The sequence below is a fragment of the Neodiprion lecontei genome, chromosome 4, assembly GCF_021901455.1.
Source record: "Neodiprion lecontei isolate iyNeoLeco1 chromosome 4, iyNeoLeco1.1, whole genome shotgun sequence".
NCBI lineage: Eukaryota > Metazoa > Arthropoda > Insecta > Hymenoptera > Diprionidae > Neodiprion > Neodiprion lecontei.
In genome coordinates, this window is record NC_060263.1 from 15,867,431 (window position 1) to 16,008,954 (window position 141,524).

Genomic DNA, 141,524 nt, shown 5'->3' on the forward strand with positions numbered 1-141,524 from the left:
AATCTACGAAATATTCCAATAAATCTATGAAAAATAATGACGAATCTGCGATAAATCAAAATAAATCCAATGAATCTGTGAGAAATGGTAATAAGTCTACGAAATATTCCAATAAATCGATGAAAAATAATGACGAAAATGCGATAAATCAAAGTGAATCCAATGAATCTGTGAAAAATGATGATAAATCTACGAAAAATTCTAATAAATCCATGAAAAATGACGACGAATCTGCGATAAATCCAAGTGAATCCAATGAATCTGCGAGAAACGATAAACAATCTACGAAATATTCCAGTAAATCTATGAAAAATAATGACGAATCTGCGATAAATCTAAGTGAATACAATGAATCCGTGAAAAACGATAATAAATCTGCGAAATATTCCAATAAATCCATGAAAAGTAATGACGAATCTACGATAAATCAAAGTGAATCCAATGAATCTGTGAAAAACGATAATAAATCTATGAAATATTCCAATGAATCTGTGAAAAATGATAATAAATCTACGAAATATTCCAATAAATCGATGAAAAATAATGACGAAAACGCGATAAATCCAAATGAATCCAATGAATCTACGAAAAACGATAATAAATCTACGAAATATTCCAATAAATCGATGAAAAATAATGACGAAAATGCGATAAATCCAAATGAATCCAATGAATCTGTGAGAAACGATAATAAATCTACGAAATATTCCAATGAATCTGTGAAAAATGATAATAAATCTACGAAATATTCCAATAAATCGATGAAAAATAATGACGAATCTGCGATAAATCAAAGTAAATCCAACGAATTTGTGAAAAACGATAATAAATCTGCGAAATATTCCAATGAATCCACGAAAAATGACGACGAATCTGCGATAAATCCAAGTGAATCCAATGAATCTGCGAGAAACGATAATAAATCTACGAAATATTCCTATAAATCTATGAAAAATAATGATGAATATGCGATAAATCCAATCGAATCCAATGAATCCGTGAGAAACGATAATGAATCTACGAAATATTCCAATAAATCTATGAAAAATAATGACGAATCTGCGATAAATCAAAATAAATCCAATGAATCTGTGAGAAATGGTAATAAGTCTACGAAATATTCCAATAAATCGATGAAAAATAATGACGAAAATGCGATAAATCAAAGTGAATCCAATGAATCTGTGAAAAATGATGATAAATCTACGAAAAATTCTAATAAATCCATGAAAAATGACGACGAATCTGCGATAAATCCAAGTGAATCCAATGAATCTGCGAGAAACGATAAACAATCTACGAAATATTCCAGTAAATCTATGAAAAATAATGACGAATCTGCGATAAATCAAAATAAATCCAATGAATCTGTGAGAAATGATAATAAATCCACGAAATATTCCAATAAATCTATGAAAAATAATGACGAATCTGCGATAAATCAAAATAAATCCAATGAATCTGTGAGAAACGATAATAAATCCACGAAATATTCCAATAAATCTATGAAAAATGATGACGAATCTGCGATAAACCAAGGTGAATCCAATGAATCTGTGAAAAACGATAATGAATCTACGAAATATTTCAATGAATCGATGAAAAATAATGACGAAAATGCGATAAATCCAAATGAATCCAATGAATCTGCGAAAAACGATAATGAATCCACGAAATATTCCTATAAATCTATGAAAATTAATGATGAATATACAATAAATCCAAGTGAATCCAATGAGTCTATGAAAGATAATGATAAATCCACGAAAAATAATAATGAAACTGCGATAATACCAAGTGAATCCAATGAATCCGCGAAGGACGAAAATAAAACTACGAACAATAAGTGTAAAAGTAACTCCGACGAGTCCGAGAAAAATAAGAATAAATATTCCGACGAATCCATAAGAAATGATAATTCTATAGTAAACCAGAGTGAATCCAATAAACCCACAACGAGTGAATTAAATAAAATCAAACTAATGGGACCGTATATTACTGACAACGCAAACAAGGCTGTAATAAATGAACACACCTCGGTATTTAAAGAAGAAATAGATCGATGCAATAAAAACCAAGAGACAAATAAATATAAAAGAAGACAAGAAATAAAGAAGTCTACGCGAATCCGAATTTAAATCCTATACGAAAACAGCCGAAGACGAGTATAAAAGGAAGATAACATGCGCAATCCCACGGAATATCTCTACGCAAAACACAAACCGATCTAATAAAATAAATATCCCGAAAATAAAACGATTATTTATGGTTCAAAATTCCCACAACCTAGTCAAAGCCAGGGTCGAGCCTTTGGAATCCTTATTGAGATTAGAACACTTAAATGCCGAGGAGAAAGAGAATGTCTATAACCTAATCCGAGCGAATGCAGATATATTTCGCCTACCAGGAGATAGTCTAGGATGCACTAAGCATGCATACCCTGTACTCAGCAGCAACGCACAAGTTGCGGCAGAACTTCGTAATGCGCAGGCACACAACACACGTACAAACATACGCACACATTCAACTCTCAGCCCAGAGGTAGTGAACTATGCAGTGAGACTACGAAGCACCGCACAAAGAGGAGACCCCGAGTATAGGATACGCTTTGTAATATATCCCATCTCATTCTTTTGCACGTTCAATCTTACAGATACATATATATTTGTCTCTTTCTACTTAACGCCTCAAGCTTTCGAACGTTACACTTGAAATTTCCGTACCTGGCCTTATAACTCGAATAGTTTCTTAAGGAATAAACTCCAAAAATTTTAAAACTCACGCTTCCCCTACTCCAAGAAGATGTACCCAGCACACAAATCCCGCTAAAAACCAATCACTCGCAATTGATAACCCTCACCAACACTATGATTTCAACTACTATATCAACATTTCGATTTTGCAGATGAAGCTCTTGGCAAACCAGGAAAATTTTGTCATAATATTCGCCGATAGATTTCAGCCAGATATGCGAACTTTAGAAATAAGGCGAGCTGGTAATATTATTGCCGTGATATGCAATAGAATCATGCCAAATTGGGTAAAGAACGTGACCCGCCAGTTGTTATGGAACGATGACCTGCCACCAAGAATCTATAACTATAGCATATATACCGACTACATCGTTAGCGATATATACACCACCGTCAATCTTTTCGATTACGGGAATTATCCGAATAGCATAGTAATGATCAAAGACGTAGATGGCGATATATTTTCAATAGTTTTTGATGATCAAAATTACAAGGTCAAGCAACACTTTATGATCGACGATTCGGCAATCGAAATTCCTAACAACGGCGACGATGAATTAATAAACTAAAACCATGACAAGACCCACTGTCGGGTACATTACTAACTGATTCCATTATCATAACTAATCATGCCGCGCATAGATACCTTTAGTTAAGTACATCGGATATATATATATATATATATATATAAATATATCATACATCTAACAATAAGATAGGAATAAAGAAACACCCAACCCTTATGCGGAGTGACAGCTAATGTACGACGAGAAAGTACATCGAACAAGTCCCTTAAAAGAAATGATGCCATACGAGAACGACGCTTTAACCTGTGTGCAAGGGAACTACCACAACGACAATCGAACTGATGCGAAACCATGGTGATTGAAGTACATCATAGACCTTCAAGGATTTCACGGGGAAAATCATATCTTCATGATAAAGGAAATCGCAGTGATGAGTTGCTGCGAAAGCATACAATACTCCGACGAATACGGAACATGGAGCGACGTAATAGTCCAAGGATATGTAAAGATCAGTCTAGCCGAATATACTGCAAAAATAAATCTAAATTCAAATAAAATCATATTTCGATCCGGAACAACGTGTGAATTCAGCAACGGTAATTGCGTAGATAATGAAGGAGGAAACACGTTCTGGGAAACCTTGCCAAAGGATTCCTGTCAACTGGACCGATACGACGTCTTATACGACGGCAGAGCCACCAAAATCAAAAACAGCGACGAAACCTATGACGAAGTGTATACAGTTACCACCCAAGACATAACCTTCGCCTTTTCGAAAAGGGGACGTCAACAAGTATGCGGGTACGAATTGATTCGGACCGAACACCCGAAGCTACTCATCATCGAAGAACCAACTAAAAACGCGTTCACTCACAAAAAACCCATAGCAACCAGCAGCTTGGACATTTTCACCTATGTAAATTCAAAATTCGTATACGTGGAAAGACATATGAGAATGCAGATGTCAGCATTATACCGAGACGTACTCTCGCAGAAATGCAAATTGGAACAACAAGTTTTACGGAACTTATTGACAACCGCAGCCGTAACGCCCGACGACTTCGCGCATCAATTAATGAAAGGACCAGGCTACATGGCAACAATAGCAGGAGAAGTAATCCACATAATCAAATGCATACCAGTTGACGTAAAAATTAGAAAGACGAAGAACTGTTACCAAGAATTACCGGTATTCAGAGGAAACGCCAGCATGTTTGTATCACCGAAGAGCCGCATGTTGTTAAAAACCGGGGTGCAGATAGAATGTAACCCTTTCATCCCAGTAATGTTCAATCTCGATAAGAAATGGTATAAATTACTACCAGAATTGACCGAATCAGTAAAACCAGGCACAATAGAACCTTTAACCACACCAACATGGAAATACATTAACCCCAATAACCTAGCAACCAGTGGAATCTACTCCTCTGAAGATCTGGAACGACTGAGAGATCATATCATGTTCCCAGCAGAGAGATCTGGAATACTAAACGACATGGCAAGGGGAATGTCAGGACAAACCATAGCAAATCAACAATTATCTATCATGCAATTCCTAACCGAAGAGGCAATGCAAAAAATAGCCAAGAACACATGGACAAAGATGTGGGGTTGGTTCGTAAGCTTTGGCACCCTCACCGCAGGAGGAATCGGAATTTGGGTAACCATCCAAATAACCAAATTCATCCTCGACACAATAATCCACGGATATGCTCTAAGAAAGGCCTACGGGTGCAGCTTTCACATGCTCGGAGCCATATGGAATTCCCTGACTAACCTACTCTTACATCTAGCCAGGCAAAAACAAGAGGATGATACGGAATCCAAAGGACCATCTAACAATCAAAATAAACCGCCGCCACAACCAAAACCTTTAGACATATCCTGGAATCAGGAACAACCAAAACCAAAACACTGCTCCGGAATCCCTGAAATACACATGGACATGTCAATCAAACACGAATACGCAATACCCGGATCCTTCAAGCAAGAAGCACCAGCGCCAAAACCTACGGTCAGGCGATATTATGAATCAATGGGAAACAACACGAGAAACGTTAACCAGACCAAACCAACAACAGAGGAAGACGGAGAATACAAAGCACCCCAAGGAATGCCGATACCCATATACCCCAATTTAAACATGAAGCCAGCAACCCAATCACCAATTGCAAAAACGTCTCAACATCGACCATGGACCCCAAGGACAACCAAAGTACCGTATGGATTGAAAAACCTACAGCACCCAACGACCGTCAGGAAGAATGATCGAGCAGAGGCTCGCCATTCTTGCATAAGGGGGGAGGTGTAACGTCCGACCGGAACGTCCGTATGTTTTATCGATTATTATTACTGCATGTTACTTTTATCAACTAACCAAACTCGAAGTACGAGAATCTTGTAACCATAAGAAATTAAAACAACTGTCTAACTATTTGGAATACCCCTAGATGGAAATAACTATGAAATTCACTAGCCAAGGCTTACAAACCATGTTACGAGATCTTCGTACTACAGAGAACTATAATATTATTATACGTTATTATATATCACTATCACATTAACACTATAATTAACTAACACAATTATACCCAATTATTATATAGCACTCAGCAATGCCATTTGTGCATTCGGAGCTGAGAGCTATACTTAAGCAACATACGCTTTACTATATAGCCTGGAGTATAGAAGACTGTAAAACCATAGATAAATGCATAACCAATATAATGTAAAGATAGCACTGCTGCAACCCATAAAACCAGAGGCTGCAAAACCATCAAACCGTGAATGCTAATTACCCAGCATGAACTATACCTTTTTCCGCAACGCCGTATTGTAGGCAACACGCGCAACGTTTTGAAGGCAATGCAGATCTCCAATGTGGAGCCATACAGGGCCTTACCTAGAGAATACATTAGGAAACTTACCGACGAAACGAAAACGTTCTAGAAGCTTCCAAGCCGATTTATATCAATATAAGAATTAACAACTACAGAAGGGAATCATATACAAAAGCACACATGTAAACCTGCTCTAAAGCTATGAATCATCAAATTACTAGGTATTCTAAATCTGTTAAGATAGTTATAACACAAACAACTAAAGATATTCGCAGCAGCGTGATTCTAATAATGTTAAACAAATAACAAACTATGTTCATAAACAATTGCTATTGCACTCCAGGTTAACAACGACAGTAGTCGACTTTAATACATATGCAATTCTATATAGATACAACTATAAAGCTAACAACGACAGTAGTCGACTATAATACATATACAATTCTATATAGATATAACTAATAAACTAACAAACGACAGGTAACCAAAATGAAATATGGGCTTTGTAACGAGCAAGATAGCAAAAACAGTAAGAGATAGACAGGTAGTTAAGTGGCTGAGGGGCGCCAGAAAGGGGGCTGGCGCCACAAAGGGGGCTGGCGCCACAAAGGGGGACTGGCGACACAACGAAAAGCTCACGCAGTTCGGAGAACTACGGAACCAAGTCCACGCACCTACACCACCGCACCAAGCAGCGATATACCATACGTAAAAACCTACAATATAGTAATAGCTAAAGAAATAAGATCACAGGCGTGCATGCGGCGAAGATGTCGTGCCCTAATTAGAATTCCTAGAAAAGAGGGGAGGTGCGCAAAGGCGACCAAAAAACTAGAGAGGGGGATCGTTCTGCGCAACGATCGACCCCTATAAAAACGGCGACCGATCACTCGATCGCTCTCTTGTGTTTCTACCTCCAGATTCGTCATCTAGTTCCGGTACAGTCTCGCGGTAAAATCCTTTAGCCTTTTGCATTAAAACTTTCATACAACGTTACTCTGCCCAAAAGTTCAGCGAGCTTCAACTCCATTTTTACTAAGTCTAAGATCTTACACTGTGTAACTCTGCGTTTGTGACTTTTAAATATCAAACTTATAAAATAAACCAAGTTAGTCAAAATATCCAAATATATTAAAGTCAGTTATTCCACTAAAACCTCTCACCAATCTACAAGTCATCGCATCCAGAATACTCTCAAAAAGGTAAGCCAAATTAAATCTTTTATCCAACAATTTCTCCCTCTTCGGTTCGTTCGACTAGAGCGACAGAATGCCCGTTGTCCGGTGTATTTCAATACTTAATCGGTAATTGGTGACCCAAACTACTGATGTGAGTCTGGCTGTAACTGTGTGTGAATGTTTCCGGTGTCTAACATCTGGAGATTTCCACTAGGTACCGTTCCGACGTCACAAAGGTCTGAGGGTTCGGGATTAAAGGTAATGCCCTATACTTACTGTCTTGCTTATGAGATTGCAGCATTGATCTACAGTGCTGAATGCGTCGGTAACGGTAGAAGTTTCCTTCACCGTTTACTGTTAGTGCAACTCATAAGGTTAGATATCTTCAATAATTTTTAGTCAATGCTCGCTGCTAAGAATACTTTGCGAATGTTCCCACAGAGTGCAGCAATATATAGTATTTTCAAATTCTTTCCGCTATTTTTCGAATCAACCTGTATTGATTACCCTTACTCAACCACGCCAACATTTTGTAGGTGGACGAAAATTTGAAATTATACATTCTTTCAAAAACATGGCGAAACAAAAAAACAGCCCTAAACTCCGATCTGGTTAAACAATAGTACTGGGTGACTGGTCTATTTTTTTTTATAAACCATCAATTAATGGTCAAGCGTGACTGGTCTATGATGCAAAAAAAAATTTGGAACACTGATATCGTCGTTGCTCAGCAAACGATGTAATACAACTGCTGCACATGACGTTGGCAACAAGCTGAAATCCGTCAGTTCAACAAGTCAGAATGCTACGCGCGGTAACGCGGTTCTATCCATTTAAATATAGATCTATCGTGATTTCAATTCGATTGAATTGTCACAGAAAACGGGCGAAAATTAAATCCTTGATGTCGTAGTGCTATTGCCTGGATGATAAATTTTGCTGTGAAACTAATGAATAACAGGTTGACAACAGTAAAAAATGAACGTTCGAATCCCCCTAAATTTTAATGTTCTGAATCAACGCAAGATGGCAACCGTCAACACTTTCAAATCCCGTCTGCAGTCGGAAAAGCTGGATTTTTTGTTCGTATGCCGCGACCAAAAGAGAGGTACGGAATCTGTAAGTTTCCATGTATTCAGATCTGTTATTAATGTTCATCGTTTAATTAATGTACTCATTTACATTCCTGTCCACTGCACTCATTATCAGCAATGACAATATGTTTCACGCTTCTTGTTTTCTTGACGTCGGATACATAAATAATTACAATGACATGAAATCTATCCCGAGTCACTTATAGTTTGTCTATTCGGTACGGATAAGTTTCTACATCGTTGCCACTGATTTATTTCTCATATCACTGGTTGTAAATCGAGTTACAAGCTTATTCCCCGTATAATTACACCGCTCCATCACATTAACTATTTTCTTCTGCTATACCTGTAATCTATGCAAATAAATTTTTGTCGCCGTTATTAGTTTTTATCATCACCATCATTATTTGGTAATTATTTTCCTCGACGCAGGCGCGATAGAAACGGTGACACAAATAGGCGCATGTATGCAACAAACGTCTGCATAACGAATAGATCGAGTCTCCCACATGTTACCACTGTGTTTACGGCACATTGTGTGTACACATTATACATAGATTCCTGTTCAATGTAAGCTATAATCAATATTGTAAATATCATCAACATAGCCTGAAAACAAACGGCTATAATTGAAATACCCTATCATCAACATAGCCTGAAGACAAACGGCTATAATTGAAATACCCTTTTTTCCGTCAGCGTACTTCGTCATGTAGACCACGTCTAATCAACGTTGTTGAAGGAATTTATAGGGCAAGTCTTTCAATGCATATTATACTCTTGGTATCGAAGCAATAATAAGTGTTGTATTCAAATTACTATTATAAAATCTTGTAATACATATAATTGCGCTCATCGTAATTCCTAAATTTTTTTATATGTTGTCGTTTTTTTTCTTCCGTGGATCTTCTCATTCTACCGTATACAGAGATAATTGCGCCGCAACAAATGGCAATTTCCATTAAATCCCGTACAACGTGTTATATTGTAAATTGTTGCTTAACTCGGTGATAATTATTTGGCTACCTTCAACGATTCCGATACAGGGATATGGCGATCATCGAGTATATTATATACCTATTATATCATATATTTGTAATCGAAGGACGTTGAAAGTGAAACGCGCACGGGGATAAATGTTCCGAAATTTGTTTACCGGTCAATGTAATTCTCGATACATCAACCGAACGATTGTATATATTTAAGTACGAAATTCCACTCCTTGTTAAAAATAACCGAAATTATAATGGTACAATACTTTGATTATACTTGAGTTTTAATTGTACTGTGTTATAAAACGGAATTACCCAAGGTTTTCTTCGTCATTCATGAAATTAAATTAGCTTCTTAACGCATATGATAAATATTTTGGAAACGTTCTTTTCAACATAATATATTGATCGTCATACGCAATGGTCGAAGGCCGCGATCGAATTTAACGGCCTATTAATTTGGTACCAATTCATTTCCTAATTGAGTTTCAGCTCATAATATGATTATAATTGCTAACGATCAGTATCGATCGGAGTTTTATTCCCCGCAGATTTTACGTGAGTTGATGCATAGTTGAAAACTTGTAGATTATAATAACAAGGTTAATTTGTAATAACAACAAGGACGACTCATGCGAGGATGCCTTTGTACGTCGAGCTTTCCACGCCGGCTCAGTAAACTGTTGACCATATTTTTTAATTTCACCAAGGGTTTTCCCTAAGTTAGTATAACCCCTAAAAAACTTCCAAGTTTTTTTCCAAATTTTTTTAATCACTTGTCTTTTCCCTTTGATTCGGAGACCAAATATTTTTTTCTTGTTTCATAAAAATCAATCTATGTGTTTTTGAGATGAATTTAAAAAATCGTAGGGACGAGTGATTGAAAAAATTTAAAATTTCTTAGAATCCTTTTAGCGCTCGTACTAAAGTAGAAAAATCCTCGGTGAAATTAAAAAATTTCATGATCAACCGTTTAACGAGTTGGCGTGGAAAGCCTCACGCACATTCACGTGTGATATAACAGAATTATAGTCGCAACGTTCAAATAATCCGGGGAAAAAAGACGGACTTTAAATATTTCCTTTGTACATTTTTAAATAACATGCATAGTAAAGAGGCGAAAACGCCTTTCACGTTTTGTGCAGGCTGTCTACGTGAGAATTTGGAATTCTCGATTCCGGACATGCATAAGAATAGTTGATTTGTTAACGATTTGTATAAAATTTCATTTTATTCCAAAGTGTGAGAATACATGTGTGCAATGTTGCAACCGGTTAATAAGAGTAGGAAAATTGTTGGAAATTGCATCTGATGAGAGAAAAATGAATAACTCAGATGACCGATTAAATGTTACAATCATTTTTTTAAGTTGTTTTGATACTATTCAAACGCGGCCGTCTGTTCCAGATTTTCATACAATCATAGTATAAAAGAGTAATCATCGTTATATTGTAAACAATTTTTATTTCACACTTGAATTTTAATAGATATAAAGTACCTGCCATGATCAGTTCCGGGATCTTGAATAAATATACACATTTTGACAACAATAACATTACAATGACAGCAGTAGGATGAGTCACTAAAGAGTGAAACAAAAATTCTACAAATAAATTATTCACTATTATTGACATCATGATTATTCTAAAATTAATAGATCGCTTTTTGTTTGGAAATTTCTCAAGATCGTCTTACTATATAGTGGAATCATGAATATTAAACCATATTCGGTATAAGATTAAAAACATATTTTTCTACACTTTTTTCAACTTGATAATAATTTAATTAACACGACAGAAGTAAAAGCTCAGAAATAATTACATCAACTCATTTAAAAAAAAATAAAGATAGTACATTCTTCGTATTTCATTAATATATTTCGGCAAGAGTGGGAAACGACAGTAATATTTTCCATACCATTAACGAATGTAAATTTTGACTTATACCGATCTTTATCATCTAGCGAAATGCGTCGCGTTTAAAATACAAACATTCATTATCACATGGTCGTTCCATTATACATCCTGTTAAAATTTGTTCTATGCTACCCTGTTTATCCTAGCCCAGCTGATAGCGTTATTTCGGTCATTTTAAAATGGAATGTAAAGGAAATCAAGTCACATCTCAAACCGACTATGAAGTATTCAACTGCTCAGTCATCTTCAATTAATCAACAGGCATGTGTGGATTTGATAATTAAATTTCGTGACATGAATACGCGTTGAATCACCTCACATTTAGAGAAACAGAGAATTTATGACAAATTAAGTCAAGGAGAGACTTATGCGTTAAACAGCGCAGAGGCAAGTTTATAATAGATCAAATAAAAACCGTGTGTACTGAATAAAACATGACGATATGAATAATAATAATTGGACGCTAAACATACTGTCGTTCTTAGAGATGTGACTGGATGATGAACAGTAACAAATTTTTTAATCTTTTATTTTGCTTAAGAAACAGTCAATTTTCTTCTCAATGTACAATATCCGATTATTCTTAAAACGACAAAATGCGCCGAGAGGAAAACAATATCTACCCAATATTTGCCGTCTGTCATTGCTAACTCATTGAGTATGGTTTTGGGTACGCGATAATGACAATAAACTGCCTCTTCCGGACAGTTCAAATCTCCTCTGTTAAAACCGTAGACTGCCTGAACGAGTCCTTCAAGCGAGTAGCGAAGATAGCTCAAGTAGCTCAGGTAATAGAGGAAAGTTGGCATGTGATTAAACAATACAAAAAATCCAGCGAATGTCAGCATAACCGCGGTAGAAATGGCGCCTAGGAATGTACCGTTGATCGGGTTCACAGTTGTTCCCAAGACAAGACCGATGCTCTCCGCTGTCAGAGTGGTGAGTACAGCGATGGCGAGGAACATCAGAAATCTATTCCAGTCGAGCGGTTGACTACTGAGGAAGTAGGAAATGGAGCAGTAGATGATGGCAAAGAGAGTCTGGATGGGCAGATTGGCGACCAGAAATGCTGCATAGTAGGTTTTGAGGTGATACCAGTTGTTGAACTGCTCCTTCTTGAGCACGGGGAGCTGAGACGGGAAGTGAAGAACTGCGGGCATCATGCTGGTGTAGCACAGGTAAACGGCAGATACGAGCAGGAACCCGACGTTGCTGATGGTTTTGGAGCCGTCGTCCCCGGCGTTGAGGTACAGCAGGCCGAGGAGCACGCCGACGCAAAAGTGGAGAATCAGCTTGAGGTGGGTGACAGTCCAGTCGCGGTACAGCTGGACCAAGTTGCGGTTCAGCAATGTCCAAAACCTGCTCAGCTCTGACGGAGGGTTGATCAGGACCTTAGCTTTTCCTTCCTCGCTGAGTCGCCTGTCCATCTCTTGAAGGTTGATGTTCTTTATCACCGGTGGTGCCCTCCAGTTTTCCTCACAGGATGCGATGGCGAGCTGCTCGTTGAAGTTGCCATACTCCTTGTTGATCACCTCTATTATATAGTCAGCGGGATTGTGGTACTTGGGACAGTTCAGTCCCAAGTTGTTCAAGTATTTGACAGTGTTGTTGGCTGCACCCTGGTACACACAGTTACCCTCAGCGACAAGGTAAATGTGGTCGAACATTTCGTATATTGTCGCACTGGGCTGGTGGATGGTACACACTATCGTTCTTCCAGCCTTGGCGAGGGATTTCAGCGTTGAGACGACTTGGAGAGAGGATGAGGAGTCCAGACCAGTCGTTGGTTCGTCCAAAAACATGACAGGCGGGTTGTCCAGGAGCTCGAGAGCGATGCTTAGTCTCTTTTTTTGGCCACCGCTCAGGCGGTTGCAACGAGTTTTCTTGGTTTTGGAGAGATCCAGGGAGTCAAGAACGTCGTCTATCAGCATTTGTTTCGCCTTCTTGTTCAGAGATGCACCCAGCTTGAGGTCGGCAGCTATTTGCATCGCCTCGTTCACCGTAAACAATGGGAGAAGTTGATCGTCCTGTTGAATGTAGCACGATTCTTTCTTGTAAGCGTTCCATTCCTGCTTGCCGTTCGAGCCGATGTAGCTTATCCTGCCGGAGACATTTTTCTTTCTGAATCCGGTCAGGATATTTAACAACGTCGATTTACCTGCCCCGGACGGACCCATTATAGCCGTCAATTCCCCAGATTTAAACCGACCCGATAGTCCCTTCAGTATTTCCTTTTTCGGGGTGCAACATCCATGCTGAGCATAGAATGTCACGGAGTTAAATTCTATGTCTATCGACTGTGCCTTTGGTAGGGTTATCAGCACCGATCGTTGGTACATTTTATTACCAAACCAAGTACCGATCGTGTAGAGATAGAGTAAATGAACTAACGAAACTAGAACACTGAAAGTCAAAGTCGTTTGGAGACCTTTACTTGAGGCCGACAACTTGGGAACTTTGTATCACCTCACTTACTCGTGAGATACAGCCAAGTGATGCGAGTAACTGAGTTTCGTAGCGTCGGTGAATCGTTTACATGGTTCCTGTCAGGTTTTTCTCTTTTTATTAGTTCATTTGCCAAGGAAACCGGATCTTTACTGAACTCAGAGAATACTCAAGAAATACCTTGACAATACCGGTTTATCCACACTTGTAAACTTCAAATTGCTCTTTCCTTTTTCTGTCGAAGGACTCCTAGTTTGGACATAGGTCTACTTCCCGCCGGAGTTGTTTTCAAACTGAGGAATCCTCTATTCACTCTGTCCGTAGACGCCGGATGGATGGATAGATTCAGTTGTCAACTCCCTACCACCTTTGTTCTAGCTGTAATACACACTATACAGATAAAGTGTGCCGAGTCTCCTTTCTCTGCCGCAAGTTTCGACGTGCATGTATGCATGTACCTGCAACCGCGGCTTCAAACTGTGTGCGTTAAACCATACGTCCGTCTATTGGTCAAATCGGCGTCGCGAACCCCACACAACGATAGACTTGCAACTCACACAACCGTAAACTCACGACTCACACAACCATAGACTTACAACTCACACTTGAATATTGCGACAGGTTGACCCGACCGCTTCGACACGCAATTCGAAATTGCGAATTGCAATAATCGTTTAAAATATTTCCAGGCAGAGAAGACGCTCGTAAAACTGCATCGTTACGCTGATGAACACTGGACATGATTATGTTTTAGCACATTTTTCATTTCATTATTTTCTTCTTTTTTGACAAACGTCGACATTATGTTACGCATGTATTATATTGGACGTAGCATCAAACTCACGGCTTGTTCGTGCTGTATTGCCGACAACGACCTACATACTCGGATTCACAGACATCACTCTTAAATTTTGTACGATAAGGGAAACATTCCTCAGCATATCGTCCACTACAATCTGGGTTAAGTTTGAGGTTATCTTGAACTGCTATCAGCAACTACACCGTGACTACATCCACTATGCATGCTGAGAGAGTCGGATGACCGATGACTGCACATACACGCATGCATAACGTACCGTATGTATGGACTTGGTACGATGTTATAACATTACACGTGTCACTGTGTCTACGTTTTTCTCGTTTTTGAAGGAAAAAACTATGTGGCTGAAGTTAGTAACGTTACCATATCGAAACGTTGGGACAAAAATTTCTATTTTGTACCTTTAGAATAACACAATAAGATAAATTGATAAAATCTGAGGTTGTTCATGCTATATGAACGGTTTCCTAAATTTCACATAATCCTTTAAAGTTGCAGAATAACGAGTATTTCTAAAGATACAGCATTACAATAATGTTACAAACTTCAGCCTGATAAAAGACTATCGTACAGATTGACCAGCAGTGGACCAGCAGCTTTCCGTCGTAGAAGATTTCAAACTTTGACTGCATTTAACACGTATGATATGCGGTATTCTAGTATGGAAACTACACGCGATGAATCGTCTATTATTCTTCAACGTTAGACACATACGACGGTCAGTTGTTCGGAACGATAATAATGATAATATGCGTTTGTGACATAAATTTAGTATACATTATGCAGGCGGTAGCATTAACGTGAAACGCGGACATTCAATTCGTATGTTATACCTATGTAAGTAAAGCAGTCGTTAGTTCCTGTCTTGCGTAATCGGTATTATACGGATATGCGTGGTTTTCTGTGATGGTCGAATTAATATCGGTATATGTTTTAGCACGGACTTAGTTTTCACAATGAAAATTCGTCGCTGTGATCCGATCGGGTCAAATATTCATAGTTGAATTTGAATTCATTATTCTAAATTATGCAACTTGCGTGATTGTATTAAACCTGTTTGACGTATTTAAGATACATACATTATACGTTGCGTGCCTTGTACATATTGGCAAAATCGTGCTAGAAATGTATAATTTATTCATTACATTATACGAAGTAATAATATATTTCGCGCGTTAACCGATGAACTGTATATAATAATAACTATACAGCACATATCAGATTTTTGTACAGTTAATTATGTCTGTAGCAGCAGCCGACTCGTGAGGTCAAATTTTTATTTCAAGTATGCGATACTTGGATTGCGAAAATTTTTACGCTTCATCTTGACAGAATAATTTACTAGCGATGTTTTTATGTGTTCTTGTATGTTACACCATATACATTAGGGTGTCCGTTATTTGGGTTCTACTGTAATTTTTTCGATCCCCCCCCTCCCCAAAAAAATATGTTCATACTATAGAAAAAAATCCCCTGTGAATATAAAAATTTTTAGAATAACATTAATACGCGCTGGAAGGCGATTGATATTTTAAATGTAAAGTACACTGAAATTTTCGTTTGCTTTAATTAATATTATTTTTTTTTTTTCATCAACGAAAATGGACTGAAGAAATCAATTTAATGCTTAAGAACAATGTTTATGCCTCCAACTAAACGAAGGAACAAAAAAACTTGAGTTGAACGCACGTATTCCGTAGATAACGACATTCAATTAAACCGTAAAAATGGTCTTGAGATTAAATGTATTATTGTTTTTGTTCTTATGTTAAGTTAGAAGTATAAACACTGTTTTCAAGATCAAATTTATTTTTTTCACTCGTTTGAATATATGAAAAATAAATAATTACTAATATACTTAAAATGTCAATATATCTTAAATTTTTAATTTTATCGCCCCTGGTACGTGTTAATATTATCCGAATAATTTTATACCAACAGGGGATATTTTTTTTTTTTATAATATATTGTTGGGAGGGAATCGAAAAAGTTCCAAAGTCATCAAAATAACGGACGCACTAATATACGTAGACAGTTTCGAAAACTTGTATTCACCGCGATACGATGACACTAATATTAGACATACACGACAAATCACAGAAATGAATGTAAATATTAATAATTCAACGTTACGGCCGAGTAAACGTAGACAAATTATATTCGAGAAAACTGTACATGTATATAGGTATATATATATATATGTACATGCTGATTATTCCTTTGGGTCTAGTTTTTTCTCCTCACATCCACGAGAAGAATATGCACATAATGTAGTCAACTTTATCGTCGAAGAGAATTCCTTACTTGGAAACGTAATTATATTTTGTACAAAAGTGCTGGAGCTCACGATTCAAGAATATCAGACCAGACCAATAACGAACTCATGTGAATGTCATTAAAAATTCTGTGTCGCATCGCATGATCTTTTACCATACCGCTCAAGGCGTTATACGGTAATTTATTCCCTGTCTTTGGGTTTTGAAGTAAAAATCGACCCATAGTTTTCTTTCTCTACGAAATGCAAATTAAGTTTAATTAACATGTTATCATTTCCTGTGCTTTCACGTAATATACGGCACTGATTCGCTCGCCAAACTTACAAGATAATAATTTCCGTTTCGTTCGCCGAGACCTTGAACTGTATCATCAACTCCACGAGCAGTAAGGAGGACGGGGGATTATTCGAACTTGAATAAAATTATGTATACGTACACTTGTGTGTTATCGTAACCAGATACTGAAAATAATAATATTTGCTTATCATGTGCGTGCACCGGATTTTGGGTATACATACCTATTACCGATTATAATCGAATAATTGTTTCTGGAAACAGCTGATGCGCCTTGAGGTAAATACCTTATAATTTGCAATGCGTACCGCAAATTTATGGTACAAAATAATATGTTACATGTGCATGTGGGCCAGTGGACAATATCCATGTATGTGTACCGTACGACATACGTGACCTGCATGCACATCATCTGCAAAAATAGCTGGGTATATGATTCTTATGTAAGCAGCATCAGCTTCTGCGGAATAGTAATTAGATATTGCTTTGGATGTTTTACTTGAAGAAAACCGTCTGGTCAATGAAGTATAATAGCACTCTTTTTTATGTTGAGTCGGTGCGATTTTCGTCTGACGTAGTAGGTACAATAAGAAGCCGTATTCAAGAAATACCGGTTTTCGGTGGATCGTGAAACAGCTGGATTTCTCGCAGAAATCGAAACAACCACGACGAATTCACAGATATAACGAGATAATTCCGCATGAAGTTGTAGATAATTCGTTAATTTCTTGGTTATATTTCAGCCCTGGAAATCTGACTTTACCGCAGTGAGAGATATCACAATTATACTGCAACTTTAATTTTTCACAATATCTGGGGTCGATTACCGCAAGTGTAATTGTACCATTAGAATGTGCAGGCAGTGTTCGTTCTGTGATTAATCGGGTTATGTAAGAAACGTGATAGTAAATAAATAATATTGTGAGAAAAATTACACCCTTGCATAACATTTATGACCTTGACGTGCGACACGCGTACGTGATATGTATGCACGTATCATACGCTACTCATTCGTCATATCTACCCCACTTGAAGATATATTATTGCGCGGTGTTTTCTTTGTATTTTCTCTAGATTTTTTCTTTGCAATTCACTAATCATGCTCGGGGCTTCGAGCTCTTTCTATCTGCGAAATGATTTCTTACCGCATACACGTGAACAATCAAGAATATTATCCAGTTCAACTCTCTCACAATCGACGCCTTTGACATCGGCTACCTACCGCACTGGAACGTTACGTCAGTTGCTCCGTTGATCCGGCGAAATGTGTGTGAAACTAGGTACGTATCTTACCGACCGAAAAGATGCCTGTGGCATTGATTGGCCACTTCCGATGTATCCTGCGATACGATTGGCTCGCGACGAATGCTAGAATTATGAAAGGCAGCCAAAGCTAATGTCCGTTGGAGATTACCTTCTCTGTGGGTTGTCAGTTCGACATCGGACCACGGTCTTATAGACAGGTCTGGGCACTCCGGCTGTAAGACCGTGCTTGTAAATGAAGCCGATGTTCTGGATTTTCGCCGCTAGCGCTAGTGAGGGAGAGGCCTACTTCGTATAGAGCTTAGTATGCATACACCGGCCTCGGAGATTGTAGCGCTCCGGTCTTTGGTGCACAAATTGAGAAACACAGACTTCAAGACGATCACACTGCGTTGTATAGGAAGGGGCTTGGAGTGCCCAGACCTGTCTACAAGACCGTGCATCGGACTTATCAGCTGTCGTGATTATAATCCTAGTTTTTTTTTTCATAAGTCGTAAATAGCCGTAATTCAATTTCTTATCGTTAGAACGATACCCGAGTTAATAATTTGTCAAACGGACGATTGTAGTTGCTTTTAATCTATATTAAACACTTGTGTTGTGTACGTACGTACGTAAAATGCCACCACATCGACGTTACTGTGAGATAAAAAATTTGTTACCAGTTGAAGAGAAAGAGCCGTCTGCAGTTGTGTTGTTGAAATTGTTAATCCTGCTGTTTGCGTGATTGTATAGGTAAGCACACAGGCTGACTTGCGACATTGCGTTGCATTGCTATGCGCAAAATCTATGCAAATCGATGACGAACGATCGTTGATTTAACGTACTCCTCTTACCAGACGTGCTTCCAGTTTGATTTCAAATTCACATCTTCCAACTGTCCCTACTCACGTCTCCATTTTCGACTTACATATTCTTCCGGTTTAATTACAACCATCACGTCTTGCTCTTGAATAAATGAATGCTTTGCATCGGTTAATAGTAACGATAATCACTTTAACTAATAATTACGACGAGAATAACAATACATTGCGATACTATGACTGGGACACATCATTTTGACAGGTGTTCCGGTATTTAATTGTCAGATTTTCCATTATTTCGACACTGCAGCAACAGAATCCTAACGTATTTACAATACATTTACTCACGTAGTTTTAAAATGCCTGGCAGAAGTTGTTGTGACGCTTTTAAAGCTTGTGTATAAACCGGCTAGTCAAGGCTCATTTTTGAAAAGACGAGACCAATTGTAAGCAAGGAATAATGTCTCATATCTGTGATGATCAAATCAATGATGATTACATCGGTGATGAGTCTGAGAAAAACCTGTTAGTGGCTAATGACAGTTGCGCAAGATGCAGGAAGTTGTCAACGTCTAGCAGCATACTCAGTTACGAAAGCAAACTGCGAAATTGGACGGAGGATTTAATGGTCGGAGCCGATGCCGAAGAATTCAATGGCAATGCGGCTATTTCTAATATTATGTTTCCTCAGACGAGGTTGTCGCTCAATTCCTGCGATAATGCCGAAGCTCCTTCGCTTGTGAGTAAAAAACGAGCATTTCATTCCACTCGACTGCTTTGTATTTGCTAAAACTGAACGTCGTGAATTTTAGAAATTATACATCATTGCAACTTCATATCTTGTTACAGGATCGATACTCAAATATTCCGCTCCAAAACGGTCACGTTTACAACATTCAAGAGCATTGTCATACAAAAATCTCTCGACGGAAAGATTTTAGTCCGTGGCGTCAATTGGTCGCGGCTTCTTTAATGTGTCTCATATTCATGGCATGTATTACTTTGGACTTAGACTATTGCGTTGTGTCTTGGGATTTTTTAAGAAATTTTGCGTAACATGGTATTACAATGATAATTCTACTGTTTGCAGCTAGCGGAAATAATCGGAGGTCATTTGGCGGGGAGCATAGCCATCATGACTGATGCTGCACATTTGTTGTCAGATTTTGTAGGTTTTTTAGTGAGTTTATTTTCCATTTGGATTGGACAACGTGCGCCGACCAAAAGATTATCATTCGGATTCTACAGAGCCGGTAAGTCCGTCTCAGCCATGACTAGATTTAATATGAATGAACCGATTGACGTTTGTTTACTTCCAGAAATTTTGGGTGCCGTGCTCAGTGTCTTAATAATATGGATATTGACTGGAATATTCGTTTACATTTCTATACTACGTTTGGTAAACGGTGATTTCAATATTAAAGCGGACACAATGATGCTTGTAGCAGGGATTGGGATAATCATAAATATTATGTGAGCAGCTAAAAATTGATTTTTAAAACTCCGCTATCACGCAGTGTTCGAGTTGTTGATAATCTATCCTCGTTGCGTTTTCAGAATGGGACTCACCCTGCATGGAATGTGTATTAAAGTTCCGCATAGTCATAGTCATGGCGGTTCACGATCTAGTCACTCGCATACTCACAAAGATGTTCCTGGTAATATAAACGTGCGAGCAGCTGTTATACACGTTATAGGCGACCTAATTCAAAGTATCGGAGTTTTCGTTACTGCCATTATAATCAAACAATACGTAAGTTTTCAAACACGCATCACATGGAATGATTAACAATCAATAAATCAATCGACTTCTTGTTAATCAATCACATGTCCTTTCACCATCCACAGCCAAGCGCGAAAATAGCTGATCCTATTTGTACATGCGTATTTGCATTGATTGTGCTATTTACTACTGTGCCTGTGTTGAGAGACAGTGTAAATGTCTTAATGGAAGGATTCCCTCATCATTTTGATTACACAGATGTGTTGAAAGCTTTATCCAGCATAGAAGGGGTGCAAAACGCTCATAATCTTCATATATGGTCGTTAACGATGGACAAATACGCGCTCGCCGTTCACCTAGCCATTAGTGAGTAAATCTAACTCTTTCTGATGTATTTCTTACTCCTCATCATCTTTACTTAAACTTGCTATAATTGATCACCCTTTTATTTTTAAATATAGGTAACAACGCGGACTCCGATATTGTTTTAAAAAACGCGCTGAAGTACATTAAGAGAGAATTAGACATTGATGCTGCCACCGTACAAGTAGAAAGATACCTTTTCCCCACCATGGAAAACTGTGTTCAATGCAGACCACCAATAAACTGACAAATGGTTACACGTTTTTAGTGAAACATATGAAACACTCCGATTATACAGCTCGAAAAAATTTTCAGAACAAGGCCAAGTATCATGTTAAGGCTGATTAGGATTTTCGTAATGAAAACTAAACAAGAAAATAGACAAAACTCAACAGGGCGTCTTGTTGCCATTGTTGATGATAATCTTCGGGTAGGAAAATTTACTGTTCATTTTATATAGACCACTGATAGCTAAATAACAATCAAAACTGTGTCAAAACAGTGTCAGATATCCAAGTGTTGTACTGGTAAACATATGCACAAATGATACGAACATACAAAATACGTTAGGTATTACGTGATAGGAAATTTCTGCTCAGATAATGTTGGATATATACAGACTGGATACAAAAATTTCTATATTTCGTTTCAAACTATAGTACATTTACAATCGAGCCATGTGAATATGGATTACAGTATTAAACAATAGTATTAATTTATACTTGTAAGTATGGGTATACATACACGCTTTATTTAAGTTTACGGAAGTGGGTGGAAATTAGAAGGTAAAAGAAAACAGAAAGAAAAAAAATATTTTCTTAGCCGTCTTCTATAGGTAATTCAGACTTGTTACTGTCAAGTTTGTCTTTTATCTTGTGGAATTTTTGTTTCTTTTCTTTTCTCGTCTGTTTTTCGAATTTTTTGAAAAAAACTTTGAAAAGTAAAAAGAGAAAATTGCCAAAAATATACAATTTACTTTAGATAAGTGCTAATCGTTATTGAAATATGCGCACAAGACTTTAACGCACAGTTATTAATATATAGTTGTTAGATATTTCTATATTTCTTGTAAGAAAAATATTGTACAAAAGTATAAAAATATTAGGGATAAAAAAATTAATTCTAATTCTCGAGCAAGAATAATTACTTTTAATAAGCAGCTTTTTTTTCATCATTTGGATAAAATCTTTATCCTATAACTGCTGAACAGATATATTTAATAAAATTTCGGGCAACTATTTGTGCAGTTTCATACAAAAATACAATACTTGGAGTTTTTACTATTCACAAGCACTTGTAACATATCAGCAAATAATATCTTCATAACGACGGAGATAAAATAATCAGTGCAGATGTTATAAGTCATGTTGCAAATGCGATCTGGAAGTGCCTTCTGTTTCTTGCAAAGTTTGAAAATGATTTCTTTCATCGACTGCTTAACCCTAGTTGGTCACACCTTAGTACAATCGAATAACGGTCACTTTGGGTGAAATTCACCCCAAGTGATTTTTTGCTTCTAAAAGGAGTTCTAAAAAAACAATCTAGGTATTGTTTGAGGATCGCAAAAAAAGCTCTCTCAGTTTTCCTAATCAAAATTCATTGTTTAAATATTGTAGAACATTGGCAAAGTCAAAGAAAGTGCCAAAAATGTCGAAAAAAAGGCTCTTATTTTGCATGAGGAATGGCACCACGAGGCCCATTTCTACGTCTCAGGGACTCTACGAGGAGTTGGAGAAATGTTAGGTGTGAAATTCACTCAAGAGTGACCAATTAGGGTTCAAAGGAGGCGGAGAAATATATATTTACATCTGTCCAGGCAGTTTTACTCAACGTTCAGTGCGAGTCATAAATGAAGCCGAAAAACAAAATAAGTAGTAGACAACTATATACATAGGAAAATTCAATTATGTCGTAGATACAACAGAAAAAAATATATCGTCCATAGTTTAGCTCATAAAATATTTAAGACAACAACATGTATTCAAAAAGTTAAATATCTTGGTAGATAGAATTTATATTTAGAAGGTTAGTGGCTATTGTGATGAGGAAAATAAGACACATCACAAATGTCCCGTATGAGAATTAATGTAACTACCTAGTTTGATATAAACATTCGATAAATGATGACACAGGTTTACCTGTGATAAATAGATAAAACTACTTTAAATAAAAACAGATACACAATAAATCGTCAATCATTTATGACTTAGCGTTACTTACAATTAGACTGTATTTCATGAACTTCGGCGTATATTTATTGGGTATTAGTAGAATATGAATCGAGCGAACCAATCGTAAGACGCACTTGTAAATCATATCAAATACTTGTAACTCTTTCATGCCCAATATACAGATATACATTGCGTTATAAAACTTTTATAATTATAGACACGTGCTCAGAAGTCCCACTGACAAGTCTCCAGATCTAAATCAACCAGCTGCTCCGTAGATAGAGCGACGAGATAATCACCTGCGGAAGAAAAAGTTCAATGTAAGAAATAGAGGAGTGTAATCACAGCAAAGCTTGGATGATAATTTGAATCTAACCTGCGGAGTGGGCGTGCTTTTCACTAATCGAAGTAACACAGCGAAGTATTTCAATCAACGATTCGTCGTTTCTGCGGCACTGCTTGAAAAATGGATGCACTGCAAGCTGACTCATCGTAGGACGATCCGACGGATTTCTCAATAGGCATAATTCGGTCAAAGCATGAAACGGCTCCGAAAATTTTCTGCTAGACATATTGTGCAAACGCGTTCTAACAGATTCCAAACTACTGCTGCTCGCGTTTCCATCACCCACAATGTTGTCGCATACCAATTTTTTCTCACCTATATTGCAAAACGATGAAAAAATTCTGTGGTTACACAAGCTTGCAGCTGCACATAACAAATTACTTTACCATTCTCGTCATCCTCTGTATCCATTGTATTCGGGGGAATGGTCGAGCGGTCTAGTATGTGAGGAGCGCTTCCGCGCACTTTTTCCGTCAGCATTAGAGTGGCAGGAGTGTCGCAAAATGGCACAACACCATTGGCCAGTTCACATATCGTCATGCCCAAGCTATAAGTATCGGATTTCTCATTGTACCCATGGAGGTCCTGAAACAACGCAAAGAACACCAAAGTCAATATTGCGTTGAAGGCGGAAGCGCCAATCCCCTGGAAGAGCGGAAAAAACTACAAACCTGTTGAAGCAGCTCGGGACTCAGCCACTTCAGATTGTTAGTGGTCGATTTTGGAAAGGAATGTATGGTCCTCTGCCATTTGCCGTGCCTGACAATTTCGCAGGCGTATCGCATACCAGACAAGCAAGCCTGACCAGATGTCGAGATGAGAATGTGGCTGGCTTTGATTGCCCTGAAAGTAACAATACATAACTTGACTCATAACAAATGACAAGGTGACTAGTTTACCGACAGTTTCTCGTTAGTTCACCTATGGATGAACCCTCTTTTGTGAATATATTCCAGTCCGTGAAGAATGTCCCTCAGTATGTAAGCAATCGCGAGCTCTGGTAATCCTTCGTTGAAATATTCCTCGATCAGATCGTGGCAGGATCCGTAGCCCATTAGTGGCGATACGACGCAGATATTATGTCCTGAGACAAAGGTGGCTAAATAGGGGAGGATATTTGGATGCTGAAGCTGCCTGGTCATTATTATTTCCTGTTCCACGAGGTCATATTCCTCGTGACTGCGATTGTCCATGTTAAACTTTTTAATCACTACGTGTGTGTTCTTCGGCTTATAGCGCGCCAGGTGAACACTCCCTGCTCCATTGCAGCACATCCCCAGAACAGCGCTTCCCTCATAGTTATCAGAGTCAGAGTCGTGCATGTTGTGTGATGGAAATGTGACGATAGATGGAATTTCTCAAAATGTGAGTAACAGTTGCACTTTTTTTTCCACTCGAAATTATCATCAATTGACGGAGGTAACTAGCTCGTACATGTATAATAACCCTTCTCTTTTTGTCAAGTCTATCCAAAATAATGTCATTTAACCTCTCCTCTAGTCCATGTTTTTTCTTCTTCTCTCCTTCAAACTCTTCGTTGAATATATTCAGTTTCCGTTCAAAGGCGCAGACGGTGAGTTATTTCGAACGTCAATAGCTATGGCCTGGTCATTTCATCATAAATTGAACTTGTTGATCCAAAACACTGAATGTAACTTCTTTCATTTACTCTTGCATCAAATGTCAAGTGACATTTCGGGGACAGACGGCAGCGGTCAATTTGTCGCCGCCAGACATGAACTATCGATTTACACTTTGAAGATCCACCGCCCGGCGTGACGTCAGGTCCCTAGTTCGCTTCGGAGCGTAAGGATGGCGCTACGATCGTCGGGGTGACGTCACGATTCCTAGTTCCCGCAGACGCTCAGAGATGACACTGCAATCGCCAGCGCCGTAGTTGGACGATGCGAGGTGTTTCACAGCTGAAGCCGAAGCTATGGTCAACGAAGCTCTGTGGTGCAGCAAAAGCTAATAACTTTATATTAAATAGTCTGTTCGGGATAGAAAGAGGGATAGCCAAGGTACGTAAGTCTCTTTTCTGCATGATGAAACGCTCCGTAAACAGTTCTAAGTACGAGTTTCAGACGGGATATTTTACGTAACGTCTTCCACGATACCTTGCTCCATTTTTCAGTGACGGTTGGTGACGGTTACTCACCGTCTTTTTCGTGCGGCGACGAATTTCTTTTTTCTCGTTGTATCCCTGCTTTTCTCTCTGTGTGGGTGTTTGTGTGTGTGCGTGTGTGTATGCGTGCGTACGTGCGTGACTGTGTGTTTATTTTGTTTTTCTCTTGTGGCTTTTTTTCCACTTTTACTCAGAGTTTGAGCTCGTTTTTAATACACCCGGTAATTAGCCCTTCGTCAAACTTGATCGTGAGGCTCGATTCGTCAATTCTTATATTCTCTATCCCTTATTCGCTCTCTCGCTCCTGTTCTATTCAAATACTTGACTAGATTGTCTTTTACCAACGTCACTTTAGCCGTAAATTCATACCTTATATGTACCTCGACGATATTATTATATTTCTCTCGCGTATCATCACCTCGCGTTCGCATGCATTCCTATTCACGTTTCGTTTACTCCTTCTGGCAGAATTCTCCTACCAGCATATTCACACATTCGGTCTATTATTGAGCTGGGTTACACCCGTTGTTTAAACTGTGACCTGTACGGCAAATTCGGCCTTAATTATTTAACCACCTAGGTTGTGAATTAGTCGTAATTAATTATGTTTCTGATCCTGATATCGATGCAGAGTTAAAATTTTCCTAAATAAAGCAAAAACATAATCAAATCTATAAAGTAATAAACTGGCCCATGGCTTCGGTACTTTATTAGTGAATCAATGGCAAATTTTGATTATTTTGTAATATTTTACAGGAGGATGATGCGTTGTTTCATTAAGAAACAAGTGCAAAGATACACATGACCGTGACAGGATGAAGTAAACAACAACACGAAGTGAAGGGATGTTCGCACAGCTGTGATATTGTAATAATAGCGACAAAAAGGTAAATTTGAAATTTCTAAAAAAAAAAAGTGAAATCCATGGTGTGCGTCTAGTTGCGAGATGTGCGTGCTTACAAAGGATACTTGTTAACACGTTGGCGTGTATCTGATGACAATGTTGTAGTGCAAGTTAAAAAAATTGTGTAAACTGGTGAAAAAACAATCTTTGCAATAATGGCTGGCAATCCAAGAGACATGGATGCCTTCATGCCACTCCTGTCTACCACGGATATTAAAAAGAAGTTGAATGTCGGTAATTTGCTGATCACGTATCTCGGCGACGATGATAAAAGCATCGAGTGCCAGGACATTGGACTCTTCATAGACAATCTCGTGCCTTGGCTTCACAACGGAAATCCAAAGGTGAGTCAAATGTGTTGTCGACCAAAATAGGGGCGTGATTCTATTCGTTAGTACCTCAGCATCTGCTTTTCATCCTTAATTTTTAATCCTCACTAATTTTTCCTCACCCGATATCGTACAAAGAATACAGTCTTCAATGATCCTTCAAGATAAATCATGACTGGTAAAATAAAGAAAAGTTTGCAGGCTGTGGATCAGGTAAAACTTTCATACCATGTATGTCAAAGTATCCCATGGCAAATTTGGTCAGTCCACTTTAAACTGGGTATTAAATGTAATCCAGGTTTTGGGTGACAGATTTTATCATCAAAATACTACAGAGTTTTTTCAATATTCTAATACTTAATCAGCAATTACCGATGAATTTTAAACACCAAAATTAGTGAATTAATTAGTTGAATAATAAAATCTGATCTATCAATTTACGCAGAATCAGTGAAGAAACAATTTCATTAGAAAAAGAAGTAGCCCAGTCTGAGCCAAATTTATGAAAACAATGTTATTCGAACATCTTTTTAACACGATCCACTGGAAATTGTAGAAATAAACGTAGGTGAAAAACGATCGTGAACTGATAATCTTTCCCATTTGTTTTAATATTGTTATCGTAGTCAAAATTAGACCTCAAGTTCGTGTGCAGTAACCGACGGTAACAAGGTGACAATTTATTAATAACAGCGGTCAATTTTATTGCCCATAAATCGTGCCATCATATCGCAAAGTATGTGTGCCGAGTACACGAAATTGAAAAATGAGTCCTAGCGCCTGTGACGTTTTATAACAATAAGAAGGCGGCGAGTTGTCCTTACTAAACGATGCTCGCAGTTGTGTAGGTGGATAAAAACCCACACACGCTTGGACACTGGCTGGTAGATGAAATTGAACAGGTTTTACATTATTCATGAATCATGATCTCCTATCTCGCACACATCTTGACACACATGCATTCACCTTACCCAACATGACTAGAGGTAGTAGTATTGTGTTGCCTTGCCACATGTACCATTCACTGCTATATTTAGCGTTGATTTTTGTTATCTGTGTCACCTCTCGGATTCAGCATCTTCCTTCGTTATTTTTCACCACCACATCCTTTCCCCCTGCACATTTCGATTATTCCCAAACTTTCAATTTATTATTAGGGTCGGACAGCCGCGAGGGGAATTAAACACGAAATAAAAAATTCTCCAAAATTTATCATCAAAACATTTATGGGTATTCTTGTAAGAAGAAAGATACTAATTTGCCGCCTCTGTTTTATGCTTTTTCATTTAATTACATGTCATGTATTGCGGAGATCTTCCCACGTGGTTTGACGATTTTTGCAAACCAAGTACAACGTCGAACTTCATCAAAGTATAGCCTATGGGCTTCTTTCCTACAATCTCGCCCACACGTCAAGTTCTAGCTGACCAAGATTGTACTCATTTATTTGATGCATTAAACGTTCCCCCACGCAGCATTGTGCTCCTGCTCAGATTTCGACTGGTCTTGTAATACTCGAGCTGACAATTGAGCGGTCTATGCCATTAAGCATAATTGTCTGCTATTGATCATCCCCATAAGTAGACTTATTACTTTTGAATTTCCTTTGTCTATCAAATTATCATCGATCTTGCCTTGTGAAATTTTGATATTATTAGATTTTGATTTGCAATTTAGATGTTGTTATAAATTATCTCCCTTTCGGCAAGAATATTTACAAGTTCGTCCTTCTTTGGCATATTTTATAATCGTACTTACAAAATTCTCACAAGGTCGTCACATCTTTCACCAACTCAACTCCATGTGCTAGATGCAAACAATTACATCATCGGGGAGTGGCTCTTGTCGTTTTCCACATACATTTTTATTCTTCTTTTTTGCTCAAATATTTTTTAACGAACATATTCACGTGTTTGTCTTGTTTTTCTTCATTTTTTCCACAAACAGCTAGTAAACATGCTTGTTTCGCGAGAATTAATTAGATAAAGTAAAAGTAATTGTCTCTTAAAGCTGGGCAATTAAGGTTCCGTTCATTCTTTTTTTTTTTTGTTATATTTAAATGCTCACATGTGATTAAATTCATGCTTAGTAATTAGGTGTATAATCATTTTACTAACTGAATAACAATTCAAAATACGTTTATTTTACATTATTTTTCCAAGACGTTTTTTCATTCCCCCAGGTTTGTCAAAATGGTTTGGACGCTCTCACTTATCTTGCCGATCGTATGGGCCCGGATTTTAAGCCTTATATATCAACAATCATGCAGCCTACAATCGACAGATTGGGTAAGCGATAAGAAAAGAATTTAATCACTATGTTGATATACATCATTTTTCCTTTTTACTAGCGAGAAATTAAAAACAAGATAGTGTTTACTAACTTCTGGTTGCAAATGTATTTCTAAAACAAAAAACGTAAATATTTTGTAGTACGTTTGAGAATCTCAAATTTCCGTATTTCGATTTCCTTGTCGCACTCTGAATGTATCGATAACGAATGAATAGAATCTAATCTAATCAAAGCTAAATGGTTTAGAGGAAAACTCGCTATGGTTTCAGACGGTTAATGCAGAATCCGTATTTTGCTGAATCAATTTCCGCGGCATAAAGTAGCTCAAATAAATAGACAAACAAAGTTTCGGTTGCATTTGGATATTAACGTTCAGACAAATTACATACATGAAAATTTTTCTGTTACTTTGCAGGAGATAGCAAAGACACAACGAGAGAAAAAGCATCGCTTCTTCTCCTCAAGCTCACAAATCGAGGCTGTTTAACGGCTCAACAACTTTTAGATAAACTCCATCCAACATTCACTCACAAAAATGCCAAATTGAGAGAAGAAGGTCTGGTTCTCCTGACAACGTTGTTAGACGAGTAAGAAGTTATTGTTTTCTAAAACGTACAAGAATCAGATTTAAAATAGCCGAAAGATTCAACCAGGTTATTCAAAGCCCTAACGTCCTGATAACGATCAGCGATGCTTCTGAGCTAATTATCACGGTTGTCAGTCGTTTGTGTAGATTAAGATAAAATGAATTATGGCTGGTTTAATGACCTTAGAGAAAAAAATACTTGCGCGTTGAATTTGTCAAGTATATAGGTAGGTTTTTCCCTCTGCATAGTTATAATGAACCAGAAATTAACAACTATCTTCTTCTGATTCGTTTCAGATATGGCGCTGACGAAATGGCACTATCCGGAGTTATTTCAAACATAGTCAAACTTCTGTCCGATCCGACTGAAAAAGTTCGGGAAACTGCGCTCAACACTGTGGCACATGTTTACAGACACGTTGGCGAAAGATTGCGGCATGATCTACAAAAGAAGCACAACGTGCCACAGGCAAAGTATGTCAAATAACAAGAATGGAAAATGTAGCTGTAGTTTTAAGCTTTTATTACTCGTGTTGAATTAATATTGTTTTCTGCACGACAAATAAATGCTCGCATAGTTCTTAAAATCTTGATAACAGGTAAAGCTTTGGGCCACGACAAAAAACTCGGAATCAAACGTATGTCTAGCATCTCTAGATATTTCATTATTTTTCACTCTTCTGTTTTTCTTTGCCTTTAATTTTCTTTAATTCAAATGCAATGATTGTTCCGTATTTTAATATTAAATCTTTTTTCAACCAATCATGATCCTTTTATTCTTGTTTACAATTATTGTCACGAAAAAATTCACATTTTCCCTTTACCTATTTCAGATGGCTGTTACTAATCGAGAAGTTTGATCAAATAAAAGCTGCGGGAGATTTATTACCGTCAGCGATGTCGTCAAAGGGTGAGTACAGATTTAAACATCTTTTCTTCTCCTTGTACTCGCGAATTATACCTACATCCTACCGCAGAGAGTTGATCCGATGTAATTGATCTGCCAAGCCCACCTTCCAAGTTACATAACCAAATCTCATATGTTCAGTGAACCGTCTTGCACGACGACAGCATAGATTTCTTGAATCATTCATGAAATCAATCTAGGGCCCCCACGGTATCGTCTTACTTTGTACTAACGCAGGAAAGGAATAATGATAATAACAATATTTGAAAAGTGATCAAATTTCAACAACAGATATTTATTACTAGTTGAAAAAACTTGTTCGAAAAAATTTCGCCCGTGCGGTAATGATGCAAATCTGTTGAAATATTGATCAGGCGATTTTGAGTAGGAATTATTTTATACTTCAAATGGAATTAATACACGGCGGATTTTTTTTTTACCTTTTGTAACTTATGTCGAGCCTCTTGTCCGTTCCACGTAGTTGACATTTTAATCAGTCGCTGTATAGGCTGCTTGTTATGTAGAACGTAATAGAGGCACATAAAAGTAGGAAACGCCGATTTGTTGGTTGTACTTTGTTATTCAGGAGGATGCAGACACACCCGTACTGCAAATTTCGTTTCTCCTTAGCATGTTAAGTATCTGACGATAGCCAAGTTAAGAAACGTGACGTATCATTGAATGTGCCTTACATAATTACTGTTACAAAAGCCATTAAACAGTATTGAAAATTGAACAAAAAATTCATGCATACATATTGTGCTTAATCTGGTAACTTATTGATTAGACTAGTTCCATCGTGACGTAATTATCCGAACTTTATAAAAATGAACAGTCCTCCAAGAAACTCAATTTAAGGATATATACCAAGGGTGAAACTCATATTTAATCAAATATATCTGTTCCATGATGTGAACCTAAAATTTCACAATACGTGGAAGTCTGTGTGAAAATATTTAACCACACTGAAGAATGTATCGCACTAATCTTGCAATTCTACATAATTATGCTAATCAGATCATTGAATGTCTCTACGAAGGCAAGTTATTCATTTTTGCATATCTTTGTATATGTATAATTACGAATTCTGTTACGTAACATTTGTAATTATCATTTTACGACTGCACATAAGTATATATAGGTGTAACGTATAGTCCTAAGAATGTTTGCGGAAATAATCAGCTTCACAAAAGAATGGGGAAATGGAAAAAGCATAGAATGAGAGAAACTCTGATACTTCTCACAAGCTTGCATTAAATAAAATAAATCGTTCAATTCTTTTTTAATAATTCTCAAATGATATTATTTTCTAAGATGCTAAGATTTGATACAAATCTTAATATTATGGTCTAAAAGTACATACTTATGCTCCCGAATCTACCCTCAATTGGAAATTATGTCATACAATTGGAATAACTTTATATTAAGGTGCGGCCATCTCGATTGACGAGATTTGATATCGAATAAAAATCCGTACATGCCATAGATGTAAAGATTTCTTTTCCCAAATATAAATGAATAAAATCATTCCTTTACTATTCTTCAAATGTTAGCGTGTAAAAGGTGGTAAGAAGATGAAAGGGAGGAAAAATCGATACTCTATTCGCTATTTTCCACGCAGGAATTGTGTGTATACATATGTATACATATATTTGTGTATATGGGCCACCATACGAATATTCGCTTTACCCTATCCAAATGTTTGCAACCACCCTACCCTCGAGAGATGTACATACGTGTACAAATACATATACTATGCACTTATGCATGCATCTACGACATACGCGTCATTAACTTCCCCCTTCGTATGCAACGCAAGTCCTTCCCTATTCTCTTCTCCCCCTTTTCCTCTCACCGCCCTTTTACTTATATCCCCGTTCTAAAAGTACGGTGAATTACCACGCCTGGCGGGGGGGGGGGGGGGAGGGGGGATTCCCCCCATATCGGACCACGGTGATACTTCTTCGTTAGTTATTCTATCCGCATCGGCAGCGTTGTGTCCCTGGCACATGGTTCACGCACGCCGATCGTGGTTCAACATCGCGCAGTTTGATCGCGGGATTCGGCCGGTCGAGTTTATGTTTCTTTTCTCGTGTAAATATTACGTATAATACATACTTCCGAATAATTTACTAATGTTTTTGTTTTCTTATATATTGGTGGGTTTTTTTTTTTGATTTTTAGGGGGTGATTTATACTCATGAGCTTTTGTTTCTTTATCATTCATTGCACCGACACTTGGTATATACGTATTGGTATATAATTTCTTCGTTTTTTTTTTTTTTTGTGAGTGTGTATGTGGATGGGGATGAAACTTCTAGTTTTCGCATAATCAATACCGTTTTTCAGATTGTATACTCGTATTTTAGAGGATGCCCTGATCGATTTCAATGCAACGTCTATTATCTTCAAATATATCAGTCCACGTATCGCAAAAGTGAATAATGCCTCAAAAGCGCGATTCTGTATGGCGTATGCAATTCTGAACAAAAACACTGCAATTAATTTTTATTTGACGCAGAAATAAATTGCATGTTTTCTACAAAATCGCAATATTTTGCTTTATTTTGATATGTACGCGAACGTCGAAATCGTCCAGGGCACCCCGCTAGATTTTCTCATTTTCAAAGCGATCGGTTCCATGGTAATATAATTGGGAAAATTTCATTTTCGGAAGAACGATCAGTCGAAATCACTGCATCGTCTCTGTGATCTTCATTCATCTGGATCAGTATTGTGTAATTTTTAAGTCATTACACGAATAATCTGCATCGTATGAATATGTTTTATTAATCAGCGATCGTCGTCGTGTCGCATGATTGAATTTCGTTAGGTCGAAATTTTAAGGTTCAAACAGTACAGCGACTAATTGTCCATTCATGTGTGTTATGATGCACGAATTACATATTGCGATAATCGTACCGTTCAGTGATGCTTTCATTGTGCAATTTCGAGTTCGCAAAACCGTCGCGATTCGATCTGTGAATTAAATAACGCGTGGCGGTGTTTTTCTCGTCTTCTCGGGCTTCTTTTTATTCTGCACCGCTTCGTACGGCGATCGACGAATACATTCTTGACCAGCGTGTTGTTTACATTGTATCCTTTCATTGTCATAATTCTATATCGACGCGTGTAAAAATAGAACGAAGATGTGCAAGAGTTTCTCTCAAAAATTAGTAATTTTTAACCGGCAGCTTTAATCAAATATCTTTCAAAGACTGTTAAATAATTTATCTTTTACCACATACCGAAAATACGGTTTAGTATCGGCTAGATTTGCATATCTTTAAAGAAGATGAGAGAACGATGAAAAAACAACAAACCAATGCTGGGTAGATACGTAATTCTACATACCAGCTTGGGTGTAAATGTACGTTTTTGTGATTTTTTTTCGCGTCAGCCTCTTTCGACTTCTGTGTTCAGCAAATTGTAAAATTCATCGCTTTCGACCGTGCAATTTCAACATTTCTAGTCACGTATTATCGGACTAAACAGGTTTATTAACCTCAGAATTTTATCGACATCGCGACGTACCGCATAATTGACGCGATGGTTCTCTCACGTAGTTAGGAAAAAAAACAAAAATTGTCATACGGGATTTTTCGACTATATTCTTGCTGTTCTCGGTATTCGTATTATACTATTTTTTTTTTTTTTGTTTTATTTTCATTATACCATGCGAAGCCCAATTCCCTGAGTATAATAACGGCATATCAAGCTTCTCTCACCACTACAAAACACCACGTTTAACCGTATATATTTATTTATTTATATGCGCTCAGTTCATTCGCATTTCTGTCAACCCATCTCAATTATTTCTCTTCAGCAAGCCAAGGAGTGGGTAAAAATAATCTACGGAGACAAAATATTCATCAAATTAACCGCGGATTGTCTCTTTTCCGATAATAAAACAGATGTGTGCGCCGGTTTCGCAATGTTTGATCAGCCAGCTAGCTTGTACGTACATACATCATACCTAGCGTGTATGTATTAATCATAAGGGACAAGCGATAGGTGCGGTACAATATAAACCCGTATAACATCGAGAGAAGAAATTTACCTGTCCTATATGTGAGGATGATGATGATCATGATACGAGATGTGCTGCTGCGACGTCACGTACGCGTGAATTTAACCTCAGGAATGTTTCTCGTATTCAACAAGTATTATTATAATTATGCATAACAGAAAAAGTATAATAATATATATATATATACTTGTAAGTATGTAGATTCAAACCGATGTTTTATTGTGCAATCTATAAAGAAAATATTTCTCTCTCGATGTGAAACGTCGTCGTCGTCGTCGTCGTCTATTCGTAATTCGTATCTATGCAATCGAATAATTCATATTTACGTACACGAGATGCCTTTCTTTGTAACATCTGCTTATGATATACATCAGGTATTAATTGTCGATGATGCAGGTATACATATGTTTATGCTCATTTGCTAATTACGATCAAGTAGGGAGTATGTATAGCCCCCCCCCTCCGTCAATGTTTGAACGCAAAACGACGATGTTTTAGCAATCGACGTCCGCGTAATAAGTACCGACGATTTTCTCACTTATTCCTTCTTCTTTTTATTCTTATGAGAATACCGGATTGCGAGGATCGTGTTCACTGTAATTTTAATATTGCGTTTTTTCGTCTTTTCACTTCTCATTCTTTTTTTGTTTTGTTTTGTTTTGTTTTTCGCTTATTATTCCGAGTTATTCACGTGTGTAGAAACTCGCGTTTAGAAACTCTTCTTGCGTGGGTCACGAACAGGCTGTATATTCTAATTTTCTATTCTCTCATTATTTCTCTCTAGGTAATCATTATACAATTCCTCAAATTAACGGTTTCTTCTCGTTTTATTTTAATTCACCGTACCGTCGAGATAGAACAATCGAATACACGTGTATCGAATTTACACATGTACATACGTATGCACACGTATGAATGCATATCTATTTTTATACACAGGGTAGCGTTGAAGGGGGGATTCTCGTGTGAGCGCATGTTTTTATTTTTATTTCATTTTCTAGAATTTTTTTCTAATAATCTCTTAAGAATTTTGGAATTTGGATTTTTAGGGGCGGTATATAGAATTTGAACTGATTCAAAAATTTTTTATTGCAAAATATTACGAAATGGTGGCTGTAAGCATCAAAGCGTGCTGTTTTTTTTTTTTTTTTTTTTTTTTTTTTGCTGTCGCCCGGATTTCTAAAGTTTCAGGTATCCTAGACAGAAAATTCAAAAATTGTCAAAATATATAAATATAGCTATGGTTTGCACTACAATCGTCTCATTTGGTTCCATTGAAATTACTTAAGGGAATAATGTAATGAAAAAAACGTGAAAAAATAATACTTCAATTTAACGTCATGTGAAATCGCAAATGTTTGCAAATATAGATATGATTATAGTTTGGATCATAGCCATACTCACATATTTTAATAATCTTTTTGAATCATCTGTTTAGGACAACTGGAACTCGAAATATTACATCAAATGGCAAAAAAAAAAAAAATACTTTACACTCTTACGCCTACAGCTATCATTTTGTAATAAGATTGCAATAAAGATGTTTTAGAAGATGTTTCAAATTCTACATTATTGACCTCAAAAACCCAAATCCCAAAATGAGTCAGATTTTTAGAAAAATTGTTCGTTAAATGGGAATAGCAAATTTTTGCTTTGTGAATTGCAAATTCTTGCATGCAGATTTTTTTTTCCTTACCTTATATGTATAACAACTTTTGAAAAAAAGTAAGATTGGAAAAAAAATGCATACCTAAAATTAATTCAACATTGCAGTGCAGACAATTGCGAAAGTTTTAATTGAATCTTGAATTGTTATTGTTAGATTCTAGCCTGGAATATTGAATACAATGTGGCATAGCTTTCACCGTATTTCACATGAAATATAACCAAACGTGGCTGCTAGACAATAAAATATTTAGTTCCATTAAGAAACTTCATTTATTCAGTGTGCTGCTCTGTAGAACCGATGGTCTAATCGTATTTAGTTTTTCATTTTTAACAAAGAAATTTTCTATTGTATTTTACAAAAATTAAAACTGTGTTAAAAATTGTAAACTTGAAATAAATTCAAATCTGATCCTTGGTCAGCGGTCAGTTCAAAGTAAAAAAGCGTGTAAATAAATAAATAACAGTACCAAGATGATCGTCTCAAACGAGCACAGATGCTCGCGACGTGGATTAAAAAAATTTCCAAGCATGGATAAGGGGATATGGGATCCGAGTAGCGCTTGGATTCTTCAGTGGGACAACGTGGTGAAACATCCCGGCGCAAGAGCCAGAGGATGTCACTGTGACATCCATAAACCACCTTGGCTCCACCCTGACCTAGGTACTGGCTGTTGTTCAGGCAGAGAAGATTCCAATATATTTTTTCAAAGATTTATCAAAGAACAATGCTACGCAGGATTAAAATGAGATTTAACGAATTCAAAATCAATCCACATTGTCCTCTTTACTTATTTTTCTTGTTTTATAAACGAATGGGAGAGTGAAACAGAATATATCACGTTTCTGCGATTCGTTGGTCCTTGTAGTTTTCCTTTTTTGCTTAGCAACGGTATTTCTTCTATGTGATGAATCAATCGTTCGGATAATTACACACGATAGATGATGCTTTTAGGTATATAGACTTTTTTGCCACTGCGATCAATTCGTCATAGGCTCTAAATCTAGATTAAAGTCAATTGGCTGAAGGAGAATTCATTCGCTTTTGAAGTCTGACAGAGTGTCTCAACTTCATGGTTGCATCGTTTTTTAATATTTTTCACTTGGATTTGTTTCAGCAATGAAAGACGAAGATGAAACAGACCGAGCGGTAAGTGAAATCTCATTTCTTTTTTCAAACGATTGATTTATGAAATTGGTGCACATTTTTCCCCGTTATTCCATCAATAATTGCCAAATTTTTTTCCACTCAGATCAAATCCGCTCCTGTGAAAAGATCAACAAGCGCCGTGCAAAAGCGAGGACAGTTTGGACCCGCCAAATCCGTGCAATCAACTCCAGGTATTTTTTTATTCCGTTGTCGATACTTGTTATTACGGCAAATAAAATTTGATCATATATTCATCAAGCAGTCACGAAAGTTGTTAGAGTTGTTTGCATTTGTATTCATTACGCATCTCTGTGAGCACGCTCTGCTATCGTATTTCTTACCTCGCATCATCGCTACTACATTGATTGCTATTAACTTAGTATCCACAAATATTCGTCGTTATGTAACTCAGAGAAACGATTCTGATCGATTTTTTTAATTCGTATCTCAGGTTTTTTACAACAATTTGTGGGTTTAATAGTATATTGTTTCTAGTTTTGGCATGGTTTATTTGAAGCATGCTTTAATGTCAATCATACGCTGACGTTGATTAACGGCTGAAGAAAATATTTAGAGAAATTGTACTGAGTGAAAAGTAGAATTTATTTTCTGCAAAGTAACTTTATTTCGCAATATGTTATTGAATCTTGGTGAGCGGTCAATTATATGTATAACGTATTTTTTATTAACGTTTCGGCCCGGATATGGGCCCTCCTCAGAACGATTAATTTATTTAACTGTCAAGAACAAAATACATTTTTTATAAGAAAAGTACAATCAGACATTAAATACTATAGATGTAATACTCTTAAGGCTATTGTATATTATAGGTTGGTGAGTACAAATTGATTAATTGTTAAAAAAGATAGGCTTAGAGAGTAATTTACCTTTTTATAGGAAGAGGATTAAGATACAAGTCGAATTCATAAAATACAATTTGTCGAGCCAAAGTTCTTCGAGTAACAGTAGTCATTGTCGGCTCCTCCGGTTGTTTAAAGTGTAGGAGTTACAAATTGGAGGTAATTAATTAAAAAAACTATGTATCATCACTGTCTATATGTCAATGTATTAAAAAAAGTTTTAAAGAAAGGTTTTTATAGCAGTCGAATTAGTTTACGCAATGTCCAAGAAAGTGGTATTGGGATCTTTATGACCCTGTTCTCCATGTCTAACAAAAATTTTGTTGAACCGATTGGGTCAACTGGTGAATAACGACTGATGGGAGAAACAAATATGACCCACAGTGAAGGTGAACCAGATATAAACATATATAAGAAAAAAACAAAGAAATTATGTAAAAAAGCTGTGCCATGGGGACAATAATTTTATGTGTATAGTTAAGGTTAAACAATGTGTGATATGTGGGCGGAGATTAGCGGTTTGTAAATATTGCTAAGATGTTCAACATCTTGTCTGAGGTTAACAGAATTAGTGTGTCCTACAATATTGCACATTTCTAGTAATAACCTTTTATAATAATTAGGTTCTTCACAGAGGATGTTTGTATTGTCATAGCTAAAAGTATGTTGTTTATTGGTCACATGTTTTGTTAGAGCAGTGTGACGTTCTTCATTCTCATGTACATTGCGTTGATGTTCTTTGATTCTGGTGTTTAGATGGCGGCCAGTTTGTCCGATATAAACTTGATTGCAATCATTGCAAGGTATTTTGTACACAACATTGAATCGTTTGCCCATGGGGATCCTATCTTTTCCCGAATCAAAGACTATTTGTAAGTCTTTTGAATTTTTTCCCACAAACTTGACATTATGTTTAGTAAATAGACCCCCCCACCTCCAGAGTCAAAGATAGCTTTACTTTAGTTGAAACAATAAAAAAATTGATTATTCCAGACAACTACATTTTAATATCGCTAGATGTAATATCTCTTTTCACCAATGTTCCGACAGACCTTGCTATGCACGCAGTAAATAACCGTTGGGCCTCTCTAGATAAAAAGATCCCAATTCCACTCAGTGAACCAGTTAAAGCCTTAAATATTTGTTTCGATTCGGCAATCTTTAAATTTAACAATGACACATATGCACAACAATTCGGGTTGCCCATGGGATCCCCTCTCTCTCCCATCCTATCAGATCTTGTGATGGAAGACCTAGAAAGGTCATGCATTAGCAATCTAGATTTTGATTTACCCTTCTACTTCCGATATGTTGACGATATTCTAGCTGCAGTCCCTAAAGAAAAAATAGATTACACACTGAATATTTTCAACCAATATTATCCAGGACTACAATTCACCATTGAAATAGAAGATAATAACGCCATCAATTTCCTAGATTTATTGCTGATACACAACAACACTAAAATCAAAACAGATTGATTCCACAAAAAAACCTGGTCTCAAAGATATTTGAATTTTAATTCCCACCACCCGATGTCCTACAAGATAGGTACCATCTTTAATCTTGTTGACCGAGCCATCAAATTATCAAGTATAGAATTCCATGAAAAAAATTTGTCACTCATATATAATATTTCAAGATGGAATGATTATCCTTACGGCCTATTACACTATTACACAAACATATAAATAAGAGCCGCTCCCATATCAACAACTTACTTGACAATAATATTGACTCTGCTCCCGCAGACGACAACAATGGATCTGCCACTACATTTATTCCCATCCCATATGTATCTGGTCTCTTTGAGTCACTGAACCGTCTGTTTACTAAACATAATGTCAAGTTTGTGGGAAAAAATTCAAAAGACTTACAAATAGTCTTTGATTCGGGAAAAGATAAGATCCCCATGGGCAAACGATTCAATGTTGTGTACAAAATACCTTGCAATGATTGCAATCAAGTTTATATCGGACAAACTGGCCGCCATCTAAACACCAGAATCAAAGAACATCAACGCAATGTACATGAGAATGAAGAACGTCACACTGCTCTAACAAAACATGTGACCAATAAACAACATACTTTTAGCTATGACAATACAAACATCCTCTGTGAAGAACCTAATTATTATAAAAGGTTATTACTAGAAATGTGCAATATTGTAGGACACACTAATTCCGTTAACCTCAGACAAGATGTTGAACATCTTAGCAATATTTACAAACCGCTAATCTCCGCCCACATATCACACATTGTTTAACCTTAACTATACACATAAAATTATTGTCCCCATGGCACAGCTTTTTTACATAATTTCTTTGTTTTTTTCTTATATATGTTTATATCTGGTTCACCTTCACTGTGGGTCATATTTGTTTCTCCCATCAGTCGTTATTCACCAGTTGACCCAATCGGTTCAACAAAATTTTTGTTAGACATGGAGAACAGGGTCATAAAGATCCCAATACCACTTTCTTGGATATTGCGTAAACTAATTCGACTGCTATAAAAACCTTTCTTTAAAACTTTTTTTAATACATTGACATATAGACAGTGATGATACATAGTTTTTTTAATTAATTACCTCCAATTTGTAACTCCTACACTTTAAACAACCGGAGGAGCCGACAATGACTACTGTTACTCGAAGAACTTTGGCTCGACAAATTGTATTTTATGAATTCGACTTGTATCTTAATCCTCTTCCTATAAAAAGGTAAATTACTCTCTAAGCCTATCTTTTTTAACAATTAATTAATTTGTACTCACCAACCTATAATATACAATAGCCTTAAGAGTATTACATCTATAGTATTTAATGTCTGATTGTACTTTTCTTATAAAAAATGTATTTTGTTCTTGACAGTTAAATAAATGAATCGTTCTGAGGAGGGCCCATATCCGGGCCGAAACGTTAACAAAAAATACGTTATACATATAATTGACCGCTCACCAAGATTCAATAATATATTATCCACGAGGTCGAGAATTCTTACCCTTCGTATTTATTTCGCAATTATCTGAGAGAAAATTATGTTCAACTTGAATTTTAGCGCTACATAGAGTAGTTTGATCTAATCTTAAGATTTGATCAAATTATTAGAAGTTGATCAGACTGATTCGTACATGTGATGAAGCAAAAACAAGTGCAATCTTACTGCTTATCGAAATTGAATAAAACTAAATAAAAAAGATAAAATTAATAGCGATTGATGCAAGCCTGCTAACTATTCCCCTGTATAACACAGCTCCGCCTGGTAGTACAACGTCTACGACGAAAAGGGCACCTCTAAAATACAGTTCATCCGCAAAATCAGCGGCAGGTACCTATTATTATTGCAAAATAAAAAAAACTTAGCAAAACATTTATATCCCTGTCATAAGTATTATTATTGTCATTGAATGTAGTATCGTTCATTATGGTGGCTTATAAACTGTAAAGGTAGTGCCGATTAGCATTGAGGTTTTATTTTTGTTAACGTTATTGGATGTTGAGAACGAATTTGTAAATAGATACATACCGATTGATTATAATTAATTACGTCGTATTTATTAGAGTACAGAGATTATAAAAAGTATCCAGTTTCTCAACCTAATGTATCAAATTGTTCGTTTTATTTGACACGAGGAAATAGAAAACGCTGCTTTATATTTTTTTTATCTTAAAAAAAATAATTGCTGAATAAAGTTCTACTGTCAAATTGATTCAAGGAGTTTTTAAACGTTATAGCCACCATAATATAGTATCAACCGAACAAAATAGTTTCGTCCAGTTTGAAATTGTGTCAAGATCAAACATTTGTTTGTTAGTGGAAGTTGAACTACGTATTTTTAGTCTTTACTTTAGACTGTTAAAAATTTTAGCGGATTAAATTCTTGACCAATCAATGAAAGGTCAAATTATTCTGTCGGTTGACAAAAAATCATTCAAATACCGACAAAGCCGAAAGCATCCGTCTACATCGTCATTCTACACGTCTTATTCACACATCTACATTTGTTTTTGGAACGATTCTCAAAAATCTTGGACCACAGTATTTTTATTTTTCTTTGAATTAAGAAGTATTTGCACATAATGCAATCTTTGTCATATCAAATTTCATCACTTGTCACGCTTTGATGCTTTTTGTGTTTTTCTCCTCACCTTTCCATAAATTGCTGACACATCGACACGATCAATTATTATCAGGTCACGGAAAAAATTATGGTTAGGCACAATTTTGTACTTTGCTAAAACGGTTTCCTAATTAGAAATGCAAAAATTTCTTCAGGCCAAGCTGGCGCTATCGACGAAGAATCTTTCCTCAACGCGTTTGAGGATGTACCGGCAGTGAAGTTATTCTCCGCAAAAGATTTGGAGGAACAAATGAAGAGCATTAAGGATGTAGTAGGTGACGATAAAAAAGATTGGAAGCAGAGAAATGAGAGCGTAAGTTTGGCGATCAAAAGAAAAATCGCATAAAAAACCGAAAAGACAAAGTCGACACAAAGTGCTGAACAGATCGTTTCATTTTCCAGATGAAGAAACTGCGTGGTATATTGATAGCCGGTGGGGCTAATTTCGACAATTTCACAGAGTGCCTGAAGAATGTCCAAAGATCGTTTGAAGCAGCATGCATGGATCTGAGATCGCAGGTTGTCAAGGAAGCGGCTATAACAGTTGCCTTCCTGAGCTATCAACTCAAAAATAAGTTTGCCAGTTTTGGAGAATGTGTATTGCCAACGCTTATCAATCTCATACCCAACAGCGCCAAGGTAAGAGAGTCTCTTAGAGTAAACGTGTGTGTGTGTGTGTGTGTGTGTGTACATACAGCTAATTGTTCAAGGTTATATTTTTACTCATTTGAAACCGTTTCTCTTTATGGCATTAGCGCAATGTCGCTCGTTAACAACACGCAGAGTCGCTCGACATGGAATCTAATTATCGGGTCATTATTTCCACTCTTTTATCCTGCAGAGCATCGTTTTTAACTACGTTTAATAGCCTTGAGTTCACATCTGCTGAATTTTCCCAACTTCTTCACTATTTTCATACGTAATGTGGTCATTTCAGGTCATGGCGACTTCCGGCGCTGTTGCTGTACGATTCATTTTGCAGCACACCCACAGTCCCAGATACATACCGATAATTACGGCCAGTATGAACAGCAAAAGCAAAGATATCAGAAGGGCGTCTTGCGAGTTTCTTCACCTGATACTTCAGTGCTGGGCTACGAATGTGCTTCAGAGACATGTAGCCGCTTTACAAGAAGCCGTTAAAAAAGGCATCGCTGATTCAGACGCCGATGCCAGAGCAGCGGCGAGAAAGTAAATTGCAAAAATTGATGTCTTTCTTATATTTTTTTTTTTTTGTTGTTATTCTCATGCCTGTGATGTTAATTTTTTTCTCCAACAGATCTTACTGGGCATTCCAAGAACATTTTCCGGAACAGGCTGAGGTTTTGCTCAAGAGCTTGGATGCCAGTTATAAAAGATCGCTCATGTCTCTGAGTAACAGTGGCAGTATCAACAGTCTAGTTGGCAGATCTACCAGCATCAGTCCAAGGGTTCCTAGACCGACACTCAGCGCTGCAGGTAAAATGTAAAACTCTGTAGAAAGAATTGGATGTTAATAAAGAGACGTTTTCCTCTCCGGGCAAAAAAAAAACATTGTTTTAAAAAGAAAGAAAAAAAAGTCCTCAAGTATTTGTGGGAGGTCAAATCGATGTAAAAATAATGATGAACACTTTTTTCTCGCCCATTCATTATTCTGAATATCTAGCTGTGCGCACGACAATCACGGATCAGTGGGTTTTTCTAAACTAAAAGAATTACGGTTTTTTCTTACATGCTGCTTTTGGACTTTTATTACCTTATATTGTAACATAAAGGTAGTACAGAAAACTTACACCATGGTCAGGCAGGATTGCATGGCCCTCTGAGAAGGACTCCGTCTTTGCCTAGATCGTATCGTCAGTCTGGAATTCCTATTCTACAAAGACCTACTGATAATCATTGTAATTAAATTGACAAAAAAACAATTTCACGCCTATAAATTATGTAACCTGCTAATTGACTTGTGTAGATCACTCTTTCCTTCCATTAATCTAACATTATTTTATCCCTTTTTATGTATTTACCTACTTTTTTTAGACGAAATTTATATTTTCGATCGCTTTTCTTTGATTTATAAGTAGTAGAAAATTTATCTGTATTATATTTTTATCCGTCAACGTACGTTGGTTTGTTACATCTTTAATTCTTATTTCGATTCATCGCGCAAGGTGAATAAGAGTCCTTAACAGTTTGAGAAGCTTGGAGGTAAAGAAATAATGTCAATGTTATCTGTACACCCGATAATTCCCAGTAAATTATTCGGCATGTTATATTCCGCTTTTGTCTCGATCCTGGCACCAAGAGTAAATCTAAAAATCTTGACACATCTCTTCTCTAGGCCGCATAACACCTGACGCCAGATCGACAAGTGCGATAGATCTACAAGCAGCTCAACGAGCCAAGGCGAGAATGGTTTACGCAAACATGTATCGTCATAAAGCAACGCTACGTAAGTGATTGTGGTAACAAATTTTTAGTTTTCCTTACTACTGACCTGTGTTTACGATTGTAAGTACGGCTGTGTATCTTAAGTCATTTCGTTTTCCTTAATAGTCTCCTTTCATTCCTACCCTCGCTATTACTGTCTACGATTATATATTTTCCTACATTGTACATTTTCACGATTTCCGTATGCTCAATTGTGCTCTTTACTTTATCTTATTTAATCTTCTTATACCGCTTTTATCCTCGTTTTCACTATTGATTTCTACGATTGTATGTTTTACTACGTCCTTATTTTCCTGAAACAATTGCGCATGTAACCTTATTCTGATGCCCAGATTCGAACTAAATAAAGATGTATGTACATATATATTAACTATGTAAGCTGTACTTTTATCACATTTTTAATATCATGCTGCCGTTGTCGCTGCTCTGGATCCCAGATAATGATATTAGTAATCAGCGAGGAAAATCAGGTATAGATCCAGTTGTGGCCTTCACATTTTTTTTACCCCATGGTTCGATTCGAAAACAGTTTTCTTGTCCGTATCTGGCAATAAATGGTTATAGTTTCTTTTTTTCAATCCTGCTTAGCTCGACCAGCCAAATCTCCGGATCCGCAAAGTGCTGTCGCCAGTCCGGAAAGAATGGCGAGAACTAGAACACGGGTTGCAGGAGTGTCGCAATCTCAACGTAAGCGAATTTCGATTAATTGTATTATGCCTAGCTGTATTTTTAATTGCTTTAAACCGTTTCCGTTTTTCCTCCAATTACAGCCAACAGCAGATCTGGCTCACCATCTTCGAGATTGAGCTACGCGACGTACAACAGGGAAGGGGGAGAGTCTCTTATGGCAAGACCGAGAAGATTGTCCGGACAGGGAATAAGAAGTACCGGAAACAGCAGAGAACCGAGTCCGCAGCGTTTTGGAATGGAAAGAAGTTTCGGAAGTAAATTACGGTGGGTAACATCTATCGTAAATTGGAGTAAAAAAGAAAAGGCATCAATGATCGATGAACAAAAGTTTTCAAAGAAATATTTCGTCTTGTCTGGATTTCAGAGATCGAAATCTTCACATGTCTCCCACCGACAGGCCTCCGACTAGGCCGGTTATGGCGCAAAAAATGCTCCAACAATCGCGAGAGGCGGAATCAGCTCTTGCCGATGCTCTAACATTCGACAGTATTGATAGTTACACCAGAACTCCAAGAGGCAAAGGGGATCACAGCGACGACAGCGAAACCAACAGCATTTGCTCGGAGCGCAGCATGGACAGTTTTCGGCGGCCGAGCGAAGTGAGTAATTTAAACATCATAACATCAGTTTCTTTTTCTGAACTCTTGGATGCTAGAGCAAAATTAAAGGTTCAGACAATATTAACATAGATGTAAAGTTCAGTGACTACTCGTTTGTACATCATATATACGCCATTGTCATTGTCATTAATAATAATAATAAACATGTGATTTTTATATTTCATGTCATCAGACGCCCTGATTCTCTCTGTCTTCTTTTGATTTCAATACTCGATTACTCGGTTTTTCTCTTCTCTTTTTTCAATTTTGTAATTACCTTCCCTTCGTCTATTAATTCTGTCGTTACTTTCCTGAAGAACCTTTATGTATAGTTGAATGTTTCTTGTCAATCATCGTAGATGGGAGAAAAGAAAGAGTACAGAGATAATATAGGTAAAAATTATATTTTGAAGCTTGACGTGCATTAATAAATGTGGCTAATGCATGTTTGGTTTTTTTTTTTTTTGTTATTCTGTTGTGGCGTGATTGTTTGGTTGGGACTAATGTGACGATGCGTTTGCTGTGACTTCGTTCGCTGTGACCTGTTCGCCCCTTCCATTCGTCCAATGCATTCGTTAGTCGTTTTCATGGAGCGGATCACAACAAAGATTGTATCGCGATTTGTGGGATCAATCTATCCCTAAGGTTTGTTGTCTGTTATTGGTTTGTTTATTTTTTGTGTCTTTTTCTTTCTTTTTTTGCTAAAGTTTATACTTTCCCCATTCTTCATCGATTATCTGTGATACATTTGAAATTCAAAGTAAGGAGTATCTTTTGGAACTATTCAAAAATTACCTGTAGCGAGCACGTTATTTTTCCTAGACAAAGACGAAATGGAAATTGAATAATTATCCAAACTATTCTTAACGTTGGAATCGTTCCTCTATTCAACTTACTCTATTTCAATGTTTTCTAGCTGTTCTGCTTACATTACCTTTTATTTCTCTGATCCACAACCGTTTTTCATACTGTTATCAATAAAAACAGATCACGATAATGAACAAAAAAATATTATTGAGACTAAGGCACAATGCAACACCTTGAAAGTATACCTGAAATTAAACGGTTACCAAAGTCTGATTTTTACCCACTTTTCTTTGCAGGATATTAAAGAAATCATTGAAAATTGTGGTCGCAAGCATTGGGGCGATCGTAAAGAAGGCCTGCTTGGTCTTCAGCATTTTTTAGCAAATGGAAATACGTTGACGGCGACGGAATTGCGAAAAATAACGGATATATTTGCGAAAATGTTCATGGACTCCTATACTAAAGTGTTGAGTTTATTCCTGGATACGTTGAACGATCTGATCGAGAGTCACAGCGAAGATTTAGGCGATTGGTTATACGTGTTGTGCGCCCGGCTTTTGAATAAACTTGGAACGGATTTGCTTGGCTCGATACAAACTAAAATTCACAAAACCTTGGACGTTGTAAAGTAAGAAGCTTGTTTTGTGATAAAACGATTATGTTGATCGTAAAGTTTATTGATCATATTAATAGATTTAATTTTTTTTTCGCTCACAGAGAACAATTCCCAGGAGAACAACTCTTGCCTACAGTATTACGCTTCTTGACTGACCCTACACAGACACCAAATTCTCGGGTCAAAGTAGCCACTCTCACTTTCATATCGCAGATCGCCGACACGGCCGTACCGTCGGCTTTAAATAGTTCCGCAGCCTCGGCTCTAGCAAGATTGTTGGATTGGACAAACGACATGAAGAGTCAGGATGTCAGGAGGCACGCTCAAAACGCAGTTATAGCACTTTACAATTTGAATACACCTCAAGTGACAATGATACTCTCTGATTTACCAAAACCTTACCAAGTAAGTCGCGACGATCGTTCCGCTGTATTTAGTAACTGAACAAACGGGAGTCGCATTCGATTTCCAAGTCACGATCGCATTCGTGTTTCTTGAGTAATTATGACTGTATTTTAGGAAGCAGCATTGACCCTGGTCCAAAATCACCTCAGAAGATCATCCGGATCTAGTAATCCAGTTTCTCCCGGCACTCCGCCTTCAAGAATGCCTCATTCCCCAGCTCGAACAAGAGTTGAGACTGATATCGATATGGATGACGACCATTTAAACCCCGAAGAGGTTTACAAGTAAGTATCTCGTAGCATGATATGTTCAATAGAAATGGGAATACACCTGTCTGATTTTTTCCCAACGAAATCTCAACAAATTTGTCGTCCGTTTCGCAGATCGTTGAGGCGGACAACGGCAGAAATTCAAAATTACGGTTTTGAGCGTCTTGAGAAAGCGACGACCAGCAAAGATAGTGGTATCAGTAACATGGCAGACGTGGAAGAGAAAATGGAAGGGCTGGCATTGTCGAATTCAGTGAGTAAAGCGAAATTCTAGTGGCAAACAACGGAAATAATATCCGGAACTTACCGCGGTTCGTCAATTAAAGGGATACACTTTTTTCAGGGACGCTCGTCGTCCGTTTCTTCTCCTACGCAGCGAGGCAGACCCGTCACGAACGTGGCATTGAACGGCTCGAGTGATACAATCACCGGTGATGCAGTGCTGCCGCAGGAAAACAACGGATACAAGACACACGGTAATTTATTCGTCTTTATATTCTGCGACACCCTAGTGGAAATCTAAAACTTGGGGTTATTTACGGAACCAGAGAGCACAAAAACTTCATCTTCATCTCCCGGTGATTTATCTACGCGCACAAGTCTCTCGGCACGATTCAGCTCTTGAACTGATAGCATTTCTTAATCTTTCTCTGTGCTCTCACATTAAATTGGCTATAATTTGTATGCCTGTCCCTTATTTTCAACGCTAGAACACCAAAAAAACACGGTGTCTTCACCAGATTCAACGAGCAGAGGGCCTGAAGTGTTGGACAACCTCATGAAGGTACTTCAGGAAAACTTTGGTCACGAAGCAGAGAAAATCGCATCTCTACAAGAGTTTCAGGCGTACGTTAGAGACGGTGATGTGCCATACCTAAAAGATAACTTCAGGTAAGTTTATTGTAGACTTTGAGCTACAGGGAAGCAAGCGATAGTGTTCGTAATTCCCGGTTGCTCTCGATTTCAGGAAATTACTGAGGTCACTGCTGGAAAATCTTGGCAGTCCCCATAAACAAGTACAAATAGAAGTACTTCAGGTTCTTACAGAGCTACTCAAGTGCCCTGAACTGACAGAGTCGTTTTCAAAATTCATCGAACTGATCGTTCTCAAGGTTTTGCAAGCTCACAAATTCGACGACCCCAATTCTGAAGCTTCCTCCGGCAGCAGTCGAGCCCTGGTAAAGCAATTAGAGGTATCTGTGTTGTTTGTTTGTTTGTTAATTCGTTTTTTCTAGAAGTAGTTGTTTGCATTTCATTTACACATTGCGCACAATATGTATTACCTTGTAAATTACTACAAGTGTGTTACGAATTAATCCGCATGTCGAATACGCAATTCGGCGGTTCGAACGAGTTATTAAAAATCAGTGTACTGTATTGGATGCTAAAAGAACGGCTGATTGCAGATGTGTAGTATGATTATCAAGTTGGATTTTTTCTTTGTAACTGTTAGAACCACTTTTGTCGGCTCTTCAAAATTCTCCTGCTAAGTATCAGATTTATATATATTCAATCTTTGTGTCAAATTTTGTAACTTGTAGCTTCTTAGTTTTGTGAAGTATCCGTTTGAAATTTTTGCCGCTTGGTGCGTTTTTCTTTCCATTGTATCTTTTTTTTTCCTTTTTTTCCCCATATAAAATGGTATGTTCTTTTTTAATCGCAGGTACTCAGAATTGCGGAGAAGTGCGCGGCGACAATTGTAACCGTACTGCCGCCGGATCAGATAATAAAACTGATTCAAATGATAATATCGACTGAACCGTATCCTAAGAATATGGCTGGCATTAAAATGCTTCACAAGATAGTCGAGCACTGGGGCGCAGACGCCATAATGCCTCATTTATCGAAAATCATGCCTGGCCTGATAAAGGTGAGTCGATCTCGATGTTTCAAGACGAATGCGTGATGTCTTTCCAATATTCTTTGCGTAATTGATCGGTGTAATTTGGAAAAAAAATTTATCTTATATTGCAGGCTTACGACGACAGGGAAAGTACCGTGCGCAAAAGCGCGGTCTTTTGCATGGTCGCAATTCATGCCGCGGTAGGCGAAGAAGTCCTGATGCCTCATCTCGCCTCACTATATGGAAGTAAATTGAAGCTGTTGAACATATACATACAACGCGCGCAACAGGCTAATAGTCAGCCGGCAAGCCCACGTAACAACAATAAAAATTAACCGATAATCAATCAAACAACTCTCAGAGTGGCAATACTCAAACGATTCGCTCGATTCGGCGCTAAACATGAGCAAATGTTGTTCGTCAATTATCTCAGTAAATCAAATCCCTGAATGGAACTTTCATGTTATGAAATTCTTATACAAGAAGAGACATCGTCGCTAGTGCGGTGAATCAAAAAAATAGGGATACCGGGAAAACGACCGATATCAAACTGTCGATACACAATTTTCGAGTGACTTATTTATAATTAAAAATAACATTTTCATAATTTTGAATTTACAGTATTGTATTTGTTACTTTTGTGGACTATTATTGTTATTATTATTATTATTATTGTCATAGCATATTCGTATCGTCAAAAGGTATTTCGTGATATTATATTCTACACATTGTCATCCGCATGAACAACGGGATTGAAATATCTTGGAGAACAACAAAAGGAAGGAAAGAACTAAGCGTATATATGCATATATGGAAAATGTAAACAAAGGGAAATTCGTGCCTACGATGATACGTATATTCATTCGATTCCGCGTGGTTAAAGTTTCTCTAAACTCACAACGTTTAAATTAAAATTCCTTTTTCTACCCCTTGTGTGTTTTAATATGAACATAAAATGCTGAACATTCGAAGAGGCCCTAGGGACTACTTATACGATACTCACATTTGTACTTCTCCTTATCGGAGGATTGCACGCAAATTTTTCTCTAAAGAACAAAAAAAAACTAAAACGGGAATTAGTTTTTTTTTCAGACAGACACTCGTAAAGGCACTCGTTATTTATAATTCGTACATAGTTGTGATTGGTTTCAATGGGGATACCTACAAGTATACGTAACATCTGTCAATGCATACCTGCTGGACCGATCCCCCCCCCGTCCGGAAATTGAAATGGGTTTTTTTTGTCGTCTAGCGTGACGCTGCATCATTGACTATAATAATGCCATGATTTTGATTTATGAATATCTATTATTTTTCTTTCTTGTTGATTTTCAAATGTGTTGTCTTGTATTCCTGAAAGAATCCTCTGAGTTGATGATGAAGAAAATCATACTCCGTTGTGATCATATTTTACAAATTATGAACAGTTTATTTGTAAATAATTTAATTTGCTTTCATTTCTATTTTTATGTTGACGTAACGTTGTCAAATTACAGTTCATGGTTCAACATACCAGTTACTATTAGAAGTAGTTAGATTGTTTTTAGGCGGCTTGTGTGTGTGGGCATTATTTGATTGACATTGGAAAACTGATGCATAATAATAATTATTTTTTATTTTCAACAATTTTTATTAATATTTATTTAAAATTGATGGAAACATAAAAGGGAAAAAAACTACAACACTAAAACAAAAAATCATTTGGAGAAAGTACGTGCAATATGTTGATTTAAAAAAAGGAGGCACCATAAAGAATAGTTTTGGTAATCTCGATTAAGAAGACATAAACTAAAATGGAATAAAATCGAGGTAAACAATATCCAAACTGATTCTTATCAAACTGAGTTTTGTTACACGTGTATTGGGTTGTCTGTGTTTTGTAGTAATATTGGGCTTGGATAAGATTGCAAGATTGTGATTTTGGTGGAGAACATTATTTGACGTGACGCGAGTAGAAAGGAAAAAAATATGGATATTATCCGTCATATGTGCTAGTCAGAGATTCTTAAGGGATGCATAAAATAATGCAAAAAACACTAAATATTAGAGGCGTATACATTGTATAGTCGGAAATACGTATGTAAACTTAGATAAGCGAGAGAGTGATAAAAAATGAAATTCGTTTTACGAAGATAGTAAGTAATTAATTAACAAATCAACGAGTTGCCAATATTGAAAAAAAAGAACGCAAAATCAAACATAAACGTAACATTATACACATGCTCTACACATACGTTTAATTATTTCCTGTGCCATTAACTACTTTGTTTTTCTGTACATTTTTTCCCCGTCTTTAGTATCTTGTAGCATCATTTTTCCATTTTTTTATTGTTATTACAATAGAACCTCGGTTATGCGAATTAATTGGAATCGAGTGTATTTCTGATAACCGAAAATCAATTTTTATTTTGAGGGATGATAATATATACAACACAAATTTAAATTGACTAACAGTCTATATTAAACATCTAAATACGTATTGAGCCTCTTTCAAACACCGAATGCTTATTTTATCACTTTGGTTTTATATAGTGGTCCATGATCAATTGACGAACAGCTGCTACACATTTTTTGGCAAGCAACAATGTATGTTTGGCATCAAAAATGTATTTTTTCAGCCAACGTTCGGATAATTGACAGTTCGGATGAATGAAGTCATAGTTCGGATAATCGAGGTTTCACTGTAATCGATAGATAGCGGTATACCATGTAATTATATTAATAATAGTAGTAACAATTTAATGACATTCGTTTAATATACCTTATATGTAATCTAACTCAAAGTTTAAAACTTTTTAAAATCGGCCGCGAAGTGCCAAAGAAACAATATTGTGTAACACGAAAAGGGCGACACTTTTAAGTTTGGTGAAGAAAAAACGGTGACGGACAGAGAAACAATTGAAATAACTACTCCAAAGTGTTTGTGTGACATTAGATTGTAACGTTTAAGCAGTCATAATATTATTTAGAATTTACATAAGCCTTTGACGTAGTTAAGTTAAATCGATTGATGATCGATGTAAATACACAGTTACAAATTTGTAATTTATAAAACTTCCTTCACGTACTGAGAGTTGTCGCAAAACTTGCCAAGACGACACGGCTGAACATAAATGCGACATAACGTCTATGAAAGCTTTAGTGAAGGAGGGGATCAATAGTAAATGTAGTTCGAGATTCGTTTTTGTTCTTATTTCCTTTGGTTATTATCAGTAATGAAAGAAACCACAAATTTCATAGATATTTTGAGTGTTACTAATTTCTTTGTACACGTTGCACGATGAAACCATAGTGAAAAATTTCCTCGATATTATATCTCATATCGGTATATTCGACTGAAATTATAGATTAGATTAGAAGTTTGAGAAGAAAAAAAAAAAACATTATTTAATTTTTAATATTTTTCTTTCTTTTTCCTTTTGTATACATCTAACCTTAACAGTGGCATTTCCATGAAGTATTTCTTCATCTCATATTTATAACATAGAAATAGAGATATAACGACAAAGAAGAAGGAGAAGAAAAAGAAGAAGAAGAACAAGAACAAAAACAAGACAAAGAAGACAAAGAAGAATCTATAATAATCATTTTCTATTTAAAAAAATATAATATTAATATAAATGTACCAGCGTACGTTAATAAAAATTTTAAAAAAAGTAAATAAATAGAAAAGGCCGTTATTCCAAAGGGCATCTTTGCGCTGAGTCTCTTGCGTAGCACGCCATAAGTAGATTGAAAATATATAAAGAAATGAATAGATCAATCAAAACAGGCAATGTCATTGAAAAAAACAGGAAGTGGATTCTGTTGGGCTTGGAATGAAAAAATAATATCATGGCAACAATGTCTTGAATACACATCTCGATGTTTACCAATTGTGTATATCTGTATACCTATATATATGTATATTTATAATATATAAATATATACATATACACTGACCGTCTAATAGTAGTGAAAAGTAAATAAATGATTCGTAAGAAAATACTAATATAATAATTATTATTATTATTTATGACATTACAATGTTAATTAGCTAGTAACATAATTGATGTAAGGTTGTGTAAAAGGAGGAAGGAAGACTTGAAACTTTGAATGGGTGTAATGGCGAAAGCCTCGTTAAAACAATTTATGATTGAAAGCTTGTTTTGTTAAGTTTTTTGAGCACTATGATTATTATTGTAATTCATTATTATTAATAATACTACTTAAATTAAATGTAAGAAGTGAGAGAAATAAATACAAATACTACTTAAGGTTCGATAATATTGAAAGGAAGAGTACATTTTTAGATGATAGGACATTATATTCTTGCACAAGTATTGATTCTATTCGTTCAAACTTTGCATTTATCAAAATCGAGTGTCATTCATCACCGAGAGAACCTATTTTTATCGTTTTCTTCCTTTTTCATTGCTCATTGGATTTTCGTTTTCTTTTTTTCCTCCCTTCTAATTTATGTTCAATTGAAAAGAAATATTAACAACAATTATCAGTAGCGCGCAGTAATTAGTTGGTAAGATTGTATGATAAAGATGGTCGATAAAATTCTTTTATAAACTTGTCATAATCATTAAACTTATGGTACATACATACATCCATGCATACATGAATGCATACATAATACTTTTGCATATATCTTGACAATGCAAAAAAGAGCAAGCTCAGGTAAAACACTTTATCCCTAGAATTTATACAAATATACTTTTTACGCGGTCGAAGATTGCGTACACAAAGATGATATAAACATTACTGCAATTGTTATTCTCTCTATAAATTGCGATTCTTTACACCGTGTTTTTTGTTTTATGTTATGTATATGTGGTTGATTCTAGGGTGGTATGTTTCAAGTTTTAAGTAATAAGAGTATTTTGTATCATAGAAATGTAATTTGACCAAAATGAAAAATTTTTTTTCGTATATTTTTCTTTGCTCCAGCTATTCATTTTTTTTCACATCAAATAGAAAAGAACAAAATTCTTCATATTTCGTAACAAAGGGAGAAACACGCATTTTTCTTCGCATGACGATGACTATGGCTTACTATAATTTCTGTATATTGCACATGTGGTGCATATGAAAAATTTATATTTCTCATTATTCATAATGCAAATCGGAAAATCTGAACACCAGATTGTTTAATGTTGAATGCAATTTTTAGTACGTGTAGTTTCTTTTCATTTTTGCCTCTGACGTGCAGTATATACAAATTTGCAGTATATACAAAATTTATATACAATTTACAGTATATACAATATTGAATGCAATTTTTAGTACGTGTAGTTTCTTTTCATTTTTGCCTCTGACGTGCAGTATATATAATTTAGAGTCGACTCTACACTTTTGTGCATCGTATTTTATTATTTCATCTACATATAAAAGTAATACTGAATAGAAAAAAACGTTAAAAAAAAATCACCTTTGGCTCAAGGAACAGCAATAGTGATGTCATAGCTTCAAATGTTTCAACTCTATTCATGAATGCTCAGCGACATTATTCAATATTTTGGTAACTATACCTTTGTATTATTGAGAATTTTGTTGAAGGAAATCACGCGAATATTATGATTTCTCATTCCTTCTTCTAACTGAAAATTGCCAAAATTCATGAATAAGCATGTGGCATTTTTTATTTCATTATTTACACTGAATCTTGACAAATTTGAACTTTTTTCTTATGATATTTTTTTTAAGCGCTGCAGTACAATAATTTAACGTGAGAAACGAATTTTTTTTTAATCATGATTTCTCACAATGCTATAACATATTTTTTACATACTTGATGTAATGTGCAAACCGTTAGTCCGATGTTAATCTCAATGTTGATGAGTTATTTATAGTAGGTAAAGGTATGCAATGAAATTTGACAAAAACAATCCAAAGGAACGTAATAATAAATAAGTTAGTCTAAAAATTATACACAGAATGTATTAGCACAATAAACACTACGTAATGATCCTCCGTAAACGAGGCGACATTATCCACACATATATACAAACATATACATATACAGCAAGATTATCATCGCAATGCATAATAGTTTGTAATTCATGACAGGACTTTTTCACGCTAATAATTTGAAAAAATATGTCATTATAATATTACTATATATTGTTATATTGTATTTGCCGACTTGAGATAATAATTTATACCATTGTAATTTAACATTAGGTAAGTATGTCATTTTTATTTCCGAGAATATAATTTCAAAATCATACTAAATATATGTATCTAAGTATTTAATGTTGTACTAAAAAAAAAGGATAGGGTGAAAAAGTAACTTTTCTTATTCTTTTTTTTTTGTTTATTTGTACTTTAAATATGATAGTAATATATTTAATTTTAACTTTTTAGTGGGAGGTTTTGTGATGATACTAAATATCATATATGTATATACATAGTTACAATTCGTTATACATGATAGATTAATTTATGGCTGCATTAATTTTTTTTCGTCATAGTATTGCCTAGTGAAAAATTATTATTAGATGCTGAGTGGCATTAAGCAGCAATTTCACTCGCAATATCATTTATATTGAAAACAAATGCTGAACTGTTTGTTTCTTCGGTACTTGTGTTTTTAAATGATATACGAATTTCTCTAGTTTTACAATAAGTACTTGCGCAATAAGCCAACTGAATTTTTTTTCCACGGAACGATTTACACGAATTCAATGAAACCGTTACAGGAAAGAATATCTTACATCGAATTTCAAACTCTAACAACTAGAAAGAAATAATTACAAAAAATTGAATTGAATCATTTGTTTGCATCTTTCTTTTTTTTCACTCGGAATATTCCCATATCTATAGCTGCCGTGTTAAATCTTGATGCCAGAGCATCTGACTAAATTGATGTATAACGTAGAGCTAAAAATTGTCAGTCTACTATTAGAGGCGAAGTTTATTTAGTGCCGTTATCATATGGACGCAATAGTGGAAAGAAAAAAAATAATCGCAACGTTGAATTTTTGCACGATTGAAAAATTTGAAGATTATGTGTTTATTCAGTGGAAAAGTTCAAATTTTGTAATTTTTAATATTCAAAGGCTTGCTCGAACGTAGGAAGACTTCTGCAACGTATGTTCGTGTGTTCTAAAATACCTGACACAGTGTTATTTTATTGAATTGTTTTATCGTTCAATTTCGTTTACATCGCAAGATGCAGATTTATGCGTTCGATAATCATTTGCTCAGTTTCATTCTTCTTTGCTTTTATTTTCACAATTCAATAACTATTCTAACAACGGCCGTGTTTAGTTCTATTTCTTCTGGGACTCACTCATTTTTGGGTACTTAGCTTGTAATAATTACTGGAACTGTGTACGTGCATAATTCATTTCATAGGTTTTTTTGATATTTGGTGCACGTGCCCTTGTATTTACGTTGCCTCGTGATGCATAAAGAAGTGCAACGAACATAATAATAATTCTTAAATAAATATTAAATAATTTTTAAGTGTATTCATACCTACATACGTCAATATTTTATTTTTTTTCTTTCAATATATTAATTATTTCCTAATTTTACAATCTCGACTAATAATTAACTGTGATTTATCTGTTATACTTGGATATTTTATACATTTGTGGCATATACCTCTAAATACGGAGGAATGCATAATTTGATCACCTAGCATTGACTATAATTATTATATTGCTTTTTATCAACGATGTATACTATCTATAAATATACCATAAATTAAACGTCAAAAGACAACCGATACAAATTATAACTTATTATTTTTACCTATTAATTTCTTCTGTTTTTTTTCTCGTCTAATTAATTAGTCTAGTAATAGACATAAGTTACCAGAAATTTTGTGAGGTTTCCAACACATTTTTAATTCATTGTGTTCAAGCAGTTCACAATCATGTGATGGTAAAATATGCCATTTTTTCTGCTACTTTTCAATAATGCAGCAACGTCGCCTGAACATGTCAAGTGTAAAATATTATCTTTCAACGAGTCCCGTCGAAATTTGGGTGATTTTTCACTGATATGGCATAAATATATCATTGTTTAAAAAATTATCAATTTCGTTTGTAAAGAATTCAATTTTTAGCTACATCTTTGTATACAATTGGTTAGATAACCATCAATGATTTAAGTAATTTACAAATGGAATTCAACTCTGTAAAGAAAAGTGACCAGCACTGAAACGTTTTATAACGCATCACTGCAGTGTTGAAACAATAAGATTAGGAAATAATTCCATTGAAATAAAGTATTATGCACACTATAATAGTAGTAATAATAATAATAAGTTAACAAGGTACGATAGTAGAGGACAAATTAAAGTAATGGAATTTTACGAGAAGCTTAAATGAGACCCCAAATTGCAATCTATTTTTTCGTCTGGTCAATAAATTATCGTTATTAAAAATTAATTTCTTTAATCATGTCGCAATTCGTTGGTCGCAGCGATTTCACGTAATGAGAATTATTGCTGCTCCTGGAGCTGCTGGAGCAACGGACAAACTTCTACCAACGGAGTACCAAGGATCTCTTGGCAAACTACGTTCATATCTTGTTCCATCATGAGCGAAGATATCTGATCTTCGGTCAGCATTTCAACACTAAATAACGTAAAACAACGAAGACATTACATTTTAGAAATTTCATACCGTGCTTATTTATATTCTAGATGAACAAACCTGGCCAGACTTTCACTGTCAGACGTCTCCTCCTCAGGGTTAAGGTAACTCATACTTTTCTCGAGCGGACTTGGCACCTTCTTTCCCTTAGCCTCGGCCTTTTCAGCCTTGTCTGCCTTTTCCTTGTCCTTTTCAGTCGCCTTGGGTTCACTCGATCGTCGTTCAGTTAGGCTGGATATGTTGAGCATCATCATTCCTTGATTCAGCAATTCTTTGACACGCTCGCCCGTCCCACCACTCCACAAGATGTCCAAAGACTGTCGACGGCTTGAACTAGCTGTAAATATACAAAGGAAAAGGAGCACTCATTCTGTAGGTATTGTAAGTAGTATTATTTATAAATAGTAATGTAAGTATTGCCGTGATTGAAACATGATCGATCAACTAATTCAAAGTGGATTTTACATGAAATTCTGGATTTTCAGCGAATTATTACTCACTAGAACTACTGCAGCTTGCGTCTCCGGCGGCCGAACTCCTGGAAATCCAGTTTGCCAAGCTCGAGTCGAGTTTGGCTCGACTTTTCATTGATGGGCTCCTCGTAACCTCCGATTTCTTATCATCGTTGATCGTGACGTCGTGGACTCTGGATATGGCAGGTAAAGATTGTTGTGTAACTAGTTTCTTGCGAATCTGTTCCTCTTTAACCGGCTGAATTACACTGTCCGGGATCGTCGAGTTTACAGCCTCAGGGCTAAAGTCAGTTGGCAGCGGTTTGTAGGGTATGGGGTCATCCTCGTCCGAGTAAGTTTCATTGTTGTAGCAATTTTCTTCAGGTGAATTGTTCAGGCTAATTTCCGTCCACTCATCACCGTTTTGTAAAACCCCGTTCACCTTCTTTTTCTTCTCCGAATCCTGGGGCGATATTATTTTCAGCTTTTTTTCTCTTCCCGAACTCGACGATAGGTCCGATAGCTGTGGCGTTGACGTGCTCGACTTGTTCGGCATTGCGTTGATATGTTTCACTTCCATTGCCGCAATACTTCGAGGCCTGTCTCGTTTTATGTATTTTCTAGGCTCCGTTGACGACAGGTTCAAATTACTTAAGCCTAAGTATTCTGAATTGGGGTCGTTATCAGGCTGTTAAAAAACCAAATCCATTAATTTTTCTCTTCCACTCTCGAGCGATACTTGCGCCCACTGATACTCACCCTCGTCGGCAGCAGGCAGGGAGGATGTGGTCCCATTCTTTCCGGCAGTCTCAAATACTCATCGCTCGTGTAATCCGTGCTATCTGGTGATCCGGTTTTGCTCGAGTCTGTTGGTGTAGCAGTATTCGTTTGGTTCGAGGAATAATGCGATGAGTCTCCGGTTCGATTTCCAAGATAATCGGACCCGTCGTATTTCCGTGTCTGCAATTAGTGGACGAAGAAAATTCAATTCAATTGTTTAAATCATAACCATTTCCAGACATACCCTGTGAATTTCATCGCTAATTCGTTCCAAATTCCGCAATGCTTCGGCGTATGTCATTTTGGCATCAGCTACCGATCTCTCCAGAATTCCGACCCGCAATTTTTGTTCGTCCAGCATTTGGTTGAACTGAGCCTTCATTTCGTAGTACGGCCTGCACAGATTATTAATCAACGATTATTTCGTTTGGTTTCTAGTCGGTCCATATTTTTTTCCATCATATTTCTTAGTACGATTTTAATTTATGGGCATATATTAAATGAGAATGAACTAATTGCTACAACAAAGCCCTCGCTTCTTCAGTAAGTTTTAAAAGTAAGCTCAAGATTTTAGTTTGGGTTTCTGGTAGCATGGACGGGAACGTTTGATACATGTTCATTTCAACTAATAGCATATGAAATAATATATTTATTGCACAAGCCAGGGGCGAGCAAGTAAACAAGTAAGTGAGAGAAAGAAAGAAATAAAAGGATTTTTTAATAATATGCGAATGAAAATTTTTGCATCTAGCAAAATAAATCTTAGGTTCTCTCTTTTTTTTTTGTTAAAATCTTATATGGAAAAAAAAAAATAGAATTAACTCTATCCTACTTACAACATGAGCAAGTTGTGCCTGTAGGCGATACTGTTTATCAGAAGTAAGCTGCGGCGTGCACCCATACTGCCAACATTAACATAATCAGTAAATACTCTAGTTCTACTAAAAAAATGTAGAAAAAATTATAATTAGGGTTGACAGAAAGTATCAATGAAAAAAAACATTACATTCACATATTTAAAGGTATAAAGAAAACATTCTACCACCATGTGTAATTAGTTTTGTGTAAGTACGTCATGTCTGCGAGGAGAAACAGAAAAATTACTTTTTTCGCATTCAAACAGGCAATGATTTGATATTCATCTGTAACTAAAAATTGTACTACATAATTATTAATTGGGTAAGTTTGAAGAACGATAACTAACCAAGAGTATTTTCTGTATCCCAAAGAATTACAAGATTAAAAAAAAAATATGAAAATAAAAAGTTGCAATATTTAAACAAAGTTCGTTGTAAATAAGCATGCATGGAAAAAGTACATCATAATGGATTCGAAATAAGGGTGGATTAAAAATTTACCAATTACGTTTGTAAAGATTGTGAATTAATCTTGAAAATAGGAGAGACAAATCTTTTTTTTTTGTAATAATTCGAAGACAAAGCATACAATATCAAACTTTGATCTATAATAATCAGTCTCACTATTCGAACCCAATACTTCGAGCAAGTCAATATAAAAAAACACTTGTATGGTGTGACAATATAACATATAATTCATGCGACGTCAAACTACCAACCATATGTAAAAAATGTTGAAAAATTTGTATTTTATATTACAAGCAATCCTGTTGACGGTATTAAATGTTGAAAATAGTGCCAAAAGGGATCATCTTATACCTCGACTTGGCTATGGCACGTTTTAATTCCCTCTGAAGCCTCTGAACATTGTGCTCTGCTCTGTGATACGCAGCTGTTGTTTGCCTGTGCTCAACCTCTGACAATGCTCTTTCGTGTTCCGATTCGTTCACTCTGGAAGTTGCGTGGTTCAGCATTTCCTACGTTGGAAATAAAAAAGTTGCTTAAAATATTCATAAGGATTAAAAAGAGGCGATAAAAATAGCCTTACCTGCCAAGCGTGATCAAAGCATCTGCCTTCTGTTCTCAGCCCTTCTTCAGCAAGGTAGACCATTTCTTTGGCGGCGGCGTGCTGACTGTTGGCTCTTTCGAACCTGATCGCTGCCTTTTGCGTCTCCTGCAGAGCCTGAGGATGGAAAAAGAATGAAGGATGGTGTAAAACAGTGTACGATTCAAAGTGGTAAGTGGAAATAAATGTTTCGTACCTCTTTTGCCTTGAATCTTGAATCATAATAGGGTCGCGACTTTTCAATACAAGCGCCGAGCTTTTTAGCAAGTGCGTCAATCTTCACTGTAGATTCGCACAGTAACTGCCTAAAAGTTGCTCTCGCTTCCTGGCGAGGCATGAAAAAAATGTATAAAAATGATATATACCTCTCTATATGTATGAATTCTAATAAATTGAATACAATGATTGAAATGATTTTTGGGAAGTCTATTTTTTCAAAGATGAAACAGCCAGAAGATTTTCTTTTTCTGCCAGATATAGTAATATTTTATATCAAGAGGATTCAATTATGTTTTGAAAATAGCCGTCAATAAGGAGAGTTTTGAAAATAACGACCACAACTATATCAGCATTGAAGAATAAGTGATTGTCGTTGCAAGCGCAACAATGATAAAACATGTAGTGCGTGATGCGCAGACGTTTAATGTAAAACGTCTCCTGGTCTATTTCTATCTCGAATACAACGACAGTGATTGAGTCACACACCCCCATTATCCATTTGTCTGTGGCTCATGATCAGAGTTAATTGGCTCAATGAAATCTAGTCGCAAGCAGTTCCCAACCTGTGTTATGTGTCCCCTGCTACTATTATGTGTATCAATATCATTCTACACATTAGGTTCTCTATCTACCTCTTAATTCTTTCATGCATCAATTCTCAGGTATGTTCAAGCACGGCTGAATTGTACAAAATATGATGGTAAAATAAAAACGAATGAAAGCCAGCGAAATTTGCTCATTTTATGTTTTCTCCTTCAGACGGGCAAAGAAACAGTTTGTCACCGTCTTACTCACGTCTAAGTCGACTTCCAGTTTGTTTATATCATCTGTGGCGGTATTGAGACGCTCCAATTCGATCTGAAACAAGAATAAAAAAATATTGCAACTTCAGGATCTGTTAGGATGTACTTAAAGCAGGGTAAATTGTGCCTTGCCAATTCTTCCGCTTTGAAACGTTCTCCCGGCAGAATCGTACCAATTTGCTCGACCATTAATTATCTTGTTTAAACTCGTGACCTTGCTTGTCGGTCTTCTATCCATCGTTACTTTCACGGATTAGCTCATAATTTTAAATAGAATACCACTTCTTCGCAACTGTGCTGTAATGCTTTGAAATTGTTGGAAATGATCAGAAAAAAAAAATCATAATTACATATTATCCCGTCGCACAATACCGAGACTTCGGTCGTAGCATTGGACAAAAAATCATCGCCGAATTGGCGGTGATAAGGAATTAACGAGGCAAGCTACGGTGTTTGATGAAAACGCGATACTCGAAGCAAATGTCAATACCGCAAAGTGAAGCAGGGCGAAAATAGGGAGGTTCTGCATTACCTGAACTCTGGGATCCACCGCATCGTCGATTCGGTCGGAATCATTATCTCGATCCTTCTGCTCCCGTTCGCTCATTATTACTTACAATATACTATTGTTATAATTAAATAAAGCTTTTTTTCACTATTTTATTTACAAAATTTACATGTCACCCTCTGCATCGTCTGCTACATCAACGGCAGCCATATTGAATCTCGAGACTCAGGGAACAGACAAAACAATATGACAGATCGTTCTCGTAAACGTCAAATTTTCAGTCAAAATTCAACGGTCCTCCCCCATCGTTCCGTTCAAAGTAGCCATTTTTTCGTAAATACGATTGAACCAGCTGCTACGAGAAAATTGAACGCTTCTTCCTATTTCCGACGCATTTGCTTCACTGTTGCGGCGGTTGCGGCTGATTGCCGACACCCCTCTTCCTCTCATATCTCCGCCTTCTTGACCGGCTGGAATTACCCCGTTCTCGTGTCGGATAATTTGTAATAGGAGTAGAGTTTTTTGCAGTTTTGAAATATTCAACAAAGTCAAGAAGCTACTCAATAAATTCTTCAGTCAATGGCAATAATAACAAGCATATTTCTTGTTGAGAGAATCCGTTTGTTGTGTCTTAGTTACCGACGTTTCGTGATTCGCGAATTAGGCACCAGATGGCGCATACTCGCCAGCGACTTGTTTCGTCGACGTACGTTTGTTCGACGTTCGACGGTTTGTCAGTATTTATTCCGCACTCGAGTAGGACGCGTGTGTGCCGTGACGTGAGAGTGAATTACCCCCATCATAGCAAAGCTGAAAAACCGAAAGGTCAGAGCGTTTCGCGTTTCACACATAGCCCGCAGAACGGTCAGATTGTCATTCCTTGTTCCACGAGCGTTATTCCTTTTTTTTTTTTTACGGCAACGTAGAAACAGAGCCAGAACCTTTTCTCACATCGTCGGTAAGTTTTTTTTTTTTTTTTTTTGTATATACTATTTACAGAATATACATATTTTATGTGGGTATAGATATGGATAAACTGATTTCGATAGAAGAGAATCCACCTTCACGAACAGCGTTTAAACAACTGTTGTTTCGTCGTTATTGTAATGGTTTTCGAAAGAACAAGCGTTGCGTTTCTCCTTTCCTTTGTACACTGCACCTATGCATAGATATAATATCACAATATAGATTTGTGAAATATCTACGCCTGTTTACGACGATGAGCGTTAAAAACGAAATAATATAACGAAAAGTAAATGAAATGAAAGAATGATATCGCGACCGTAACGGAATACTGGCCATTCGGAATAGGTATAACTTATACCTATAGATATACAGGTATGTGTATAGAAGCCGCGTACGCGGCGGTTAGTTTTTAGTTTCCGTCAACTTTCTATTCTCTCCACTGTTGTATTTTCTATCGTATTATTTATTTTCTCACGCTGCACCCATTTCTCTCCTAGCGTTCGTCGTTTCATTGCTCAGCGGTGATTTTCTAACTTATACGACGGCGATTTCGCCCTTTTACACCATCAATGTGTCTCCCTTATTTTTATCATTCTTATTTTGTTCCATTCACGCCCAACATCATATCACCGATTCCTCGCGAACAGTTTTGTGAATTTTAACGGTCATCGAGCAGGTCGCGCGTTGCATGTGCGTATCTATCTGTCCTCGGATATTACCAAGGTACTCTATAGAGTCACACCACCGCCAGTAAACATAAACACCGAACGGTAAACGCCGATTTTAATGTATCCTTCGCTAGCAAAAAGAGGGGAGAAGAGGAAACGCGTGTTTTCGGCTCGTGAGTTAGAAATATCTCCTGCAATTCGAGATGTGTGCTAGGACGTGGGACATTTCGGAACGGTTGTTCTGAAAACGATATCGTTTGTTGGATTCTGAAAAACATTGATCTCATTCTACTTCTTATTTTCTTGAGAAAATATGTGTAAGAATGTCGAAGTCCGAAACAAGCCAACGTTACCAGCTTAAAAAATCTCCACAATCTCGACACTGATACCGATGAAGCAATTTGATATGTATCCTATTATTCCGCGCGTTACATTTCGCGCGCAAAAAGCCCAACTCATTTCGGAATTACATCCTTTATTTGACAACTATAGAGGGCAGAGTTAATCCTCCATATTGCCAACGTATACAAAGGACGTCGTTGTGCCAGCAAAACGGAGAAGATAAAATAGAAGAGAGGAGAGACGTCGTGTTTGGCCTCTCATTAAATCGTTTAGCACTCTACTAACCGTGCCTTAATTCTTCGATCTGCTTATTCTCGGTTAATTTACTTGACTCGCACGCGGTTTAATGATATTTTGTCGCTACAGAGAGAAAAAATAAATAAAAATAAAACACAAAACGCGCGTCAAACATTTCTTACATTTATAATAAATACATACCTGAAACATACGCACATGTATACTTTAACTCCAGTAACTCGGTTGGAATTTCAATGATTTTCTCTTTGAAAATATGCTGCACTGTGTTACACTTCCCTCCCCTCCGCCCCCCTGCCTTCGATCCTCCCACATTTGTCACGTACATTAGAGAACAATCACATACGCTTTTCATAACAACTATGTATACACGTATATACATGGGTATGATATTTACCGCGTGCTCGTTATATCGCACACATCTATGTCACGCGCGCTTTTCTGCCATGGACGTACGATGTTCGTATTTCACGTTGGAGCATCGTGAATTGCATGTTGTGTGTGATAGTTATTGTAAATACAATTCATACATACGATACTTCTCTCTCTCTCGCTCGCTCTTTTTTGTTTTGTATCACTTACGTGCCAATCGAAAGTTTCGCGTTCTTACGTTCTCTTTTTGTTAGACGATTAATTTTTTGTTCCGGTTTCGTTTTTCCTCACTTCCCCCTCTTTTCTCGCATACCTATAATTCGATTTAATTCCGTATATACGCACGGATGTCGATATTATTTTTCAATTGCCGTTTTTTTTTTTTTTGTTTGCAAAATAATTGGAATGCAGTTTCGATTTCCGGATAATCGTTGAATCGCTCTCTCATTGCAGAGTATAATGTACATATATGTATACATGAGTAAATAATTATACATCATATAAAGCCGCCGCTTGTTGTGTAATCGTATAGAGCGGTTAATTCTGTAATAGGTATACCTAATCGTATGAAAATGAAGGGATCGAATACGATACGTGTGTTTGTAATTTGTCCAATATTATTTCTCACTAGCTGTAAAATGATGTATAATTACAAAAAACAAAAAATAACAAAGTACAATACTCACAGATGTGCAGCTGCAAATAATATACTCTTACGAAAACATCGATAAAATCACATCATCTGTATATAATAATATATATTTTACTCTACGCAGTATAAATTTTATTTATCACAGTTAAATACATACATATTAATACACAGTATATGTATACCTACGCATCATTGGGTTCCAATCGTGCTGACACACACCGCCTATAACGTAAAAAATGACGAATAAACGACGACGACGCCCCGTGATATTATTTACGTCATATGCGTATGTATTTATGTGTAAACACACATGATATTTATATGTATGTGGTGGAGCAGCAGCAGCAGCAATAGCAGGGCGTGAAAGTTGATATTGCTGTTGGAAAACTATAGAGACACCCACTTTTAGATTATGAAAAATAATAAAGGAATGAAAGAAAGATACGAATGTATAGATATGTATTGTATACGTATATTATACGATTCGAGACTGTTATTCCTGCAATTTAATATTCTTCAATCTCTCGTGAATCACGGTGAAGGTATAAACACCGAACTTGCTAATTCGACTAGAGTTCAATGTAGCGAAATTAATACATAACAAGCGCCTGCATGCCTACATGTTTGGTATAATAATATATGTACCTAGTTCATGAGTGCTTTTTTCTTTTTGCTGCTCTGTTAAATCGATTCGTCGCTGTTCGTTATCACCATCATATTTTCTCAATTTCGAATACCTCCTCCATCTCTCTTTCTCTCTTTTTTATACCTTCCTTATTCTTTTCGCAATATATGTATTTTGCTCGAATAGATGCGCACAGCAAGTTTAACGGAGCGATGAATCAGCAGGTGTTGATTTTCTACACCTGTATGCTGGTGGATGTGTAATACGCTATAGCATACAGATAGATCTGTATAATTTACTCCTCTAAAAGTACGGCGGCAATCGATTGATTCTCTCTCGTTCTCTATTCTTGCGTTTTTATAATCCGATCAGGTCTTTCATTTTCGTTCATAATATTATACACAAAATTTACCCACTGGATACCTCTACATCATTTATATTATGTTATCATCTATTATGTGCCCATCGATTAACCCACCACCTCTGCAGCATACAACGAACATTTATCTAACACACGAACAACTGCGGCTGTATTGCGTAATTTCTGTGTGTTGTCAATTGAAACGGGTGTGTTTTTGTGTGCGAGTTAGCAAATACGCTGCTCACACGCACATGCATACATACATATGCATATATACATACCATATAATTGTTTGCGCACAATGCAAAATTGTCGACGTCCTTTGTGCTCGAAGATTTCGTAAGCGATGCACGCAAAACGCGACGTATCTTTCACGCGATATACAGAAATGAAAACGTGAGAAAGGAGAGTTTTACTTGTGGCGTATTTTTGATCTACGTATAGTATGTAATATCGTGTTGAATTTCTTGTGCAGGAAACAACACGGAATTCAGACGGTGAAAAAAATGACGCGAATACAGAGGTTTTCGAAATTCAGATTCGTATGCGTAATTTGTTCTTTTAAACCTAAAATGCACATTATACGGGAACGCACACAGTTTCCTCTACATTATATAGCCGCCGCACCTCCAACTTACTGACAATGTGACAATGATGCTCGGAGTGTATGGTACACTTCGGGACGATGAATCTGAGACGGATCATTTTTTACACTAGACAGTTATGTTGGCAACACAGAGAAACCTACAGCGCCACAGTCGGCCGAGCGCGAAACAAACTCAATCTTAATAAACATAACACAACCCATGACCGTCGAATCTAACCTTAGAATATCGCGGGTATAATGACTTGTTGGATTGACATATTCTAAGGTTAGATTCGACGGTCATGGGTTGTGTTATGTTTATTGAGATTGAGTTTGTTTCGCGCTCGACCCATTATGGCGCTTTAGGTTTCGCTATGTTGCCAACATAACTGTCTAGTGTAAAAAATTAGCGTCTCAGATTCATTGTCCCCAAGTGTACTTATAGGTGTAAAGGCGACCACCATGTCCGTCTTGGCCTTTGCGCGAGCACCTGCTTCTGCTCTCCGAGGGCATTACACGGCCTCGATTTTAATATTGAGCTGTATTTTAATTTTCGATCGTTTTTCTCGTTTTTAATGTAATTTTTCATCAGTATAATGGCTTACTGCAGGTCGCTGCGTGATTGTATTGACGCGATCTTTGCAATTGGAATAAATAACGGAAGAGAATCGAAGCTAGTTTTACATATTGTGCAAAAGTTCTCTTCGTACTCTCGCATAGTTATCAATTAATGTACCACAATGTTACAATAATATATATGGGCTTTTTTACGCCAGTTTTTTAAACGGCTGATCATGACGTTTTTAATTTCATTAAGGATTTTTCCTACGTTAGTATGACCTCCCCAAAAAGCGTTAGGAAAAAAATTTTCACATTGTCAAACGAATTTTTAAACCAATGTCAAAGATACCTAATCGATTTTTATGAGACAAGAAAATAACATTCCGTTTTTTTTTAAGTAAAACATTTTCACGCCAGATTCAGAATGGAAGGACTGTTATGCCTATTTTTTTTTGGAATAATTTCTTCTGTTTTTCTATCGTTTACAAATGGCAATCGGCATTTGGACTTAATAAAAAAAAGAACCTATAATCGTATCTTTTAGGACTACGGAACCAATTTAAAAAAATCAGTAATAAAATCGGAGATGCGGTTTGTAGAATATAGGTTTGAACACGTGTGAAAATAGAGAAAAACCTCCTTCCACTCTTAGTCTCACGTGAAAATGTTTTGTTTGGAAGTCTGAATGTTTTTCTTTTTTCTCGTTTCATAAAAATCGATTTGGGTGATTTCGAAACGAGCTTAAAATTTCTTAGGGTAAAGAGGAGTGATTGATAAAATTCAAATTTATTTGCAAAATTTTTCCTGGGGTCGTACGAACATAGGAATAATCCCGGATATTAAAAAATGTCATGGTCAACCGTTTACGATGTGACGTGGAGAGCCCCTTATGCAACTAAATTGTGCATACATTCATACATAAATACAGCTGCACTTAGCGACGGGTACGAAGTTTGTATAGCTGCATGAATAAATTTATATAAATGTATATGTTGATATGTGTGTGAGCGCGTGTGTGTATAAATACATTCTGACCTACCCGGTTTTAGGAATGATTCAGAACTTGGAATGCAATTTTATGTACTTGTATATGAGGTATTCCACACCATTTCACTTAATCGGTGAAGGTCACCAACACAGATCTTGGTGTCAATTTTTTTCTCAATTCATCTATCAAAAAAAAAGAACACGTGTTCGGCCGTTTTTCGATTAGGCTACCTGTGTCGATTTTATGAATTTTCCGATTTTACAACTTTTCGAAACAGTCTTTTTTCAACTGGCTCTATCTTCAAGAGCTTTCATTCTTTTCAAAAAATGATACAAGTATAAAATGTGTCAATAAGTCCGAGCTTTTTGAAAAAAATTTTTCAAAATTTTTCCAACCACACAATTCTAAAATTTTTTGAATTGCGACACCTTCGATTTTCCTGAAACTTTTTACTTGCACTCGACCAGTTACAGTCAAGTTTTCCTCCAAAGGAAATTATGGACTTCCGATTCGTTCGGGAGTTAACCATCATAAGTGCCGAAAAATTGGAAATATTTTACGGAAATCAATCTTAACTTCGATCAGACAAGTTTTCATGTTATAAAAATACATGTTTGCTGAAAAAAAACTTTTCGGAATATCCCAAACAATATAAATAAAAACGAGATCACAATTTTTCTTTTCTATGCCAAATATATTTTCAGGTAGAAAATTTCTAAATATAAATACAAAATTGTATTGTATATTGTATAATTGTATAAATACAATTTTGTATATTGTATATTGTATAATTGTATAAATACAATTTTGTATTTATATTTAGAAATTTTCTACCTGAAAATATATTTGGCATAGAAAAGAAAAATTGTGATCTCGTTTTTATTTATATTGTTTGGGATATTCCGAAAATTTGTTTTTTTCAGCAAACATGTATTTTTATAACATGAAAACTTGTCTGATCGAAGTTAAGATTGATTTCGACTCGGATGAATGGAAGTCCATAATTTCCTTTGGAGGAAAACTTGATTGTAACTGGTCGAATGCAAGTAAAAAGTTTCAGGAAAATCGAAGGTGTCGCAATTCAAAAAATTTTAGAATTGTGTGGTTGGAAAAATTTTGAAAAATTTTTTTCAAAAAGCTCGGACTTATTGACACATTTTATACCTGTATCATTTTTTGAAAAGAATGAAAGCTCTTGAAGATAGAGCCAGTTGAAAAAAGTCTGTTTCGAAAAAGTTGAAAAATCGGAAAATTCATAAAATCGACACAGGTAGCCTAGTCGAAAAACGGCCGAACATGTGTTCTTTTTTTTCGATAGACCAATTGAGAAAAAAAATGGCACCAAGATCGGCGTCGGTGACCTTCACCGAATAGGTGAAATGGTGTGGAATACCTCATATGTATATACCTCTATGTACCTATATAGACGAGGTCCTGAACCGGTTTTTTTCACTGTTGCTTCTGCAGCAAGGAACTTACCTTATACGATGCACGAGCGCGCGCGCGTGTGTGTGCGTGTGTGTATTGGCAGAACAGTAAGAAAAAAAATCACTATACCACATGAATATCGGTATAACCAGTCGCGGAAATCGTCGCTGAGCTTAAGCATTCAGGCGAATACTCTGTTAAATTGCTAAGTACGGCATTTTTCAATAGAAACAATTAAAAAAATGCGCATCGGACTACTCGTTTTCACGCCCTGAAAATCACGAACAACCATTTCGAACCGAAAAAATGTCTGCGTTTTTCGGTCTTTGATAAGCTCCCAGACTACCCGCTCTTATTTCTTTCGGATAAGATGGCGGATTGTCATTTATCAATTTTCATTAGAATCGGTATTTTTTTCATGCCCTGGAATCTGAGGTAAAAAATTACGACTCATATTTTGATCTTTCTCTTACGTACGATGCTTGTGATATTCCCGTCAAACCAAATACATATTCGTAATTTCTTCCAATTTTTCCTCGTGTTTCGGAAATCTATTCTAAGAATAACTAGCATAGGTAAAATTTTTTCCGCATCCTATTTTTTGGGAAAAAAATTTGTCAAGATTCTTGTAAGACATTTTTTAAGTTTTTGCGATACATGTTCTTCCAGGTTTATAAATTACGGAAATTTACATTGCATCGTCACTCACAAAAATCTAAAATTTATACGTGACAGATTACCTCGATGTATGTAACCTCAAACATTCCAACAATTCGGCCTGACTCATAGACTTATATTGGTTATTATTCGTGGTTATTGATTATTACCAATATTTAATAACGACGAATGATGAAAAGTCCAGTTGAGCCAAACTGTCAAGGTATTTGAGGTTAGACACATCACGATCATCTGCTTAGAGCATGTACAGTAATGCTCTAAGATCATCTGTCATATAATTTCAAATTTTTGAGGGTTGGCCACCCTGAGAAATGTAATCGTATTAGTGGATAATGCATACCAGGTAGTGACGATGCAATGCAAATTTCAATACCTTTTAAACCTGGAAGAATGTGTGTGTGTGGCAAAAATTTTAATGATGTCTTTAAAAAATGGTTACAATTTTGTTTCCCCGAGACACGGTATCCGAAAAAAATTCAACTTACGACACTTTTAAAAATTTCTGTACGGAACTTCCGAAATTGTATTGGAAGTTTTATTCGGATACGGAACAGTGAACTCACCAAAAATTCACTTATAAATCTTATAAATTTTAGTAAACTCAAAAATTTTTATCTCAAATTTAAGGCAAAGACATAGTAATTTACATCGCTATACACCGAATATGTCAATTTACAAGCAGTTTTCGTAAATTGACAAATCTTTTGTACAGTAAATGTGGTGTAGTAAATTGACGATCATTTATTGAAGACTTGGTTTGACGGGAATGACTCAAACATCGCTAGAGAGTGGACGAAATATAGGTTTTAATTTTTCTCTCAGATTCCGGATCATGAAAAAATAAAAATGATCTTACACATTTTTCGTATCGATGCTAGGAATTCTATCAAAAAAATCGATGAGACAACCCGACGTCTTACTCAAAAGAAATCAGAACGGGTTATGTGGAACCTATCAAAGACCGATACACATATTACCAAAAACATTTTTTCGGTTTTGCGATGGTTGTGTGTGGTTTTTAAGGCCTGAAAACTGGTTAGCTGACGCATTCGCATTTAGTTAGATTGAAAAATACCGAACTTATTGTTAGGCAATTATACCGGGCGGCTTTGCATTAACCCTAGTCACTGAAATGAATCGACTTTCACGTACAAATTTAAAGTCAGCGTGCTAGAATCAGGGTTGGTTGTGCAAGTAAAATGAAGAGTGATTGAAAAAACTATTGTGTACTGTTTTACTTTTTTTGCTTGAAGAATTTCTCCCACATCCTCCATCGTTTTTTTTTTTTTTTTTTTTTGCGAAAACTAAAATTGGAGTCTATTTCTGAATCGTTAGATTTTGTCTCAGAATTTTCCATAGGCGTGAGTGACTAGAGTTAAGTTGGAAACAGAACGATGACTGCCTAGCAAAAAAGTTAATTTGAGAAATTTATCGATAGGGCTTCCTTACATTTTTTTGTAACAAGTTTCTATTTCATTTTCCGTCCACACTATTTTTTTTTTTCTCTTCAATCCTATGTGTTAAATCAAGCAACGACGAGATGTATCAAAATTGCGTAACGGTATAATATATAGGAAAGAGGTAAACTGCCGTATCGTTCACTCAATTTTTTTTGTCTTGTCGTTTTGTGTGTGTTGATTTTTTATTCCCAATATTGATATTCAACACTCTACTGTGGTTTAGAGATTTTGGACGGGCTCAATTCAGGTTCGAATTTTAATCACGCGAGGTATAAAGTTGCAGAATTTTCAATACTTCGTATCACGATTGTAGGATTTGATTGTCTTTAAAATATTTTTATTGAATTTGCACGAAACATTGATGTTCGAAATTTATTCCTCGTTTTCGTTTTCCGAATCACTTGATCGAGTCGTTGTACGTAGAAATCGAATAATAAAATTCGCCTGCACGCGGAACGAAGGAATCGAAATTTCACTCGATATGTCGATTCGCATGGAATAATTGAACCATACTCGTTAATAGTCCAACGAATAACTTAACTCTAAATCTCATCAGGCCGAAGTTTGTAACGCTTATTTTAATGACGCATCTTTAGAAAGAGTCGTTATTTTGCGACTTTAGAGGATTACCTGAAATTTAGGAAGCCATTAACGAAGCATGAACAAACTAACACTGTCGATTCAACATATCGCGAGTTATTCTACGTTACTAACTTCAGCTGCGTTAAATCTCGTTTAAATATTTGTGCAGATCAGATCTATAATTGTAATAAAATGGCACGGCACCCGTACTTCATTATCATCTTCATCATCATGACCATGGGCATATTTTTCCACCTTGCGGTTTCGGAAGACCGTATCCGACGTGATAAGCAGGATAAGAACGAGGATAAGGAAGGTGATATCGCCTCCGTATATGACTGATTGTGAAGGGACGAGCAGACAGGCCGTCGCGGCGTCGCTTCGGCGAACGGTGAACAAGCCAGGCAACCCAACACAGCCGGTGGCTGGCACTGCCATCCACGACTCTCTCTCCTCTCTCTCCTCTCTCGGCTTCGTTCATACGGGTGTGCAAGTGTGCGCCATGCCTTGCCGGTGTACCGTTTACCGCGAGGAAAAAAGAGAAAGAAAGAACGAGAGAGAGAGAGAGAAAGAGAGAGAGAGGGAGAAGGAGAAGGAGAGACCTGCACGCGTGTGCACGCTTTGCCGATCTCACAGACGCGTCGAACGAACCCGGAGCCACGAGACTCTTGGATCAATTCGACGACTTGTTCTCTCGCGGATATATTACGCCCGATGCGACGGTAGAAATTCTGGACGATCGAGTTCAGAGACAACATTGCGTCATATGTGGCTCGTTGGTAGCCTAGGGAAGGTTGAAGCTTTTGCTGGGTGGTGGAATTTTTTAATCGTTGAAACAAACTTGATTTCGTCAGAACTCTGAAGAGTACGAAATTTGGAACGGACGAAACTCCGAATGCCCAAAATTTCTAGTAGACGCTAGACGGTACTTCAAATATTTACTTTACTCTTGGCGTGCGAGTGATTTCGTGACTTTTTTTTTTTTTTTTAGGTGATTTGATTTATGATTTGTCCGATTTCAGTTGATTTTCAATGCGATTTCACATGACTTCATGTGGGATTTCTGCTGATTTCCAGTGCCTTCGTATGATTTTAGATTATAATTCTCAGTGATGTTAAAGTGATTTATCTGTACGATTTTTCATTCCGCTTTCAACTGATTTCAACCCAGGGTGTACAGCTGATTTCCAGGAGTGAATAGCCACTTTGTTAAAACTCCAAACGATCAAAGCCTCGAGTAGTCGGAACTCCAAATAATCAAGATCCCGAATCGTCAGAACTTCAAATATTCAAAACTTCGAATGGTAATAAGTCGAAAAGTTCAAAACTTTCACGCAGCTAGAACCCCAAACTATAAAAGTGCAGGCCTATTTCGAAAACGGTTAAATAACCAAATGGTCTAAACTCCCGAATGATTCTGAACTGCTGATCGACGGTATCTCACGATAGTATAAATCGTAGCTTAATAGTATTGGCGCATAATTTTCTTTGTAACAACTATTACTAAAACTGTATTTTTGGAGTTTTGACCGCACGCACACTGGTCCGTTCGACAGATATTTTGAGTTCCGAGTAAGTATTGAGTCCGGCGAAACTTCGTTCATTGTCAGACCTCAGTTGCAGACGATTCGTAGAACTGTAGATTGAATGATTGGATGAATGGTTCGTTTCATTACTTTCGGTGGCTGATTTTTATTTCTTTTTCACCGGGGATGGTGTGATAAGAAAGCCTAAACGGCGTTGCAAAAGATGGTGACGTTTATGCTCGGCGTGAAAAAAAATTGCTAAGTAATAATAATGATAATAATAATAACAACAACAATAAATTAAGAACTACCGCAGCATTTCCGCTACTACACTCATCGTCTCCTTTTCAATCTCCTTTTTTTCTTTTTTATACCGCATTGATTGACTACCTTACTTGAAATCGAATAACACGTAGGTAGTAACTTTGTTTTAACGTTACGAAACTAATCGTAAGCCGCGCGCTTTCATTTACTGTCGATATCGTTGTGTGCTGTATTATACATATCGTCATTATTATTATTGTTGTTGTTGTTGTTGTTGTTTGTTATTATAATTACAATTACAATTATTATTTTTGTGTTTAACATCAATTATTATTACTGTTCTTATCATTATGTATTATTTTCTTCGTTTTCATTCCTCTTTTTTTCGTCCCCTCATTTTCGTCCTCGGACAACCGTCAACAGCTCTCTATAACTAATAAATATCGCTTTGAGCAGCAGAGGGATTATACTTGTGTGTACATTGCTTACGCACCTCCCCTCCGACTTCTCCTCTTCCTCTTTTTGTTCTTTGAATAGGAGTATGAATACGATATTTACATGTACGTCTGATCTATCTAATCTGTCACTTCTCGGCCAAACTATAGTTATTCATGTATATGTATACCAATGTGTAGTCCAGCTATGTGAAACTGAAACTGGAACTCGACTTGTTCAAATATAAATTTTCAAAATTTCCATCTATTCTAAATCGTTTGTAGTTGTTTGTATTAAAGACATTTTCGTTTGTTGTAATCCGGGAAAAAAGTTGGCGCAATTTTTCAATTTTCGAAAAATCTAAATCTCTCTCTCTCTCTCTCTCTCTCTCTCTCTCTCTCTCTCTCTCTCTCTCTCTCTCTCTCTCTCTCTCTCTCCTTCTCATCGTCTTCTGTAGGTATTATCTAAAGATTCAATAATATGTTACACTCGAAGTAAACTTTCCTTTATTTAATTAGTGTCGATATTGATTATACATCTCGGTCACTGGTGATTTGCTAATGGCGGTTTGATTATTAACAACGGACAAATTAGAACGCGCATAGAGAAACACTTACGTTCTTTATGCTCTTTCTCATAATCTATGGTTCAACGGCCAAGTGTTTGTATGCTCTAAATGCAAAAAAGTCAGATTTCGAGGGTGCGCAATTCGTCGCAATTGCACGGTATGATGATGTGAATTTTTTCTCAGATAGTAGCACTAAAGATCACTAAAACCTCGCAGTTACAGATTTCTTCGAAGATTATTACTTTTATAGGAAAATGTATGCTGAGAACGTGTACGAAACACGTGTATTTTAAACGTTGAAATCCACAACTGTCGTTGGCACGGGATAGAGTTGAGATAGAAGTCGGAAAAAATTAGGTAATTTGTTTTTAATTATTTGAAATTGATTTGGGGAGTATGCTTAGAAAAATTCGATAACATCTTAAATATGGGACACTCTAATGTAGATGGATCAATTAATTTCTAATACGCACCATCATCGAATGAGAGATAAATTCCTGATGTTAAACAAAACTACGCAAAGCCTGTATATGAGGGATTCGCCGTCAACTGGGCCACTTTTTTTTCGACCATCTCAGATCTGCCCCATAATTGGTTATATCAAAGTACTACTAAAAGGTACTCTATGTGAATTTTTTCAGATTTTGTAATTCAGTATTTGAGAAATTGCCGTTTTCTTTTCAAATGAATATATCTCGGAAACTTGAAGTAACTGAAAAAAAATGACTCTACATAAAAGTTGTAGTTTTTTGTTAGCTTTCGAGAGGAATTTTTGAAAAAACTTTTACGTTCCGGTATCGCTGATTTTTTACCAAAAAAGGAAGAAATTATTTTTTTTATTCAAAAAGGACCCTTTTTTTTGCTGAAAAAATTACAGAGTCTTCCAATATGTGTGACAATATCACCAAAAAATCGCCAGAGTGGCACGGATCGAGGTTCTAGGGTAAAAAAAATGAAGCCACACAAATTCGGTCGAGATTCCGGTAAAAAAAAATTAATTTGTGTGGCTTCATTTTTTTTATATAAACAATTATGGGGCAGATCTGAGATGGTCGAAAAAAAAGTGGCCGAGTTGACGGCGAATCCCTCATATATACGTGATTCAGAGGATGATTAACTGTGGATCTATTACCAGCTATATAAGTTTTGACAAGTGAACTCTGTTCACACTTTTACCCGTTTCGCGTTATCATCTCATTTCGTTATTAAACACACAGACACTTCCTCGAGTTGTTTTCACTTCTAATCTTATAACCTACGCGCGTACGTACATAAGTGAGATCGTGCACCGTTAGTGCTGTTTCTGGATTAGTTGCATGTAAATCACGGAAATTTTCCAACTTCTGTTATATTACCAGTGAGTGCAGAATCATTATTGTCATTATCATTATCATTTATAACTTGATTATTTTTTCTCTTTCTTGAAATTTTCATTCTCATTCAATTTTTATAACTATTACCGCCTGCGGTAAAGATATATCAATGCGATTGATTATTATACGTGATGATGAAAATTGTAATTGGCATGCGTATGCACAGTAGATGTGTATGCATTGATTTATGTTTCATTTACGAGCCGTTTCCGATCCACGACTTGAATCGCGGCAGCTGAATAATTCTTGGCAGATCAAATCGGGGACAAAGGAAAGCATTGGGCTAACAAAATATATTCTCCGATTTCAGGAACAGTTTCAAATTTTTATCGCGCTTGTATAGTTTTATGTATTCCGTGAACTCGTTACCTTTATTTGCATTTGGGGTATTCCATGATGTCAAAATTATAAAGCCAATCTGAGATATCGACGTAGAATCTTGATCGTGATGTCATGGAACCCCCCATATATTATACAAGTTCGCGAGTTTGTGTGTCGCCGTGTTTACCACGGTGGATCCAATATGGTGGATGAAAATTTCAAATTCGATCGAATACGGTCTAGAAACTTGATGCAGAGGTTTTACTGAATATTCAAAATCTGATTTCAGATTCGTAATCAGCGACCCCAAAAACTTGTAATTTATATAAAACGTGTATATATGCAGACGGGTAACTTTCTCGGAAATTACACTAAGAGAAAAATTTGCGCATATAGTTAAAAATCTGTATAGTTAAAATATTATAGTCGGATAATTTTTATAGTAGAATTCACTCAAATTATCGTTTGGCGCACTATAAACACAATATCAATTTTACCATACACTTATAGTTGAAGCAAGGACGTCAAAGGTACTATAATAACACTACAATTAACTATATTTTTGTTTCTAATGTTCACCGTACACAGATATTCGTCAGGATTATATTCGTATAGTGCGGTGAGCTCTGTTCTGTAGTCTTCGATAGTATAGAGTACGGTTCAATTAACTAATTTATAATCAACTATTTACGGATAAGTATTTAGACCACCCGAGATGATTCCTGCAACTTTTGTCAGAGTTGAATGCACCGTACATAGTTTGACTCGACTTAAATATGGTTAACGCTAATACAGTAATTATTCAGACGAGATCATACGAACATAGTTTCAACAACTAAACATACACTGTTGAAAATAGTTGAAAATCATCGCCACATTTACAACACAAAAGTGTAGTTGAATTACAAATTTCGTGTTATAAAGTGAATTACTAAGCATTCTCAATAAACGTGCATGATAATTTTGTCATTTTGCCTAACTTAGTTGGAAATACGCAAAAGGGTATTTTGAATTTACTTCATTGTGCAGTAAATGTATCAGGTATATTTGGAAATTTCATTTACGGTACTTGGAATTTACTAGAAATTCTGCTGAATTCACTTGATAAATGGAATAATCTTGTTGATCAGTTTTCAGTGACTGTAATCGATCCAAAATGCGTTTTCAACGGTTGTAGTTACTGATGAGTTGTCAAAATGGTGTCTGCGCTCACGAAAAATCATTGCGATGAGTTATCTACGAGTTCCTCATCTATTTTTTTTCATTTCAGTTTTACTATACATTTACGATGAAGCTACTCAACTCGTATAGTAAAAGCTAAAAAATTGCAATCTAAAATTTCCAAATTATAAATCGAGTAACGATAAGTTTATCACGTTTACCGCACTAATGTTTGAATGTGGTTAGGGTCTTTATTATTGTACCGTTAACCATAAAACTTTTGTCAGATGTAACCATAAATTCATAGTTCGGAACAACATAATGCAATAAGTTCTATTAACTATAAATTCGTATTGTCCCCTGAGCACACTATTTTTTATGGTAAAGACAACCATAATTTTCTCTGAGTGTAATTAGTCCTTCAATTTTGACGATTTTTTTTCATTCAATTCGTTTCTAACAATAATAATTTACATTATATTGCAATAATTACTCTTGAATATTGAAAACCCGTTAGTATACCATCGGAAATAGCAACAAACCGTGAAGAAATATGTTTAAAAGTTTTCTAAATATACAAAAAATGAATGTAAAATAGGTGATGAGAATACTTACCACTATGACTCAAAGGGTTAAATCTCGGTGTTTTTATATTGTATATTTGATTTCTTTCTTGTGTAATTTATTTGTCAATCCGCTTTTGTTAATTCGCTTTTAATTATTGTACGCACGTACATCCTACGTTTTACACGATTCAACTATGACTACAAATATACATATACACATAATTCTGCGGGATATCTTCCGTTAATTGAATATAATCGTTGAGCATTCCGTGGCAACTAGACCGACGTTTAACCTCGACGGAGATCACCGTCTTCGATTTAAACAATTACTGAGGCTTTTTTTATATTACAATGCATCATTGACCCATTCGCCTATAAAACGTTATAACAAAGTTATTTTTATATTTCGCACTTGAATCGTCATTTGATCATGCATACCTATATTTTTAATTTTTTTATTTCAAATCACGATAATTCGCTTCTGGTCAACAATTATTATTGTCATATTAACGTATAACATTGATGTGCAAAAAGAAGCTTAGCTCCCAAACGACGGCGATTTTGTCATTTTGCGTCGGATGTAAAAAAAGGTTTTCTTTTTTAGCCAAAGACGATTCACAAAAGGTTGCAAATTTTTTCAAAACGTCGTTTTCGAGAAAAAATTCATTATCGTGCGTTTCTCGTTGAGAACGATGACTTGCCGTTTCTAAAAAATTGACTTCGTCTGATTTATAACAAAAAACAAAAATAAAATAAAAAAATACACCTCTTGCCCCGTTACAAATTTTTCTCCAAATGCACAGTTTTCGAGTTATGAAGGATAAAATCTAAAATACTTACGCCTGAACGGCAGGTGAAAAAGATAAAAATACAAATTACAAAATGTATATTTGGTGCAGTAGAAATAGGAAAAAAATCGGTGAACATTTCGGCGAGATTTTGGGTCAATCATTGTTCACGTTAGTTTGTGACTATCCCATGTATACAACTAAAAACAAATGTTCATATCGTTGCGGATACAATATTATGACTGGTACTACAATAAAAATTTAAGTCTCAACGCAATGTTTAATTCACTTTAATGTTCATAACGTATCATGATATAATCTGAATGCAGCGCGCATATCTTACGACATCGTTTTACGAAGCAACACGTTAGGTATGTGCGCATCTATAATGAATAAAATGTAATTATAGATTGCATATACACACATATATATATATATATATACACCCACAATCTGTATAATCGAAATCCAATGCTATACTACTATAATGCTATAATGCTATATGCGCAGCATTTTAATTTTTACTATTTCTCTTCTACGCGTCTACACATTACATACATACATCAAAATATGCCATATAGTTACGTGTCTACGTTTTCACACGCGCGCAACTAGCTTTAATATCGCATTTGTACGATGTGTGCAAAAAAGGAGGGGAAAAAATGGAACTGAGGAAAGAGGAAGAAATTTTGCGCCCAGTATGATGCGGTTTTTTTTTTTTTTACTATCACTATTATTCTAAAACCATTGCAGGACGTTGTTGTGGTCGCGTACCTATCATTATTATTATTATTATTATTGCAATAATTAGACATGGACATGCCTGTATAATATGTATGCCTCCATTATATGTATACACTTTCTCCGCTTCCGCCGGTTTCAAGATTGTTCAATTAATCTCTATCCGTCTCTCATTTTCTCTACACATATGACCCTCCATCGTTTTACTCCATATAATGACGATAATATATCTGTATGATACCCCCCTCCCACAGCATCGACTTTTCCTAATCGTTCATTCATGCTTTATTAAGTTGTTTTTCTCCCTCTATCTCTCTCTCTCTCCGATTCCTTGTCCTCTTCTTCCAACTATCTTCTTTGCAAAGTATTTTGCTCTTTGGTTAATTGATCGCTGCAATTACCTAGATATAAGCTGACGTTTCTTTGTCTCGTTTTCAATGATCTAGCTTCTCTTCTCGACGCTTATTATTTGCAAGCGATTGCATATATTTATACGGACCGAATCGCATATCCAGAGGGGAACAACGACTCGGTCGTTGTTGTATTAGCATGTAGCAAACGCGTGTGACGCTCTGATATTTGTTCGGTTGATATATTGGGTGTGTATATTATTGTGTATGTATGTAAATAGGGATGAACTTTCATTGATTGAACATGTCTTTTCGTTGTACACAGCTCGGTTGTGTTGTTGTTGTTGCTGTTATTATAGGAACAAATTTTTTGAACCAGAGAGACTCCATTCTGTTCGTATATCAAAACAATCCGTAATCCCAACTGATCTCTGTCGTACAACACGGAATTACTTATATATATATTTTGGATGTATACGTGAAATTGGCGGTTCAAAAATTTTTTTTTTCTGATCTATTGTCAATTAAGTAGAATCGAATTGGATTGAATAATATTTTTGTTTTCGAGCTTTGTATTCTAATTGCCTGCAGACTTATGTACTTCGTCGTTAATTTCACGAAAGATTCTCTCTGGAAATTCCACGTTATGCCTGTAATCTATCTCTTGAACTCTTGAATTTGTATACGTAGTTCATAATAAATTTTCTTTTACACGGAAGAAAGGTGAGGGGAAGGAGAAACAAATTATTGCAGATTTACTTGGAAATATACCGATTGCGTCTCACGCTGTGCTCGTTAATAATTAATTAATCGGTTATATTCACTACCACACGTTGTATGCTTTGTTTTTTCTTTTCTCTTCTTTTTTACTTGCGGCACTGTGCTTGCTTATTTTTATCCTATAACTATAAGGTTGGTTAGCCGACGTCGATCCGCGATTTTTATGCGCGAAAATCATGCACACAAACGTTGCCTTGAAAGTTATGCAATGTTTAAAGGTTGTGCTGGTGCTAATATATTATATATCACTAGGCATACATACAGTTTATATTATTTAAGTGGTACGTTGCACATAAGCATGATTTTCAAATTTTATACCGAGATTTATATGACAAAATATTTCTCTCGGTCTTTTTTCGATCATTCTCAATGGCAGTTCAATATTACAGTTTTTGATTTCTTATTTCCACCATCATCGTCGAATCAAGATTGCGCAAAAAAAATTTTTTTTCATTTATTTATGTATCAAGTTTTTCCTTTCCTTGCCGTATTCTAAATTCTTGTATTCCCTTTCTTATTCTTTCTCATTATTCGTTTGATTCGCTCACATTTTATTTGGTATACAATATGGATGATTTGGTAATTTAATTGGCAATATTCCAATGAAATTGGAAATCACGTTCGAGAGATTGAGTTTCTAGCTTTACTTCATCGTAATGTTTCATTTCTTCTCTTGACAGTATTATGAGAAATCATGTCGGGTTATCAATAACTGGAAAATTAGAGAGACGGAGAGAGAGACCAGTGTCAAAGTCCATTGGATGTGTGAGTTTTGTTTACCTTCGTTAAACGCCAAGCGATAAATGCATGCTTCTTTAATTGCTTTGGAGATTAAAACAACATGTTACATATTTAAGGAAATTTGTATCATGACAATATTCTTATTTATACATAAATGCGATACAAACAAAATTACTTCTAGTTTTGTTTGTCAGTAGCAACTAAAAAAGAAAAAGTAATAAAACGAAAATGAACGTACCAAGAAGATCAGACGAGAAATAAGGACAAAAAATTAACGACTTTAAGTTGTCTGGAATTCCCCAAATCATTTTGAAGGAGATAACGTTCTTATAATATTTACAAGCATCGATATACTAGTTTACTATACCATACTTCAGATGTACCCTATTTCCTTAGTGATAAAAATCAAAGACATTGATAATGGTCGTTTGCTTGATATAATATTTGGCTACTTGCTTGCAAGCGAAGGGGAAAAAATAAAAGAGAGAAATAATGTTAAAATAGAAAAGACTATCCCTCACTGGCTGATAATTTGATGATATAATATTACAGCTCTGTGTAGTTAACGTTACGTGTACCGTGTTTCCTGTCTCTCTTTCTCTCTTTTTCTACTCTTGAACAGAAAAAAGCACTTTTTCTACGCCAAACCTTGTTTTCGTAATTGTAAATGTGAAACTGAAAGATACACGCGAAGTCAAATCGATTATTGTTTACAATGATGCTTACCTAGCTATGAGCGAGCTTGAATTGTAATAGATCAGTCATTTACTGCACGATGATGACGATGATGAAACATGAAAGGATTTGGCCTTCGTGGCCAAGGCTGACTGGCGTTGCTGCTCTCGGGCATTGAACACAATCAGTTAGTCAGTCAGTCGTTCAGTTGTTCAGTTGTGTGTTTACCTCATGTACCTGGCTTAAGACTTGTATTGTTTGCCAGCTAGCTGGTTTGGTGATCAAGTACGTCGATATCATTTCATCTGAAGACTATAACAGGTTGACTGAGCTATTTTTCATTCCCTTTTCTTTCCAGACTGAAAATCTCCCCGTTCTTTATGTACTCTCAAGCATAATTTTGTCCTCCTTTGTGTTACAGACTTGTGTTTCTTCAACTGCTGGCAAATAAATACACGACAATTCATCTCGTCGAGGATTAACATTGTCCGTATAACATGAGGAATTCCACTTTATTGAAATGGGCACAGAATTCTACCAACAACAAAAATCAACCTGGCAAAAATGGTGGTAAGATATTTCAATATCAAACTTTTTGCCGTCTCTTTGTAGCTTTGGAAGTAAATAAATTTGCATAATTTGTCATCTTTTCACTGACAGTTTTTTTTTTTTTTCTTATTTTCAGCCGCTTCACCCAGAAATTGGATACATTCGCCGGACGCTCTTCAAAAGGGTCACATCGCTTACTTAGTTAAGGTATCGTTATCATTAATCATTATAGAGAAAAATAAATAGGAAAACAATTGTAAAGCTTACATTTGGAGCTTTGGGTTGATTTTTATATTGGATGAATATATACATGTAATTTGCATATAGTATGATTAACGGAATAATCCAGAGTTGACAGAAAGGTCAACTTGGTGTGTGGTTGTGTTTTCTTTTCTTATTCTTTTCCCCGCACCGTCGTATTGTGAGAAACATGTTTGGTGTGGAAACAAGAATGCAAATTAATTGTGAAAAATTCATTCTCCACTCGGTGCGTCATTCGGCTATTTGTTTAAAGTCAGAATTAATTAAATTTTTATGGTATAGAAAAGAAAGAAAAAACAACAGCCTATGTTAAAAATGTCATGTGGCTCTTGAACTACGACAAATCTGTTTAGTCTGGAATGTAAATATTTCTATGACCATAATGAACCTGTTTCTTGTCCTTTTTTCTTTTTCATTGATCGCTTTTTTTTCCCAGCTTCACTCGACATGTCGCTGGCACGGTCAAGGACTTTATAGGAATTTATGAACACTTGTGCCACAAGCCAATTTATTTTTACACACCTTACAAGTTTCTTGTAATTATCATTTCTTAACCTTTTCTAAATCTCATTTTTGTATCTAATCTTGAATGGTTGCGCAATGCTTGGAAGATCGGATGTTAAAACCTCTGGTTTCTCAGGCTGCCAGAGATCGGTCTGCAATAACAAGACACCGGGAATGTTCGAGTTGAACGAACTTTGTAATACTGCAACACCGAATGTTTTCGGAAATGAAAGTATACCGCGTATGCAAATCGTTACGCAACGGGCCAAATCTGTTCAGCCACTTGTGCCAAACTTTTACTGTTACCGTTATTACCAAAACTATACACATTCTATATTATACATATAGCCGGTGATCTACAGAGTTTGTTACTTTCTAATTTCACAATCGCAATATTCATTGATGCTTATTCATTGCCAGGTTCCTTATGGCTCTGCAATTTTAATTCTTGTGTAAATAGTAATATCGCTTTGCTTCTTTTTGTTTTTTTCGTTATATTTACTAGATATCGAACAGTGGCGATGTTTAGATAGTTTGCTTATCGTGGTATAATACGGGTAGTTCAAAAGTGTAATCAATGCTCAAGTAATTTTGTCATGTGGCTTTTTAGTATCTTGGGAGTACAGAAGTCGATCAACCCAAAGGTATCGACGTGGTTAAGGAGGCTACCTGCAAGCTAAAGTTTAATCAGCAGTTGAGGAAAAGCGAGGGTACCAAAACGCCAAAAGTGGAACTAACCATCAGCATAGATGGCGTCGCTATTCAAGAGCCCAAGACCAAGACGACGCCAAAGGTATTCAAATGAAATACAGATATTAAATGATTATTGCTTCTTTTTTCATTTGTTGACTCGATTTGGCGAAGAGTGCCTATGTGTAATTTGATCTCAATTGGTGGAATATTTACAGCGTATCATGCATCAGTACCCGCTTCATCGGATTTCGTATTGTGCCGACGATAAGGGGGAGAAGAAATTTTTCAGCTTTATCGCTAAAGAGGAAGACGCCGAGAGACATACGTGTTTCGTTTTTGTAAGCGACAAATTGTCGGAGGAAATAACGCTGACGATCGGACAAGCCTTCGATCTAGCTTATAGGAGATTTTTGGAAACTTCAGATAAGGATTTGGGCAGTCAGAGACGCAGCATGGTACTGCAGCACAAAATCAAACGCTTAGAACACGAAAACAACATCTACAGGCAACGGTTGCAAGATATCGCTTCGATCAAGGGAACGGTAATAGAATTGCGAAATTATTGCGAGTTCGAGAGACTCGATTTTTCCAACTGTTCAACGATTCGTAATAAAAATTAAATGCTAAATCGACTTTCAGGCCGACGTGACTTCTTATCTCTCCCAGCATAATTTACCCGACATTTTACACGTTCCGAGTGTACCGATGACTCCTGAAAGTTCCTCGTCGTCGATTGACGAGAGTACCAAACCTAGGATGAATGGTAGCTTGAGCAAATCTTCTCTGAGCACAACTAACAGTGACAGTAATGGAAATACTTCTAACGGTATACAACAGCCACCACCGGTGCCACCAAGAAGTTTCGAAAAAAGTTTTGATGACGATTTCATGGGGTAAGTTCACCAGGATTGGTGTCGAATTGGTCAATTTTCTCGATTCCTGGTATCGATAATCAGTGTTGCTTCTTTGCCGTTTTTCTCCCAACACTTTCACTGGCAAATAAGAACAACACACTTCAAATTTTTTCAATACATCTTTCAACACGATGGTGAATTTTTCAGCAGCGAACCCCCAGTACCGACGGTCGGTACTAAGCTGGAAGGTCTACTGATGGACGAGTTCGAGGAAGATTTTAATCCAAGAGCTCACGAGGGATTGACAAATGGGTCAGCTTTCAATCATCAGTCGAACAATAACCCGACTTTGAACGGACAGGTCTCTTCGTCGCAGCAAATTTTCTTCCCTCAGGCTAACGGAGGTGCGAGTTCTCCGCCGTTGCGTAAGTTTGATTTAGCTAGTTGCTCTCTCGACTTTGATTGCCAAGCTTTTACCAGTGGTGATGTTCCAATGGAAATTTTACATTCTATTCACAGTGGCTCCGCCACCAAAGGCTAAAGATTCTCGAAGGCAGAACGGCATCAAAGAAGATCTTTTCGGCAGCGTTCCGTTCAATCCAGCTCCACCCAGCGGTGCAAAAACTGACATAAATGATCCGTTTGAAATGGGAGAGTTTGGGGCAACGACTGCAGCGTTAAATCCGAGTCAGCAGGAATTAGAGAATGCGATCGGACTTTTAGACAAAAGGCTTCTAGAAATGAAAGTAAGAACAATAGCTGACTGAATATCATCGATGTATATACTTTGTTTATTTACTTTTTTCTCTCTTTTTATATCCCTTGTTATAATCTCAGACTTGTGAAAGTTTAGAATTATATTTCTAGCAAGACTTGATTTTAGTATCGGTTACATGTCTTCAATTCTTTTTCAGGATGGATTTAGCAGAGGTCTTTCAATCGGAACTGATGACTTTTCACTGGAGAGTCTAGATCCGTTACGAAATTAAGATTAACGACCATCACTAGTGTGTAAAAAAAAAAAGTTGAAGAAGGAAATATTGAACTCGTAACAATGATCACAAGGATTTCTTCAGAAAAGGAAAAAGTAATAATAATAAGCATAACTAACGTTTTAAACCAATTCATCTGTGAGATTTTTTTTGAGCTGGAAGGACTAAGGATTAAAAAAAAAATAATAATAATAATAAAGAACACCAAGAACAAAAACGTATGAAACCAAAATTAGTCAATTATACATATATTTATGGTGATATTTGATATTTATGTAACGATAATATAATACACAACATTATTTTTTTTATGATGTTCTCATGTTTATAATCCCTTTTTCTCGTATATTCTTGTCAATATTTTGTTTTAATAGTTTTTTTTTTCTTCACAACATATCACCTGCAATTTTAGAATCTCGAATGGACCAGCACGAACGAGTCTTGGTTTACATATTGTCCAGCGAAATAAAGACAATCGAAATATTGTGCCTTTCACGTTTTATGTAACGAGCTCCTAATATTAATAATACGGATAATAATGTTAATAACTGTATCTGTAAAAAGAATAATAGATACCTTACAGCGGTTGTAAAACAAGGGAATGAAGAATCTGTAAAGACTAAACAATATAGCTGTTTGTGAATTAAGAGCAATATTGAACTGTCCAATTAGATCTTTTTCTAGCGCGATTGAACTTGTTGAAATTGTAAATCCCGGTAATTCGCTGACAAAAAACACAAAAAATTAGAAGGAGGACGAGAGAAAGGAAAACTGATAATAATTTGTAGGGTCTCTATACCGTTGTAAATAATCATCAAATGCTTGGTAATGATTGTATAATAAATAATTGATCGATAATCCTGGACTAGTGATCCAATTGTATTAAAACTAGTAAAGTTGATAATATATTTACCCAATTGTTAGCGAAAAAAATTAAATGTAACGTATGCGAAGAAAGTGGGCGCAAAACGGTGGTTGAAAAAAAAAAAGCAAAGAATAAAACGAAACACCTAAAATGACTGCTTGATTAAATATCATACTTTAGCTGTTGCAATCAACGAAGTGAAAAACAGCAATATCATAGTCCCGCTACTTTCTAGCTCCTATATAAATAATTTACGAAGTTTTACAAACTTTTATGAACACATATATTTTCACTATCTTTAGGTTATTAAATATTGTTATTTTATAGAGCCTGTATACATAAACACATAACAATATTATTATACTTGAAAAAAATATTGATATACATAATATACTATACATATATTATTGTTACGCGTATATGAGTTATTATTAAATATTTGTTATTATATATACACGCACGCTCGCGTCACACAAATTTTTGCTAAGATGCGGAAAAATAATATTAGTTGAACTGTATATATATATATATTATATTAATCAATACGATATTGTTGTTCTATTATTTAAGTATCTCATTCCGAATATAATACATAATTATTACAAACCTTTGCTCTGACTATTACTCGTCCACAACATGTATTTTCTTGTTTTGCTATAGAGTGAATACACAAATTGCCCAGTTAAGTTTAACAATCTTTTTAGCAATGTGGGGATTTAATTGCGCATGCCGATCATAAAAAGGCCTCTCCGCGCGAAATTCAGTGAAACTATTGTCCACAAGCAGAAAGCGTGACGAAAAAAAGGTGTCAAATAGAAAAAATAAAAAATACCGTTAACTAAACCTGTCGAAAGTCGTCATTTTTTGCTACTATCATTTTTAAATTGGATTATTACTTAAGTAATAACTAATAAAATTTGCATCTTTCTGTAAACTCAATGTTTTTAAAAACTCAACTCTCTAATTCTACTTCAATAACTGGTAAAATAATTTTAAATTGTTACAATATGTTCAGAATACATACTTGTGTGTAGAAAAGAAGTTCTCTCAAACTTGACGTTCCTCCCATATTTTTTTCCACCAAAGTTTCCGAAACCCGGTTATCGTTACCCCGCCATTTGTTATTAAATATAAGTCCACAAATGCAAATTTTATGTGTTTTATCGACTATGGAGGTGTCAAGTATGTATTCTGAACATACTGTAAAAATTTAAAATCATTTCACCAGTTATTGAACTAGAATTAGCAAGTTTGGTTATAAAAAACATTGAATTTGCAGGGCACGATGAGAAATGCAAATTTGATTAATTATTACTTGAGTAATAATCCAATTTAAAAATTATCGCATTAAAAAATGTCGACCTTTGATAGATTTAGATAATGGTATTTTTATTTTTTTTTTTTTGATGACACCTTTTTTATCCCGCTTTCTGCCTGTGGACAATACTTTTAATGATTGGCGTGCTCAATTGTTCATCGTCATGACATCTAAAAGCACTGTTTTTTTTTTTTTTTTTTAATCGAAATTTTCCATACTTTTCCCAAATCATTTACCTAAAAAGTCTCTAAATCAGCAACAATTTCGGTTCATCGTCACTCAAAATTATCCGTTTAAAATAATGCCGCTACTAAGGCGTTTGAACACGTTTTCGGTCATACTAATTACCTTGTTAATTTCTTTAAATGTTTGTAAATCCTCGCTAATTATCGGCTGTGATCCTGAGTTGTCAATTTCAACCACTGCCGATCAATCTTACGAAGAGTATCAAAAAGAATTTGCGGATGAAATTGACGATGTAAATGACTACATGCAAATAGTGGCAGATCAGCTAACTAAAGATGTAAACGTTATTTATTACTATGTACTTAGTTTTTGACACATGAAATTTGCACACTCATTTTTACCATCATTTATTCAACTTTTACCTTTATTCTTCTTATCACTTATTGCAGGGTATAGTTGTCGTTCGAGCTGTAAGGACCACAATTAATGTTCCGGAAACTGTCGATGATTTGTTAACATGGGATAACTTAGATCAAGGAGCAAGTGACTGCGTATTTGACCAGACAAAATTCAAAAACGTAAGATTTTCAATACATTAATTGTCCATTTTTCTTAAGAGTTATTTGCGGATTTTGATATTTATCTCAATGAGTATTTTTTTTTTTTCATTCCATATTTTACTCAGGGTACTGCAAGCCGTCAAACTACTGTGTCTCAGAATGCTGATGTCGAATTTGAAACAGATCCAACGATGAGTGGACTAACGCCCTCTGGTTTTCCAGAAGAAAAATCTCCCTGGAAAACTGAAAATTTGCCACAAAACGATCCAAATGAAGAAGTTACACTCTAATCATCCAAGTGATTCCGTTTTTTTTATTATTTATTAAATTTTCTCTTTTCAACTAATATACATGTTTGCGTCGATTACAGTAACACGACATCGCACCGTGTATCTTCTCTATCGATTAATAACAGTTTTCAGTAGTAATAATATGCAATAATAACGGTAATAATAGATTTATAACCGGGAAAATAAAAGATGCTCTTTCAACCTCAAGATTAATTAGAAGTAAAAATTCACGATACGTGACAAAGTATTATTTTTGTTTCATCATACAAAGCTTTTCGTTTTTACTTTTAAATCTATTTTATTTAAAACGGTTTTTCCCTGACTACAAATCAATCGATTACAGCAATCAGCGAAGCTCACAATTTGAGCCCGTATGATACATTGTTTCTTTTGCTTTTTTTTTAGTCGGGCGATGACAATGGAACGTTGAATGATTCCCTGCTGGGCGTTTTATTAAAGTTTAAAGGTTCAACTTTTAACTATTGGTTTATGGTTTATGATTTGGCGAGTGTTTCTGCCTTTGCTACAACCTCTTCAATTGGTCCAACCATATAGAAGGCAACCTCTGGGAGGTGGTCGTAATCTCCGGCCAAAATCTTCTGGAAACCTTTGATCGTCTCGGCCAAAGGTACGAGCTTTCCAGCGTGTCCAGTGAACACTTCGGCGACCTTTGAAGGATAAAAAATTAAAAATTAAAATATACAAGCGTTATGATGAATTGCGTTACGCGAATAGTATTTAAAAGCACGTATAACGTTACACGATTTTGTAAAACCTCACCTGGAAGGGCTGAGAGAGGAATCTCTGAATTTTACGGGCCCTCGCGACAGTGAGTTTGTCCTCTTCCGACAACTCGTCCATACCCAAAATTGCAATAATATCCTGAAGGGACTTATAGTCCTGGAGGATCTTCTGTACGTTACGAGCGATGTTGTAGTGCTCGCTTCCAATGATGTTGGGGTCCATGATACGGGAAGTGGAGTCGAGGGGATCGACGGCGGGATAGATACCTATATTTGGCACGATATTCGATTAAAGGAATCGCAACATTAGCGCAAATTCATAATTTGAAACTCCATCGGGGGAAAAAAAAATTTAAAAAACATGGTTACCCAGCTCGGCAATGGCACGGGAAAGCACAGTAGTGGCGTCCAAGTGAGCGAAGGTCGTCGCTGGGGCGGGATCGGTCAAATCGTCAGCTGGCACGTAAATGGCCTGGACAGAAGTGATGGATCCCTTCTTGGTGGTGGTGATACGCTCCTGCATAGTACCCATGTCTGTTGCCAATGTTGGCTGGTAACCTACGGCTGATGGAATTCGACCAAGAAGAGCGGACACCTGGAAGATGAGAGAAAAATTTGATGAAATTTGTTTGACCATCGACAAGATTTCATTCTCAATCTTTGTTCTTTTTTCATGTTACCTCAGAACCGGCCTGGGTGAACCTGAAAATGTTGTCAATGAAGAGAAGCACATCCTGACCTTCCTGGTCACGGAAATATTCGGCAACAGTTAAACCGGTGAGGGCGACTCGGGCACGAGCGCCGGGGGGCTCATTCATTTGTCCGTATACTAGCGCTACTTTGGAGGTTTTGTCCTTGAGGGAGATTACACCGGACTCAATCATCTCGTGGTAAAGATCGTTACCCTCTCGGGTACGCTCGCCGACACCAGCAAACACGGAGTAACCACCATGGGCCTTGGCGACATTGTTGATGAGCTCCATGATCAGTACAGTCTTGCCTACTCCGGCACCTCCGAAGAGACCTGAAATATTCGTGAATGAAGAATCTGCGCTTGCAAACTCGCTCGAAAGATCTGACGTTCTGATTTCGGACTATTCGAATTGGTGGTTAAATTACCAATTTTTCCTCCCTTGGCGTATGGGGCCAGAAGATCGACGACCTTGATACCGGTGACAAGAATTTCTTGCTCTACGGACATTTCTACGAACTCCGGAGCTTCAGCGTGAATTGCTGCTCTCAGCTCAGTCGGAATCGGACCACGCTCGTCGATCGGCTCACCGATTACGTTGATAATACGTCCCAGGGTTTCCGCACCTACTGGAATACGAATTGGGTACCCAGAGTCCTGGACTGCCTGTCCACGGACAAGTCCTTCGGTACCTGTGTTAAAAAAAAAATGACCCAGTTGCTTTAGACATTTTGCTTATGGGCAGATTTTACTATTTTGGAAGTCATTTTTGCATAGCCTGTTACAATTGAAGGTGCTTTTAATAAGACTTATTTACCATCCATGGCGATTGTGCGAACGGTATTCTCTCCCAAGTGCTGGGCAACCTCAAGGACTAGCCTGGGGGAGCGATTTTGTACTTCGAGAGCATTGAGGATTGGCGGCAGGTTGTCCTCAAACTGTACGTCAACGACGGCACCAATGATGGCAACAACCTTGCCGGTTGAGCCGGTGGCTGCCTTGGGGGATGCCGCAGCTTTTGCATATTGCCGGTCTGCAAAAATGGAATGAAAAAATGACCTGAATTTCAAGAAAACAAACGTGTTTTATATGAATTAACCGAAATCCTAGCATTATGTGATAGGTAAACGAACTGATGCCAGATTATGACATAAGTAGATATGTACGTGTAGGTCTAAGATACATTGATTGATATGACTAGGCGTAGAGAAAATATTTGACTGACCGTGACCCCAAATTTTTGTGGTCTTGATTCGATATTTTGTTTTATTTAATTCTAAATATACTCGCTTCGCACTTTGTGTATCTATTAAGAAGAAAAATCCAAGTAGTTGAAGCATTTAATTATTACATAATAGATTAAAGGAATATAGGAAATAAATGGGAGAAAATTTGCGCTAAATGAAACAGGAGAATTTTGTCAATGTCGACGGAAATTTACGCGAAGTTTATAAAATCCAAGACTTCGGATGGTATGAATTCTGGTACTTTGTAACAATTGAGTTTTTGGTACCGTAAATGTGAATTCTGCGGAATCCTCCGCCGCCTTGCGAATTGGCTCCCAGTTCAACATGGCGTCGCAATATATACAAATTGAAATTTAAATGGCAGAAGGAATTCGGTTCACGGTTTATTTAATCGTTTCAGGGGGAGTACATTCTTGATCGTAATAATTTTCAGTAAGCCCACGTAATGAAAAGTCTATACGACTTCGGTGTGACCTCAATGGCTGCCGTCTTAGTTCGGCCCAATGAAGCAGCCAGCCAGCCGAGCCGAGCGACAGACAGAATTGGTATTATATAATCGATATTTGAATAACTTGGCAAAGATTTATAGAGCGATTGTTATTGATTAGGGCGAGACGATTGGACGGGGAAAGACAGCGGAAGGTTGTACAAAACAGTTGAGACAATATCAGCTGGTCTTGTGATTCGAAAAGTATTTAAAAACCGACCCAATCCGTCGACTTGCAGGGGTAAAGTCAGAGAGACCGAAGTGGCGGGACTGCTACAAGCGTTAGGGTTTTTTGTCAGGGTTTTATTACTACTTGATTGAAACTTACTGTTTATTGAAACCGCCCCAGCGACTTTAACAGCTTCGTTTTGCAGAAGGGCGGGTTTTACAGCCCTCAGAGCCCCGGAGGCTGCCTTCGATACGGCACTCAACATCATGGCCGGTCAAGTGAGAAGGGAATACGACCGGAATGGGTTGTTTCCGTGTTCCGCAGCACCGTCGTCTATATCCAATTCTATGCGCAGATCCTAATTTATTTTTGTGCGCATACTGTTACGTCCGTCACTCCACTACGCTTGCGCGTTTCGATTTTCTAACCTTTTTTTTCCCCGTTTATCAGCTACGCGTATAGATCGCTCGCACCGTCGATGATCTTGAACCGTTTTGGCGCCCTCGCAAAGATTACCGGTATAACTAGTGGATGCGAAGTTTTGAACCAGAGACTCTGTTTGAACAGTCACCTACCGTGACCGTCGGTATTCAACTTGTAATCAAACATCTGTGAAACTACACAGTCTGTGGAGGTTTAAGATGTCACTTGTTTTTCATTTGAAATAGAGCGACCTTCGGAATCAAGATTTATGATTTTAACGCTAATTCTTGTCATATACGTTTGAGTTCGTATCGCAATAATGAGAACATTGTGCTAGTTATTAAAATCGCACAACGTATAAGTGGATTCGTTTACATTTCTAAAAACGTATCCGGTTGCAACTGACAGTTGCTGCTTTCACAATGTACAGTTTACATATAGCGAGTGGTGTTAAGGACGATTGTAGAAAATTGATAAACCAATTTGAAGAATGCGATACCGTGAGATTTCAAGACTTTAGCACTGTTTGGCAATCCATGAAATTCTCTGCGATATTCACGTGAGTTTATTCCGGTAGTATTTTCTTACTCTTTTATTCAGAACTATTATCACCGTTCAGTCATCTCCAAACTGACTCACTGCCGTACTTTCAGGGGTCGTCAATCTTATGCGGAGATGCTAGAGTTCTGTGAAGAGGTCCTGCAGATCGCTAAAGTCTTCATGTTGCCACCATATCGATTCAAGACTCAAATCGGTGGGTTGTATCTACTCTACGGATTGTACTACAAGCTACCTTGCAGGAAAATCAAAATAAGAGTGACTCTGTCAGAGTGGAAGGAAATCCTCGAGCTTCACAACAACATAAGAGAAGGCAATCACACCGACGCCAATTATATATTGTCCAAAATGATTTACAACGACGTATTTTATCACTGCGCATTTCACCGCGAGGTGCGAGTAATATTCCAAACCTAAATAATCTCCCAGACACGCTTATCATTTTTTTCATTGCTATGATTTACTTTCCTTTTTTTGTCCACAGTACGGTTTAGAGAAGTTTCTTCGTGTCAAAGAAGTGCAGACTAATAATCAGTACTCACTTTTACCGACGCTCAGGGACATGTCAGAACCTGATCAGATATTGTCCAAGATAGAGACTTTTAGCAAAATTTATCACCAGGCCAAATCTGAGATTTCCAAAGGTAGCGAGCCCACAAGAGCCTTGAACATGTACGACGCCAAAACTGCTGAGAAGTTAATTAAGAAAATTAAAGATGTAGAATATACTAGGCAACACCCCATCAGTGACACGATTGATGAGGAAAAGATGGTCTGCAGCAGGAAGTCGCTGAAAAATACATTGGAGAAAGGATCTCAGGTGTAAGTTTATCATAATCTATATTTAGCATTATTTAAAATAACTTCACTACCAGTTGCTAGTAATTGTTCATTTCTGTTTTGTTAAAATCACATTTTAACTATGCTTATCATCAATAATCTGTCACTGCCTGCTGATTTTTTTTTTTCTAGAAGGTACTGTTAGTCAGATTGGATTCTCCCACTTGTTTGATCTGTGTTCAGTAAAATAGAATGCCAGTCTGCTTTTCTTTTTGTCATAAACTGGGTAAGATATTTGCCAATGTTATATTGTAGGAAAAGTTTCCCAGACAAATCTCGAGCGAAAATTGGACATGGGTTTGACACTGATTCATCAGATGAGGAAGAGTTAGAAATTAATCGACTGGATAATTACAATCCTAATTTACCAGAGAGATTTGAAGAATCTTCGGATTCTGAATAAATAAAATTTGTCCTGCAAATACCTCAGCTGTTGAAGTAGCCCGACATTTTATAATTAAAGTCAGTATCTAACATTACATACCAATAATTTTGATGCGTTTAATTTTATATATTTTTATTAAAAAGTGCACATCGGTGTAGAGAATATCATTTATGTAAATATGAATCGTGCATTAAACAAGCGGCTCCTTGAAAGAATAAGCCTTAAAATTGTAATGTTCTTGAAATGGAAGAGAAAAAACCAGATTATCTGCATGTACGCACGGATAATAAGGGGATATCAATTAAATTACTAAACTTATTATTCTGAAAAGAATTCAATTAAATTTCTAACTTTTAAAAAATCGCTGCTAAGACTCGTTTCATCTTCTTCGTTCATAAACTTCTTCTAGGTGTTCATCATTGCTTTAATTATATTTCAAGCGTGATCTTCTTTTTGCCGATCGTGTTAACTTTAATACTTGACGTATCGTAACAATTCCCCAGCCGAAATTTCGCGGCACAATGAATACAATGTTTAATGCAAATGCTGAGCTCCCTCTTCCTCACGAAACAAACCATGTAGAAAAATATCTTACCAATAGAAAGTAATCTCGAAATAAATTTCTAATCGCCTGAGCAGCATGCAACCAAATTTATGACAATTAGTTTAGTAAACTTTTAATTGATTGTTGTCGTCGAAGCCGGCGCTGTGCCCAGCGTTTCGGACTATAAAACTTGTTCCATCGTAATGCATGCGTCTTTCTCCCCTGCGGACGAATAGGTGCGAAGTTTGTCCCAAAGAGGCTGTGCAGTGTAAAAAGGGAGTTGTAAGAGACGCCGTGCCGTTGCTTGGTGACGTACGGAGTTGATACTTGTTGCTATTTCTTGCAATTCTGCAGACAAAAAAGAACAAGTGTGTTCATAATTTATAATAATTGATTCATTTAACTTGACTCCGACCCAGACATTATGAAAGGTTAATTTATTATTGATGAGCTTGTACCTGACGAGTCCGTCGGGAGTTTGAGAAACTCTGACATTGTTTATTATCCAATTTTCAACTCCTTCGTCGGTTAGCCAGTACTGAGCGGCGCTAAGGGCGGTTGTAGCTTCCTGAACGCAGGCTGGGCCGTGTCGAGATTCTGAGTAAAAGACGCTCAGAGAAAAGTCCTGTGAGCATCGATAATAATGATAGTTATATTTAAACAAAGACTTGGGCATTGGAAAATTAGGAATTCCCCTACCTGACTCATGTCGGAAAATGTGTCGGTAGTTGTTCTCGTTCCAGCAGTATCAACCAGGTAAAACAAAGCGCATTGTTCTGAGGTGAAGCTGACGCCCTTGTACCACATTTTGGCATATCTAGTGTAAAAATTGTGCACGCGCGATTTCACAACTGGCTTTAATCTATAGTGTATTAAACTAACTTGTTGTTTCCATGGGTGTCGTGAGCCAGAATCTCAACCCGTGATCCATACTGATAAATCCTTCCATTGGGGTGAAGAAGTGCTGCCGCGGCACCGGATCCGCTCAGTGATAGAACAATATTATTCTAAGTAGGAAGGACAGAGGATTTAAGGAATGACGAATTGGTCTAGGAGGAAGGAAAGCATAATCTGAACAAATTAGACTTGGTTTCACGATTCGAAATTGCCTGGTAATTTTTTCTCTTCATTTTCAATTGCGATACCTGCCTTGAAATTAATCACTCTAACTGCCCTGTCAATCGTCATGTCGACTCTGATCCTGTTGTGAAGTCTCAACGAAATTATTCCATGAGGTGTTGCAATAGCTCCACCGGCTCCGGTGTCTGTCTCATGCTCTCGCCAATTTTCAGTGTAGACGCAGGCTTCCTCTGTCGCGTAATAAGGCGTTGCTATTGGCTTTGGATTCCTCGGCTGACGCCAAATAGCTGCTGACGACGAAAACGTCCCGCTTCCAGTCACGCCTCCCCATTGATCCGACGGTGGTGTTTCAAAGTATTTTGAAAACTCGGTGTACCTCTGAATATCGGTCAGTCAAGGGGTAATTCTTTTTGGCATAAATTACCACCGTACAGTAACAATAAGCAAAACTTGCTAGTAGAACTTGAGATTGGATTTGACATCACGAGCAGCAAGATCGAGGCTAATATCAACCTTTGATCCTCATTAACCACGTTTATCTAAGTTTTAGTTAGTCCCATGATTTTTAAACATGGCATAAAGCAGTGATACCAAATGATCAAAGAATTATAAAGCTGTAACATCACGTACTTGGCATAGACTTTGATACGAAGCGTTATTGCTTGCGGTAATTTATTCAAAAAGCTCGTTTTTATCGACAGATATTCAAAGCTTTTCCATCAGAAAATTTAGTCGCATATCACCTGAAAGTTAGACTCGTCAGTTTGGGCGTGATAGCTGTGAGCCGTGTAAAGCGACCTCGGTCTCATCGGAGGATTCGTGGTTCCTTGGTGAGACTGCAGCTGCAGGGGTGCGGAACTCGGTGCCGTTGTCGAAACCGGCACATTTTGGATTCCTTCTTTTTGAATTTCCTTACGAAAATCCACCATCGCGTTCGCCATTACCGACTATCGTTTCATGCAAATTATTCAAGATCCGGCTTATTGAATATTACGCAATAAATGATACTGATTATGGTGCGAATGATGTTGATATCAAAGGATATAATTATCCAATAATTATACAATATCGCATTTCGTGAGGACGAGATTACATCTTGTTTTTTTATTACCGATAATAATAATAAACGATGCTAACACACATACCTTCGAGCCGTCGGCCGTTTTTTGTGGCTTCAATTTCTTACGACGTGATTTTCGGGATTTTACGGTCGATCTTTGACTTTTGTCGATCAGGCGATCCACGTTTGCAAAACGATATGGCGATTCTGGTTCAATTTTTCTTGATACTTATAAACAGTTTCGGTAATAGCGTGAGCTTCTTTGATCATAGGCACTTACCTCTTTTTTCGAATAAATTATTTAATTGTATAATTTAACGTATGATATAAGATTATAGACACATATTCATAACGATCAAGATGTGCCCATTGCTGTATTCTCGTGATATTTTGCAACGTAATTGAGATCAGTTATTTATTGTCGTTAGTAACGTAGAAGTAGAAAAAAAGAGATCACCGCCCGAACACGCGTATCTACGTACTTATTGCGTAGACAAGTACAGGAATCGCGCTTGAAAATTGGCAAAAAGACAGCAAAAGAAACGAGGAAAAATTCAGAATTAATCAAACATCGCGAATCACCTTGGAAACGACTGTGGATCTCAGACCATTGTTCTTACTTCCATTTTTTTTTCTTACCTCTTTCTCAGCAAACAAAAAAAAAAAAAGAACGAATTTTTTATAGTCATAGTATTACATAAGCCGTGTTAAGGTTTTTTCCCCCCAAGTTTTTTTTTCTAAATTTAGATTTATTTTTCTTTTTTAAACTTCATGAAAATACAGATTGTATTTTAATTTTAAAGCGGAAAATCAGAAACACCCAACGCGAGAATGCCCAGTTTCATGCTCGTATAAATGGCCTACTGAATCCATCAATATCTCCTTATAGTTACATATTCACCATCAGTATTACAAGAAAGAACGTCTAATCATTATGGCGAATGTGAATTACAAACACCGATTGGATAACAAATTCTAGAACGACCTACCGATGAAAGGTTGCGAACGCGAGCAGAAAGAATCATGGAAAATCAAAAATAGTCTAGGAAAGAAGTAAAAAATACGGCCTTGAAAAATCACACTTCTTTCTTCTTGCTCCAGCACGTGAAATATTCAAGGACGCAGAGATATTGCGTAATTGCGACTCGAGCCGCACTGTTGCGATCTCCTAATCATCCATCTGTTGTACATATGTATACATACGTATTTTATTTTTTTATTATAATTATCGCAAACTAATAATATCTCGCAACTTATGGCAGTTTACTAGACTGTTAATAACTCTACATGTATCACATGGTTGGTGGTAATTTATCCGCCCTTTGATGGAAGTTTATAAGGGGGGGATTTGCAGGAGGGGGAAAATCGCGAGTTACAGTTTACCGCTTGTCTCTATCGGTTTGCGGATCCAGTTGCTCAGCGGCATGCTTGAGCCACGGCAGCGGCTTAATTTATCATGAAAACGAGACTCGAATATAATCATTTTTAACAATCGGTATCATATGTACATAAATATTCCACCCGTTTCTCAAACTCGTCACTAATCGTTTTATACGTTGCGATAAAAAATAAATAAATTAAAAAAAAATACATAGTAAACGTACCAAATAACATTATTAATTGAAATAATTTAACGGGGAAACAGAATAATCCTAAAAAGAAACGCAACAAAAAAAAAATGGCAAATTGTTACAGCTTCAGGACGAGACCCCTCCCGATTATTTTAGCACTGGTTTTCGTTACCTTAGCGATCGGTAAGTAGACGTGGTATACAAAATTACACTTACATTGAATACATGCCCAGATTAAACACCGTTCACCGTTAATTACAATCGAAAATTATTCAACTTTTTATTTAATTATTGTCATATGGTACGACGATTTTAAAATCAACTGCAAACGTCCAATAATTATTATACTTTATACTTCATAAGTACTGCTAAATACAAACCGCATTATGATATATCGTTATTATTATTTCGACTGAAATCTCCCGAGTCATGGTCGCGATAACGATAACAATAATGCATAATTATAATTAAATGACGATATCGATTACGAACGTTAACACTAATCTAATTCCAATTATATTATAGTTTTGTAATAATTATATTCCCTGTACATTATTATTCTACTTTTATTGAAATAATATTAATCAATAATTTTTGACTATTGAAAAAAAATTTGTCGCCATTTCAGCCGGTCAATCTAGCGATTCATCTTTGCGGCGAACCCGAAATAGCGAGGAAGATATCGATAACGATGGAGGCAGAAGTGAGACTCTTCGCCTGGCCACTGTCGTGAGTTGTGCGGATATACGTGTATATTAAGTTTATTACTCTTGCGAGCTCGATATAGCAAGTATATTAGGGTGGTCGTTAATAAAAATGTTTATGCTCCAACTTGAAAAATTTTAAGTCAACTTTGAGAAAAATGATTATCAAAGTTTCAATGCTCTGTCTCACTATTCAGGGGTGCCAGCAGATTTAAAAACAAAATTTTTTTTTTCATATTCATTATTTTTAATTTTTCCTTGTAAAATAAATTTTTTTTTTTCAGACCTTGATCTTTATGAATTTTATACACGGTTAAAAAAAAAATCAAACGGTAAATAAATAAATCTGGGATTAACAATACTTTTTACTCGAACATTTAAAATTTTCTATAATTAAGTAATCAACATGGCGTCCAAAAAAAACATAGCCTAGAAATGAGTCTGTAAAAAATTTTAAGGAAGCCTGGAATCAAAAAGGTGTACTTTATTCGATTGATTTTTTTCCACAGACGTGCCTGTGCAATCAATGGGACGCAGTATTAGTAATAGTAATAATTATTAACTATATTTACTTCGTCCCATTGACTAACTATCGAAAAATCCTTTAATTAATGTACGTATTAATGTAAGAGAGCTTCTAAAACTAAAAAAATCAATTGAAAAACGTACACCGTCTGTGCATACATGATTTATTTATTTTTACTATTTTGATTTGTTAATTGTTTATTCCAGGCTTCCTTAAAAATTTTTATAGACTCATTTCTAGGCTACGTTTTTTTGAACGCCATGCTGATTATTCCATCATAAAAAAATGCAAATGTTTGAGTAAAAAATATTTTTAATCCCAGATATATTTGACTACAGTTTGATCTTATCGCATCGTTAAAAATTCAGAAAGGTCAAGGTTTGAAAAAAAAAATTGACTTTTATTTTATACGGAAAATATAAAAAATTTTCAAGGTCAACTTAAGATTTTCCACGTCGGAACATGAACAATTTTTTTTTAATGGTCCATCTAAAGTATATATATCTATACTGTAGAGTGTCCCAAAAAAACCGACTATTTTTTTTTTTTCAAAGAACATTGAAAAATCGTCAGAGTATCTCTAGAAAATGACCCTGTGAAAATATAAGCTCTTAATATTAATATTTAGAGGTGGCGATTTGTAATTTTCTATTTCCCATTTAAATAACATGGGAAATTTTTTTTTTGAACTTTGGAATTTTGTGATGGGATAACGAGCTACTTCATAAGTATGACAAAATCAGGTCTTATAGGAAATTTGATGCTCTACAAAAAAGGTCTGATTGACATTTTGCGTAAATCCAGCCGTTTCAAAAATATCGAGCCTCAAACTTCGGACTGTTTAAAATTATGCTTTTTTTTTCGTAAATACAACAAAAATTAATTTATATGTATTATAATCCCAGAATTATCAACTGAACAATAAATATATGCATATATTTGACGGAATGCAGCCGAAATTATTCTACAGTCAACATAGATTAACCATTTTTTTGTTTCACCCGGTCATTTTCATTCATAATTTTTTCACACAATCGATATATTTACTGTATATGCAAAGTTTTCAATGCACTTGTATTTACGTGTTCGAATACCTTTCTTTCGCAACCGCGCGGTTTTTTTTTAAATTTAATTACTACTCTTAACGCTGGCCGATGTCTACTACATCAAATAAAAATAGTCCCCTTGAAACCCGTGAGCTCATCCTCTCGCTGTATTAATAGTGGTAATAAAATTGAAAATACTGTGATAATAACCATGATGATAGCGAATGTCACACGGAAAACATTCGAATTTGAATCCAATGCAAATCGTAGTTTTTTGCTATCAAACCGATTTTGTACTTCTTCTACAGCTTGTTGTGTCATTAAATTTTTTTTCTCTGATTACATATTTGCAATGTCTAGACAGACTAGTTTATATAAGGGCAGATCCATTAATTCTCGACGAAAGTGCGCGCACTAGGGTCGGCGATTTTGATGCTGATTTTTTCCTCGAAAGTACACCTAAAAAGGAGACGATACCGAAAATTTGAGCCCGATACGTGTAAATCCAGCCGCTGGAGAATTTTTTGAATTTTTAAAAAAGTCGATTTTTCACTAATTTTCAAATATTTGTATCTCAGCTTCTATATAACTTAACGACTCCTGCCCAGCGGCATTCTTCTCAGTAAGACTTTTACTTTTATGAAAACAATAGATATTAGGTCTAAACTTATATCGGGCTTAGCTAATAGCTTCCAACTAAAGAACTGTTTTTGTTAAATTTTACCTATTTCTAAAACACTATTATATGTACCGTATTTGAAGTTGAGAGTCGACCAGCAGCTAATATCTTTTTTCGAGGTATATTTTAATGGAATCTACCCAGCTTTTGCTTAATTGCTCCGATTTTGTAAAGTTATAGCTATTTAAAACCAATCAAATTTTAAAAAATCGCTGTAAATAATTAGCTAGAACTTTTTTTTCCGAACTTCGATTTGTTTCAAACTTTCAGGAAATTTGCTTTATTCTGTCCCCAAGAAGTCCTGAAAATTTGAACTAGGGAATCGAGCTTGTATTTGAGTTATAAATTTTTTAATATACTTCCGAGGAAAAAATCAGCATCAAAATCGCCGACCCTAGTGCGCGCACTTTCGTCGAGAATTAATGGATCTGCCCATAAGTATACTGGCATAAATTTTATATACTAGTACTATATAAAGTTTTGAATAGTTCTGATTATAATTCTCACAATAATTTACCATCACAGCCAACTTCAGAGAGATGAAGAAAAGAAGAGTAACAAGTAAATACACAGAAAATCGAGATAAAAGACGAAGATAAATCTGAAGGACAATGACAGATATAATTTCATGGTTTCGTTTCCATTTTAGTAGCATCGCATTTAGAATCATGTTCATATATCTCAATTATATGTGTATATCTGTAACGATAATAATTGGGCTTACCTTCATTATTTATTACATGTTACAATGGTTTCAGTATGGTGGTACACCAGCGCAATATGAAATTGACGCTTAGAGATATATCTATTTGAACATTAATTATACTTTTGACAATTAACACGAATTCAGGAATTGAATGAAGTAATTTTTCACAGTATACTATAAATTATTCAAGCACTATTTAATTCTGAGTGTGGAATTGTATCTAATGACTTCGTTTCATGCAGGTCTTTCGACATGCTGAGCGTACACCTGCAGACACTTACCCAAATGATCCTCACATAAATGATGCGTTAGCACCTTACGGTTGGGGACAATTGACAAATGTGAGTACATATTCTATTCAGTTATCATTATTTGAATTGTGAATGTATTATTTCGTTCGACAAAAGCAACAGTTGTGCAGAATTGAGGTCAAGTTTGTTTATTGCGTGACAATTTGATATCTTTTGATTATCTGCTGTATAAACTGGAATTATGTAAAGACAGGTCATCATCATGAACTCATTTACAATTACTTTTTTTTTTCCAAGTTCTGATCTAACGACACTGTGATTTATGTTCATAAATCCATTATAAGCCATGTTCCATTCCCTGGATGATACAAATACAGAAAAACAAAAAAAAACTGTTTCAGTTCAATTTATTCAGTGCTATTTATTTATTGTTAATAATCATAATTTGTCTATCGCCGGCTTTCTCATTTATCTATCTCTCATTCGATTTGTAATGTGTAATACACATTTCCTCATTAATGCTAATTCCGATATTAATTGCAGCCGGGAAAGCTGCAAGCTTATAACGAGGGGTTGTGGCTTCGCAAAAGATATCATAAATTCCTTGGCGGCATATTTAGCCCTGATTTATTCTATCTCCAAACAACTGCTGTTGACCGCGCCAAAATGTCTGGTCTACTGACAGCCGCCGGCTTGTGGAAACCTGAAGGACCTCAAATATGGAAATCAAATCTCTTATGGCAACCTGTCCCTCTTCATTATCAGCCGCTAGACGAAGATACGGTGAAAAATGTTTTACTGCCAATAAATAAATTATCATAAATATAGTTTACAATTATTTTATATTTGTTCTGTTGATTTTTCGTCCATTTAGTTTCTTCTTTTAGGTTTCATTTCTTATAAACTTTTCGTTACTTTTCCAGCTTCTGTTAGTTAGAACTAGCTGTCCTGCGTATTATCACGAACTGGAGACTGTGAAAAATGCCACTGAATTCCAAACTGTACTTAATGCCAACAAAGATCTGTTCGAACAGCTGACCAACTTGACAGGCTTGACGATAGCCAATCCTGACGATGTTATGTCCCTTTATGGCACCTTGAGAGCAGAGGTTTCTATTATTTTATCAACTATTTTTGGTTCTTTTCATTGCTTCTGACATTCCACTTATCATTCAATTAATTGCATTGTGAGAATAACGATAAATATCGCAAAAGCATACTCTATGGCAATAACGCAACTTTCTGACATTTTTTAACGTCCATATATTCTTGCACACAAATTGGATCGAAAAAAACCAGTAAGCAATTTGCATTGTGTATAATTTTGCTGCGCAAGCATTGATGCTGCTGGTTATCAGCCTCTCGCCTTGAGACGCCAAATCTCAACAAATGAAAGAATGAAGCAGTAGCAACAGTCATAAGAGCGGTGCAATATCATCCTTTACATCCATCGCCCATCATATTGTAAGTAGTTTTTCTGTTGAACTGAAGAGAGTGATAGAAGAAAGATAGGGTTGGATACGCAAGACTGGGTCTAATGATTTTATCATATGAATCATTGAATAGCAAAAACGCATTCTGAATCATCATGTGGTGTCATTCAATCCTTAATTTCTCGTGCCACTAACATGATTATGGCATCATATTTGATCCATCAACGAATGTAAATTGAATTGAAATCTGGATATCAATAACTTCCTTCTTACTGTTTTCAGGCAGATCTTGGTTTAGAACTACCTGAATGGACAAAAGAGTACTTCCCAGATCGTCTCATTCCATTAACACTGTACAGCTACCTGCCACTGGTTCAAAATGATTTGCTGCGCAGATTAAAGGGTGGCCCTTTCGTTAAGAAGATAGTAAATGATATGAAATCAAAAGTGAACGGCACCGAAAAGCGAAAGTTTTTCATGTACACCGGACATGATAGTACCATTACAAATTTGTTGGGCACCTTGAAAGTCTGGGAGCCACAGATGCCGGAGTACAGTATAATGACGTTGATTGAACTACATGAGGATCAAGGAGATTGGAACGTTCAGGTATGTTGTATTTTTCGTTTTATTTTCAATTGATGGAGTGAAAAACAAATTCAGAATACCATGTCGTCAGAGATACGAAATTTTACTCAATCTGGACAGATTTTTCTAAGGAACACCACACGACAAATGCCGTATCCACTTGCGATTCCCGGATGCACGACCGCATGTCCATTAGATCAATTCGTTCAATTGTTGACGCCTGTTATGCCGATTGATTGGGATGTTGAGTGCCGATTCGATGACCCAGACTACGTTGCACCTACTCCTCTCCCACCATAAAAAAAAAAATCGCTCGATGGAAGCTGCACAATTCCACATTGGACACAATGTTGTAACCTTGTGTTTGCTTTCAAATTCGACATGTGGGTCAATGGGAAGAATAGTTAGATGTCAAGTTACCGTGTACAGTACAATCACATGCTCTTGCTTCTGTACGTACATAGAGATTGGAGGTCGAATCTATACAAGACAAAATATCATTTATTTTTCTGTGATGTTTACAGATCTGTCATCATTTGTATGATGAAAGAATTACATAGAACGTTCAAATTTTTTCATAAAGCATTTGATGAATTTTATAGATTACAACTTAATTAACTTCAAGTAAGAAGAATAGTGGTTCCAGGGACGAGAAAAATGATCATGTAATCTATTGTTGATTCTGACTATTGATACTCAATGCATTTATTTCGCTCCCATATGAGTTTGTTTTTGTCAATTTAATTTTGCTTCTTACTTTCGTGTATTACATCATTTGAATTTGAGAAATTCGTAACAGTAATAAAACGATCACAATTATTATAATGAAAATATGTTTTTTTGAAGTGCCTACTTGTACACATTTATTATCGTATAACTCGAGAATACCTTATGATTTGTGGCAATCGTTAACACACAGCGTATAAATGCTGCATTCCAGGTGACAAAATTCAAAAAGAATAAGGCGCATTCGTAAAAAAGTGATAATATGCTATATTCATCGATAATCAGCAAAATCTTTTTCTCTCAAAATATAAACGGGGCATCACAGACGCTAATTGACGCAAGTATATTGTAAAATCATTATAAATTTAATGTAAGAATTGAATATGGTCGAGCTCAAAGTTTGTTAGTTCAAAGACTTTTCATCTCAGAATTGCGGTGCAGAAGCGGTTTCTGACTAATTGGATCTCAAGAAACTCAGTAAAGCTATTAAAAACATCGTCAGACCAACAGCTGAGAAATTACGAAGGAAAATGTTCGTTTTTCAGCTGCAACTTCTGATCCGCTGTTTGCAGCAACTTTAGACTACGTGGAATCATTTCATCTCGCAAAACTAGCTTGATGTAACGTCTCAATGAATTATATTCAGCGTTTTTCGCAGTAGGTCAAAAATAGCCTAAAGAATGACAATTACCTTTCTTTTTTTCAAGCCTAAAAGTTTGAAGGAAATGCAAAGAAATTTTTTATTTTTTTGGTTTCAACTCTTGGTCTCTTCTTAGTCATCAAAGTGCTGAAATATTTGGTTTTACAGTAAAAATATAACAACTGGTTATTTTCTAAAAGTAAAGAAAATTTATGAGAAAAATACACAAGTAAGGAATCAAATTTTAGGAGATAAAAACTCTAAGCTATGCATAACATAGTATAATAACATTTCATTACTCATCACCACGAATCGCTCTGTATTTTGCTAGCTCATTAGGAAAAACACAAGTCAACTCGAGCAGCATGTTGGCCTTGAATTTTCTGTACGCATCAATCTTTCCCTTAACCTGTTCATTCTTTGTAAGCGCCTTCTCGATGCAGTCTTTGGTGTAGAGTTGTGGGTTTCGTCCCTGATCTATGTAACTATCGAATAAGAAACAAATGTTTGTAAATTAGTATTTAGAATACATACAATTTTTAACGAATTCTGTCATAAAGTCCCCCTCATAAATTTGAATTCCCTTAGCTTTTGGATCGGTACTTACTCAAAGACTTCCAGCGGAACGTGAACATCTTGGACCTGCGATTTCAACTTGTCCACTTCTTGAAGTCCATTCACAAGACCTTGTCTGCAACAGAATGGAACCAGGAGATTGTTAGTTGTATACAAAATGCCGACAACATGGTTAAGAACTTCGCAAAGAAAATATTCGTAATTGCTCGAAATAGTTTAGAAAATTATTAGCTTTGAATAGACGACAAATTCAACAGTGGATAAGTTCGAACTCAGACAGTTGAGAGAGACAAACAAGTGTCTTTAGAAATTGAGAGTTGTCAAATACTTGTCAACGACATTCGGTACGTTATCGTAAGTCGGCCCCGTTTAAGGCGTTTGAACAGAATACGGAAAGCAACATTTTATACTCACATCTTTTGATTGAGCACGTTTTGCCCTTGAGGTTGGAAATCGCTCACTATTATACGAATCTGGCGCACATTTTCGATAAAAAGTTCGAGCTGGGTTTCCAGGTTTTCCAACGGCGACGCCATTTTGCTAGTCTATCTGTAGCGTCGTCTGCTAGTGGACCGATCATAGACTGAACATTAGGTTGGAGCGCGTGTCCCCTGAACCTCGATTCCGCCGTTTTTCGTACTATCCTTGTTTTACACCCGCAGTTGATACTGCTATCTCTTTCTAGCGATCTCGGGGTGGGGATATGCAGGATGGCACAACCAGCAACTACCCCTCACTTGCTTTTCTCCTTCACTCTAGCGCTTGGTTCTCGTAAATAGCCTATCGGGTCCCTCGTATTTGTGATAGGTACGCGAAAATTCAGTGCTCGTAAAATCAGTCACCTTAACCGAATTTTGGTGTTCTGTCTCATTAACATCCATCACACAGCTGTCTTTGTGTGAATATTTTTAGAGAGAAAATACAAAAGCGTTCACATGTCCCGCTTGCCCATGGTCGAAGGATTACCTATAACATCCACCCATAGACTTATAGGTATACTAGCTGACCCGGCCACGCGTTGCTGTGGCTAAAGTTTTTGTTATATTACATTATAGTAAACAATCTAAGAGGAACAATAAGAAAACATCAGTCACGGAGTCCACTATGCTTTTTCACACAGATGGTATTTGTAAAAAAATATGGTGATCTCCTTATTTGACTTTCTACTACTATAACCCTTTAGTACAATGAAATTATTTACGAACAAAGACGAAAATGTTGATGTTGGTATACAAATTCACTGGATTGAGATTTGAAGGGGAAGTACGTTGAACACAATTAATTAAAATGTTCTTACACTTGATATTAAGCAAACAGGATTAATTTCACTGTATTATCTTCATTATAATATGAATGCAATTTACACTTCAGTCTAAGTAACACGTGGCCGGCTATGCTAACACCAAAAATTTAAAAAGTGGAAATAATTGAATTGTACGGTATTTCGTTCACTACAAAATAAATTTAATTAATTTTATAGCGTCAACAACACGTGGTAATTATGCTGTTAAAATGTAGCTTATGTGACACGTTCGTAGATTTACCATAGCAGCGCCATCTATTGATTACTTACTCAACCCAGTCGAAAGGTATCGACATCTGTTAGAATCATTTGGAGTTAACAGATAATTGTGACTGTCAAATAATAACAGACAAATAATTAGCAATAAATTAAAATTGAGACTATAATTTGAGATTTAAACTATCCTATCTCTCAAGTTGGATCGAACTGCACATGGTGTGCGTATTTTATTATAATCGGTTAAGTGGTTTAGGAGTCCATTAAGGACAAACATTGTGACACGAGATTTATATATATTAAGATAAAATAGATTGAGCACGCCGGGCATTTCCCTTGCTCCCTGAATGTCTATCGTTGTGGTGCTGTCTCTTTTTCTCTTATGAGGTTTTCCGCCTTACTCCTTTCTTAATACCGCCCATCGTGCGGGAACCAATCGCTAGATGGGAAGAAAAAAGCAGGTGAGGGGCAGTTGCAGGCTGTGCCATCCTACATATCCCTACCCCAAGACCGCTAGACAGAGATAGCAGTATCAACTACGGGTGTAAGACAAGGATAGCACCAAGAATGGCGGAATCGAGGTTCAGGGTACACTTGCTCCGACTCACCTCCGACCTAATGCTCAGTCTATGTTATATAGTCTATGCAGCGACCATGTGTTTATCGGGTTTGTCATGGGTTTGTCGGAGCTTGATGCAGCGTCTTAACGGTCTCGACAAACTGTTGAGCGAGGGTGGCGCTGCGGGTGGTTTGACCAATAACTAGACTTGGCATAGGTAGGGACGCCTGCGCTGCCTTGCATTGCTGTCTGTACGTACGTGACGCTAGTGACGCCGTGTCCTGTTGAGTGAGCCGCGCTGGGCCAGTAGTGCCTGTGTATGCTGTCGCGATTCAGTTCGGTATAATTGGTAAATAAACATCGAAAATGTCCACAGCACCGCACAGTAAGAAGCGGGTCTGCTACTACTACGACAGTGAGTATTTCAGTACTTCTTTTAGTTTGATCAAGGCGACGCGATCACCGTTTCGTCAGAGAATCCGTGTTGTCAAACTGTTCTTTGGAGTCCCCGCTTTAATGTACCCAAGATCCTCGCAGCATTTCGCTATTCTGTATTTGATTGTGCTAATCGAGTCTTGGATCGCAACGATATTCAGCTATTTCGGTGAATCTTCACTCCCCGAAGCATCGGGGTGCATCAATACCAGTTTAACGGTACTTTGAGGCTAGAGATACGGTTTTTCGAATGTTAACGCGAGAAACCCACTGGCCGCACGCCGTTGACCGTAGTTTATGCAGGAAGTCAGATATCGGCCATTCCTACGGTTCAACGGTACTCGTATTCGCGGGTCTCTCGGCTGCTTCATCCCCTTTTATCAGAGTCGTTCTGTGTATCAACTGAAAACTATTTCTTTGAAGTCCTAATACTCAAGTCTATTTGCTAGCGATATTTTTACCCATTTTTAAATCATTGATGCATTTATTTTTTCCCCCCATCCCAAATAGGTGATATTGGAAACTATTACTATGGCCAAGGACATCCCATGAAACCGCATCGCATAAGGATGACCCATAATTTGTTACTTAATTATGGACTGTACAGAAAGATGGAAATTTATGTAAGATATTTTTTTAAGATTCTTTCACTTTTATCCAAACTTCAACTACCACGAACAATTGTCTTTATCCTTTAATTCTTTGTTTTCATATACTCTATGCTCAGCGACCACACAAAGCTACCGCCGATGAAATGACCAAGTTTCACAGCGACGAGTATATCAGGTTCCTCAGATCAATCAGGCCCGACAATATGTCTGAATACAACAAACAAATGCAACGCTGTAAGGACGCTTGATATATTCAACTGAATCATTGCATTTTAGAAATATTTATTTTGCATTTAAAGAAAACTAACCTGTTCATTATCTCCAATCTGCAGTATTAATGAGTTGAAACTTTTACCTGAAAGAAGTGCTAATTAAAATTATTTAAGCAACATAAAATAGTATTTCATATTTTTAATTTCTCATTGTAATAATGCTTCGGTTTGCTTTCATCATGTCATTTTATCCCAAATATTGACCCAAATGGATTCAATATAGTTTATGTATAGATGATGTTCATTGAAAATTGTAGCTTTTATATTTCACCCGTTTAGGACCATTGATAGCTTATGCAAAATCTTTTTCTGATTGCGGGTCTTAACATTCAATTATATTCTAATTTTCATTTTAGCCAAGCATAAAATGACAGGAAAATATAATTTGAAGGGATGAAAAACAAAAGTAGTAATGTCTAATTATTTAGATTATCCAAATTCTTTAATTCTTTTATTCTCAAAACAAATATTATTTTAATGGTCGTTTGTTTGTTGATCAATATTTCCTTGTCTTTAGAACTGTAAGGTGACTATAATCTGAATTTCTTCTTATCCAGTCAATGTGGGGGAAGATTGTCCGGTGTTTGACGGCTTGTACGAGTTTTGCCAGCTATCAGCAGGAGGCTCAGTAGCGGCTGCAGTCAAGTTGAACAAACAGGCATCAGAAATTTGCATAAATTGGGGAGGCGGGCTGCATCATGCCAAGAAAAGCGAGGCCTCTGGGTTTTGCTATGTCAACGACATAGTCCTTGGTATTTTAGAATTGCTCAAGTATCATCAGAGAGTATTATATATTGACATAGACGTTCACCACGGCGACGGCGTTGAAGAAGCCTTTTACACAACTGATAGGGTAATGACAGTATCGTTTCACAAATATGGAGAATATTTCCCTGGCACTGGTGACCTTCGAGATATTGGTGCAGGAAAGGTAATTAGATATTTTGATCGTTTAAAATTTACAGGCTGAATTCGTGATCCCCAAAAATAAGTTGAACGGAAATTTTTCACCCATAAATGACCTTTTTTTTTTACTCGTAGGGTAAGTACTACGCAGTCAATATTCCTCTGAGGGATGGAATGGACGATGAAAGTTACGAATCGATATTTGTACCAATAATATCGAAAGTTATGGAGACGTTTCAACCGTCTGCAGTTGTTCTGCAATGTGGTGCTGATTCGTTAACAGGTAATTGAAATGTTTGTAGTTTGGTAAATCTGGTCAAGAAACAACGCTATCTTACTCAATATTTAATGTCACAACGATTCGATTTCAGGTGACAGACTTGGCTGCTTCAATCTAACGGTCCGAGGACATGGCAAATGCGTCGAGTTTGTTAAAAAGTACAATTTACCGTTCCTCATGGTAGGTGGCGGTGGGTACACCATCCGTAACGTTTCTAGGTGTTGGACATATGAAACATCAGTAGCTTTGGGATCAGAAATAGCCAATGAACTGCCCTACAATGATTACTTTGAATATTTCGGTCCCGACTTCAAACTGCACATAAGTCCCTCTAATATGGCGAACCAGAATACACCTGAATATCTGGAGAAAATCAAGTAATTAAAATTATTTTATCATCGTTCAACTGCTACAATTGCTTGTCAAAGTCAGACGCTCAATACTCACAAACTAATTTTTATTACAGAACGAGATTATTCGAAAATTTGAGGATGCTACCTCACGCACCAGGGGTTCAAGTTCAGGCCATTCCTGAAGACGGCGCCATTGTCGAGGACTCTGAAGCCGACGAGAAAGTAAACCCAGACGAAAGACTGCCGCAGAGAGATTTAGACAAACGAATACAGCACGAAAATGAGTATAGCGATAGCGAAGACGAGGGAGATGGTGGGAGAAGGGATAACAGATCATTCAAGGTAAAAATTGACTTAAATGTACCAAAATAGAATCATTTATGTTGTGGGAAATGGGTGAATCCACACCATGTCATCAGAGTGTTTAATGAATTCAACCAATTTTACTTCAGGGCTCCAGAAAAAGGCCGCGACTCGAGAAAGGGCAAGAAAGCGGTGATTCAGATTTGAAAAAAGAAGATGATATCAAATCAGAGATAAAAGGTAAGCAGCTGCTGTTACGTTGCGAAGATTTGTATATTTTATGGTCAATTTTATTGCCTGCACGTGAACTCTGCATCGTAGAGCTGATCATTTCTTATTCAATGTCTTCCAGAGAACGAGAAAGATGACAAAGCCAACGTAACGAGCGAAGAGGTAAAGAAAGACGGAAGTGTGAATCCCTGATAAGAAAATCCGCTCGGTTAAGTGAACGATTGAATATCTATCCAATTCAAGTCTCGATAGGTTAGGAATCACAATTGAAAAGAGGAAAAGAAGAAGTACAGAAGCAAGCAAAAAGAAATGTGAATCTAAAACTGAAGGACTGCGAGATAAAATGTGAGACGTAACATGACAACGTAACATTTTATTTCGTGTTTTTTTTTTTCTCTTTCACATAAAAAGTGTACAGATTATTTAACAACAGTGTTTGCACGTAATTTTAATAATGATATTACTGCCATTTATGGTAAACGCATTCAAGCTCTGTATGTCTGAATGTATACCACCACGTAATATTGTGTTTTAAAGTCGGACGCTACAAGGTCGATTAAATGGAACGATAAAAAAAAATTAATTATGTCCTAAACAAGTCAAGACCATTTATAGATTTAGATACACATATTTGTAACAGTCTGTCCATACGTCAGCTTCTTAAATATGCAAAAAATTAATTACGAAAAAATACATATTCGAGTCTTTGAAATTTCTATAAGCTGTGATAGATTACAGCAGTGCTGACCTTGATCGTACGTATCACTGGCTTAAAAAGAGAAAAAATAGTAACAACATTTGAACAAACGTTATTTTGTAGGTACACATTTAATATAATGGAAAATATCGTTCCCGTGTCACTTCGTATAAAGCAGGATAAGTTCAGCAAAAAAAAACCCGACGACTAAAAAATTTGTGAAGAAGATTCGGGCTAGTTTCATGTCAACTTCGGTTTTTGGTGTAATGAAATTTTACGAATTTATCATACCTGTTAGGATATACGATTATCAATTACTGTCGATTTGGTTATGATACTAGCATTTCTATAAACAGTAGTTGGTTGAGACACAACAGAATTTCTTGTGCGATCACTTATCAAGAAATGAAATATCAAATCTGAATAAATTTAAATGAAACTGATTTCTCTGGAATTGAATTTACTGGGAAATCATGCTGATCGGAAAAATTAAATTACACTCATGACGTTTTGTTTCTCGTCAACTTGAGAAATGTACCAAAAGTCTATAATAGGGACGTTGATAAATCTACTAAAATTTCTGCACGGTTTTCACGAATTGGTTTCGACTTTTTATAGTTTTTCAGTCGTTTTACTGCTTAAAAATTAGGTGATGATAATTATTTGAATTGATGTATCAAATTTCCATTTGTAAACTAGTTTTCTGTATGATTGGATTTTGTCGTTTGTCTTCATACTGATTAAAATCATTTGTGAATGAGCCATCTCATTACTTGGCTAAAGCGCGCAATCAATAGTGAATAATACTATAAATAACTATACAAGAATTTCTTCCTCTCACTGTACATAGTATAGTAGATCAACCTGATATGAAGAAGAAAAATATTTTACGCAATAAAGTTTCTCCTATGCGTAAAGGTATATTACTTTTCTGGAACTGAAAGAAGAGAAATGAAGAAAGGATGATAATTTTGTTTTATTCAATTAAAAAATATGAATACGTAGATGACGATAATGTGCTTAGACGATCTCTGCTTGCAAGTAAATTAAATGTTTTCCTAGACTAATTCAATTACGATTATAGACAGCACTACGATGATCGCAATCTCGTTATTCTTGCAATTGTAATTATTACCGTGCGTAAGTAGAAACTCAAAGTCTCGACGGAAACAAGGAATATGGAATTATCATATGTAAAAAGAAGAAAGAGATTCTAGTATCATTTTCTTGTACTATGCACCTTACAGGCTACCAATATATTATTCGTAAAAATCAGTGAAGGAATCGTTTTTATTTCTCACAGGAAATTTGCTGTTTACAACTTACAGCTGATTGAAATTGGCCAATTTGCTAGGATCCGATAGCTCCAAACAGAGTTGGCCATTACTCATGCGCCCGGCAGCCGTCCTGAATCATCAGATGCTAGATTGGTCAGTTTTAACTAGTTGAAATTCGCAAACAACAAACATCCTATCAAGATTTTTATGAAGACCTCATTGGTAGCCTACAAGGCGATAGTTCTGGGCAACCCTGTATATTTCATATTGTCAAGCTGCTACTATCCTAGTTTTGAGAAGATTTTTAGCGAGTGCTTGGTATAGGTAACCAAATTCACCAACGTATACGAAACACCAATGTAAGTCGCGTAAAATATGTTTTGGTACGTTTTGGTGCACTTTGGTACCATACACCAGCTGCGAGCAAAAATCGCCCTCAAAGAGACCGAATAGATATTTTGACGATTTGGGTATCGCCCTTTGACCTCTTGAGAATAAAATACAATTACTACCTTAATGTGAAAAAAAAAAATGAATTGATGTAATATGAAAAAAAATTTCTCGGATACGAATGACTATGTTTATTTGTATTCAAGTGTAAACAACATACAAGAATGTTTTTGAATATTTATAATAAAAAACTTCAGAAAATCGATTTTTTTTTAAATTCAACCCATAGTCTTTGACTTAGCACTTGGACATAACTGAGATGACCAGTAGGGATGAACTCCGTTTGGACACCAGCCGCTTGGATACCAGCATTATTGGACACAAGATTTATTGGACTTAACCCCGATTGGCTCATGATTGAGAGCCAAATCAACTTACCCCTCGCCATACTTATCCGACATGCTAGGTACACAACGGTAAACGAAGTTGTAAAAATATTGTAGATTTACAGCCGTTGTAAACTGCTGTCGGAGTGCATCGTAAGCCGGATAGTGAAAATAAACGACACTCACGAGGACTGTTTTGTTTGCTAGTATCTACCGAATAACAGAATTATAATTTGTGGCTATTTAAAACTTTTTTCCAATTAAAATATACATGCTACCCACCCCGTTTTTCTTGGCTTCGAAATATTTGAAATAGTACGATGTGATGGGTTTAATCCAAGCTGTTCCCGAAACCCGTAAATAGTTCCAGTTTAAAAAATTAGGTAAAACGCGGTCGAAGTTTACCAGAAAGTCATAAACCAGTGTCTTATTTTGATAAAGAGCTGATAGCAACGTCAAAAGAAGTTTGTTAGTAGGTTGAGAAACGATGCAGACTTTGTAATCACTCCTAATTGAATATAAAAGTTTTGTACTTACGCATAAATCCACAAACACCTAGAAGCAAAGGCAAATCTTGAACCCGACCATTGCAAATTGAATTGCTCGTTATGATAGGCCAAAAACGGGATTTTATAATCCGGGCGCAGGCGTAAAATCCCGTTTTCGGCCTACTATAACGAACAACTTAATTTGCACGGGATTTTATACGTGCACCCGGATTATAAAATCCCGTTTCACTTTACACCCATGACATGAAAATAGCTATTGGGGCTTGGGTGGAATTATCGAGTATATTTATCAGTATTTACCTGGGGGACACAGCTGCCGTTATTCAGGCCCTATTGGTTACCTGTTTTGAAATTTATCATACGGTATGAGAAAAGTATGCTTTCTGAATTCGATGAATTAAGCACAAAATGTGGGAATATTGTGTGATATTCTCTGTAAAGAGTTACATCCGCACATACATCGCGTTTCCAATCCTATTTTGGGTGGTGTTGTACTTTTCTCTCTGCTTCCTCACGTATCAGGGTAACGAGAATCGCTTCGTAGTTATAATTATATCTATAATAATTAAGCTGGCACTTTCCTCTTTTCTGTATCATTGCCACGGTAATATTAGGAAAAATGCATATTCGTGCTTTAGCGTGTCAGTTTATTCAAAAAGGGTAACACTCCAAAAATATAACACAACCAAATATCGTTTGACTGTTATTATTATTGTTTAAGTGGACGTTTCCGTTTAAAAACTTCAAGAATTCGATTTTATTAGCATTTTCTTATAGTTTGGGGTCCTCAGAATGGGTCTCATGTTAATTTGAAATTCGTGGAACTCCCATAATTACAGAGGCTTAAAGGCTGCGTTGGGGCCCGCAGGTAGTCATCCCCATGACCGTTGTACATACCTCGACCGTTATGTCCATTGTATACCGGCCTAGGTAATTTGAAAGATAGAACAATTGAAAAATACTGGAAACGACGACTTTTGTATAAGCAGAGAATACGGTTCTCAACTTTTTTTCTGTTTTCTCATTTATCGGTGCGCTTGTCATGTGTAAGACGTGTCAAGAAGATATAACTTTTAGTGAAGCGAGATCTCGTAGATTGGGCTTCAAAATAGCGATGAAGTGAAATTGTGGTTCAAATTGTACAAACTCATGTCCTCTGATTAATAAGGATTTCGAAATAAACGATCGAATAGTTTTTGCCATGCGACTTTTAGGCATTGGTATGAAAGGAATCGCACTATTTTGTGGCATAATGGATATTTCTCAAGGACTTAGTCCAAATGCATATTGCCCAAGTCTGTAAAATATCTGTAACGCGAGTCAAGAAGTCTGTGACACCCTAACGAAAAAAGCAGCCGAGGAAGAGAAGGAAGAAAACATTAAGCGATGCAATCCTCCGTCGGAATTGACTTCTGAATAAGCGACTTCTCTTCAATATTCTTTTTTTGAAGCTGAGGAAGGTGGTTAAACGACCAAGAATCTTCAACGTGTTTAACAGTCAATCCAATTATGTTAGTTAACACCCGTGCTAAGAATTTAGACATTTTATATGTTGGAGAATTTATGTTTGAAACAATTGGTCGAAGCGGTATATTGTCCTTATGTATTTTTGGCTGAAAATAAATACGTGGTGCTAAAGAGTTGGGATATTTTAACTGTTTGGACGGTTTTTCATCAATGAAATTCTCTTGTTGCCAAATATTGAATTGATGATTAATACGTTTTTCAATCGACTTCGTTGGATCTTTGTTCAATTTCTGGTATGTGTTAGTGTCATCAAGGATGGCCTCACTCTTTTGTTTATAATAATCATTGCTATCCATTAAACCTGTGACATTGCCTTTGTTAGCTTTCGTGTCCATTAGATCTTGGTATTAGAACTTGGTATTAGAACATCTTGAAAACAAAACACTACAAAGTTTAAACTTTGACGTGGCCTTTTATCATAGATATGTAGATGACATGATCACGTGTGTTCATAAAGAAAATTTGCAACAGTTAGTTGATAAATTCAACATGTTTCATCCTAGGTTTCAATTTACACACGAACTACAAGTTAATAATGAAATCAGCTTTCTAGATCTTTTACTTATCAATAACAACAAGATAATAATTACTGTCTGGCATCACAAAAAACGTGGTCAGGCCGTTATATTAATTTTAAATCTCAACATGTATTACAATACAAAAAAAGTGTTGCTATAGGCGTTGACTGACGTGTATAAGGACAGTTGCCCTAATGGGCTTCGATGTGACAACTGAAAATCGGGGTTCGCTTGCGCCCCTTGAGATGTTCCAACAGTAGAGTTGAGAACTTATTACAGAACATCAGAGAGTTACCGATTTCGACATCATGCTAGCTGCATTCACCTCGCGAGTAACACAGTTTTCGCAATGGTGAGCCCAAGCCAGTACGTAGCCTGTGTGTACTTACCGACTTGAATATGCGGTTTTAATTTTCCAGGAGACAAACTAGATTATCTACATTAATCGGCCATGATATAAAAGTATAAGAATTATTCATTTTGAAATGGGATTCTATTCGACACGCACTCGATGTATTCCATAACATTAGTATTCATAATTATGCCAACGACTTTTCATTTGCTCTATCGATCTTGAATTTTCGTAGGCATAAAATCAGAACGCTGTTTTAGCTAGTCGCAAGTGAAGTATTTACGTTGGGTAGAGGAGCAGAATTGTTTTTCGAAAAGTGTTTGTATGGAAAAAAATTCAGAGTAACTATAATACATCACGGATGCGCTGATTTTGATCGAGATGTAATGGATGCTCCGTATATGAGACAGTATTTAGCGCAGTGTCCCAATTTGAAGACCTAAAAAGGTGATTGTCGGCAATTTTTTTTTTTTTTTGGTAGGGAGAAATGGAACGAAGCTTCTTAAAACTTCGAGTGTATTTTAACACATGTTTGAAAGGTACGTGCGAAAATTTTTATCATACAGCTGTGGCAGAACGGCAGCGTTATTATCTGACCCGTTAACTGAAGAATATATCTTTAGCCAAGGGCTGCCCATCGAAGGGCCTAGCCGATTGATTCTGGAATCGGTAGGAGAGGTCAAGTGCGTATTTCTTGTCTGAAATGTAAAAACTAAAATCATTATACATCATATGATGTATGATATATGACGTATGACGTGTGATGTATGATATGATGATGTATGTATGATATACATCGTCCATCATACATGTAGTCCAGGAGAATAAAATTAAGTTCTATTCTGGAATAATGTAGGTTAGCCGATTTTTTTGAAGGTTAATTAGAGACGGACGAACATATTTTCACCTATGCCCCAAAAAGTTAGGTCCGGGTTTGTCCGCAACGATTGTTTAAACTTGTGAGACCCCACATTTTGTTAAATAACGTCTTTGTTATGGGTCATACACGAAAACTGTTGAAACAAAAGTTGTTCGTCTCATCATTCTCGATAAAACAAGCTATCGTGAGATCAATTTCCTCTATTTGTTTAGTTGCAAAATGCAAAATGCGGTGGACAAAAAAATTTACATTTCTTGTTATAAAGTGATGAATAAACAACGTGTGGATTTGAAACTCATGGTACAGGTAATATGAAGTGTCTTCAAAATTATAATGCAAGGCTTTTTTGGCTGTGTTATATAGTTGAGCGACAATCCGCGACAAGCCAAAATCCGTATATCGTCTGCCCTTTCTTATGTGATTGGCCCACGGGTTGCCAAAAAATCATGGAGTCAGTTCGTTACTAGTACTTTCCATAAATGAAAAAAAAAATTTTTTATACTCGAAAACCTCAATTTTTGGGCGACTTGAAATTTTTTGCTTTTAAACAAATAGAGATATCTTCGAGAATATTCATATTATTGTAAATATTATGATGGATAGTACTTGCCCTTCATTTTACGAGTAATTTAAAAAAAAAACATGAATATCTTGATTAGAACCGGAGATAACGGTGTTTAAGTGTTATTTTCTTTAATGTTGTTGTAATTAATATTGGAGGGGAAAAAAAATATCAGCTATCTGAAGCCGGGCGGCGTAGTGGGGGGCTCGAGGCTTCGCGCGCCCGGCTGTTCTCACCGCTTAATTATCAACTCAATAACTCCGTTAATAATTATCGTACATTTTTTTTTTAAGCTATACAATTGTTTTCTCAACAATTCGAATCTGTAATTAGATTTTTAATATTTATAATATTTTTTTTTCTTTTGAATTTTAGTCATATTCTTAGGAAATATTGCTATAAATACCTTTAAATATATAATATCTGTGAATTTTGAGATAAAATGAAATTAAAAAAAACTTAATTACGGTGTTGTGAGTATCTATACATACATATATACATATATAATGGAAGAGCGAGAGAGATTTCAAGCGTTATAACGGGTTAATATAACATAATAATGTAATAAATAATTTTATCATATAAGATAATATGTATACACAATTTCGAGCGAAAAAAAATATGTATGGATAGTTATAGTCACATGTTCACCATTATTTTATGTATAGTAACATTGAATATAATTGACGCTTAAATCAGTTTCATTTTTCCTACCATTACCCTGCGTATTTTTAATTTTTTTCCTTAATTTTGGACGAGTCTAGTGTATAGAAATATATATATACATGTGAGGAAAATACGTATTTCAAAGCAAAAACCCGTTATAACGCTTGGAATCTCTCTCTCGCTCTTCCATTATATATGTATACATATAGATTTAGGTTTTTTTGGTGAAATTTGGCATGAGAAAAATTCAGGCATCTGTCATAAAAACGGTCTTTACATTCAGGTCTTGCAAGCAACTGAAATTTGAGTGGTGAGGGTAGCCGCGTTATGGGCTTTTTCATCATAAGACGAGCGCAAGCGTAGCCGCCAAGTTGAAATAGCGGTAATTCAAAAGATTCGTACTGTTCTGATCAACAATGGCTGGGAAAGGAATATTATGTCCACAAACAAATAAATTATTGGAAGAAACCATCGATGGTGCTTCACTTATTTATGATTCGGTTGAAGCTCATAATTGTGAACAATTGAGAAGGTGGCTAAAATGTCATGGACGTCCGCAAAAAGGAAAAAAAAGTGAGCTGATTGAGAGATTAGGCATCAATATTTCTTTACTATGTGAAAACTTATAAAAAAAATTAATGTTTACATTTTTATTCTAATTAATAATGTCAATTAATTTTTTGTACTTGAAAAAAACATTGTAGTTAACATGAGTATTACTCATGGAAATAATTTATAAAATAAGTCATTAATATTTTGCAGCTATACATGGCATAATTAATAAGCCAAATGTAAATGTTATACTGAATAGAATATTTTTAGTAGTCTTTATTATAAATAATATCTTTAATACGAGATAATACATGAAAGATTTATTAAATTTTTTATTAAGATTAATACATTTTTATTATTTTATATTATTCATACTCTACCTGTGCAGCTGCTAAAATATTATCTTTTTTTGTATGATCAGATCCATTTGCTTCTTCCATGTCAACTCTTTTATATTTTTCAAATAAGCTGGTTCTTTCTTTGATCACCTATAAACAGGTTTGAGGTTATAACTCCGAAAACTATATTTGTGTATAAATTATTGTATACCTTACCTTATTGATTGATTCATCAATATTTTTAAATTCTTGACAGCTTAAGGGATCAGGATTTTGTTCAGTTGGACCACTTTCTCCATGAAAATGTAGTGAGCAAATATAAGTAGAGTCTTCAGGGGTAACCGTGCGCAGTGGGTAAGTGTGCGCACTCTGTTTATCTACGAAGGGCAGAACGGAAAGTCGTGATATGCGTAGGAAACTGAAACGTTTCCATTTTTTCTTTCCAATTGTCAAAGTTTTATGTGTTATTACTTAATTTAATTATTAGTTCAATAAATACTTTATCATATGCATGGGTTCTTTTGTCCTTATTTCCTTTTGTTCAATTTCTACACGAACCTAAATCCTTAAGTGCGCACACTTGACCCGAACGACTCTATCCTTGGTAACATCATCAATAGATCTAAAACCTCGGTCACTTCTGCCGCATTTTTTCACCCATAATTCACATTTTGCACATGAATTTATATGTAATTTGCTTGAGGATTTGATTATCTTTCAACGATATTCCAGACAAGGCTTTGGAAAATTCATAAAATAATATGTATTGCCTTTAAATGATTTGTACCGTGTATCACTTTTATACATATAGTTGATATTACGTTGAAAAATAATGGTTATCCCTCCCAGATTATAGATGAAATTGAAAGAGAAAGAGTCCACCGTGTGTACAATACAATTAATTGGAATATTGATAAGGATTATGAAAAAATTGATGGTTCTAATCCATGTTGGAAAGTTGTCACCTAAATTTAAAAAAAATCTAACATGATCCGGGGGTTAACGTAACATGTAAGATCACAAATAGTACTCAATCTCTGTTTACTTCTTTAAAATATCAAATTTCAATTGCTAACGTAATTGACAGTGTCTGTCGTATCGACTGTTTGGACTGTGATAAAATATATATTGGGCAATCCTCTCAACACCTCAAAAATAAAATCAGTGATAATAAATCAAAAATTAAATGTGGTGATCAAGATAGTTGTGCTCTTGCATCACATTCTTTAATGTTAGATCACAAGTTTGATTTTAATCACGCCTCTGTTATTACCACACAGAACAATTGCTATAAAAGAAACATCAAAGAAATTATTAACATTAGTAGAAATAACAACATAACATGTAACCAAAAAACTGATATTCAGCATCTAAGTCATTGTATCATGATATAATTTAGTTTCTATTTCCCACCTATGAAAATTTGACTTTTGTCAATTTTGACTGATCAAAATCAATTGTCAAAGTGTGTACCGACCTGATCTAATCACTTCCTCCGAAATGGCGCTGAATACAACACCTTAGCCTGTAGGATGTCAAAAAAAAATAATTTACTAAATAATCTTAATTAATCCACTCAATCTTTTTCAATTCCTTAGTATAAACCATTTTTATGTATTTACTTGTAATCATACCATTGTTACATGCCAACTGGTATCGACGGTGGCGCCCACTCTATACCCTTACCAACGTGCAGTTACCAGAAGAGAACCTCATGTGCTCTTACCCATATTTCTTAGACTAATACCGACATGCACAATTACCATAATGACGTGAAATACCCTTATATCAATAGTTCGATGCGCTACATTACCGTTAAACTTATATACATGTATGGTACACTTAGGGACAAGGAAAAATTGTTCTTCTGTTTCAGACGACTGGGATCGCCGCAACCCGTAAGCCCGATTGGACGAGCGTCTCACGTCACAATCTGCGTAACAGCGTATAACTCGGATAGATTGTAATAAAGTATTTTATAAAAATTTGTGTTGCTAGTTGAAACATGTCTTAATATGTGTAAAAAACCCCGGCACTGTAGGTTTGATAGTTTGCGCAAAATTAATTCCTAAAAATGACTTGAAAAACAAGCTTCTAGACGGTGATGACCCCTAAATGATTATTATTATAATTGTATTGTAACTAACGGTGTAATGTATTGCTGTAATTTGTTTGCGTTCTAAAACATTTCAAATAATACACAGTGCGCACAAATTTCTTACCCCAAAATCTAAGTTATATTTTTCAGCTGATGGGAGGGTAAAATAATTTTCGGCTGCTGAATAAAAGTGAAATCAGCATTCAATTTCACAACAACGAATCAGTGATGAACTTTTCCAGTGTTGAAAAGCAGTGGTCAGTCGACAAATGGTCAACCGTTATTCAATTTCGCAATTATATCCCGATTCATGTTCGATTACTGGGATTAGCTGCAAATAGTAATCGGAAGAAATCTTTGGTGTAATTCTGATCCGCTGTTGGCAGTGAGCTTAGACTGCTCGCAATCGACGCCTTTCGCAAAATTACGTGAATATAGCACCTGGATATATTTATTTCGTCATTTTTCATATCATCACGAAAAATGGACTTCAAAAATACAAAGGGGTTGACCTTCCTTTTCTTTGAGTCAAATAGTTCATAATTTCACACTTGAGATTGAAAATTTCTAAAGTCGAAGGTCCTCCTGAAGGACGAGAATCGCTTGGCCGCAAACATAAAAGTCACAATAATTTGGATGTTCCGGATGTTAAAATGTCATTTGCTGATAAAAAAAAACTCTATCAGGGTGCAAGTTTTTTTTAGTGGCACTTGACTTTCGTCAATACTGGTGTCATATTTGTCGATTAGATTGATACTAGGATTACTCACAACCGGTAATGCAATGTTCGAATGATTCCAATAATATTATTATCACGAGAAACTTGGTTCATTCGTGTTTTAGTTTTTGTTTGGAGAAATGAAAATAGATTCTCCACCGTTGACGTGAAATCCGCGAATTATTCATAGATGGCTATAGCGAGGAAGCGGGATGATGATAATAATTGATTGCTCAGTAAAGATCGTAAAGATTCTTTATTTGAGAAAGATACACAGGTGATGCGATGTGTACAATGAGAGAAGAGAACGATAACTGAAAACTTACAGGCGAGAATACACATAGATGATACACAGATATGATTTCGCAACAGTAGAGAATAGGAAATGGATGCAGATTTGTTTTGAGTCGCGACACGGACAAGCGGCTAGATTTGAAGTAGAGACGTGAACATTGCACCCGAGTGTGAGTTCATATTTGATGATGATTTGAAATACTTTTGTTTCAACTTATGCATCGTTACTTCACCGAAACAATTTTATATACGCCTTTCAAAACAACATCATCCGTTTCCGTCATTCAACGATTCTCTAGTGAATTCGAACATTCGTTCTCAATATATAGTTACCAATAGTCAAGTTCGGTATGGGGTTATTTTGGGGTTTATATACTAATCAACAAAGTCGCTAAAAACTTTCCGTCGATCGTCAACACCGATATTATTATCTCGTCAAATCTTGGTTAGAATAAATACATGTCAAATGCGGTGTGTAAATATTATATTTTCCAGAATTTTTCAGCAATGAGTAAATCTTCATACATCACTCTGTGTATCCGTCATCTTTGAAATATTTACAAAACATTTTCAAATGTACAACATACATTACAGTTAATGAAGTATAATTTTTCTAAGATAAATAATCCAAAAATTACACAACTATGTTCCTTACAATATTCATAGGTACTGTCCTCTCACTACATTCGTCGTTTTAATTGGTTGTCAAACAAATCGGTCCAGTACCGCTAATCCAGGGACAAAACTGACTCGATGGACAATCTGTTCGCAGCACTGGTTTTAAATTTCGGACATCCCTGATAGCTCACCGGATTTCTAAATATCCTCTGTGTTTCGGAAAAAAATATCGGTGACACGTTGACGATTGGTCGCTTCGTTCGGTCTGGCAGAATGAGATAGAATCGAAGTAAAAGAATTTTCAATACAGTCATTCGGACGAGTCAGTACATTTATTCATCATGTATCATTCAAGACATAAAGAAGGAAATTTTTTTTTTCGAAATACAAGATCATTAACGTTCACTCACCTTTGTGAGGGTCCTCTGATTTTCGATCTGGACTACAATTTCCCTTCTCGTGAATCATCTGTCGAAGGAAACCCGAGAACGTTAACCAATATAATTTTAATAAGTGATCGATACTCATCAGTAATCCCATTGAATATCAAGAAATATTTGAAATTAATTCGTAGTATTACAGCAAAGTATAAATTTTGGAAAAGAAACTTGAGTTTTATACCCCTTAGCCATCGTTTATATGTTATTGATCTCATAAGGAAAAATGAATCACATTAACGACATTCGAATACCAAAAAATATGCGTGAGAATCATGATTAATGAAAGTGATTGAAAAGAAGCCCAGAGAATTTACTCGGTTGAACAACGGAATGAAGAATAACCGATCGCATTAATTTGAATTGGGATGTTATAGCATGTGTTATTGTATATAATATCGTAAGATTGTGAACGATTGCAATTAGTAGCAAACAGTTTTTAGTTCTACGTAAATAATCCTGCATATTGAACAGGCCAGTTTATTGTAAAAAAAAATATATACATTTTGGAATAAACAGTCGATTTTTAGTGGTAGAATTTAATTTCTTTGTTTCTTTGCGTCTTCCTTCTTTAATATTGATATTACAAATTTCGTCCGTGAAAATTAACATGCCATAAAATACCATTTGCTTCAGTATTTATTCCTGAATTGTTATTCTTACATTAAATATACGCGAATTAATAACAACACCAGATTTCAGAACAAGGCACATGAAGACTAGACGTATACATGATAATACGTGTACACGCACAAACAACAGCGATTCGGATTAAGCAATAAATCTATTACATGTTTAGAGTTGCAAGACTCATCGCTTTTACTTTGTACACACAAGTATTATTGATTTACATGGTTATTAATTGTGAAATCATAAGTTATAAGCTAAACCACGATAAATAATTCCTATTATAGGCATTACCCGATGTGTGCGAAATAGCTTTATAACATGCTCGAAAATATTTTTGCATTGTGTATACATATACCGCAATAGTTTCATAGGTATATAGGTATGTACGTAATTCCCTAAATTACATATTATCAAACGTACAATAAAAATAATAATAACAATAATGATAATAGTAATAATATTAAGTAGGTAATCCAAAATGATAATAAATCATATTTACTTGAGCTGTGATGTGACTTAAAGCAATTGCACCCCGTAGCTAGAATTGATAAGGCGTTTTTGGTGCTTCTGAATTTGAAATAGGGTCTAACGGTATCACATTTTCTTCAATTTTCATCCTCGACCAACGACTGATCTGAAAAATTGCCGTTGCCAGCCTCGGTTGAGTTTTCATTACATAATCTCATCGCCCCGCACGAAATGGAAATATTTATTTACTCCCCCCTACCGTTATACACTCTAACCTTGAATATAAAAAATTCCATCATTCCGATGATTTTGTATGTGGTGTTTTTTTTTTTTTCCTCTATTTGTCAAACGCACTTACTACCGAAAGGAATCAATTTCTGCTAAACATTTGTACGGTGCATTTCTGTAGAATACATCACATTGGATAATTCAGAAAACAAATAAAAAAAATACTTCTACCCATGTTTTTGTCTTCATCGCTAAAAAAAAATAAAAAATAAAAAATAAAGCATAAGTTAAAACTAACTTATGAATATGAAGGCTGATCTAAATACACAATATGCTAATTTTATTGTTATTTCACATATTTTGTTATCAACCCTTCAAGCAGGTTAATCTGGATCTAACGGTTTAGCGTGTAAAGCATTTGATATTTTGAACAAGTGCGAGACAAGTGTTAAATAAAAGAAAATTGGGAAATAGAAAATCACTTCCACGATGCAACTGTTCAATAAACCAGCTCAAAAATCTGTGTGATAATCAAATTAAAAAGAACAAAATTTACTTGTCGATGGTGAAGAGAAAATAAAAAAATAAAAACTTTAATTACACTGTAAATTGAAGCTAACAGGTCTTCGTTGTACATGAATATTTTTGTTGTTGTTATTCGCCCGAATTTGGTTGTTGATAGAATCGAATGGCCGGTTTTTCGCCGAGACGTACTTGGTCTGAATTTCATTGATACCAGTGACGGAAAAATTCGTCTCCAGCATCTTCATTTCCGGATATAATACATCATTAGTTTCGAAACGCTGGTCAGTTTCAGCGCCGGCAGTAATAAAACTCTCCCCATTATCTGCTGCACGATCGTAAAATGATTTTCTAACCGATGACGAGTTTCTTACCGGTGCTGGTCGCACTAGAATATCATCATCTGGAACGCTGTTTCTGCTTCTATCGGTACTGTTGCTGGCGGTGCTGCTGATCTCTTCGTTGTCTTCCTCTTCTTGTTCCTCTTCGCATTCTTCGAGTTCCGGTTCCTCCCTGAGATCTTCCATCGACTGATTGTAAAGAACAGAAAAATACATCAAGAATTCTTCAATGAAAACTCCAATATTTCTTCATTATTATGCAACCTCGGGATAAATGAGTTTACATACGTATAATGTATAATCAACAATCGTCAGAAGCGCAGATTTTTTTTATTATACTCATAAACTCTTAATTATCTCTGGGGTCTCATAATAATTACCCATATAAAATTATGAGTTATCTTGTGTTTTGCAACGGGCACGCGGCGATAGGATAGTTGTTGCAAGTTCCGAAAATTATTATATTTATCTCCTTCGGTTCTTTTCTTTCCCTCCGAGTTTTAAAAAGTGTGATGCATTCTTCATTCCAAATCTAATTTTCATACTTCATATTCGTGCATTATAATAATTCAATAAATATTACATTCTTGCAGAGCATGCACATTAATTTTTGTTGCTTGGCTTAGCTCCAATTCTTTTGCTAAAACTCTAAGAATGAAACATATATAAAACATTATACACAATGTACAAGAAAATTTCTCGATCTTTAGGCTTGCATGAATTTTCTTCAACGTTAAAGTAAAAAGCTGGCTAATAACTAAAGAAAATAAAATCCAAATGATATGAAACGGTGGTCTCATTGATTTTGCAACCGTGAGAAATTGTAACTGTTCTCATTTGTATGTGTATATATATATTTATATGATTCACTCGACAACAATTCTTGATGGTTTTCAACATGTAGCAATTTAAGTACTTGAGAATGACAATAATAATCATAATACAATAACAGCTATAATACAGTAATAATAATAATAAACTGGGAAATCTCAACGTGCATACATACATTGACATACAAGCAAATACGCGAAAGCCTTGCAAGCGATAATAATATAATTTGTAATTATAAAAAATTAGTGTTTACGAATGGATTTGGTTTCGGAGATTTAAAGACCAGGGCGGTATTTACCCCGAGCAGTTCTTTCTTTTCGTGTTCCTCATCTGCTGAAAAAAAAAAAATTAAAAGAATAACAAATGTTTATTTATCTAGAAGTGGAAAAAGAGAACGAGTATGCAATATAATCACCTTTGAAATGCGTTTTCTTGTCGTGCAACAAGTCGATTTTCGTATCGACATTTGGTATGGTTTTATAATCCTTTGTCGCCAATGGCTTGGCGTGATGTGTACCGTTCAATTTTTTCTCATCCTCCGTTTCGACGGTCTTAAAACCGACGGTTTTTACGGCTGTCGAGGTGGGAGGGACGGCCGGAACATCATAGGAATCGCCTTGCCACCTTGATTGCGAATTAGTTGCAATATCCTCGGCGTCTCTGGCCCTGTTCTGTCTGTCTTTATGGGCACTTCTACAAACCCCATAAATACAGCCCATCACCGCAGCAGCGAGGATAATGCACAGCGCAATAAAGACGTAAGTCCCTGCGCCCTGTTCCTTCTTCGTTTCGTCGGAGCGTTGGGATTTGTAAACAACGCGATCCGGAGGTTCCTCGACCCAAGCCTTATCTCGACCCTTAACACCATGAATTTATAAGTTTTTCACTAATTTTTTTCATTTTTTATTTTAGATTACGTCAAATAAAATTTTACCGTGTCTTTTACCAACAACTCGCAGCCCGTTTTCACTATAATTGTGAGCTACGAGCAGACTGCGTTAATAGTACATTATGTATCAAGGGAATAATTTACTTTTAATCGTGGGTTACATGTAGGACTTTATTCCCGCCTCAACTCTGGTAATATTATTGACTTAATAGTGTTTTCCTTTCATGTGCAAGTCTGATCTATCAGTCGGAAAACTATTCATTTTATTATTGCTTGTTATATTATTTATTATTTATTATATTATTATTGAGAGTTTATAAAAATGCAGAGAGATGTAGTTCAAAATGAAAAAGAAGACGGAAAACACGAAGAACTGAAAATTACTCTGTAAGAAATATAATCGTTTTGGTCCCGCTTTTCAGGTAAAAATTGTGAACATTATTTGACTCGAGAGTAAAAGTATTTTTCAACACTAATTGAAATGAATTTTATTGGAATAAATCGTTTTTCAGTGTCTCGAAAAATTTTAAGTATACATATATACACCGTTCAGACGTGATGTATCGTTGAAATTTTCAAATTTTGACACCTGCACTTTCGGTTACAAAATGATAAAAACATCTAGACTTGAGAGAAACAAAATTGTTACAATTTTCCCAGAGTTTTGGACTAATCAAATTGCTGTACGTTTTGGTTGACGAATTTGTCTAGAATTTAAAAACGCGAAACATCAAAAAAACTTGGTTGATAATTCATATGATTGAGTCTGCGATACAAAACGTTTGGAAACTCATGGCATCTTACAATTCGCACACTTTATCAGAGCAGTCATTTCAGTTGCAAAACAACTAATGACTTGATTCATTTAATCGACATGATTCAACTTGACCGATATCTGTGACTTCTGAATTCCGATTTTTTTCAAGCCTGTAATATTCCAGTAGATTTTGCTCGTGATAGAATATGCAATTTAAGGAAATCAAGGTATTCTAGAACAATGCCCAGGCCATTATAAATTCGTAAATAAGTAATGTGTAGAATTACCACGCTATCGTTCCTTGGGGGTTCGAGACCTCTGGGTTGTACGTGAAAAGCGGCGCACTGAGCGCTTCGAACACCAGCTGGCATTGTGGCCCTGACAGTATCGCTACCAGTTTTGGTGAACAGCATGTATTCCTCGAGTGGTTTCATAACAGCGCCACCATTTATCGACACAACGACATCTGTAAAATAACATACAATATTGATATACACCGTAAGAAAAATCTGTCATTGATTTGCTATAGATCACAAATACTGATTCTTATAGTAGTGGCACATTTTGGTCAATTTCAACACCACGGATTTTTTTTCAGTGTGCACTGAGTTAGATATTTGTAAGGAAGTTTAAACTCTTCGCTTGGTCAACGGGGCTTTGAACGTACTGCTAAGACAACCGGTGTATCCCTTGTAAGCGGTGAATCTGGGATCTGTGGTGTTCAAACCGCCCAATTGTATTTCATTCGCTCCTCCAGGATTATCCAGATTTGACTCATTCTCCGCGGCGAAACTCAAAACTGGATTTGACAACGGAACCGCCTCCCTGTCGATCTATTGAGGAATATTCACATAAAAAAGACAAGGATAAAATCAGTTATTTACAGGATCTTATTTCTTCAACATTCCAATTCGAAGGGAGTGGAAATCGAAATAAGACATTTATCAACGAACCAGCAGCGTTGTCGTGTTATTATTTCTCTCGTAGTAAACACTGTGCCTTGCGCCATTCAAAAAGTTTCTGTCGTTGATGCGAACAGCGTAGGCAGAGCCTTCTCTGTCCTCTTCGAATATCAGATGACCCTCGGATGTTAAAGCAACGAGTAAATAGTAGCTTCTTCTAAACAGAGATTAAGGAAATTCAAATTTTAATAACGAAACGAGGAACCTCTGAATTACAGACTGATCACTTACTTGTTTTCAGTCTGCAGAAGCAACAGTGCCATAGTTCTTTGCCTCAAATCATTGCTGGAGAACGCCAATTGTATTTTTACCTGATTCACTTCGCCATCCAGGTCAAACTCCCTCTGAACAACGCTTTCACCGCTGAATTCGGCACCCTTTTCTGGAAAAAAAAATAAAAATTTCGTGACCAAAGAAGCGAAGTAACAGCAACAGCAGTTTCAACTCAAACAATCACTGGTTACTCACCTTCGGCACAATTCTCCCCAAAATACGAGGTGTGCTCACAATTACAAGACGACTCCTGTCTCCTGAAATCCTCCGTGCATATACCGAGATTCTTGCAGGGTGCAGCGTCGCATTTCATGTGACAATTCGCTATTAAGCCTTTGCTACCTTCTTGGTAAGCCTCGCTCGCCAATTGAGGCAAGGGGACCAAATACTCGCCGATCCTCAGACCCCGGAGACAGCCAACATATCCCTGGATCGCCTCACCTTTTTTACCAACTCTGAGTAAGTTGTCAGGATCAAAACCGCCGAGGTTCACCTGACCGAATAACGATAATTTTTAGTATTCTTAAGGTTGCCGAAAGCGGAAAACGATTCCACAGCGTCACTTTGTGGTTTAAAATCACCTGAAAATAGCTTGTCGGTGGAGCCGGCGGTCTTTGGGGCGCGAGAACCTCTTTCTCAGGATTTATCCAAGGCTTGTTAGAGTACGAGTTCAGTAAAATTGGAACCGCGTCGAGAGTGACGTTGGCTTCATTAACATGAACAGTCGTGTTCTTTTCGGTTCTGATAATGGCTATTTGCACCGAATCGCCGGTACTAGCACCTAAAAAACAAATCAGCACTAGCACTAAACTTCTGAAAAATTATAAGCGATTGAAACTCCCAGATACTGTCATCCTCACCTGGATAATCGACGGTAACGTTTCTTATTTCATTACCAGAATTGAAAAGGTATACGATACTGGTCCCGTTCGAAATGTAAAGGTGCAAGAAATTGTTCAAATGATCATTCGCGTACAGAATTAAAGAATTCGCATCGTACGTCCTAATGTTGATCAATATATTTTCCAGAAACATTCCCTTTAGCAGAAGTTTCTCCTCGTCATCTTCGTTACCGATATAATTTTTCTTCACCAAAGCCTCCGGTGACGTGAACGTCAGTGCAGCGTTATTTATATCTGTAACAAAACGATTACACATACAGAGATGAATTTTTCAAAGTTCTTCTGTCACTTTATTTCCAACCAAACTTACTCGTTTCGCAATAGGTTCCCAGGTGTGCCCATTTGTTTTTGCAAACGCATTCAAAGTTGCTCCAAAGTTCAACGCATCTGGCACCATTTTGACATTTGTTCGGTTGACAGGAAGGCTTGCAATCCTTGATTATTTCGGAAAGATGAACGGACATGTAGCTGTGTATGTCTAAAATTTCACCATTTACAACCAAACCTCGAAAGCATCCGATAAGCCCCTGTCGTACGGAAGAGGTTTTGAGGTGTTCTCTGAAAATAGGAGTAAAGTCATATTTTACAATGTTTTCCGCATTCAAATTTCGGTAATTCCTTTCCATACAAAAATCACATACGCGGTCGCACCACCGATAAACATGGACCCTTCAAAAGGTCCAAACTCCTCCTCGGACAGTAAATCGACCATTTCAGAATCGGTGTTGATCATAAACCTGACATGATAGTCGTTATAATCAATCCAAATCTTTTGCCATTCTCCATTGTTGAGTTTTCTCCGGCTTTTAACCTCGATTTCACGGCACTGTCCAGTATTCAATGTGAAATTGAATGTCAATAGATAGTCCGATGTCAAAGCGACCATGAACGACGGATAGTTGCTCCTTATCGGTGGCTGATAGAGCAAGATTGCCTTTTCGCCTGTCGTTCGAAAACTGAAGGCTATGTCACCTTTCCGCCAACCTGGTACTTCGATGTAAGACTGTGACGTTGTGAAGGTAACGACATACTTCTGTGTGTCTATAAGATTTCAATTTCACATTACCGTTGTGCATCGTAAGTCAGACTGTAATAAAATCCGATCCACTCACTTGTTTCGACGCACTCCAAAGGTCCCAGAGTAATTCTACCCCGAGCATCAACGTCCAAGTCACTTTGCTGGAGAAACACCAATTCTGTAATTCCCAACGATTCAGGAGTCTCGTAGTAACCTTCATCGGAAAGCCATTTACCGGCAGAAACGTCACAATTGCAACTGAGTTTGGGATTAACACATGTTCTGTTCACTGTTGAAATGTGAGAAAAAAAGTTAACAACAAAAAACAACGTACTGTTACCCGTATTAATCAACAATGCATTCAAACTTACTTCCGCAAGGACAAGAGCCGCGACTAACATTGCCAATGTAGTCGACAGTGACGCCTTTGGACCCCCGAAACCAAGTAGCACTGTGCAGTTCAACGGGCGCCTTGTAACAATCGTATTTGAGATATTGACTGCAGTACAACGAGTGAGATATCAACTCCTGTAGCATTTCGGCTGTGAATTCCCGGTACTTAATGCTGTACGAAAAGTCTTCCTTTTGGTCAATAGACCTGACGTCCACTTGAGAGGGAAGATTATGCTCGACGATGGTCTTCGTCGAGTCTTCAATGGACTGAAATTCGCACTTCACAAGCGCCGGGGGAAATCGACCGTTTCCGTCGATGTCGATTCGGTACACATCGTCCTTGGTGTATCCCAGAAGGGCTAATTCCTCGCAAGTTTTTCGATACTCGGCTGAAAGGATATGATAGTAAGACGAATAACAATGCGGGAGTTCACAGGATGACGTTAAGTCTGATTTGACTCGTAGTCGACGTTTCCATTTCATTACCAAAATGGCAGTTTGTCCCCCTGTAACCGGTCTCTTTGCAGTCGCAAGTGATTCTGTCCACTTCTACGGAACATTTGCCACCGTGTTCGCACCTGTTCGGCCTCTTGCATGGATCTACGAACTGACAATTATCCAACGCAACCTCACCAACGACTCTCTCAGTGTTGACAACGTGCCTTGGTTCTATCCGATGATCGTTCACTCTGATTTCCCTCATGCAACCGACCAATCCTGTGGTGATAAAAATATTAGATAAACGGATAGAGGCTTTGAAAAAAATATTCCGACCGAGATATACGCACCCATGTTAGTTTTACCACTGCCGATAATAACCCTGTCACCAAGTTCAAATGCCATGGCAAAAAGTTTGCTCTTTTTGTTTCTGTAATCAACTTGTAAACTCAATTCTCCTTTGGTGTAATTCAGTTCAACGGCATGCCAAGATGTATTATGAGGTGGAAAATGTACCGACGTTATGTGGGTGACATTATTTTTCACGTCTGGAACGAGCTCAAAACGAATTTCATCGTTCACCAAACGAACCTACGAATCACAGTTACATGATTGTAAAAGGAAAAAATGTCGCAATTTTACATACGGGTTAAAAATTACGGATCGGATAATTTACCTCCCAGTAGCCAATTCCGTCGATGTTCTTGGTATCACTAGACGCCAGGACGGCCAGAGGCTTCGAGCTTTTGAAATCGAAATTCAACTTCAAGGAGTTAGACTTAGTATTCGGCCACCAAATGTGACTTCCAGCGAAAGGATACGTTATCGGTATCACCTCGACGTCAGCCTCATAATACTCGGGTTCCAATATCCCAATGTAATGGACCATCGGATTCGACCGTTTCAGTTCGTATATGATGGACTTGTCGTTGAAGAAAACGTACTTGAACGAGCCTGCGAAAGAGTCAGCGATAAATCGTCGATTAACCCAATGAGAATAGAAATTAAAGATACAATTTCACCGTTAAGTACCCGCAAAGTTATTGTGAGAAACGAGTCCCTTTTTTTTGTGGAGCTCAGGTCCGCCTCCGATGTAAATTTCGGGATCAATGATCATGTTGTAATTCTCTCCGGGCACTTCAAGCACCTTCGACTCGTCGTTAAGACTTACAAATACCAAAGGTCCGTTGTGGTATATGGTCAAATTGTTCCAGTGGTTCGACGTCACGTCGTCGCCCATCACTGTTTGTATCTTTGAATCATGGCCGAAATCCAGCTCGATGTTGACTGATCGGTTCTTTATCGATGCCGCGACGTAATGAGCGGTTCCCTCAATCTCTCCGGACGCGTAAAACAACGCCGAGTCGTCCCATCTGGTCTGTATACCAAAGATGAGAAACAAGAAATCAATTGGTGAATTAGCCGTTCATCGTCTATTTCTAACGATGCACTCAACATACCTTGAACGCGAGACTAATCCTATTCACGGAGGAATGCACCCGATCCTTCCAGTCATATACTCGAAAAGAAACGAAGGACGAGCCTCTCAGTGTGAGAATGGTCGCAGCTAGAAAAAAAATTAGATACTTTTGAGTGTTATAGCAGTCGTAAAACAAAACTAACGCATCTACGTCAATTCGCTGAATCACTTACTGTAAACGTCGCATCTTTCCCCTTCGTATTTCGTCCCGAAACAGTCGCAAGTCAAGCTGTTATAGTGATTTACACACTGACTACCAACGAAGCAGAGATTCTCCCGTGTTCTGCACCTGGATTTTTGAAACGTCGATTAACTCGCGAATTGCCCGATCAACTTACATTATACGTAATCAGCGTGTTTCACTCGTCTTACTTGTCCACACAACCCTCCTTGACGTTCTCATGTTTTGTGGCGATCAGAGGTCTTATGGGCAGCAAATCGCTCGCCGATTTGCCGGAACTCAATACCATGTCTCTGATGCACCCAACGAACGATTCAATTATATATTTCACACCGTGAAGCTTTTCCTCCGAGCTCAAACCTGCAATGAAACAAACACTTAAGCACCAATTCGAAAATTCTCACCTACACTGATAAGAACCGACCAATAATAAGTACCTCCAATCAGTACGACGGAAGCCAACTCTTCGGAGACTCCGTAATTGACTTCGGCTTCGAGGACCTCGAGGTTCGTTTCCTCTTGCGTCTCATCGACTCTGGCGATGAGTTTAGCCCCGTGAACATCGATCCTTACTAAAACACTGTGCCACTCGTCTCTGTTGAGACCTTCGCCAACGGTAAGGCTAGTCGACTTCTTTCCAAACACATGGACCACCTTGAGCTGGCCCTTTTCAACAATCACGTACAACGCGTAAGGATCCAGACTATCCGGCCGGTCCTTGACACTGTGATAGACTAGTAGGCCGTGGGGTAATTTCGTTCGAAATTTGAACGATATCTCACGACACAGCCTGCAGAAACGATCAGATTGTTTTTAAGAAAACTCTCAATCCCCAAATGAGTAACGAGATTTTGAGGCTAACTGCAGGCCGACTGACCTTAGCTGAAAAGTTTTGATACCGCTTCCATCGATCTGAATGAAGGTGTTGTTCTGGGCGAACATGAACGTCTTCTCGTGACCAGATTCCATGAAGGTAAGTTCCTGTGGCGATAAGAAATCGATTCGTCAGATACAGCGATCAAAGTGTCGCACATTAAATTCGGACGTACCTTTCCTCTCTTGTGCTTCGGAACAGGTGGCTTCGTGGGTTTCGGTGGTGAGAAAGTTGGCGGTGGGATTTTCTTGGTAGTCGGCGACGGCGCGGCGGTGGTCGAAGTGCTGGTGGTGACGAAGACGCTGCCCTTGGTGACCATGTAGGGTGGCAGAGTGTCTGCAACAGGATACAAAAGTCCTTTACAACTGAACTCTAGTCCTTGCGTGTCGGAAACCGAAACCTAAATCACTCACGATCCGGACCACCGACGCAGTAGTGAAGACATTCGATTTCCGAGTCGAATCTGTTCTCGTTGCCGAGACAACCGCCGTACACGAAGGTCCTGCACTTCCCCCTGGCCTTGTTGAAGGTCCATTTGTGAATGTAGTACTTGCAGGGCCCGGGCTCCGTGCCGACGAGACAGCGGTCTGGGAGTGTCTGCTTTGGGATCGCAGTTGTGGCCTCGCTCACCTCGATCATTTCGGACTCCGCAGGGTCAGGCACGCTTCCGAAAGCGGGCAACGAAGGGTCGAGGACTAGGAGGACCCCCAGGACGCCCAGGAGCCTCAATATGGGCGACAACATCGTGATTCATCCGTTGAATTTCGGGTGAATCGACTGATTGACGCGTGCTGAAAACAGCGGAGAATAAGAACGATTCGAAGGATATGCTTCAACTGCAGTGCCGCAATGATCAGGGACAACGGGGACTGGTTTCAACAAAGGATTTTCACCGTACGTCGGCCGCACGCGCAGCGGGAAGTCGTAAATTGTAAGATATTACGGAAACTATTAATAATTCATCGGCGGTAGCCACCAGCTGCTCCCTAGGAATATAAGGTACACAAAGATTTTTATCTTCCTTCGGTACGGGGTGTCTGATCCTTTCTTTCAACCTTTCGTGGCGGCTTGGATACACCTCTATCCATTTGTATTCTTCAGGACGGAGGGACACTTGCGCACGTGCGGTGTTTCCGGTACGTTACATCTACATCAAAATATATATACCCGGCCATAAGTGTTTCCACAAAACTCTGAATAACTCGTGGCGTATGCGCTTGAAAGTTTGAGACTTCGTTCTGGTCGTTCAATAGTTATATTCACATCCTAGAAGCATCGAGATATACAACGTGGAATAATTGAAATTGTAGAATAAGAAAAGAATAACAGTCATAATAATAATTCTTTAACTGTCAATTTGAACGACGATTTTCTCAAACTACCTACAGTGGAAACAAGAGAAGAGGGTACTTAGACCTTGGCTAGCATGGTATATAACATCATCGTCATTGACATGACTAATTCAGCTTCCTGAGGCAATTGCAGCGCGGAGTTTGAGACACCGGCCGGCGCACTGTTCTTTAGACGGTTTTGCGTAAGATTCAACCCTTACCAACGAGTCCTCAAGACTTCTTTGCAGAAAATTACTTGCGAATCAGTGACTGAATATCGATTTGCTATCCTAAAGCGATGATCGGTTAAAAATCTGCACAAAAAATTGGAGGGAAACGAAAAGAACACAACGACGATTCATAGAATCAAATCCGTCCGGACAATCATTACAGATATTTTATTTTTCGTTTTCTTAAAACTGGAATATAACACGATGAGGTTGCACTTGGCGTTTAAGGCGTCAATTGATGCCCACTTATACGAGACGCTTCTCATCCGCGGAAGTGCCAACGAATATATAGTATATAAACCCGTTTAATTCGTTTAGCTGGAGACGTTCCTCTTTCTCAGCTTCCATACTCTTCGTATATTATTATATTATTCAATATACATGCATATTTCTCAGTTTCCGGATGACGAGTCAGTTGAACGATTTCCTCAATGATGAGTGTGATCTGGTGACATCATGTACCGGGCAAAATGATAACTCGGTGCATCGTCTTCTCGGAGGAAGAAATTGGCCATATTACCAGACCTTGATTCGGTTCTCGAAGAATTCATTGAAGTCAATTCTTAGCGTGATTATAAAACCGCCGTGCAAAGGGGATTCCCTGCACTGTTTCATTTGCTGCGATTCACCCGTAAAATTGCACAATTATCTGACAAATTTCGTGACACCCATGTAGAAAAAATCCTCGAACGCATATTTTGCCATCTATTCGCAATATGCTGCAAGAATGCAACGCAGAGCCATAAATCTAGTTTGAATATACTTTCGCGTCTCTTCGCTAATCAAGATTTCTATTATACCTATCACTGTCCAACCACGCGACCGTGTCAAGGCACGGTTGATGTTACATATAGCGCGTTGAAGTGACCTAGAGTTAAAGTAGTAGCTGTCACAAACACACCTGCAACAGTGTCATATGTGCAAAAGGGGTTTTCACCAGAGGTCATTGTACAAAAACGATGAACAAATAGTAACGAGAAATTGAAAATCCTCATCAGAAGCCAATTATACGTGAACGTGGACGTTAAGCTTGAATCCTGGAAGCCTTCTCGCGGTACTGCATGAAAGATACTGAAAAGTTTGCAGGGAAAAACCACCCGGAGAACAAATCTCGGTATAAGAGAGCTTTAGCGCCGTGTACCCAGCAGATCAGATCGCGCCGATGCAGAAGTAGGATGTGACGTCAGCGCGCGCTTAGACGTCGAAAAGGGGGGAATA

The 141,524-nt window shown here is 36.6% G+C and overlaps 13 protein-coding genes and 1 long non-coding RNA gene across 54 annotated transcripts in view; 6 read left to right on the forward strand and 8 right to left on the reverse strand.

Moving 5' to 3' along the window:
• Window positions 1-10,828: 10,828 nt before the first annotated feature.
• LOC107218860 (ATP-binding cassette sub-family G member 4) lies at window positions 10,829-15,546 on the reverse strand. Its single transcript, XM_015656885.2, has one exon. The coding sequence runs from the start codon at window positions 13,637-13,639 to the stop codon at window positions 11,837-11,839; it is 1,803 nt and encodes a 600-aa protein (XP_015512371.1). The 5' UTR covers window positions 13,640-15,546; the 3' UTR covers window positions 10,829-11,836.
• A 1,264-nt stretch (window positions 15,547-16,810) lies between these two features.
• LOC124294196 lies at window positions 16,811-18,091 on the reverse strand. The gene is made up of 2 exons (XR_006904121.1): window positions 17,360-18,091; window positions 16,811-17,302 (listed from the first exon to the last, which is right to left on the reverse strand). It is a non-coding gene; the product is annotated as an uncharacterized LOC124294196 (long non-coding RNA).
• Window positions 18,092-18,438: 347 nt separating this feature from the next.
• LOC107218863 (zinc transporter 2) lies at window positions 18,439-23,475 on the forward strand. 3 transcript variants are annotated; one of them, XM_046738648.1, is made up of 8 exons: window positions 18,439-19,133; window positions 19,464-19,940; window positions 20,051-20,191; window positions 20,292-20,454; window positions 20,521-20,674; window positions 20,759-20,954; window positions 21,050-21,290; window positions 21,386-23,475. In XM_046738648.1, exons 2-8 carry the CDS (start codon window positions 19,662-19,664, stop codon window positions 21,532-21,534), a joined length of 1,323 nt encoding a protein of 440 aa, XP_046594604.1. In that variant the 5' UTR covers window positions 18,439-19,133; window positions 19,464-19,661; the 3' UTR covers window positions 21,535-23,475. The 3 variants fall into 3 exon arrangements, with proteins under 3 accessions (XP_046594604.1, XP_015512378.1, XP_046594606.1); XM_015656892.2 differs by having other exon boundaries at window positions 19,554-19,940; XM_046738650.1 differs by having other exon boundaries at window positions 19,572-19,940.
• LOC107218867 (STE20-related kinase adapter protein alpha) lies at window positions 22,810-25,589 on the reverse strand. Its single transcript, XM_015656896.2, has 5 exons — window positions 24,726-25,589; window positions 24,476-24,647; window positions 24,191-24,389; window positions 23,835-24,119; window positions 22,810-23,757 (listed from the first exon to the last, which is right to left on the reverse strand). Exons 1-5 carry the CDS (start codon window positions 25,124-25,126, stop codon window positions 23,684-23,686), a joined length of 1,131 nt encoding a protein of 376 aa, XP_015512382.1. The 5' UTR covers window positions 25,127-25,589; the 3' UTR covers window positions 22,810-23,683.
• A 94-nt stretch (window positions 25,590-25,683) lies between these two features.
• Window positions 25,684-53,938, forward strand: LOC107220306 (CLIP-associating protein 1-A). Of its 18 annotated transcripts, none has more exons than XM_046738636.1 (29): window positions 25,684-25,825; window positions 26,686-27,177; window positions 29,345-29,450; window positions 29,870-30,041; window positions 30,338-30,514; window positions 30,874-30,950; window positions 37,761-37,792; window positions 37,896-37,983; window positions 41,907-41,981; window positions 42,930-43,087; window positions 43,177-43,413; window positions 43,712-43,965; window positions 44,054-44,232; window positions 44,529-44,654; window positions 45,092-45,202; window positions 45,639-45,671; window positions 45,790-45,888; window positions 45,972-46,155; window positions 46,256-46,490; window positions 47,070-47,135; window positions 47,594-47,925; window positions 48,015-48,318; window positions 48,433-48,602; window positions 48,702-48,840; window positions 48,964-49,063; window positions 49,298-49,478; window positions 49,555-49,780; window positions 50,251-50,457; window positions 50,559-53,938. In XM_046738636.1, exons 2-29 carry the CDS (start codon window positions 26,989-26,991, stop codon window positions 50,763-50,765), a joined length of 4,464 nt encoding a protein of 1,487 aa, XP_046594592.1. In that variant the 5' UTR covers window positions 25,684-25,825; window positions 26,686-26,988; the 3' UTR covers window positions 50,766-53,938. The 18 variants fall into 18 exon arrangements, with proteins under 18 accessions (XP_046594592.1, XP_046594593.1, XP_046594584.1 ...); XM_046738637.1 differs by having other exon boundaries at window positions 49,328-49,478; XM_046738628.1 differs by having other exon boundaries at window positions 25,685-25,825; window positions 48,931-49,063.
• Window positions 53,939-57,086: 3,148 nt separating this feature from the next.
• Window positions 57,087-64,140, reverse strand: LOC107220313. Of its 3 annotated transcripts, none has more exons than XM_015658861.2 (11): window positions 63,737-64,140; window positions 63,197-63,259; window positions 62,379-62,507; window positions 62,165-62,299; window positions 61,936-62,093; window positions 61,096-61,161; window positions 60,504-60,654; window positions 60,239-60,439; window positions 59,528-60,167; window positions 59,088-59,364; window positions 57,087-59,009 (listed from the first exon to the last, which is right to left on the reverse strand). In XM_015658861.2, the coding sequence occupies exons 1-11, from the start codon at window positions 63,809-63,811 to the stop codon at window positions 58,874-58,876; spliced, it is 2,031 nt and encodes a 676-aa protein (XP_015514347.1). In that variant the 5' UTR covers window positions 63,812-64,140; the 3' UTR covers window positions 57,087-58,873. The 3 variants fall into 3 exon arrangements, with proteins under 3 accessions (XP_015514347.1, XP_046594603.1, XP_015514348.1); XM_046738647.1 differs by lacking the exon at window positions 63,737-64,140 and adding an exon at window positions 63,337-63,462; XM_015658862.2 differs by lacking the exon at window positions 61,096-61,161.
• Window positions 64,141-64,436: 296 nt separating this feature from the next.
• On the forward strand, window positions 64,437-88,483 carry LOC107220310 (PTB domain-containing engulfment adapter protein 1). 5 transcript variants are annotated; one of them, XM_046738655.1, is made up of 9 exons: window positions 64,437-64,537; window positions 84,947-85,095; window positions 85,211-85,281; window positions 86,450-86,632; window positions 86,748-87,074; window positions 87,172-87,425; window positions 87,594-87,811; window positions 87,906-88,132; window positions 88,301-88,483. In XM_046738655.1, exons 2-9 carry the CDS (start codon window positions 85,023-85,025, stop codon window positions 88,373-88,375), a joined length of 1,428 nt encoding a protein of 475 aa, XP_046594611.1. In that variant the 5' UTR covers window positions 64,437-64,537; window positions 84,947-85,022; the 3' UTR covers window positions 88,376-88,483. The 5 variants fall into 5 exon arrangements, with proteins under 5 accessions (XP_046594611.1, XP_015514345.2, XP_015514343.2 ...); XM_015658859.2 differs by having other exon boundaries at window positions 64,443-64,670; window positions 87,597-87,811; XM_015658857.2 differs by having other exon boundaries at window positions 64,444-64,670.
• Window positions 88,484-90,787: 2,304 nt separating this feature from the next.
• Window positions 90,788-92,179, forward strand: LOC124294197. Its single transcript, XM_046738661.1, has 3 exons — window positions 90,788-91,084; window positions 91,197-91,325; window positions 91,433-92,179. Exons 1-3 carry the CDS (start codon window positions 90,863-90,865, stop codon window positions 91,595-91,597), a joined length of 516 nt encoding a protein of 171 aa, XP_046594617.1. The 5' UTR covers window positions 90,788-90,862; the 3' UTR covers window positions 91,598-92,179.
• LOC107220308 (ATP synthase subunit beta, mitochondrial) lies at window positions 91,601-95,253 on the reverse strand. Its single transcript, XM_015658855.2, has 7 exons — window positions 95,094-95,253; window positions 93,849-94,064; window positions 93,460-93,723; window positions 93,021-93,364; window positions 92,710-92,935; window positions 92,378-92,607; window positions 91,601-92,265 (listed from the first exon to the last, which is right to left on the reverse strand). The coding sequence occupies exons 1-7, from the start codon at window positions 95,200-95,202 to the stop codon at window positions 92,092-92,094; spliced, it is 1,563 nt and encodes a 520-aa protein (XP_015514341.1). The 5' UTR covers window positions 95,203-95,253; the 3' UTR covers window positions 91,601-92,091.
• A 139-nt stretch (window positions 95,254-95,392) lies between these two features.
• On the forward strand, window positions 95,393-108,295 carry LOC107220312 (prostatic acid phosphatase). Its single transcript, XM_015658860.2, has 10 exons — window positions 95,393-95,916; window positions 96,011-96,308; window positions 96,400-96,737; window positions 101,520-101,578; window positions 102,024-102,124; window positions 105,299-105,397; window positions 105,851-106,090; window positions 106,231-106,416; window positions 107,023-107,349; window positions 107,449-108,295. Exons 1-10 carry the CDS (start codon window positions 95,780-95,782, stop codon window positions 107,626-107,628), a joined length of 1,965 nt encoding a protein of 654 aa, XP_015514346.2. The 5' UTR covers window positions 95,393-95,779; the 3' UTR covers window positions 107,629-108,295.
• On the reverse strand, window positions 96,808-101,779 carry LOC107220290. 4 transcript variants are annotated; one of them, XM_046738660.1, is made up of 6 exons: window positions 99,910-100,502; window positions 99,508-99,711; window positions 98,567-99,142; window positions 98,384-98,501; window positions 98,143-98,309; window positions 96,808-98,032 (listed from the first exon to the last, which is right to left on the reverse strand). In XM_046738660.1, the coding sequence occupies exons 4-6, from the start codon at window positions 98,489-98,491 to the stop codon at window positions 97,807-97,809; spliced, it is 501 nt and encodes a 166-aa protein (XP_046594616.1). In that variant the 5' UTR covers window positions 98,492-98,501; window positions 98,567-99,142; window positions 99,508-99,711; window positions 99,910-100,502; the 3' UTR covers window positions 96,808-97,806. The 4 variants fall into 4 exon arrangements, with proteins under 4 accessions (XP_046594616.1, XP_046594615.1, XP_046594614.1 ...); XM_046738659.1 differs by having other exon boundaries at window positions 98,384-99,142; XM_046738658.1 differs by lacking the exons at window positions 98,567-99,142; window positions 99,508-99,711; window positions 99,910-100,502 and adding an exon at window positions 101,612-101,779.
• Window positions 108,296-108,880: 585 nt separating the features above from the next.
• LOC107220289 (mediator of RNA polymerase II transcription subunit 10) lies at window positions 108,881-110,205 on the reverse strand. Its single transcript, XM_015658824.2, has 3 exons — window positions 109,685-110,205; window positions 109,302-109,385; window positions 108,881-109,179 (listed from the first exon to the last, which is right to left on the reverse strand). The coding sequence occupies exons 1-3, from the start codon at window positions 109,804-109,806 to the stop codon at window positions 108,990-108,992; spliced, it is 396 nt and encodes a 131-aa protein (XP_015514310.1). The 5' UTR covers window positions 109,807-110,205; the 3' UTR covers window positions 108,881-108,989.
• A 1,388-nt stretch (window positions 110,206-111,593) lies between these two features.
• On the forward strand, window positions 111,594-117,315 carry LOC107220303 (histone deacetylase HDAC1). Its single transcript, XM_015658845.2, has 9 exons — window positions 111,594-111,763; window positions 112,294-112,406; window positions 112,511-112,628; window positions 113,224-113,597; window positions 113,708-113,855; window positions 113,944-114,229; window positions 114,319-114,547; window positions 114,658-114,748; window positions 114,861-117,315. The coding sequence occupies exons 1-9, from the start codon at window positions 111,715-111,717 to the stop codon at window positions 114,929-114,931; spliced, it is 1,479 nt and encodes a 492-aa protein (XP_015514331.1). The 5' UTR covers window positions 111,594-111,714; the 3' UTR covers window positions 114,932-117,315.
• Window positions 117,316-126,474: 9,159 nt separating this feature from the next.
• The window catches only part of LOC107220299, a 17,168-nt gene continuing 2,118 nt past the window's right edge, over window positions 126,475-141,524 (reverse strand). The window contains exons 2-29 of one of the 13 annotated variants that reach the window (XR_006903770.1): window positions 139,159-139,536; window positions 138,921-139,081; window positions 138,749-138,852; window positions 138,309-138,661; window positions 138,063-138,231; window positions 137,864-137,979; window positions 137,671-137,777; window positions 137,243-137,588; window positions 136,887-137,164; window positions 136,561-136,801; window positions 136,259-136,489; window positions 135,751-136,161; window positions 135,474-135,668; window positions 135,003-135,402; window positions 134,672-134,919; window positions 134,320-134,595; window positions 134,041-134,240; window positions 133,655-133,952; window positions 133,418-133,568; window positions 133,178-133,343; window positions 132,892-133,057; window positions 132,512-132,690; window positions 130,994-131,435; window positions 130,832-130,911; window positions 129,781-129,936; window positions 128,688-128,822; window positions 127,532-127,589; window positions 127,286-127,330 (exon numbers count right to left, since the gene is read on the reverse strand). Coding sequence is in view for 10 of the 13 variants with exons in the window: in XM_046736759.1 (XP_046592715.1) it covers window positions 127,564-127,589; window positions 129,486-129,936; window positions 130,832-130,911; window positions 130,994-131,435; window positions 132,512-132,690; window positions 132,892-133,057; window positions 133,178-133,343; window positions 133,418-133,568; window positions 133,655-133,952; window positions 134,041-134,240; window positions 134,320-134,595; window positions 134,672-134,919; window positions 135,003-135,402; window positions 135,474-135,668; window positions 135,751-136,161; window positions 136,259-136,489; window positions 136,561-136,801; window positions 136,887-137,164; window positions 137,243-137,588; window positions 137,671-137,777; window positions 137,864-137,979; window positions 138,063-138,231; window positions 138,309-138,661; window positions 138,749-138,852; window positions 138,921-139,081; window positions 139,159-139,489 (6,126 nt within the window). In the remaining 3 variants the exon portion in view is untranslated. Of the gene's footprint in view, window positions 127,387-127,531; window positions 127,590-128,179; window positions 128,823-128,917; window positions 129,937-130,831; window positions 130,912-130,993; window positions 131,436-132,511; window positions 132,691-132,891; window positions 133,058-133,177; window positions 133,344-133,417; window positions 133,569-133,654; window positions 133,953-134,040; window positions 134,241-134,319; window positions 134,596-134,671; window positions 134,920-135,002; window positions 135,403-135,473; window positions 135,669-135,750; window positions 136,162-136,258; window positions 136,490-136,560; window positions 136,802-136,886; window positions 137,165-137,242; window positions 137,589-137,670; window positions 137,778-137,863; window positions 137,980-138,062; window positions 138,232-138,308; window positions 138,662-138,748; window positions 138,853-138,920; window positions 139,082-139,158; window positions 139,537-141,524 lie in introns of those variants that run through there. The other 12 variants (XR_006903769.1, XM_046736765.1, XM_015658839.2 and 9 more) reach the window with 12 other exon arrangements.

What these genes read in the sequence shown, in the direction of transcription:
- LOC107218860 (XM_015656885.2), bottom strand. Translation starts at nt 13,639, where the DNA reads ATGTACCAACGATCGGTGCTGATAACCCTACCAAAGGCACAGTCGATA.
- LOC107218863 (XM_046738648.1), top strand. Translation starts at nt 19,662, where the DNA reads ATGTCTCATATCTGTGATGATCAAATCAATGATGATTACATCGGTGAT. An exon ending in ATGCCGAAGCTCCTTCGCTT is followed by an intron (nt 19,941 to 20,050) that starts GTGAGTAAAAAA and finishes ATCTTGTTACAG; the next exon opens with GATCGATACTCAAATATTCC. An exon ending in CGCCGTTCACCTAGCCATTA is followed by an intron (nt 21,291 to 21,385) that starts GTGAGTAAATCT and finishes TTTTAAATATAG; the next exon opens with GTAACAACGCGGACTCCGAT.
- LOC107218867 (XM_015656896.2), bottom strand. Translation starts at nt 25,126, where the DNA reads ATGCACGACTCTGACTCTGATAACTATGAGGGAAGCGCTGTTCTGGGG. An exon ending in GTCCCGAGCTGCTTCAACAG is followed by an intron (nt 24,390 to 24,475) that starts GTTTGTAGTTTT and finishes GCGTTGTTTCAG; the next exon opens with GACCTCCATGGGTACAATGA. An exon ending in TACAGAGGATGACGAGAATG is followed by an intron (nt 24,120 to 24,190) that starts GTAAAGTAATTT and finishes TTTGCAATATAG; the next exon opens with GTGAGAAAAAATTGGTATGC.
- LOC107220306 (XM_046738628.1), top strand. Translation starts at nt 26,989, where the DNA reads ATGGCTGGCAATCCAAGAGACATGGATGCCTTCATGCCACTCCTGTCT. An exon ending in GTCAGCGATGTCGTCAAAGG is followed by an intron (nt 30,951 to 37,760) that starts GTGAGTACAGAT and finishes GATTTGTTTCAG; the next exon opens with CAATGAAAGACGAAGATGAA. An exon ending in AAGACCTACTGATAATCATT is followed by an intron (nt 44,655 to 45,091) that starts GTAATTAAATTG and finishes TCTCTTCTCTAG; the next exon opens with GCCGCATAACACCTGACGCC.
- LOC107220313 (XM_015658861.2), bottom strand. Translation starts at nt 63,811, where the DNA reads ATGAGCGAACGGGAGCAGAAGGATCGAGATAATGATTCCGACCGAATC. An exon ending in CGGTGGATCCCAGAGTTCAG is followed by an intron (nt 63,260 to 63,736) that starts GTAATGCAGAAC and finishes TTCTTGTTTCAG; the next exon opens with ATCGAATTGGAGCGTCTCAA. An exon ending in CCTGCCTGCTGCCGACGAGG is followed by an intron (nt 60,168 to 60,238) that starts GTGAGTATCAGT and finishes GTTTTTTAACAG; the next exon opens with CCTGATAACGACCCCAATTC.
- LOC107220310 (XM_046738655.1), top strand. Translation starts at nt 85,023, where the DNA reads ATGAGGAATTCCACTTTATTGAAATGGGCACAGAATTCTACCAACAAC. An exon ending in ACATCGCTTACTTAGTTAAG is followed by an intron (nt 85,282 to 86,449) that starts GTATCGTTATCA and finishes GTGGCTTTTTAG; the next exon opens with TATCTTGGGAGTACAGAAGT. An exon ending in AGACCAAGACGACGCCAAAG is followed by an intron (nt 86,633 to 86,747) that starts GTATTCAAATGA and finishes GAATATTTACAG; the next exon opens with CGTATCATGCATCAGTACCC.
- LOC124294197 (XM_046738661.1), top strand. Translation starts at nt 90,863, where the DNA reads ATGCCGCTACTAAGGCGTTTGAACACGTTTTCGGTCATACTAATTACC. An exon ending in CAGATCAGCTAACTAAAGAT is followed by an intron (nt 91,085 to 91,196) that starts GTAAACGTTATT and finishes CACTTATTGCAG; the next exon opens with GGTATAGTTGTCGTTCGAGC. An exon ending in ACCAGACAAAATTCAAAAAC is followed by an intron (nt 91,326 to 91,432) that starts GTAAGATTTTCA and finishes TATTTTACTCAG; the next exon opens with GGTACTGCAAGCCGTCAAAC.
- LOC107220308 (XM_015658855.2), bottom strand. Translation starts at nt 95,202, where the DNA reads ATGATGTTGAGTGCCGTATCGAAGGCAGCCTCCGGGGCTCTGAGGGCT. An exon ending in TGGGGCGGTTTCAATAAACA is followed by an intron (nt 94,065 to 95,093) that starts GTAAGTTTCAAT and finishes CCATTTTTGCAG; the next exon opens with ACCGGCAATATGCAAAAGCT. An exon ending in CCGTGCCATTGCCGAGCTGG is followed by an intron (nt 92,608 to 92,709) that starts GTAACCATGTTT and finishes TGCCAAATATAG; the next exon opens with GTATCTATCCCGCCGTCGAT.
- LOC107220312 (XM_015658860.2), top strand. Translation starts at nt 95,780, where the DNA reads ATGTACAGTTTACATATAGCGAGTGGTGTTAAGGACGATTGTAGAAAA. An exon ending in AAATTCTCTGCGATATTCAC is followed by an intron (nt 95,917 to 96,010) that starts GTGAGTTTATTC and finishes CCGTACTTTCAG; the next exon opens with GGGTCGTCAATCTTATGCGG. An exon ending in TTTCGTTACCTTAGCGATCG is followed by an intron (nt 101,579 to 102,023) that starts GTAAGTAGACGT and finishes TCGCCATTTCAG; the next exon opens with CCGGTCAATCTAGCGATTCA.
- LOC107220290 (XM_046738657.1), bottom strand. Translation starts at nt 99,705, where the DNA reads ATGGCGAACGCGATGGTGGATTTTCGTAAGGAAATTCAAAAAGAAGGA. An exon ending in CTGACGAGTCTAACTTTCAG is followed by an intron (nt 99,143 to 99,507) that starts GTGATATGCGAC and finishes ACCGATATTCAG; the next exon opens with AGGTACACCGAGTTTTCAAA.
- LOC107220289 (XM_015658824.2), bottom strand. Translation starts at nt 109,806, where the DNA reads ATGGCGTCGCCGTTGGAAAACCTGGAAACCCAGCTCGAACTTTTTATC. An exon ending in AACGTGCTCAATCAAAAGAT is followed by an intron (nt 109,386 to 109,684) that starts GTGAGTATAAAA and finishes ATTCTGTTGCAG; the next exon opens with ACAAGGTCTTGTGAATGGAC. An exon ending in GTTCCGCTGGAAGTCTTTGA is followed by an intron (nt 109,180 to 109,301) that starts GTAAGTACCGAT and finishes CTTATTCGATAG; the next exon opens with TTACATAGATCAGGGACGAA.
- LOC107220303 (XM_015658845.2), top strand. Translation starts at nt 111,715, where the DNA reads ATGTCCACAGCACCGCACAGTAAGAAGCGGGTCTGCTACTACTACGAC. An exon ending in GAGATATTGGTGCAGGAAAG is followed by an intron (nt 113,598 to 113,707) that starts GTAATTAGATAT and finishes TTTTACTCGTAG; the next exon opens with GGTAAGTACTACGCAGTCAA. An exon ending in TGGTGCTGATTCGTTAACAG is followed by an intron (nt 113,856 to 113,943) that starts GTAATTGAAATG and finishes ATTCGATTTCAG; the next exon opens with GTGACAGACTTGGCTGCTTC.